At 36.3% G+C, this 144,179-nt stretch overlaps 1 protein-coding gene across 1 annotated transcript; it reads left to right on the top strand.

The window, feature by feature from the left end:
* The first annotated feature begins 42,973 nt into the window (after nt 1-42,973).
* Nucleotides 42,974-143,422, top strand: SEC14L1 (SEC14 like lipid binding 1). Its single transcript, XM_051995524.1, has 17 exons — nt 42,974-43,185; nt 46,196-46,286; nt 103,862-104,011; nt 107,923-108,054; nt 108,688-108,816; nt 110,145-110,373; nt 112,842-112,951; nt 114,257-114,446; nt 115,833-115,921; nt 117,778-117,848; nt 123,725-123,896; nt 125,053-125,187; nt 128,724-128,858; nt 138,682-138,933; nt 140,170-140,348; nt 140,876-140,977; nt 142,876-143,422. The coding sequence occupies exons 2-17, from the start codon at nt 46,224-46,226 to the stop codon at nt 142,889-142,891; spliced, it is 2,154 nt and encodes a 717-aa protein (XP_051851484.1). The 5' UTR covers nt 42,974-43,185; nt 46,196-46,223; the 3' UTR covers nt 142,892-143,422.
* Nucleotides 143,423-144,179: the final 757 nt, after the last annotated feature.

The raw sequence follows: 144,179 nt of genomic DNA, 5'->3' as shown, positions 1-144,179 counted from the left end.
AAAAAAATGAAGGACAGGATGTATCTGATTTTATATACATACCCTGTGATTAAAGAGCTTGACTCTTCAGGTCAAAAAAGGAGAAAATGCATTCCTTTTGATTTGGAAAAAATTAAGAATTTGAAAAAGGATTGAACTCTTTATGGGGCTACATCCTCTTATGTTAAGATGTTACTAGATAGTTTGGCTTATGAAATCTTGACCCCGAGTGATGGGAAATCCATAGCTAGGACATGTTTAGAACCTGGACAAAACTTGTTGGGGCTTTTGGAATATCATGAATTATGTAGGATTCAAGCCAGATGCAATGGGGAAAAAGGAGTTGATGTACAAATAGCTTTTGACCAACTAATTGGTGAAGGTCAGTATGGAGAGAATTCAGAACAGATTGATTATCCCATAACAGTGTATGAGCAAATTTCTAAGGTTTCAATAAAAGCTTGGGGTTCCCTCTCAGGACAAAAAGATCGAGGGGAAGCCTTCACAAAAATAGAGCAAGGTCCCAATGAAACTTTTGTGGATTTTGTGGGACATTTGCAAACAGCTGTAAAAGAACCATTGGAGAAAATGCAGCTACAGAAATAATGACCAGACATCTGGCTAAGGAAAATGCCAATGAGGTTTGCAAAAGAATTATATGGGGACAATAGATGCAGAAAAGGCATTTGATAAAATCCAACATCCATTCCTAATAAAAACACTTGAGAGTATAGGAATAAATGGACTTTTCCTTAAAATAGTCAGGAGCATATATTTAAAACCGTCAGTAAGCATTATATGCAATGGGGAAAAACTGGAACCTTTCCCAGTAAGATCTGGAATAAAGCAAGGTTGCCTACTATCACCATTATTATTCAATATTGTATTAGAAACACTAGCCTCTGCAATAAGAGTCGAGAAAGAGATTAAAGGAATTAGAATAGGCAAAGAGGAAACCAAACTATCACTCTTTGCAGATGATATGATGGTATATCTAGAGAATCCCAGAAATTCTACTAAAAAGCTATTAGAAATAATTCATAACTTTAGCAAAGTAGCAGGATACAAAATAAATCTCCATAAATCTTCAGCATTTTTATACATCACCAACAAAATCCAACAGCAAGAGATACAAAGAGAAATTCCATTCAAAATAACTGTCAATAACATAAAATATTTGGAAATCTATCTACCAAAGGAAAGTCAGGAATTATATGAGCAAAATTATAGAACACTTTCCACACAAATAAAGTCAGATTTAAATAGTTGGAAAAATATTAAATGCTCTTGGATCAGCCAAGCAAATATAATAAAGATAACAATACTCCTTAAACTAATCTATTTATCTAGTGCTATACCAATCAGATTCACAAGAAAATATTTTAATGACCTAGAAAAAAATCACAACAAAATTCATATGGAACAATAAAAAGTCGAGAATCTCAAGGGAATTAATGAAAAAAAAAATCAAATGAAGGTGGCCTAGCTGTACCTGATCTAAAACTATATTATAAAGCAGCAGTCATCAAAACCATTTGGTATTGGCTAAGAAATAGATTAGTTGATCAGTGGAATAGGTTAGGTTCACAAGACAGAATAGTCAACTATAGCAATCTAGTGTTTGACAAATCCAAAGAGCCTAACTTTTGGGATAAGAATTCATTATTTGATAAAAACTGCTGGGATAACTGGAAATTAGTATGGCAGAAATTAGGCATGGACCCACTCTTAACACCATATACCAAGATAAGATCAAAATGAGTCCATGATTTAGGCATAAAGAATGAGATCATAAATAAATTAAAGGAACATAGGATAGTTTACCTCTCAGACTTGTGGAGGAGGAAGGAATTTGTGACCAAAGAAGAACTAGAGATCATTATTGATCACAAAATAGAAAATTTTGATTATATCAAATTAAAAAGGCTTTGTACAAACAAAACTAATGCAAACAAGATTAGGAGGAAAGCAACAAACTGAGAAAACATCTTCACAGTTAAAGGTTCTGATAAAGGCCTCATTTCCAAAATATATAGAGAATTGACTCAAATTTATAAGAAATCAAGCCATTCTCCAATTGATAAATGGTCAAAGGATATGAACAGACAATTTTCAGAGGATGAAATTGAAACTATTACCACTCATATGAAAGAGTGTTCCAAATCATTATTGATCAGAGAAATGCAAATTAAGACAAATCTGAGATACCACTACACACCTGTCAGATTGGCTAAGATGACAGGAAAAAATAATGATGAATGTTGGAGAGGATGAGGGAAAACTGGGACACTGATGCATTGTTGGTGGAGTTGTGAACAAATACAACCATTTTGGAGAGCAATCTGGAATTATGCCCTAAAAGTTATCAAACTGTGCATACCTGATCCAGCAGTGTTACTTCTGGGCTTATATCCCAAAGAAATACTAAAGAAGGGAAAGGGACCTGTATGTGTCAAAATGTTTGTAGCAGCCCTGTTTGTAGTGGCTAGAAACTGGAAAATGAATGGATGCCCATCAATTGGAGAATGGCTGGGTAAATTGTGGTATATGAATGTTATGGAATATTACTGTTCTGTAAAAGAGGCTTGGAGAGACATGAACTGATGCTAAGTGAAATGAGCAGAACCAGGAGATCATTATACACTTTGACAATGATATTGTATGAGGATGTATTCTGCTAGAAGTGGATTTCTTTGAAAGAGACCTAACTCAGTTTCAATTAACCAATGATGGACAGAAGCAGCTACACCCAAAGAAAGAACACTGGGAAATGAATGTAAACTATTTGCATTTTTGTTTTTCTTCCCGGGTTATTTTTACCTTCTGAATCCAATTTTCCCTGTGCAACAAGAGAACTGTTCAGTTCTGCATACATATATTGTATCTAGGATATATTGCAACATATTTAACATATATAGGACTTGCCATCCAGGGGAGGGGGTGGAGGGAGGGAGGGGAAAAATCAGAACACAAGTGAGTGCAAGGGATAATGTAAAAAAAAATTACCCTGGCAGGGGTTCTGTCAATAAAAGGTTATTATAAAATAAATAAATTAATTTTTTAAAAAAGGAATTATATGGGGACTAGACAAAGATGCTCCTTTAGAGGAGATCATAAGGCGCTGTGCCACAGTGGGCACAAATGCTTATTATATTCAAACTATGATGAATATGGGAAGACAGGGTCCCTCTTTTTCCACTCGTTTAGATCCAATGCCTTTCCCAGAGAGAAACAAGGACATATATGCTTTACAATTTGTAAAAGTTCAGTGATCTGCTGTGAAATTATAATTAAATCTTGGCTTTGCATAACTTTGACAATGCTCTCTAAACATTTTCCTTGAACAGAAACAGAAGGCTGTTTTCTAAACATCTGTCCCATCTTAGATGAAATTCTGCTTTAACTCTTTTAACAAAATTTCTTTGTTGTACTCACCCTAATTTCTGGGTTGAGGAGTCTTTTCCACTGGATCAGGATCAGAGGCTTTTCCACTGGAATCAGGATTTTGTCAGTCCCTGTTAGGGCACCAAAATGTTGGAGTTCTTTTTCTTCTTTAATATAATATAAAATATAAGGGTTCTCTCTGCGAGAAGGCATAAATAACTCGGGAAGAAAAACAAAAATGCAAGCAGTTTATATTCATTTCCCAATGTTCTTTAAGAGCCTCTTAATATATGATTTTCCAAAGGTTGACTCCTCCTTCTGGAGGCACACCCAAGGGAGATGTGAATTCACAAAGTTACACAGTTAACTTTGTGAATCTCCCATACTTGTGAATTCCAATAAGTAAAGGTGGAAACACAAGCATTGTATCAATTAGTTCTACTTAGTACCTTGTTTCAGGTTCTGGCCCCAAACATCTTCTTGTAAGATCAGATCAATAATCTATCAACTCTAATGAGTTAGCAGTTTATAAAGATTCCAACATCTCCCCTTTTCTTTTGTTTTAGAACATAGGGTGGTCATGACCTCCCTGACTTCTCAAGGAGGTGAGAACCCCCCAAAAAAGGTGATCACGCCTTCCCTGACACCTCAGGAAGGGAGATGAAAACACCCAAGGAAATAGGAAGTCAAATCAGATTAGAGGGTTTCTGAAGGGGCTCACTTGAAACAGGTACACATAAATCCATCAATATGGGCCAGAACTTGAGACAGATATACATGGTATATATAAATCCATCAATATGGGAGGCATTACACATAATTTACATAAGCACATGACAATATAATACAGGCTAGTAGTAATGTAACAAATAACATGAATCAACCTGAAAATTTATACATGTCCATAAGTCCTAGAAATAGTCCAAAAGGAATCCATTGTCCATTAGTTCATGTGCCAGGAATCCAATAGTTCCTGTAAGCTCTGAAGTACGGCAATAGTCTCATCAACAATTTTTCATCTCAAGTATTCCAGTGATTCTTGCTGGTTTTTCAAGAACTAAAACAGTCTCATCTTGTGTTAGGAAATCCAATGATTCTTGAAGATTTTTAAGAGTTCTTTTAACAGTCTCATTGTCAGATGTTTCTTAAATCTTCTCCTTTGTTTTGAGGTTTTTCTCTTTTTCTGTTTCTCTCTGAAGGACAAGGCGAATATGGCTCGTTGGCACCCATTTGATTCGTTTTCCAGCTGTATCCTTCTCTGTCTGTAAAAATACAAACAAACTCTTTCTCCCAAGCAGTTAACCTAATTCCCTTCTATTTACCACTTTGGGGATTTCTCCTTATCATCTGGTAATTACATTGGAGCTGTTTGCACAGGACACTGCCAGTTGGGTTAAAAAACCTATATTCTCCCCAACTGTAATCCTGATGGCTTTTCTGTTGGTTGATGACATCAGAGTCCTGAATTTCTAAAGACTCTCTGGGTATAAACTCAGCTGCTATCATGCCCCACCTATCTTTTGATTGATACCTTGAAGCTGGGCCCTGCCTCTCATTCCTATGGGTCAATCTACATTCAGAGGCCCAGTGAAAGCCTCGGTTACATTTTGGACATGGGGTTTTGGGTTTTCTCTCACCCTGTCTTCTCATTCTATCTCCATTTCTATAATGAGCTCTTAGATGTCCAACTTTTCCACACTGAAAACATCGACGAATTTCTCTAAAATTCCTTTGCCAAGAAGGACTCTGTCTTTCCATTTTCATCATAGTTTGGGTATAATAAGCATTTGTGCCCACTGTGGCACAGCATCTTATGATCTCCTCCAAAGGAGCATCTTTGTCTAGTCCCCATATAATTCTTTTGCAAACTTCATTGGCATTTTCCTTAGCCAAATGTCTAGTCATTATTTCTGTGGCAGCATTATCTCCAATAGTTCTTGTTACAGCTGTTTGCAAATGTCCCACAAAATCTGCAAAAGGTTCATTGGGACCTTGCTCTATTTTGGTAAAAGCTTTATTTCCATCTTTCTGTCCAGGGAGAGAATTCCAAGCTTTTTTTGCAGCCTTAGAAATTTGCTCATACACTGTTATGGGATAATAAATCTGTTCTGAACTCTCTGCATGCTGACCTTCACCAGCTAGTTGGTCAAAAGCTATTTGTCCAATAGCTCCTGTTTGCCTATTGCATTGGGCTTGAATCCTACATAATTCATGAAACTCTGAAAGCCACAATAAATTTTATCCCGGTTCTAGACATGTCTTAGCTGTGGATTTCCAGTCATTCGGGGTTAAGATTTCATAAGACAAATTATCTAGTAACATCTTCACATTAGAGAATGTAGCCCCATAAAGAGTGCAACCCTTTTTCAAATCTTTAATTTTTTCCAAATTAAAAGGAGTGTATTTTCTCTCTTTTTGACCTGAAGAGTCAAGCTTTTCAATCACAGGATATACATTTATAAAACCAGATATATCTTCTCCTTCATTTTTTGCTTTAATCAATGCCTTTTTTAATCTTGTCATATTCTGCTTTACAAGAGAAGCTGATTATGTTTCTGCCTCTTCCCTCTCCCTTCTTCCACCCATGAAGGGTTAATTGAGGGGGGAGGGTCATGAGATGTGGAATGACCTAATTCCTTCTGCTGTGAAGTATCATACTCAGAATTGTACTTAACTCCATTCTCATCTGATTCGTCCTCCTTTTCACCTAGTAAAGTTCGCACTTCTTCCTCTTGCACTTTCTTTTTCTTCATTCTAACACTTAAATAACTTCTTATAGCCAATTGTATTAAATTATATGTATTAAGTATATCTTTGAAAATTGCATTTTTATTGCAGAATTGACAAAAATCCTCTCTTTCCACTCCATTGAATTTAGATTAGATCTGTAGTATTCACCCAGTTTTTCTCCTATTAATTTCCACTATCTAAATCCAATTCCTTTTCTGTAGAGAACCAAGGACATATTTACTTAACAGTTTCTAAAAGTTCAGTGATCTGCTGTAAAATTATAATTAAACCTTGGCTTTCCATAACTTTGACAATGCTCTCTACCATTTTCCTTGAACAGAAACAAAAGGCTGTTTTCTAAACATCTGTCCCATCTTAACTGAAATTCCACTTTAACTCTTTTAACAAAATTTCTTTGTTGTTGATGAGAGATGATGAGTATTGCAGTACTTAAATTTTCATGTTGATTCATGTTATTTGTTACATTATTACTAGCCTGTGTTATATTGCTATGTGCTTATGTAAATTATGTGTAATGCCTCCCATATTGATGGATTTATGTATACTATGTATATCTGTTTCAAGTTCCGGCCCATATTGATGGATTTATGTATATCTGTTTCAAGTGAGCCCCTTCAGAAACACTCTAATCTGATTTGACTTCCTATTTCCTTGGGTGTTTTCATCTCCCTTCTTGAGGTGTCAGGGAAGGCGTGATCACCTTTTTTGGGGGGTTCTCACCTCCTTGAGAAGTCAGGGAGGTCATGACCACCCTATGTTCTAAAACAAAAGAAAAGGGGAGATGTTGGAATCTTTATAAACTGCTAACTCATTAGAGTTGATAGATTATTGATCTGATCTTACAAGAAGATGTTTGGGGCCAGAACCTGAAACAAGATACTAAGTAGAACTAATTGATACAATGCTTGTGTTTACAGCTTTACTCATTGGAATTCACCAGTATCAGAGATTCACAAAGTAAACTTTGTAACTTTGTGAATTCACACCTCCCTTGAAGCTCTTAGGGCCAGAGAGCACTATGAGAGAAAGCCCATAATCCTTCTCTCTCTCCTTGGTTCTAAGACCTCTTAGTTTGTAAAGATTCCAACACCTCTTGGCAAGGGACTTCTAGAGAAAGTTGTCAGTGTTTTCATTGTGGAAAACTAGGACATCTTAGAGCTCAGTGTAGGTACAGAGATAGAGTGAGAGGACAGGCTGAGAGAAAACCCAAAATCCCATGTCCAAAATGCCACAAGGGCTTCCACTGGGCTTTAGCATGTAGATTGACCCAGGGAAATGAGAGGCAGGACCCAGCCCCAAGATATCAATCAAAAGACAGGTGGGGCATGATGGCAGCTGAGGTTTCACCCAGAGAGTCTTTAGAAGGTCAAGACTCTGATGTGATCAATCAGCTTAAAAGTAATCACATGGCAAAAAGAGATTACAGTTGGGGAGAATACAGGCTTTTTAAACCAACAGGGCAGTGTCCAGTGCAAACAGTTCCAATGTAATTGCCAGGCAATGAGGAAAAATCCCAAAACTGATAAATAGAAGGGAATTAGATAGGTTAACTGCCTGGGAGAGAGGGTTTGCTTGTGTTCCTACAGATAGAGAAGAAAACAGATAGGTGGCAATGAGCACCTGGAAAGAGACAGAAAAGGAAAAAAAAACCTCAAAACAAAGGAGAAGATTTAAGAAACATCTGACACTGAAAGAGCATGGCTGACAATAAGACTGTTAAAAGAACTTTAAAATCTTCAGGAATCATTGGATTCCCTAACACAAGATGAGACTGTTTCAAGGACTTGAAAACCAGCAGGATTGGATTCCTTGAGATGAAAAATTGTTGATGAGACTATTGCAGTACTTCAAAGCTTGCAGGAATTATTAGATTCCAGGCACATGAACTAATGGACAATAGATTCCTTTTGGACTATTTCTAGGACTTATGGACATGTATAAATTCTTCATGTTAATTCATGTTATTTATTACATTACTACTAGCCTGTGTTATATTGCTATGTGCTTATGTAATTTATGTAATTATGTGTAATACCTCCCATCTTGATGGATTTATGTATACCTGTTTCAAGTGAGCCCCTTCAGAAACCTGCTCATCTGATTTGATTTCCCATTTCCTTTGGTGTTCTCATTTCCCTTCCTGAGCAGTCAAGGAGGATGTGACCCACCTTTTTTTTTATAGTGTTTTCACTTCTTTTTTTGAGCTGTCGAGGAAGGCATTATCACCTTCTTTTTGGAGGTTCTCACTTCCTTGAGAAGTCAGGGAGGTCATGACCACCTTATGTTCTAAATCAAAAGAAAGTGGGAGATGTTAGAATCCTTACAAAGTGTTAAGTCACTAGAGTTGATAGAAACAGTGCTTATGTAATTGGTTCACACCTTTGAGATTTGACACATTAGCTCACACATTAGAATTCACAAATTCAGGAGATTCACAAGTTACACCTCCTGCAATCCCACTCTCTCAGAGGAGGAGTCAACCTTTGTGTTCACACCTTTAAGAGATCATATTTAAAAAAGCTCTTGGAGCCTCAGCGAGGAATCAGTGGAGGAGATTGACAGAGCCAGAATTCAGTCGGGAGAAGATTGAGAATCAAGTATTTGGAAGAGGAGAGGCTGAGGCTGGCAAAGGCAAAAGACTAGCAATGAGAGCTCTTGGAACCAAAGAAAGCTAACCAGTCTATTTTGGAAGAGACAATAAAGGACTGAACTTTTAACAGCTGGCTGCATTTGAGATGATTTTTGATTTGAACTGAAACGAAGGCTGCTCCCAGAAGTCCCCCAAGAAACCTCCTCCCAGAGAATGATCATATATTAGAAAAGAAGAGAACACTACACTTGGTGAGTATAGAAGCAGTGGAACAGGTATGCTGCTGGCTACAAGCTCTTGCAGGAGGATGGAGCTCTTGATTTGGGATTCCAGGTCAGGGGGCAGAGCTAAAAGTGAAGCTAGAGGCACCATCCTCTACCCCAGTATTAGAGGGATCTACATTAATAGTTCTCACTAACACAAAGACAAAAACAAAACAAACAAAAAAGAACAGTCAAAGTAGAAAGAATCTAATTATAGAAACTTACTATGGAAATAGGGAAGACCAAGATTCATCTTCAGAGAAGGACAGTGAAGTTAAAAAAGCCTTTTCTATCCCAAAGAGTAATAGCAAATTGCTGTCTGCTTAGAAAGAATCTATAGAACTCAAAAAAGGAGATACAGAACCTTAAAGAAGAAAATAATTCTTTGAAAATTAGAATTGAGCAAGGGGAAGCTAGTGAGACCAAGAAATAACAAAACAACTTATATGTTGAATATCAACTGAAACAGAATGTGAAATATCTTATAAGAAAAACAACAGATCTGGAGAATAGATCAAGAAGAGAAAATATAAGAATAATTGGACTATCTGAAAGCTGTGACCAAAAAGAAAAAAAGAACTTTGACACAATAAGGCAAGAAATAATCAAAGAAAAGGGTCCTGGAGGGATAAAATGTAAGGGGAAAATAGAAACAGGGGGAAAAATGGATAACTGTAATATTCTTCTCTAAAATGTAATATTCTCTTTTGGGGGTTTTCTTGGAGTTCTCTAGGAGCAGCCTTCATTTCAGTTTAGTAATCACCACAAGTTCAGCCAGGGATTAAAGTCCAAATCTTTTATTGTCTCCTTCAAAGTCTTGTCTCCTTCCCTTGAGGCTCGGCTAGTTTTTCTGGAGGCCTTTCAGATCTTGGTTTTGGTGGAGAAATGAAGGAGGACAGCTTGCCATCACTTCTTTGGTCTTCCCTCATTCTCCCCAACTGAATCCTGGTTGAGGATCCTAGCTTATAATATATATAACATATAATATGCTCTCTTAAAGGTATGAATCTTGTAGAACTATAGTATTGTACATGTACTGAATTAGAGAACTGTTAAGTACCATGCTAAATTAGATAACTATTGTCTCTATCAATTCCACCGACTTAGCACCTTCTTTCAAGTTCTGCCCCATTACACGTAATTACTTCAAAGAGATCTTTTGTAGAAAACACATAAAAATATTATTGCCAAATTTCAAAAACCCTAGATCAAAGAGAAAATTATTCAACAAACAAAAAAAATCAAATATTCTAGAGCTACAATTAGAATTATATAGGATGTATCAACAGCTATAATAAAAGATCACAGGTCCCTAAAATAATATATATCGGCAATCAAAAGAACTAGGTCCATGGCCAAAAATATCATATCCAACAAAATTATAATATTAAATGAAAAAAATGGATATTCACTGAAATTGGAGATTTTCAGGACTTTGTCTCACCCAAACCTGAACTTAATAGAAAATTCACCATCAGAGATTAATTTCAAAGGACTCAACATGGACAATTGTTTATGTTTTCTACATAGAAATGTATATCATATGCTTAAAATTGATATTAGTAATTTGATATCTCACAAGAAAGTTGGAGCTCTAAAAAGCAAAATTGACTAAGAAAAGGTAAAAATGAGGTGTAGAGAAAGAACAAACACAGAGTTATTTGAGGAGGGAGGAGGTCTGGTAGTTCTGAAAACCTAGTTACATCAGGAATCAATTAAATAAAGAACATTACATATATACATAATACATATTATACATATATTATACATATTATATATATCATATGTATATACATATGTATTATGTATACATAAATATATATATATATATATAAATATATATATACATATATATATATATGTATGTATATATATATATATATATATTATATATATATATATATATATATATATTATATATATAATTAAGGGTATCATACTCTCCAAAATCTATTAAAAATAAGGGGAAGGGAAAAGGATAAGATGAGGGATAGAAGGATGTGTAGATTAATGGGCAAGGGATAAAGAATAAGGTAGGCTATAAAAATGTATGTAAATATGGCAGTAGGAGAAAGTGTGTAGATTAATGAGAAAGGGATAAAGAGTTGGGGAAATGGGGCATAGGATAAGGTGGAAAACAGAAGGAATAGGATAAAGAAGGAAAGAAAGGGTTGGGGAGAAGATAAGGTAGAGATCCCATGGCTGGGGATAGATTAAGTAATAGCAAGGCAAGTTAAGAATTAAAGTAAATTCATAGGATTAGGAAATAAGAAATATACATAAATGCTAAAACCAGGATCAGGAATAGAATTTATTAGAAATAAAAAGTAGGGCTAGTAATCATTGATCTCAAAGTCAAACTTAAAGAGTAAATCAAGAGAGAAATCAACATTATGTGTCAGCCATATTAATATTATTTTAAAGGCATGTTTATGTATATTTAAATGAAACCGTATATACATGCATGTGTGTATATGTAGGTGTATGTATCTGTGTATATAAATATATGTAGGTGAGTATGAACATATTGTAGTCTATTCAGAGTATTGGGGAGGGGTAATGAAAAGGAAAAAAAAAAGAAGTAAAATGTGCATAGCAGAGAACAAAAGAATGACCTATAGGAAAGCAAAGGAAAGATAGACAGTCATGAATATAATCTCTTCTATTTATATATGCTTTCTTGAAAGGGAAATTTATTGATACATATTTTGAATCCTCCCTGATGTTCTGTTGGGCACCAAATGACAATGTTTTGTTTTGCTTTGTTAATTTCACTTTTCTCTCTTTTTCCATTTTGTTTTTTCTTAATTTGTATTTACTTTTGAATGAATTTTTTTAAAATATTGAAAAAAGAGATAGAAGTGAGGAAAGAGTAGATGTCAGCTATGAGGAACAGTTTAAAATGAAGTAAACAGATTGAAAAAAATAGCATCAAGAGAACAATATGCACAGTGATTACAACACACTATAAAAAATATTAAAAGGAAACAAAATTCAAGTCAAATACAATACTTACCATACAATTAATGTGAAAGAACAAATCTCTCAACAGTTAATAAATATAAACATAACAATAATGATCAGGAGTAGAATTTATTAGGAAAAAAAGGCAAGGGGTAATAATTACTGATCCCAGATAAAGTTAAAGCTAAAATAAATTTAATTGGGAAACTACACTGATATGTCAGCCATATTAATCAATATTGTTTTAGAGTATTTAAAATAACTAAATAGTATAAGGCTGGAATATTGCTGTGCTTTAGGAAATGATGAGTTGATGGATTTAGGAAAATATGGAAAGACTTGAACTCATGAAGGATGATGTTATCTACCTTCAGAGAAACAGAAGACAAACAAGTACAACGCACAAGCAAATACAGATTTATGAACATATATGTGTATACATATGTGTGTGTATATATTATAGTTATTTATTGTATATGTATAAAGTATGCATATGTATATAAAGTACACATGTGTGTAACACATATATGTGGATATATGTGTGCTTAATTGTAGCCTTTTTGAGGGAGATAAGGGAAAAAAACAGAATAAAGAAAAAAGTGCACATCAGAGAACAAAAAAAAAAGATGGGACAGCTCTGAACAAAATGTATAGCAATTATTATATAGGATTTCTTGAAATGGAAATTTGTTTTGTATTTTGAATCATCTCATGTTCTGTACTATGGTGATGTTTTTGGTTTTGTTTTTCTGAGTATTTTTTCTTTTTAAAAAATTTCTTTTGTATTTGTATATTCTTTTGTAATTAAAAATAATTTTAAAATAAACTATTTGGAGAGAATATGCTTCACAGGGGTATAGGTATTTGTTGAGAAAAGTCTGTTGTATCAAAATAAATCATATCAATGAATTAAATCAACGAATCAACAAGTATTTATTTGTCAAGCCCCTATTATATGCCTACTATTCTAATAGGACTGGGGATAAAAAAAAAAAAAAAAAAAAAAAAAAGAAACAATCCTTTCTCTCAAGTATATTCTACTAGCGATGAGGTAGGGGAATGAGGAAGACAACACATCTATACAAAAGTTTGAAGAGGTGTATGTGTGTGGCATCCTGTGTATTTTTCCCTCAGGCAGGTTGTATGAGTCCATATGAATATATCTAGATGTGGCTCACAGGGAGGCAATAACAGATATCTCTAGAGTGTCCTCCTCACACTTCAGGAGGTTGGAGCCAGAAGTTTTTCACTGTGTTCTTCCCAGAGAGAAGAAGAACTGGCTAGAATCAGTTCCCTTAAATATTGTTAACTTAGGAGAGACACTTTTTAGATTCATGTTATTTTCCTGATTGTTATCACTTGCATGGGGAAAGAGGACCCAAGCTCTATACCTAAGATTTTATTTTCTTCCCACCAAATACCTGTTCCCACAATAAGTACATAGCAAATAAATCCATTTATCTAAATAGATAGTAAACAGAAATCAAAGAAAGTTTCCATAGGAGACAATATACTAGACTGCAGAGAGTTCGTAAGTTTTCACTTTGGAAATGAGATAATTCATCTCATTCAACAGAGAGAGTCTCAGTACTTAAGTACTTAAGTACTCAGTACTTAAACTATGCATTGAAGGAAGAAATTCATTAAGGCAGAGGTAAGGATGGGTGCATTGGAACATACAGTTTGAAATATATGATAAGACATCAGTGATATAGGACTGAAGCTCTACAAATGGATTGGCTCTGGGCAATATAGATTTTTCAATCACTTCATAGATATGACAATTAGGCTTCATAAGAACTAATGAGATCACCAAGTGAAAGGTTTTAGAGAGGGCTAAGGGCAGAGAATTACCCCAGTTAGAAGGCATAATAGGAATAATGGTCCAGCAAAAGAGACTAAGAAGGAAAAGTTAAAGAAGTGAGTAGAGAATCAGGAGAGTATTGTTTGTGAACCTGAGAAGAGTACAGAGTGGTCAATAGTGTTAAATACTTCAGAGAGGTAAAGAAAGATGGGGACTAAAAAGAGAGCAGATTTGGCAAATAAAAGATTGTTGGTAACTTTAGAGAGTAGTTTCAGTCAAGGGATGATATAAAAAGCTGTACTGCAAAGTGTTTGGCAGTGAATGAAAGAAATGGAAGTGTAAGAATCCTTTATTTCAAGTTTAGTTCTGGCCCATAACATCTCCTGCTTTCTTTTGCTTTAGAACATAGGTGGTCATGACTTCCCTGGCTTCTCAAGGAGGTGAGAACCCCCCCAAAAGGAGGTGATCATGCCTTCCCTGACTGCTCAAAAAAGGGATGAAAACACCATAAAAGGAGATGATCACACCCTCCCTGATATCTCACCAAAGGAAATGGGAAATCAAATCAGATTAGGGGATTTCTGAAGGGTCTCACTCTTAAAACAGGTATCCATCAATATGGGAGGTATTACACATAATTACGTAAATTACATAAGCACATAGTAATATAACACAGGCTAGTAGTAATGTAACAAATAGCATGAATTAATATGAGGAATTATACATGTCCATAAGTTCTAGAAATAGTCCAAAAGGAATCTATTGTCCATTAGTTCATGTGCCAGGAATCCAATATTTCCTGCAATTTTTGAAGTCTTGCAATAGTCTTATTATGTGTTAGGGAATCCAATGATTCCTGATGGTTTTCAAGTCCTGCAACAGTCTTTATCAACAATTTTTCATCTTGAGGAATCTAATGATTCATGCTGGTTTTAAAGTTCTTTAACAATCTCATTATCAGCCATGCTCTTTCAGTGTCAGATGTTTTTGAGGTCTTCTCCTTTGTTTCAAGTTTTTCTCTTTTTCTGTCTCTCTCCAGGTGCTGTTGGCACCTACCTGATTCCTTCTCCATCTGTAGAGATACAAGCAAACCCTTTTCCCCAACCAGTTAACCTATCTAGTCCCTTCTATTTACCACTTTCTAAATTTCTCCTCATTACCTGCAATTACAGTGGAGCTGCTCGCACTGGACACTGCCTGTCTGTTGGGTTAAAAAAGCCTCTATTCTCTCCAATTGTAATCCCTTTCTCCCATCTGATTGCTTTTCTGCTGATTGATCATGTAATCCCTTTCATCCATCTGATGGCTTTTTTGCTGATTGATCACATCAGAGTCCTGAACTTCTAAAGATGTAACCTAAACTGCCATCATGCCCCACTTGTCTTTTGTATGATATCTTGGGGCTGTGCCCTGCCTCTCATTTCCCTGGGTCAATCTACATTCTGAGGCCCAGTGGAAGCCCTTGTGGCATTTTGGACATAGGGTTTTAGGTCTTCTCTCCCCATGTCTTCTCACTCTATCTTTTTGCCTACATTGAGTTCTCAGATGTCCAATTTTTCAACACTGAAAGCATCAATGAGTTTCTCTAGAAGTCCCATGCCAAGAAGGACCCTGTCTTCTCATGTTCATCATAGTCTGGGTATAATAAGCACTTGTGCCCACTGTGGTGCAACATCTTATGATCTCCTCTAAAGGAGCATTTTTGTGTAGTCCCCATGTAATTCTTCTGCAAACCTCATTAGCATTTTCCTTAGCCAGTTGTCTTATCATTATTCTTGTAGCTGCATTTTCCCCAATGGTTCTTGTGACAGCTGTTTGCAAACGTCCCACAAAATCAGCAAAGGGTTTATTGGGACCTTGCTCTATTTTTATGAAGGCTTCCCCTTGATCTTTTCCTGGGAGGGAACCCCAGTGTAGCAATTTGCTACACTGCTATGGGGTAATTAATCTGTGCTGAATTGTCTTCATTCTGACCTTCACCTACTAGTTGGTCAAAGGTGATTGGAGTATTAACTCCAGTTTGCTTATTGCATTGGGCTTGAATCCTACATGATTCATGATACTCTGAAAGCCACAACAAGAGTTGTCCAGGTTCTAAACATGTCCTTGCTATAGATTTCCAGTCACTAGGGGTTAAGATTTCATAAACCAAATTCTCTAGTAGCATCTTAACATAAGATGATGTAGCCCCATAAAGAGTGCAACCCTCTTTCAAATCCTTAATTTTTTTGCAAATCAAAAGGAGTGTATTTTTTCCATTGTTGACCTGAAGAGTCAAGCTCTTCAATGGCAGGGTATGCATTTATTTTTAAATCAGATATATCCTGTCCTTTCATAGCCTTAACCAGTGCCTTTTGTAATCTTGTCATAGGCTGCTTCATAGGTGGTGCTGATTGTTTTACTGCCTCTTTCCCTCCTCCTCCTTCCACCTATGAAGGGTTAATGGGGGGGAGGGGAAGAGGTCATGAAATGGGAAAAGCCTTAATGGCTTCTGCAGTGAAGAACTACACTCAGAATTGTACTTAAATCCATTCTTATCTGATTCTTCATCCTTTTCACCTAGTTTTTCTATATCCTCCCTCTTCTGCTCTTCTTTTTTCTTATTCTAATACTTATATAATTTCTTAAAGCCAATTGTATTAAATTGTATGTATAAAGTGTTTCTTTGGGAATTAAGTCAAGTCCATTATCACTTTAGAATTGACATAGTTGCTCTCCTACTAATTTCCACTCATCTGGATTCAATTCTTTTTCCTTAGAGAACCAAGGAGATGTGTATTGTACTGTTTCTAAAATTTCAATGATCTGCTCCCAAGTTACAGTCAAACTTGACTTTTTATAAGTCTGACAATGCTCTCTACACATTTTTCTTGAATTGGAAAAGAAATCTGTTTTCTAAACATCTGTCCCATTTTAGCTGAAGTACTATTTTAGCCCTTTAAGTTTCTTTGTCTATTTTTGTATTCACCCTAATTTCTGGGTCGAGGAGATTTTTCCACTGAAATCAGGATCAGAGACTTCCACTGAAATCTGGATCCTGTCAGCCCCATATTGGGCACCAAAATGTAATGTTCTCTCTAAAATGTAATGTTTTCTGTTGAGGTTTTCTTGTAATTACCACTAGTATAGCCAGGTGTTAAAGTCCAAATCTTTTATTATCTCTTTCAAAGTTCTACCTCCTTCACTTGGGGCTGGGCTAGTTTTCTGCAGGCCTTCCAGAGTCTTGGTTTCAGTGGGGAAGCAAAGGAGGAGAGCCTGCCACCAAGGTGGTGTGAGATGGGATGAATCTGTCTGAGTCCAAGGGCTTGTGCCCCAGCCTTCAGCCTCCAGCCTTCTGTCTGCTTGTCTCTGAATCTCTGAATCTCCCTGGTTGAGGCTTCTAGCTTAAATGCTACACAATGAATACAAAACAATCATTACATCACTAGGAAACCATTATTTGTTATAGGATTAAATCAATGCTAAACTAGATTTAACCATTGTCTCTTCAATTCCACTTAGTACCTTGTTTCAAGTTCTGGCCCATTACATCTCCTTGTAGGATTAAATCAATCATACTGAACCATGCTAAATTAGATAACTATTGTCTCTATCAAGTCCACTGACTTAGTGCCTTGTAGATCCTTTGTTTCAAGTTCAGAGTTCTGGCCCATGACATGGAAGTAATGAGTTTAAATAGATTTTTTTTCTTAGAATTTGGCTGAGAATATTCATTCTGACTTTTTTTGTTTTTCTCTGTGCATTTTTTTTTAAAAGGACTTCCATGACTCTCTGTTCTATCTTTTTCTTTTCTTCTTTTTTCCCTCAAACTATCATTTTTTTCTCCTTCCCCTTTCCCCATTGGGAAAGAGAAAAAAGAAAGAAAAAGAAAAAAAGCCCTTATGAATAAATATTTATAGTGAAGCAAATGTATCCTCACATTGATCTTCCAAAAAATATGTCTAATTTTGAAGTTTGAGTTTATTATCAGTTGATGGCATAATGGATATAATTCAGACAGTAATTATGTGAGCCTGGGATTAGCCTCTATTTGCCTTGATTTCTTTGATTATAATATGGAAATAATAATAGCAAGGATATTATGAGAAACAAATGAGATAATATTGCTAAAGAGGTCTTAGTACAATGTCTGGCACATAGTATGTACTATATAAATACTTGTTTCTTTTCCTTTCCTTATCTCTATGTAGATGATCCTCAAATGTATACAACTCTCTCCTGAACTCATTTTACATCACTGTTTCTATCTCTTGGACATTTTGAAGGGGATGTTCCATAGGCATTTCAAATACTCAAAATAGATTTCATGTTTGCTCTTCAACTCTGCTCTCTTCCATATTTTCCTGTTTCTTTGAGAACACCAGTATTCTCCTAATCATGGCTTGCAAACTTATAGTATTCCTCAACTGCTAAATGAGAGGGACAGAGAAGAGAGAGTTCTAGGATAACTGCTAAAGAAATGAGATCAAGAACACATGTAAAGGGATGGTCCTTGGGCAATAACAGAAAAATCATATCATTCTCAGAGATTTGCTGTTGTTATTCAGTCATGTCCAACTCTTCATGACCACTTTTGGGGGTTTTCTTGGCAAAGATATTGGAGGGTTTTACCATTTCTTTCTTCAACCCATTTTGCAGATGAGGAAACTGAAGCAAACAGGATTAAGTAACTTGCCCACAGTCACACAGCCTGTTTGAAGTCTGGTTTGTACTTAAGTCTTCTGATTCCAAACATTCTAGCCACTATACCACCTAGTTGCCCCCCTATTAGAGACTGAAGGAATGGAAAATAGAATGGGGAATGATCTCAAAGTCCTATAATATACAGAGAAAGGAAGAAGATAAAAGAGGGAACTTGTGGCAAATAGCTTCAATTTTGTCAAAAAAAAAAAAAAAGAGGTAAGGTTTTCAACCAAAATGGAGGAAGGGGGAAATGTAGATTTCAAGAGAGATTTGGAACAGTTTCTATGGGGAGCAGGAGAGGGAATCAATTAGGAATAAATAAAAGCATTGTTTGCTACAGTGAGGGCCTAGTTGAGAGGAGATAATATAAATTTGTAAATAACTTGGAGGTTTAAACTTACCCTCTGCAAATTGGCAAAGATGACAATAAATAGATTTTATTTGGAGGGGTTGCAGAAAGAATGACATTGCTGGTGGTATTATGAATCAGTATAACCATTTTAGAAAGCAATTCGGAATTAGGTAAGTAAAATTACTACCCTTTGATCCAGAGATTCCATTGATTGAAAAAGAGGCCCCATATCAAAATACCTATAGCAGGGGTGACTAGGTGGCATAGTGTATAGAGCACCAGCCCTGAAGTCAGCAGGACCTGAATTCAAATTTGACCTCAGACACTTCCTAGCTGTGTGACCCTAGGCAAGTCACTTAATACCAATTGCCTCAGCAAATATAAATATATGTATAGCATCATTTTTTAAAAATTTTGTCATAGAAAAGAATTTAACAACATAAATTCCCATCAGTTGGGGAATGGCTAAGTAAATTAGAAAACATTTTTAAAAGAATAAGAGATAGTGTGTAGTTGACTTGATTAACTCTAGGAAACAAGAAAAATCAAAGTTAGAGAAAGGGTAATAGCCTAAGAAAGTGCTGAGGAGTAGAGGAATTAGAGATTATAATGAGAAACAAGAATAGGTTTAGAGGGAATGAGACACACAAGGAGAGATAGAATGATATGATTAAAAGCTCATTATATGTCACAGACTATGCTAAACATTAGGGATAAAAAGGCAAAAATAAACAAAACTGTTCCTACTTTGAAGGAAGTTATATCTGAATTACATCATTGTTATCATTTGGTGGTCACTTAGCTTCCTCATTTTGTTACAATGTAATTTTGTTATATTGGTAGGTATGTGGTAATTGATAGTAGGACTTGAAACACTTGCTTTATTTCTTCAATACATTTACATTAATGAACACTAACTGTATAAAATTAGCAAAAACAAAAATAATTTTTGGTTTCTTTTTTTCCTTCCCCTATCTGGATCTTCCAACATATTTAGAATATGGCTTTTAGGAAAGCACAAACTGAGGATTTCATAGAACTCTGTATAACAAGGATGATCAGGGCAATCTCCTGAACTGTTGGACTGGTACATTTCCCAAATGTGCTTTGGCTTCATGGAGAGGGATATATGTTCTTGCTCCTCTGGCTAAATGCCTCATAACCAATGGCTCCTCATATCCTGTGTTCCCATGACTGGGTACTATGTTAAAAAATATTGGTACCTGTGCCAGGAAAAGCCCTCAATCAATGGGTCATAAGGAGAGCCTCTATTGGAACAACACTAACAGTTCTCCTTTCGACTTCTTTGAAAGGGGAGGGGATTTCTCACCCTTCCTTCTTCCTCTTTCCTTCTTCCTCCAGCTGTAAAAACAACTGCAGCAAGAATATGCCTTTGCCTAGACCATCCTACACATCGAATCCCTGGCAATTGCTATTTTATGTTTCTTTCCCTGAATCTAGATCACCAAATAGTGATCCACAGAAATATTCCCAGTCTTGTCAGTATCCTCGTTAGTTTGAGAGATCAGGTTCTGGTTACCCAGAAAAAGATGATTTTTACAATTTCCCAGGAGGATTTTGTTGTTGCCACCTATCTGCCCCATATAGAGGATACTGCAGATAAAAGAGTTAAACCCAAGACAGTCTCAGACTTGTCAGGATATCCTGATTTGTGAGTTGCTCAGATAGTATAAATCAAAGGTAAACATGAAAAATCTGTTGAGCAGTCCTATAAAATAGTCTTTACCTCCTGGGAGAAAATGAGAGGTAATGGGCTATTTCATGTCTATTATATTCATGTCATATATATATTAAATATATTCTTGTGAATCTTCTGTACTTCAAATGATTCTTTTGTGATGGAAGAAATATACCTAAAACTGATATCTACTTTATCCTATTATCTCTATTATCTCTTATCTATTTTATAAAAGTGTATTTAGTCCTTTTCTAAAAGAGATCCTGTAAATCTATTTGGGAAGACTCTAGACCATATCTAAGCTCTGTTAGAGAAATTTTCCCTGGAACTTTTGGGTAGGGGCATAATGAGTCAGACAGTATTAGGAAAAGCAAACTCTCCCAGTTATGAACTTTATTAGCTTGAACATTTTATTGAGGCCCTCCTGGACTGCAGGTTGCAACCACATTATAAGACTTAGGAAGAAAGATGCTAGTACAAGGTAATAAAAATAAATATATAAACATCAAAATAGAATAGGCCCCAGCAGGGAGTTTTGTTTTTTCCTTTGTGGGTTTCTAACCACAGAAGACAGAAAAGAGGAAAATGGTTGCCGACCTAGCCAGATGCTAGGAGAGTGGGTCATGCTACATATTTTAAAGATTTGGGACCCTTTGTTAGTTTCAAAGTTTTAATGAATTCCAAGCAATGGTTGAAGAGTAATCTCCCATGAGAATCTATAAATAGTCATCACAGGCAACTTCCTTTAACCAATCAATCCCCTGATGATGCTTGGCTATTTCTGCTTCTATGACAGTAAAACCCTTTCCTTTGAGAAATGAGACTGGGTCTCTTGGTAATTTTTACCAATTGAACCTGCTTTCCCACTGCAAGAAGTAACACACACACACACACACACACACACACACATACACACACAGACACACACACACACATTATCACTGTCCCTTTTAAAGTGGTTACTTTGAAATACACTCATTTCTTTTTTAAAATGTTTGATTTTATTTTTAAAATCAACAAGCATTCTTTTTATTCTCCCTCCAATCTGTTCTCAATCCCTGACGTATTGGCAAAAAAGAAAAAAAAATGATTTTAACAAATATGGATAGTCAAAACAAAATAAATTTTCACATTGGCCATATCCACAGTCCATTGTCCTGGCTCTAAAAGAGTTTAGAAAAGGGATAGCATGAATCATTATCAATCTTCTGAAATGATGGCTAGTTATTGCAATGAACTATTAGGTGTTTCAAAGTTGTTTGTCTTTACAATATTATTGCATAAACTATTCTGATTCTGCTTGTTTCACTCTGCAATCAGTTTATAAAAGTTTTTTTTCAATTTTCTCTGAAACTATTTCATCAATTATTACAGCAAATAGTATTCTATTAAATTTCCATGCTACAGTTTGTTCAGAAATTCTTCATTTGCTAAATGCCCTTTAGGTTTCATTTCTTTCCCTAAACAAAAAGAAACATCTAGCCTCTTATTTTAATATGTTTGCTGAAAACATTTTTGCTAAGTCCCTGCAAATTGTCTTCAGAATTGTTGACATAATCTTTTGAATAGCTTCAATCGTTGTCCTTTGTGAACAGATATAGTTTTTATCACCAAAAATCAACCAACAATAATTTTGATCAATATAGTGGGAGATGAAGCTATAATGAGTAAATATAAAGTCTTACATTGAAAGTTCCAGGCATTATACATTCAGAGAGATCTGAAGGTTTTAGTCAAATTTCTGTTGGTCAATGCTTAACAATCAGCATTTTGAGGGAAAAATGCCCAGGACATACTTTTAATCTGCAGTATTAACATTTTCTTCATTTTTAAAGTCTGGAAAATCAACAAAATAATAAATGTACCCCTGATTTATAGCCTTGGTTGCTTCCCAAATTCTAATTGCACTCACTGAAAATTTTTGGAGCTAGCTCCAGCATACTTTTTTTTGGAGGGGAGAATAAGCTCAATGTGCAATTATGGCTATGTTACTTGAACAATAGTGTATAAAATTAAATGATAGTCCTACTGTATTCTGCTCTAATCAGACTACAGTTAGAGTAGTATGTTTAGTTCTGGATATGATAAACTAGTAAATACCCAGAGACTATGATAAGATTTTGAGAGTTCGAAAGAATTGCATTCACACACCATTGGCCATCCAGTTCAGCCTCATACAAAGGGATTTCTACTATTACACACCCAAATGGTTGTTTACCCTAGAAGATTTCCAAGAAGTAGGAATTCACCACTTCTTGAAGTCATTCCACTTTGGGGTAGTTTTGTTTATGTTTTTTCTTGGAGCAGCTATATAACTTTATCTATCTACTGATAGAGGAGCTGTGGAGCTGTGGAGTTGTGAAGCCAGTTGTGAAGGACCTGAGATTAAATTTCAGCCACAGACCCTTACCAGTAGTATAAATCTAGACAAGTCAGTTGCCTCAAAACAACAAAAAATGTTTTTTTTCTGAGATCAAGCCAAAATTTGTCTCTTTGCTATTTCTATACACTGCTAGTTCTGCCTTTTAGGGCAAAACAGAGGAAGTCTAATCTAATCCCTCCTCCTTTCAAATACAGTACTTGAATATATTGAGGTATCTTGTCTTCTTTTCTCTAGGATGAACATGCATAGTACCCTCAAATAATCCTAATGTATTATGAATTTAACATCTTCTTAAATCATGGCACTTACAATTGAATGCGGTACTACATCAAGGGCAAAATACAATAGGATCACATCTATCTCTTGGCACCTATAGATTGTGCTTTTTCTAATGCAGCCCAAGATTGCAAAAGTTTTTTTGGCTGTCTACCACACTGCTGAATCCTATTGAGCATGCAGTCCATTAAAGCTCCCAGATTCTTTTCTAAAATAATTGCTATCATTTAGAACTATGCCCAAAGGGCTATCAAACTGTGCATATCCTTTGATTCTGCAGTGTCTCTGATGAGATCTAGATTTAGGGTGGTCAGGAACCAAATGATGAAATTAAGATTCCTGGTGGTCAGGGAGTTAAATGATGAGGTCTAATGGCAGGTTCGGGGTTCCGGGAACCAAATGGAGAGGTTTGGCTCTCCTATACCCCTTTGGGATTTGGCACATGGGTAGGGAGTTTTGGGAACCCCCCCTTCTGGCAGTGCAGAAATCCTTCATAAAAGAATTTACAAACCCCAAAACCTAGATTGGTAAAAGAGGTTTATTATAGGCATTGGGAAGTCAGCCTTTGCTATGCATGAATAAAAAGGCTGAATTCCTTAGTGGAGGAGTACTGGAAGAGAAGTAAAGTTTCTAGTAGAGAGAGCCTGATAGAGAGGCATAAAGTCTTGTTAAGAAAATAGGTGAGGAAGATAAAGAGAGGGTAGCGCTGGAAGAGAATATTCCAGCATTCAGAGTTTGCTATGCCAGGAAGAAAGAGTTGGCATGTTAGCTCCTCTGCAAGGATTGGGTTTAAAATTGCCATTTTTATAATAGAAGCCTTTGGCTTCAAGCCTAGGTTTGCTCCCCCTCCTGAAGAGGTGGTGTTTGAGCTGGAATTGAATAGAAAATTTTCAATTGAATAGGATGTTTCTCCAATTCAATAGGATTGGTATTTCCAGCTCTGGACTCTGGCTAGCCCACCTAGATTACAGAATGAAGCTGTTTGTCCTAGGGCAGGGTCTTTATACTGGCAGGATTCAAGGAAAATTTGTCCTTCAAGGACTTAGATCAAAGTATAGTATTTTCACCATCTTTACACACACACACACACACACACACACACACACACATAAGCTAATATATGTGTATATATATGTATGGCAGCAAAGTGACCAATAAAGCCTTAAATTTTTTTAAAAATTACATCCATAGTTCTCTCATCATATATATATATATATGTATATATATATATATATATATATATATATATATATATATATATATGTGTGTGTGTGTGTGTGTGTGTGTATATATACATATACACACACACACACACATATATATAGATATAGATATAGATATATCTATCTATCTATCTATATATATATCTATACATCTTTTTTTTTGCATCCAAGTTTGAGATTTTATGATCATCTCTCTTGCATTTCATCTTATAAGATTCAGCCCAGCACTTTATTTTGTCAAGATACTTTTGGATCCTTTTATCTATTGTATCCCTCTCAGCTTTGTGCCATTTGTAGGTGTGATAATTTTATCTATGTCTTTATTTAAGTTACAAATTTGATAGAATAAGGTCAATGAAAGCTCCCTAGGGATTTTCTACCAGAGATTAATTGCCTGTTGATAGGTAAGGTATTTAAGAACTACTTAAGAATTCTTAAGGAATTACTCTTTGGGTCTCTGAATCCAGATTTTATTATCTTTTTTTTTTAATTTCTTTTTTTTTTCTTTTTTTTCATTTTAATTTTATTTTATTTAATAATAACTTTGTGTTGACAGAATCCATGCCAGGATAATTTTTTACAACATTATCCCTTGCACTCACTTATGTTTCTATTTTTCCTCTCCCTCCCTCTACCCCCCCCCCCCAAATGGCAAGCAGTCCTATATATGTTAAATATGTTGAAGTATATCCTAGATACAATACATATTTGCAGAACCGAACAGTTCTCCTGTTGCAAAGGGAGAATTGGATTCAGAAGGTAAAAATAATTCGGGACGAAAATCAAAAATGCAAATAGGTCACATTCGTTTCCCAGTGTTCCTTCTTTGGGTGTAGCTTTTTCTGTCTATCATTTTTCCATTGAAAATCAGTTAGGTCTCATTGTCATAGAAATCAACTTCCATCAGAATACATCCTCATACAATATCGTTGTCGAAGTGTATAATGATCTCCTGGTTCTGCTCATCTCACTTAGCATCAGTCCATGTAGGTCTCTCCAAGCTTCTCTGTATTCATCCTGCTGGTCATTCCTTACGGAGCAATAATATTCCATAACATTCATATACCACAATTTACCCAGCCATTCTCCAATTGATGGGCATCCATTCATTTTCCAGTTTCTAGCCACTACAAACAGGGCTGCTACAAACATTTTGGCACATACAGTTCCTTTTCCCTTCTTTAGTATTTCTTTGGGGTATAAGCCCAATAGAAACACTGCTGGATCAAAGGGTATGCATATTTTGATAACTTTTGGGGCATAATTCCAGATTGCTCTCCAGAATGGTTGGGTTTGTTCACAACTCCACCAACAATGTATCAGTGTCCCAGTTTTCCCGCATCCCCTCCAACATTCATCATTATTTTTTCCTGTCATCTTAGCCAATGTGACAGGTGTGTAGTGATATCTCAGAGTTGTCTTAATTTGCATTTCTCTGATCAAAAGTGATTTGGAACACTCTTTCATATGAGTGGTAATAGTTTCAATTTCATCATCTAAAAATTGTCTGGTCATATCCTTTGACCATTTATCAATTGGAGAATGGCTTGATTTCTAATAAATTTGAGTCAGTTCTCTATATATTTTGGAAATGAGGCCTTTATCAGAACCTTTAACTGTAAAGATGTTTTCCCAGTTTGTTGCTTCCCTTCTAATCTTGTTTGCATTAGTTCTGTTTGTACAAAGGCTTTTTAATTTGATATAATCAAAATTTTCTATTTTGTGAGCAGTAATGGTCTCTAGTTCATCTTTGGTCACAAATTTCTTTCTCCTCCACAAGTCTGAGAGATAAACTATCCTATGTTCCTCTAATTTATTTATAATCTCGTTCTTTATGCCTAGGTCATGGACCCATTTTGATCTTATCTTGGTATATGGTGTTAAGGGTGGGTCCTTGCCTAATTTCTGCCATAATAATTTCCAGTTATCCCAGCAGTTTTTATCAAATAATGAGTTCTTATCCCAAAAGTTAGGATCTTTGGGTTTGTCAAACACTAGATTGCTATAGTTGACTATTCTGTCTTGTGAACCTAACCTTTTCCACTGATCAACTAATCTATTTCTTAGCCAATACCAAATGGTTTTGTTGACTGCTGCTTTATAATATACTTTTAGATCAGGTACAGCTAGACCACCTTCATTTGATTTTTTTTTTCATTAATTCCCTTGAGATTCTTGTCTTTTTATTGTTCCATATGAATTTTGTTGTTATTTTTTCTAGATCATTAAAATATTTTCTTGGAAGTCTGATTGGTATAGCACTAAATAAATAGATTAGTTTAGGGAGTAGTGTGATCTTTATTATATTCGCTCGGCCTATCCAAGAGCACTTAATATTTTTCCAATTATTTAAGTCTGACTTTATTTGTGTGGAAACTTTTTTGTAATTTTGCTCAAATAATTCCTGACTTTCCTTTGGTAGGTAGATTCCCAAATATTTTATGCTATCAACAGTTATTTTGAATGGAATTTCTCTTTGTATCTCTTGCTATTGGATTTTGTTGGTGGTGTATAAAAATGCTGAGGATTTGTGGGGATTTATTTTGTATCCTGCTACTTTGCTAAAATTATGAATTATTTCTAATAGCTTTTTAGTAGAATCTCTGGGGTTCTCTAGGTATACCATCATATCATCTGCAAAGAGTGATAGTTTGGTTTCCTCATTGCCTACTCTAATTCCTTTAATCTCTTTCTTGACTCTTATTGCAGAGGCTAGTGTTTCTAATACAATATTGAATAATAATGGTGATAGTGGGCAACCTTGCTTCACTCCAGATCTTACTGGGAAAGGTTCCAGTTTTTCCCCATTGCATATGATGCTTACTGAAGGTTTTAAATATATGCTCCTGACTATTTTAAGGAAAAGTCCTTTTATTCCTATGCTCTCAAGTGTTTTTATTAGGAATGGATGTTGGATTTTATCAAATGCTTTTTCTGCAACTATTGAGATGATCATATGGTTTTTGTTTGGTTGATTATTGATATAGTCAATTATGTTAATAGTTTTCCTAATATTGAACCAGCCCTGCATTCCTGGTATAAATCCTACTTGGTCATAGTGTATTATCCTGGGGATGATTTTCTGTAATCTTTTTGCTAATATTTTATTTAAGATTTTAGCATCAATATTCATTAGGGAGATTGGTCTATAATTTTCTTTCTCTGTTTTCAGCCTACCTGGTTTAGGTATCAGTACCATGTCTGTGTCATAAAAGGAGTTTGGTAGGACTCCTTCAATCCCTACTTTTTCAAATAGTTTATTTAGCATTGGAGTTAATTGATCTTTAAATGTTTGATAGAATTCAGATGTAAATCCATCTGGTCCTGGGGATTTTTTCTTAGGGAGTTGATTGATAGTTTGTTCTATTTCTTTTTCTGAGATGGGAGTGTTTAGGATATTTACTTCTTCCTCTGTTAGTTTAGGCAAGCTATATTTTTGGAGGTATTCTTCTATTTCATTTAAGTTGTCAAATTTATTGGCGTAAAGTTGGGCAAAGTTTAACTCCTAATTATTGCTCTAATTTCCTCTTCGTTAGTGGTGAGCTCTCCCTTTTCATTTTTAAGACTAACAATTTGATTTTCCTCTTTCCTTTTTTTAATCAGATTTACTAAGGGTTTGTCTATTTTGTTGCTCTTTTCATAGAACCAACTCTTAGTTTTCATAGAACCAACTAATTCAATAGTTTTTTTACTTTCAATTTTATTGATCTCTCCTTTTATTTTTAGAATTTCAAGTTTAGTGTTTGCCTGGGGGTTTTTAATTTGTTCCTTTTCTAGCATTTTTCGTTGCAAGCCCAAATCATGGACCTTCTCTTTCTCTATTTTATACAAATAGGCCTCTAGAGATATGAGATTTCCTCTTATCACCACTTTGGCTGCATCCCATACATTTTGGTATGATGTCTCATTATTATTGTTTTCTTGGATGGAGTTATTAATTATGTCTATAATTTGCTGTTTCACCCAATCATTCTTTAGTATGAGATTATTTAGTTTCCAATTATTTTTTGGTCTACTTTCCCGTGGCTTTTTATTGAATGTAATTTTCAATACATCGTGGTCTGAAAAGGATGCATTTACTATTTCTGCCTTACTGAATTTGAGTTTGAGGTTTTTATGTCCTAGTATATGGTCAATTTTTGTATAAGTTCCATGAACTGCTGAAAAGAAGGTGTACTCCTTTCTGTCCCCATTACATTTTCTCCAGAGATCTGTCATATCTAATTTTTCTAGTATTCTATTTATCTCTTTGACTTCTTTCTTATTTATTTTGTGGTTTGATTTATCTAATTCTGAGAGTGCAAGGTTAAGATCTCCCACTATTATAGTTTTGCTGTCTATTTCTTCTTGCAGCTCTCTTAATTTCTCTTTTAAGAATTTAGATGCTACACCACTTGGTGCATATATGTTTAATATAGATACTGCTTCATTATTCATTCTACCCTTTAGCAAGATATAGTGCCCTTCCTTATCTCTTTTGATTAGATCAATTTTTGCTTTAGCTTGATCTGAGATCAGGATGGCTACCCCTGCTTTTTTGACTTCACCTGAAGCATAGTAGATTTTGCTCCAACCTTTTACCTTTAACCTGCATGTATCACCCCGCTTCAGGTGTGTTTCCTGTAAACAACATATTGTAGGATTCTGGCTTTTAATCCATTCTGCTAACCGCTTCCTCTTTATGGAGGAGTTTACCCCATTCACATTTATGGTTAAAATGACCAATTCTGTATTACTTGCCATCTTGTTAACCCCGGTTTATGCTTTTCTCCCTTCTTACCCCCTCTACCCTCCTTCCCAGTATTAAGCTTGTGAGCACCACTTACTTCTCACAGCCCTCCCCTTTTTTAGTATCCCCCCCGCCTTAGAGTTCCTCTCCCTATCTTACCCCTTTCCCTCCCAGTTACCATATTCCCTTCCACTTAGCTTATTCCTTCCCTTTTCACTTTTCCCTTCTCACTTTTCAATGAGGTGGGAGAAGTTTCACCATAGATTGAATATGTCTAAAATTTTTCTCTTAAAGCCAATTCTGAAAGCAGTAAAATACTCACTATATTCATCTCTCTCCATTCTTTCTCTCAGATATAATAGGTTTTCTTTGCCTCTTCATGAGATGTAGAACCCCCACTTTCCCCTTTTTCTGGTACAATGTCCTTTCCACATCTAGTTTCTAGAACAAGGTATATATGTATTCTTTATACATCTTTATAGCCGAAATATAGTTCCCAAGATTAATCTTTATCTTTTTAGATTTCTCTTGAGTTCTGTACTTGTAGATCAAACTTTTTGTTAAGTTCTAGCTTTTTCATCAAAAATAGGTGAAATTCGCTTACTTCGTTGAATGTCCATCTTCTTCCCTGGAAAAAGATGCTCATTCTTGCTGGGTAAGTTATTTTTGGTTGCATACCAAGTTCCTTAGCCTTTCGGAATATCATATTCCAGGCCCTTCGATCTTTTAATGTGGATGCTGCCAGATCCTGGGTGATCCTTATTGTGGTTCCTCGATACTTGAATTGGGTTTTTCTAGCCGCTTGCAGTATTTTTTCCTTTGTCTGAGGGTTCTGGCATTTGGCCACTATATTTCTTGGTGTTTTGATTTTAGGATCCCTTTCAGTAGGGGGTCGATGAATTCTTTCAATGTCTATTTTACCCTCTGTTTCTATGACTTCTGGGCAGTTCTCTTTGATAATTTCCTGGAAAATAGTGTCCAGGCTCTTTTTTTCATCATACTTTTCTGGGAGTCCGATGATTCTCAGGTTGTCTCTCCTGGATCTGTTTTCCAGGTCTGTTGTCTTCCCCAGAAGGTATTTCACATTCTTTTCCATTGTTTGTTTTTTTTGGATTTGCTTAACTGATTCTTCTTGTCTCCTCGAGTCATTCAATTCCATTTGTTCGACCCTGATTTTCAGTGAAGTATTTTCTTCACTCACTTTTTAAAAATCTTTTTCTAATTGTCCAATTGAGTTCTTTTGTTCTATGGAATTTTTTTCCATTTCTCCAATTTTGTTTTTTAGAGAGCTGTTTTCTGTTTCCAGTTCACTGGATTTCATTTCAAGGATTTTATTTCTTTATTCACTCTCTCTTTAACTGAGTGGGATGACTTCTCCAGACTCTTTTGCCAAGCCTCCCTCTCCTTTTCCCATTTTTCTTCTAGCTCTCTTGTGAGAGTCTTTTTAATTTTTTCTATGAGATTCATCTATGCTGAGGAACAGATGATCTCCTCCTTTGGGGATTCACCTGAAGACTGTTTGTTTTTAGTCTCCTCAGGATTTGGAGTCTGCTCTCTATCTGTAGAAAAGCTGTCAAGGGTTAAAGTCTTTTTCAGTTTCTTGCTCATTCTGTCTAATAATCAAAGACAAACTATCAAAGAAACAGAAGAAAAAACCCTTGAATGGAGGCTACTTTCTTTGGGAGAGGGGCTGGGTGGTGTTACCGAGCTTCCTCTACAGACTGCGGGGGCAGCAGTGAGGCATTAGCCCGACTGTGCTGCGCCTGCGCTCTGAGATCCAAGAGCATGCTGAGACACTGTGGGGAAGGGGTGGCCAGGTCCCGAAAGACTTCAGCTGTTTGGGGTTGTATTCTTCACCCCCCGGTGTTTTTAGTTTCTCTGCTGGGCTGCTGGTTTGCTGCCAGAGCAAACTATCTAATCCTGTAGCAAAGCTCTCCCCGCAGAGATTGCTGCAATCACGCCCCACCCCATCTCCGCTCTGCTCGGCTCTGAGCCGCCTTCCGTGCTCTTGCTGCCGCTGCTGCCCGCAGCCTGCTTCCGATCTAATAACCACCCCCGCCCTCGTGCAAAAACAGACCTTTCCTGACAAGTCTCAAGGATGGTTTTTCTTGGTAACTAATTGTATGGTTTTTTTTCAGTCGAGCATTAATTCAGAGGCATGAAATGAAATGGATAGTGAGAGAAAAACGCGGAGATTACAGAGCTGTGTGCCTCCTCTCCACCATCTTAGCCGGAAGTCCCCCAGATTTTATTATCTAATCCATATCTTTTCATCTTGTCTATAACAACAGTATGTTACTTTATCAAAGTTTATCTAGATAAAAATCTAGATAATTTAAATCTATAGCATTTCTATAATTTACTACAAAAAAGTTTGGTGTTGAAATGGACAAATGGCCCTCCTTTCCGCCTCGAGCCAGCAGAAGAAAGTTTGCTCAGCTAGATTGGGGGACTTCTTTTGCATTTCAAAAGGCCAGCTCAACAATGCCCTTAAGGGTATCTGTTCCGGGAGGGTGGTACTCGAAACCGATATGTTCAAACATCTGCCCAGGTTGGATTCTCCTCTTATCCTGTAAAACCCCCATCCTCCTGTTGTAAAATGTGAATCACATATTAAAATGTAACAAGCCGAACAGAAATGCTTATAAGGCTGTCTTTAGTTCTGTAAGATATGGAATTCGATCAGAACTCCGTCCCGAGCTTGGTACCAAATAAATTCTAAACTTTCCTCATTGCGGCTGTCTTGAATTTTATTACCTGGGCTATTTCATTTGGAGGTTCCCCCCTCCCCCCCCCCGAGATAAGCCTTTGGCTCGATCTGACGGCCAGTCCCTCTCTCTGGAGGGCGAAGGGGTTTATGGATCCTAGGGGGTGGCCACTGAGAGATCTTCCTCGGCCTCTGGTGTCCAGTAATCTCTCTTCTGCGAACCAGGAGAGTGAGACCCAAATTTTGAATTCGGTCCAAAACTGGCATAAAGCATTCTAAAAGTCAGTTCTGGTTATTCTGAGGGGCCCCTGCAGCTGCAGCTGATCCTGCAGTCGCCTGTCCAGTCTGTTGAGTACTCCTGTTCTGTGCAAGTGGCCTAGCTGGACGCAGTGTTTGACAATAACACTTGCTGGCTCTTCATGGGACACCATCATAAGAGTCCTGACCTGATTCTGGAAGACTAGACTGTATGTTCTGTTTGTTCTGTGTGTGATTTGTCTGTCCGTTTTGTTGGTTGCTGTTGGTTGTGGTCTATGTTCTGTGTGTTCTGTATGATTTGTCTGTCTAAAAGCTTTGTTAACAACATTGCAATGGTGTTTAAGTCTGTCTGGGTACCTTTTGGGGTACCATCTGGTTCTGGTTCTGGTTCTGGTTCTGGTCTGGTCTGTTGCTAGCAATCTGTGGTCTCAGAATAAATAAAAAGTTCTGAGACGGGTATTTTCTGGGACGCTGGAAAATATCCTCTGGGTATATGTTAACTGTGTAGTCTGTGTGATGTGTGTTCTATGTTCTGTGTGATTTGTTTGTTATGTTGTTGATTGGAAAAATTTTTAAGAACAACATTGCAACTGTGCTTAGTAAAATGGAGCTCCACGTGTGTCTGTGCTAAAAGTTAGCAAGCTTGTAAGAGATAAGAATTCAACCTCTGTGTTGCAGACTTAGAAAATATCCAGAAGTTTGCAAAATCTTTCTCTCTCCCTCTCTGTCTCTGGCTGACTGCAGCAGCCTGTGAGAAAAAGGGAGAAAAGGGGGAGAAAGGAAGAAATAAAAAAGGAAATGAATTTAAAAAATAGATTGAAAGGGATTTGAAAGTTCGGAAAGTTAAAATATCTAGATAGAGAGAGAGAAGAGCAGTGTGCTAACATTTTAAAGGAAAGAAGTTTGAATGGAATATCTAGGCATTCTCTGTGAAGGCAGAGAAAAGCACTAAATGGGTTTGGAAGTTCACAGAAACCCCTTTGGATTCTGGAATGAGAAAAGGAAATTTAAGGTGAAACAAACTTCTCTCTGGGAGTGGAGGTCTTGGAAACAGCCCCTAGTCTGTTTGCTGATTTAAGAGCTTTGTTAAGTTTTAAGAACAATGATTAAGGAAAATTTGCTTGTGATTTTAATTTTTTTTTTTTTTTAAGGAAACCTTACTATAGTAAAAAGCAATAACATTCAAGCTTAGCCTGGCCTGGGCAATAAAAAGCTCTGGAGATAAGATGCTAATAGCTGTTAGAAGAAATGTGGTGGAAAAGAAAAAAAAAACTTTTAAAAACAGCTGTATTAGTTTGATTCAGTTTGTTACCTTCTGAAAAATATTGAGTTATTTGTTAACATAAGTTATACTTTAAATCCAGCTCTACTAGACATGTGTGGGTTTTGTGGAGGTTTGGGTTATTCACTATAGTGTGAATCTTACAGGTTTTTGAAGGAATGCAGGTGATTTGGGAAGGACTGATTTGTAGGGGCAATTAGAGGTTTGCATGGTTCTAGGAAGGTGAAAGACTTTTGGGAGTAGGTAAAGAGGTGGGGGAGGGAGCCACCCACCCTCACAGTCTTCTGCTACTATACCAAAGGAGCATCTGGGAAGGAAAGTTCTTTAAGGAGATTGTTCAAGTATATGGCTAGAGAGAAAGAAAAAGTTGGAAATGGGTGGATTTGGGAAGTAACCTGATGTTAGGAAACTGATGGGCTAAATCTTGAAAAGGATCCCCATGTGGAAATTTGAGTGGGGAACCTGAGGGAAGTTTTTTCCTAGGGGGCAGGAGTGGGGGAAGCGTGGCCACGTGGAATCCTCTCCTCCCCTCTCCTCTCTAAGTATGTTCCTGCGGTTTTTTTTCTTATCTGATTACAGCAGTGCAGCAAACTGTGAGTTTTGAGGACATGCTTACTTTTAGGTTAATTGATTGAATATTTGTTTTTTTATACATAAAAGTTTTCTTGGTTGAGGAATATGGTCATAAATGTGATCCATACTTTGGTCCGAGTATTTCTAAAAGTTTAATTGCTATCTTAGAAACCTTCTTGAATTCTTTTATGTGGAATTGGGTCTTTTGTATAAGTTTAAATTGATTGTATTGAGTCATCCTGAGGTTATTTAAAGGGTCTCTAAACATAATAGTTTTTTTCTTTATCCTTTTGAAAATGTTTCTGTTATGGACAATATGCAATTTGGGATGTTTTTCTATGTATTGGGTATTTTAAAAGCAAAATGATTTGTATGTATAATGTTCACTCATGTAACATCTACCTAGATATGATAATTGTTCTAAGTTGTGAACTTACTGAGACGAAATTTCTTTCTGTTATTACTGTAAAGTTATGATAAATCTTTAAGATTTATCAGAAATTTGATTAATGACATCTGTTATTGGAGGTAAAAGTTTTTGGGCTTAGAGTTAATTAGTTAATGCTATTTGGGCGTTTTAAAGCTCCACCCTCTGACAATTACTGGGACAATTGATAAGCAGTTAAAACTCAACTGTTTATGTTATGTTATAGTTATGTTCTTGCATTTTTCCTTCTGTAACAGATCTCTCTGATCAGAGCAATGGTCAATAGAATTGTTAATCCAATTCAGTTATGTCATGCCTTGCTATTTTCAGTCTGGTTATATGTAATCATTGTATCCTAAATGTTTGGGCAACTGAGTATTCTGCCTGGTCATCTGTCTGTTACTGGATATTTGTGTTTTGTTTCTTTAAGTTTTCTACATGATAAGAGGACAATTAACAGGGGTCTGTGAGACCTCATTGATGTTACAACTTGGGACTGCACCCGTTTGCTTGGCTTGTAAAGCAAACTCGTCTCTTCACATAGGAAACTGCTGGCCAATTTATTTTGGCCTCCTCATATTTTGCAACAGTTTGATGAACTGTGTCTTTCTATATGAGACTGATCTAATCTTTGTGTTAGATTTGTGTTTTTGTTCTAGATTTTGGTCAAATTACAGATATTGGTTTGCTTCTGGAACCTGGATCAGCTTTGATTGTCAGCATGACACACCCACTCTGCATGGAATGAGAACCTCCTATCACTTCACAGCCTGGAGCAGCAGTTTTAAAATGAGACCATGGACTGGGCCCTGCATCTAGTGTACTTTGGACTGATATGAGGGACTTTGGGAATGGTTGATGACTGACTGTTAAACCTTGCCTGGATCATCTATTACTGTGTGTTTAAGATTTGGGATGGGATTTGTTAAAAACTGTGATTATTGCTATTATGTTTGAGGGCTTTTTAGGAAATGCTACTGTATTATCTGTTATGTATAGAGATTTTGATTCACTCTTGGGATTTATATGGGAAAAGGTCATTTGATAATTCCTTTCCGTGAGAAAAAAAGGGAAGAGATAGAACATTGGGGAAACTGGTATATATATGTATGTATGTATGTATGTATGTATATATATATATATATATGTATTTTTTTTTTTTCAAAATACCTGTTAGTTTTTGTAGATACTTTCTCAGGGTGGACAGAAGCCTTCCCCACCCGAAATGAAACAGCTCTCACAGTGATTAAGAAGATACTAAATGAGTTAATGCCCCGCTTTTGTCTTCCAATAGCTATAGGGTCTGATAATGGGCCTGCTTTTGTTGCCAAAATATCACAAGGCATCAGCAAAGCCCTGGCCATTGATTGGAAACTCCACTGCCCATACAGACTGCAGAGCTCTGGGCAAGTGGAAAGGATGAATAGAACACTTAAGGAGTTCCTTTCAAAGCTTGTCTTGGAGACCCAGAACTCCTGGATCTTGCTCCTGCCATTAGCATTACTGAGGAGTAGATGCACTTCTAACAAATTAGGGTTAACTCCCTTTGCAATTCTGTTCGGGAGACCACCTCCAATTCTGCCCTTGATCAGGGAAGACTTGATGGCTGAAATTTCTTACTCTTCCCTTATCAAGTTTTTATAGGCCTTGCAGAAACCTCAGAAAGACATCTCACACCTCGTCCGTGAGGCCTTCCCCATCCCTCTCACTGACCCCATGCATCCATTCCAGCCTGGTGATGCAGTCCTGATAACCGTATACTGTGATCCTCACCACGCCCACTGCTGTAAGAGTTGAATCAATCCCTGCCTGGATTCACCACAGCAGAGTGAAACCAGCTGTCACCACTGAATGGAAAGCAGAGATTGGTGAAGATCCCCTGTAACTGAGACTGATTCGTTCCTCTGGTCCTTGATTTCCCCTAAAAGACACTGAGTGGGAAAATCCTGGGAAGTTCAATCCTTGTATTTACTTTGTTACTGTTTGTGATTACCCTAATCTGTTTGCATATTCTCCCCTAAAGGCCCCTTCTGCCTTTCGCCATTCCTCCTACTGTACTGTCATTATGGGATTTTCCTTAGTCCTTCTCCTCCCTATGTTTTCTAAGGCTTTGGGAAACCCACATGCCCCAAAGACCATATGGATAATGACCTTTAGGAATCTTGAGGGGGGTCCCACTCTTTCTGCTACTTATTACTCAGGTTTAGAACCCTCTATGACAATAGATTTCTCCCTGGCTCCCTGTTTCTACTTTAGAGCCCTGATAGACCCTCCAGCCTGATTGTGCCCTGATGCTTGGTGGTGCTCCCTCCCTGACGATTCCTTTAGGCTGACTATCCAAATCTTTGATCAGCAGACCCAGACCTCACTGTATTCCCCCCAAATTATCCTAACAATCCAGGAACCGTCCCACCAGAAGTGGAAGCAGTCCCGAGCTTTCACCCTTTGGTCTGGGATAGGTAGCGGTCTTCAATTCAGCCACTACCTCATAGTTATCCACCCCCCTCCAAGTCTGTGGGACCTCTGACTGCTTTACTAGTGCCACCTAGACCACCAGTCCTGGCTGATCCTATCCTGCCACTATCATCCCTGGCACCGCAGGACCTTGTCATGACCCAAAGTTCCCCTATTCTTCCTGACCTATTAGTGCCAATTGACAGCCCCTCTGAATATCCTGTTTCTCCCTCCATGCTTGAATTGTTGCCAGTAGTGCACTCCTATTTGAACTCCACAAATCCCCAGCTGGGCCAAGATTGCTGGCTCTACTTTAACTCTGAACCCCCTTATTTTGTTAAAATTGCCCTGGCAGACTCAGTTTTTGGGATTATTATTATTTTTTTTTTTTAGAAAAGTTTTAGAACTCAGACACTTGTCCTGGGACTAGCAGTCTCTCTCATCTGTTTTTCCATTCCTGTAATCCCAGTTCATTAAGTATTTCAGAAGTTCAAAGGACCTTGAAGTTTGGCATGAGGCACCTAAAAAGTTCAGGGTTTGCTGCCTTGATGGTCTAATTGTGTATAATCTGAAATCTGATCCTTTCTGCAGCCCTGTTTCTCTGGGCAGGGACTGATGGAGCTACTACAAGCCTCATCCTTCCCCCATGGAGAGGGCTGTCTCTCTGAATGGGCCTTGGACCCTGCTGCTTTGTAAGCAGAGACTGAGTTAAGTGCACAAATGATCACAGATCTGTCCATCTCAAACTGGATTCTCTGGCTGAGATGGTGCTCCAAAAACTGTAGAGGACCTGACATGCTTGCAACAAGGGAGCCTTTGTACAGCTGTTAACTCTGGGGTTATCAGGGAGAGACTTGGCTCTTGCCATATGAGTCCTTACATTTTTCTAGTTTTATTTTTGCTCATTTGCGTTACATAGGATGGGACAAAGACCTGTGGATACCTAGAGGAAGGTACTAAGATTCAAAGGTTTGAATATTTAGGAGAGAGTGTGGAATGTTATGACACAGTTCTCTTTAACTGTCCTGACTCAGTTTCCCGGTATGAGTTTCCTGTGTCTCAGTTTTCTTAATTGTTCTGTCTCAATCTCTTTAGTTGTAAATCCCCCTCTGACCCAGTAAGACTGAGGACTATTTGTTCAAAGGTTATAAATTAGCAGGATAAACAAGAGAATAGACCTCCTGACTCTTTTGTGTCCTCAAGAATTTACAATATCCCTCTAAAATGTTCCAAGATATCTCATTGATATCTTTGTCTCTTTGTATTCAGACATCCTGTCTCTGGGTTCTTAGAATTTGTGGCCTCCCCCATCTTGATAGAGGTTTTCCCTCACTTCTTACCCCTTCTTTTGTTTAGAGAAAAGGTATTTAAGAAGTTGGGGTTCCCAATCAACATGTAAAGGACTGCTTGCCATCTGGGGGAAGGGGTGGAGGGAGGGAGGGGAAAATTTGGAACAGGAGTGAATGCAAGGGATAATGTTGTAAAAAATTACCCTGGTATGCGTTCTATCAATAAAAAGTTATTAAAAAAAAAGAAGTTGGGGTTCCTCCATTCGCTGCTGGACTCCTCCAGCCCTAGGGCCAACATGGATTCCTTGGTCCCAGTATATCTTTATCTCTTAAAAAATTTGAAACGAGAGTCCTGTCCAGTCAATCAGATTCTCCTGTTGATAGAATGTTGGGAGTTCTCTGGTCTCTGTCTTGCCTCAGTCACTCTATGATAGTTAGATGACCGGGAGGCCAGTCGTGAGGCTTTCCAATCATGGTATGAGTCACTCTATGACTGGGCCCCCTGGCTGACCACCCTCCTCGGGAGGTACCGGCCCAATCCTCCTGTTTTTTTCTCCTCCTCCTCATAACTCCCTGCATAATTAAGTGCTTTAGCTCTTACATTCAGGATCGCATACAAGCAAGTTTTTTTTTGCTCTCCAGATGACTTATTCCCCGTTGGCCTCAGATGAGTCACAACTATGAATGTGAAAAGGGGAGGAGTGAAATGGACAAATGGCGCTCCTTTCCTCCTCGAGCCAGCAGAAGAAAGTTTGCTCAGCTAGATTGGGGGACTTCTTTTGCATTTCAAAAGGCCGGCTCGACAATGCCCTTAAGGGTATCTGTTCTGGGAGAGTGGTACTCGAGTGGTACTTGGGTGGTACTCGAAACCGATATGTTCAAACATCTGCCCAGGTTGGATTCTCCTCTTATCCTGTAAAACCCCCATCCTCCTGTTGTAAAATGCGAATCACATATTAAAATGTAACAAGCCGAACAGAAATGCTTATAAGGCTGTCTTTAGTTCTGTAAGATACGGAATTCGATCAAAACTCCGTCCCGAGCTTGGTACCAAATAAATTCTAAACTTTCCTCATTGCGGCTGTCTTGAATTTTATTGCCTGGGCTATTTCAGTGTGTAATGACTAATTCTTTACCCCACCACCCAATGATCAGAAGTATATTTTAAGTAAGTTTTTTCTCAATTACATGGAAACAGCAAAAAAAAAAAAAAAAATTAACATTCACTTTTTAAAAGTTTGACTACAATTTCTCTTCTTTTTCCCTTCCCTTCCTTGAGAAGAGCAATTTGATATAGACTGTACGTGTGTAGTCAAGCAAAATATGTCCCTCTTAGCATTGTTGCAAAAAAAAAAAAAAAAAAAGACCAAAATAACCATAATAAAGTTTTTTTTAAAATATGCTTTGCTCTTCTTGTGCTGTGACCCAAGATGATTTCAAGAGACTTGAGATGGAAAGTGTCATCCATATTCAGAGAGAGAATTATGAAGACTGAATGTGGATGGGAGAATAGTATTTTCATTTTTTTTTTTCCTTCCCTTTTGGTCTTTTTTTGCACAACATAACAAATATGGAAATATGTTTAAAAAGATAACATATGTTTAACCTATATCAGATTGCTTGTTGTCCTGGGGAAGAGGGGAAGGAAGGAAGGGAATGCTATCATTTAGAACTATGCCCAAAGGGCTATAGGAGAGCCAAACCTCTCCATTTGGTTCCCTGAACCCCAAACCTGCCATTAGACCTCATCATTTAACTCCCTGACCACCAGGAATCTTAATCTCATCATTTGGTTCCTCATAATATTACAAAAAGAATTTCTGAAACTATTTTTACATGTATTTCAAAAAATAAAGTACTACTGAGAAAAAAATAGTATGCCTCAATTTGCATTCACACCATCAGTTCTTTCTCTAGAGATGGATAACACTTTTCATCATAAGTTCTTCAGAATTGTTGTGTGTGGCTGTATTGTTGAAAATAGTTAAGTCAATTACAGTTGATCCCAGTCCCATTTATGTCCAAGGTTCACTTAGTTCTGCTCATTTCACTTTGTACCAGTTCATATAAGTCTTCACAGGTTCTTCTGAAAGCATCCTGCTCATCATTTCTTATAGCACAATAGTATTTCATCACAATCATACATCACAACTTTTTTTTAGCTATTCCCTAATTGATGGGCATCCCCTTAATTTCCTTATCATAAGAATTGCTATTAAGTATTTTTGTATATATAGGGGCATGAGTTATTCTTGCTGAAACTATGCTGATTCTTTGTAATAACTTTTCCTTTCTAGATATCAATCAACCATCTCTTTAACAAATCAAGAATTTTTTCAGGAATCTATATTAAATGCATTCATCTGTGATTTGTGGATTCTGTTCATATCAGATTATCCTTTGTGGATTAGTTAAGGTAATAAGATATGCAAATATTTTTAATATGATTGTACATGTATCACATATCATTTACTTTATTTTTTGGGAGAAGGGACTCAAGAGAGGGAGAAAAATTTTGGAATTCAAAAAATCTTATAAAAGTGAATATTGAAAACTATCTTTACATGTAATTAGAAAAAATAAAATAATATTAAGTGGAGGAGGGGTAGGGAAGAAATTCTAAACACTGAAGATTTTCATATATAAATTCCAAAATGAAAATAAAATCAAATATTTAGGATTAAGAACACACATTTACACACAAAGGAAATTAGGGATGTTTAACTTGGACACAGTATGGAGGGGAGAAGACACATGACATCTGTTTTCAAATATCTGAAGCGCTATTAAATGGAAGAAAATGGGCTATTTACAACCTCCAGCCACTGTTGGTTCTATCTTTTAAGGTCAAGCAGAATGGAAGATTTAGTCTTGAAGTGAAAGAAGAAAAAGCTTTCTAAGTTGTGCCAAAGTGGAATGGATTGCTTTAGTAAGTGGGTTCCAAAGAAGACTTAGTGAACACTTTTAGGGAATGTTATAGAAGGAATTCTTGGTCAGGTGTGAGTTAGATTAATGTGTTTCCTTCAGTCTCTGAAATTCTGAGACTTCTTTAATTAGAAATACTTTGTGGCTATAAAGAAATTGGCTTTCTTGTTTTTGACTCATAAATTGACCTTGAAAGGCAAATTCCAAAGAAGAAATTACAAAAATGTTTTGAATTGAGGCCCAGTCTCCCAGTGACATTCATTTGGATGGCTAAATGCTGGTGTGTTTAACAACAAAATTCTTATTTTATAGTCCTGCTTATTTCTGAATAAAATAGTGTTTGTATTTGGAGTGCCATCCATACCATAAGGCCTTCCAAATGTCATCTTATTTCACTACTGACTTTTAAAATTAAATCTAGAGCCCCTACAGCCTATCTAAAATGCAAAATTCAAGCTAGACTACCCCTTACTTCCTCCCTCTCCCATACATCACTGTCCATCCTCTAAAATTCACCCATCCTCTAAAATTCAGATCTCAAAGAGCTTTATCAAAGAGGTGGCAGGGCACCTAATCTCAATAATCCTATTCAGCTGGATGCTTAAGTAGTCTTTATGTTTCCCCCTCCCCCCCCCCCCAAAAAAAAAAAAAGTGCAACTGGGTCTTGCTATTATATGCCAGGTCTTGTTCTAAGGTTGGGGATACAAAGAAAGGCAAAAACATAGTACTTGCTCACAAGGAGCTAGAATATATATTCTCAGAGAGAAGGTACTAGCAATATGGTGGGGTTAGGGCGTGGGTTCCATCCAGGAAAAGACTCCAGCAGACTGAGCTGAGGCTTCCAAGAAGCCAGCAAAGTCAGGAGGCCGAGTGAGGAAGGGAACTGGACAGGCAGTGGAAAAGTACAGTCACGGAGCCTGGAGATGATGTTCTGTTTGAAAAATGACAAGAATCCCGGTTAAACTAGATGCGAAGTACTTGGAAGGGAATAAAATGTAAGAAGACTAGGAGGGGCCAGATTATGAAGGGCTTTAAGTACCCCAAAGAGAATTTTCGATTTGATTTTTCGAGGTAGTAGGGAGCTGGGGTTTACTGGGGGAGAGGGGGATATCGCATGGTGTCAGAACTGCGCTTTAAGGAAAATCACTTTGGCAGCTGAGTGGAGAGAGTAGAGGCAGGGACTTCTGGTTGAAGTCCATCTCAATCGTCCATCTCTGAAGTCATTTGCCGGTCCTAGCCATCCTAGGGCTCTTCCAAATTCCAGAGCATAAAATAGCCTGGGCACCCTAAGAGAAAGGTGTAGGACTTTCTCCACATGGAGGGGAAAAAAAATCTCACTATAATCCTCGATTTAGAAGTTAGGTCTTAGAGATCATAGACTCTTTAACTCCTTCACTATAGAAAAAAGGAGGCCCTAAATCATACAAGTAATAAAAGGCGGAAATACTGAAGAAGTAAAGGAAGCCTTATGAACATCAATCAAAAAAGTAAAGAAATAAGACGGAGAAATTCAGAAGCACAGCCAGTACGAGTGAACTTGACAAAGTCAATAAAAACAAATCTGTCATTCATTAATTTCCGCACTAAGATCTTCTAGTCCTCCAGAAGCCTTAAGGCCCCTTTTATCCCAACTGCATCCGGGTCCTCAAATTCCCAAACTTCAGGTCCTTTTTCTAACCCCACCCCCTGGAACGCCGACAAATAAAATGGGCGGAGCTGTGACGTTACTCGCAATGCCACGCGAGCGCGCTCTCCACCCCTCTTATACCCCATTTCACGCTTGCGCAACTGAGGTTCAGCCCAGGTCGTTCTCATTGACCCTCCCCCTCCCTAACTAGTTTCCCTCCCTCCACCTTCTATACCCTAGCAACCGTCGTCCCCGCAGCTTACGCCCACTTCTGCCTCAGCTGCGCATGTGCGCCTGTTTCGGCCGCCTGGGCCCCGCCCTCTCCGTCACCCGTAACAACCACCCGTCCCTTCTCTTCTCTTCTCCCTGTTCCTCCTCCCCTTCCCCAGCCCACTCCCCGGAACCAGCGGTCCGAAGAGCTGCTTCATCAGTAGCGGTAGCATTAGAAGCAGAAGCCAGACTAGTAGTGCAGCAGCAGCAGCAGCGACTCCAACACCGCCGGAGCCGCCGGGATGAGCGCCTCCCGCCGCCCTCTGCTCCGAACCCGGCCTTTCTGACAGGAGGTAGGCGCGCGTCCTGGAGGGCGGGCATTGTGCGCATTCTCGGCCTTCCAAAGCCGGCGGGATGGCGGGACTGCCGGCAAGCTGGCGGGAGGGTGACTTTGGGCTCTCCCGATCTCCCGCTCCCGAGGGCTCCTTCCGTGTCCCAGCCTTCTTTTGGGGACTGCTTCCTGTCCTCTGTCAGCTAGGTGCCAACCGTCTCCTCCTCAAGGAGCCAGGAATCCGCGTCCCTTAATTAAGCCCCTCCAGGCTTATAGGTCCTGCCTGACCTTCAAGATCTGATTCTGAATCCCTGGAACAGGGGTTCTCCTTTCAGGTCATCCGCACCCCTTCCCTCTTAAGCTGACGGGTCCTGGATCTCTTGCGGCTGCATTTCGCCTTTCCCCAGGCCCTAGTCTAGCTTCCTTCCCTTAGGCCATTTCTCCCAGGCCGAGGGTGGGGAAGATTTATAACCTCTCCATTTACGTCCTAACCCCCCCTCCTTCCCTCCCCCCAAAAAACATAATGTTACGATTCTGTCTTCACTTATGAAATCTTTTCCTTCCCAAAGACCCCTACCCTTTTCCTTCTCTCCTTTTGCTTTCCCTTCTTTGGGTCCTGCTTATCTTTCTTTCCAAATTGTCGTGTTCTCCCCCTTCTCATCACACCCCCTTTCTTCCTCCGCCTGGAGTCATGCTCTCTTTAACTTTTGAGCCTTGGTTTTCTCATCACCACCCTAATCTCAGTCACCCTTCAATTTCCTTAACCCCTCTCTCACCTAGCTTCCATCTCTCAGTATTCTATTCAGGGTTTAGCCCCTAGTTACTTCCTCATTTCTTCCGGGATGGCTGAGTCTTCGAGGACCCCTAGGTCTTCATCCACTTCTGGTTACTTTCACAATCTCTCCAGAGATAAATCATGTCTGCCTTTGACAGTACTTCCTACATTTTTTTCGTATTTTCCCAAATCCTTTTGGTACCACTCTCGCCCTCAAATGTCTTTAACCTTTCCTCACTTCTTTTTTAAGGGGTTTGATTTTGGGGGTTCTGGCACTTATTGCTCACTTTCTGGGTTTTTCTCATCTGTTATTCAGTAGATGAAGTTTTCTTTAGTAGGAGTAAACCTTGCCCTCCTTTTTGGGCTTCTCTTTTAAACTGAGTAACTTGGTCTCTTCATTTTTTTTTTTTTTTTTATCTCTTTAAAAGTTATCTGTGATTTATTTTTAAGAGAACGTATTACCGTAGAAGCAGCCCAACAAAGGATGTCACTTGCCTTCGTAATAAGGTTCTCTTTGGGAACAAGTTTTTGGCCCCAAACATCCCATTTCTACCATTTTCTCAGATAGAAAGTTGAGCAGATTTTCTAAGAAATCTGATGAGCAATAGTAGCTCAAAAAGCAAATAATTCACTAAAGCAAATGGCTGTTAAAAGTTTCTTTAAAAACTTAATCCACACTCCCAAAGATTTGTTCCCTTTTATATGTCAACTCCCTTAACAGTAGGTGGTAAACTAAAGATATTTATGATTTATTTTTTCCAGATTAAATGCTGGATTGTAATATACCCCATAGAAGTTTTAGAGTTAAAATCCTGGAGTTTGGGCCATGATAGTGACAAAAACCAATAAACTGTACTAAAATCAATCAATAAACATTAAGGTGTTGCAGACACCATGTCCTGAGAATGCAAAAAGAGGTAAAAGTCCTACTCTCTAATAGCTTAGATATAATGGGGGACACTACAAGCAATACATACAAAACAAGCTATATACAGAATAAATAACACTAGAGTTAAGAGGGCTTGGAAAAGGGTCTTATAGAACATCAATTTAGTTTCTGCTTAAAAAGAAACAAGGAAAAAAATGAAACTAAGTAAAAACATCCTTTTCACTGAAATGCTAACAGTATAAGACTAAATGATAAAATGCTTATTAAAACTATAGAAATTTTTCAGTTTTTTTTCACAATTGGATTCTAACACTAAAGTGTTACCTGTCATCTGCTGTTTTTCATCTGTATATTTCCTTTATTATTGAGCACATATTTGTCAGTTAGTTTTGATGTTATTACTTTAATTATTAACTTAAATAAAAAAGGAAATACCAGTTTGGAAGAAGAAATATCTGGTTTCACAAAGCAACAGTTAACTGAGAAAGCACTGAAATGTAATCAGAAGAACCTGATTCTGGTCCTTTTTCCTTTTATTCATAACTTTCTCCTTTCATCACCCCAACTTGCTGTTTAACCTCCTTAGGGAGGATACCTATATTCTGTCTCCCTAGATTTCAACTGCCTTATGTGAAATGAAGGTGTTTTACTAGATGTCATCAGAGATCTTTCTGTTCTCCAGCTCTGTAGTTCTGTGTTTGAGGAACACAAGTCTGTTTTCAGAAAAATTTATATTGGCATTCATCCAACAAGCTAGAGAATGGTTATCTACATTATAAAAGGATTCTTTTCAGTACAAACTTTTCTTTTATTTTTGTACATTACAGATCATTAATTACTTGGTTAGGAATAGGTCTGAGAAACTTTCCTTTAGCTTTGTGAAGATAAATCTTAAAATGATAGAACAAATTGGAAATTAAAATTTATTTGCCAAAATTCAGATGTAGTCAATATTTTACTTGAGTGCTTAATTTGAATTGTGTGATTTTTTTTCTTTAAATTTTTATCTCTTTGTGTTTTCCTCCCACTTAATATTTGGTGAATAAACTAATTTTTTCATGTATTAAAATAATATAAATTTTCTTTCCTAGATAAAGATATTAGCCTGACTTTGTAGTAGAATCTAGGATTGTAAACTCTAGCAAGGTTAGGTTGCCTTTTTCTCCACTCTTGTTTTCATGTTAAAAAAAATTATCCAATTACCTTTTCTTAAAATCTACTAAAAATTCAGCTGATTCTATATTTTCTTTCCTTTATTAGTTTGAAATCCTTGTTTTTCTATTATGGGGGGAGTAATGGGAATGTAATGTACAAAGATAAAAAACCTTTTTTCTCCCATCATGGTGTGTTTTTGTATGTGTTTTGCAGGTTTGAAGATTGCTAAAACATTACAATCATGGTGCAAAAATACCAATCCCCAGTGCGGGTGTATAAACACCCCTTTGAGTTAATAATGGCTGTAAGTACTTTAATTTGTTACTCAGTTTTTTTTGGATTTAAAAAAAGTGTTTTTGTTGTTTTTGCAAATTTGATAATTTATATATAATGCCTTTTAAAATAATTATCTTTGCCTCCTGTTCTTCATGATTTGTCATTTTATACTTTTATATTCTGCTAATCTACTTTATTATCTTGCTTTTTAAAATATCTCAGAATTTTTTTTTTTTTGGTGAAAATGGACACAATTTTGAGAAATTGTATTTTAAAAAAAGATACTGCTGTTTTGTTGCTTAACGATTGCTTGTTTTTTTTTTTTTTTTTTTTTTAAAGTGGAAGCTTGCTAAATAATTTTTCACCCAGGATTGCTACTATATATTTTCTTTAAAAGAAAAGGGGGGAAAAAAAGAGAATATGAAAAACATTTCCTTATTTTGTTTTCTTGTTTGTATTAAAATACATTTTAGAAGCATTCCTTTTAGAGGGATTTTGCATTTATCTTTTAGGGTTGAGTTTTTGCTTTAATTATCCCAATAACTTTTTGAAAAGTACTTTTTTTCTTAAATAATAATCATTTCCAAATATGAACTAGTGAAAATCAGAAAGTTTTTTATTGAGAATGAAGGTAGGAATTGTTTTGTTATTGCCCTTGCAAACTCAGCTACCATGTACGATGTCATTTGTGTAGGGAAACTCCTTAGCCAATTTGTTTACGACTTTGTATGTCTTTGAGAGTTATCAGAGACACATTAACTTCAAGGTCACATAATTATTAAATGTTAGGGTTGAAATTTGAATCCTGTTCTTCCTAATTCTAAGCCTAGCACATTATTGTGTCACCACAGTGCCATTAATCTTGTGCACAGCAATTTCTTAAGAAAAGAATTGAAGGCAGCTAGGTGGCACAGTGTATGATAGAGCACCAGCCCTGAAGTCAGGAGGATCTGAATTCAAATCTGATATCAGACACTTAATACTTCCTGGCTATGTGACCCTGGGCAAGTCACTTAACCCCAATTGCCTCAGCAAAAAAAGAAAAGAAAGGAACTGAAACAGGTTTGATTTTCAGCTTTTGAGGAGCTTCATCAAAGGGGAAACATGTCAGAAAATGAATTGTAGAGGAATTTAAGGAAAAATAAATGAAATAAACATTTTTTGGAAAAAGAACTCAGTTAAATCAATATAATTATTGGTATTCTGATAAATTCTTTGATGAAAGAGGGTGCAACTTAAGGCTAAAAGAATGTGGTTTTAAGGTTATTCAAAGATTTTAGTTAGCTACATACATCTTTTTTGTTCTATTACCATTTTTAGAATTGGAAATAAATATTGGGCAATCTTTTTTCAAAGTGGATTGAATCTAGTTTAGTCTCTTTATTCATCTGAATTTGTCCTATTACATTTATCATGAATAATAATTATAATGTGGAAGTTCAGTTTACTACTTTGTTGCCAATATGGTAGGATAAGGTAAGATTAATATGAAATTATAAATAGGTTTTTTTTTTTTTTTAATTCTGCAATTTTCTATAAGTTTTTCCCTGTGATAAGTTGCTGAGGATACAAAGAAAGGCAAAAACAGTTATGCCTCCACAGAGTTATTATTCAGATGGGGGAGTCACTATACAAACACAATACCTGTAAGATATATAACAGGGAAAATGAGGAATAATCTCAGAGGAAAGGCATTAGTATTAAAGGGGACTAGGAAAGGCTCCTTGCATTCAGTCAACCAATAAATACTTATTAAACACCTGTTTATCTGAGACTTGAAGGAAGTCAGAGTAAACTAGGAGACTGAAATGAGGAAAGAGAGTATTACAGGAACGGGGTATAGCCAATGAAAATGCACAGTTAGAAGCATTTTGTCTAAGAAACAGTAACAAGGCCAGAGTCATTGGATCAGTTGTAAATACTTGAAGGGGAGAAGAGAATAAGATGTAAAAAGACTAGAAAGGGATGTAGGAGTAAGCTTTGAGAGCTTTGAAAGGCAAGCAGAGGATCTTATATTTCGTCCTGTAATTAGTAGTGAATCATTAAAATTTATTGAATTGGGATGGTGGTGATGGTGACATGGTCAGTCTTGTGGAAGATCAGTCACTTTAGCAACTGAACGTAGGATGGATTGGAGAGAGGCTTTGAGGCAGGGAGACCCAAACAGAAATCTCTTGCTATAGTCCGCAATTGAAGTAATGAGATCCTGCAATAGGGTTATAGCATTGTCAGAAATGATGTATTGTAAAAGTAGAATCAATAAGAGTTGGCAACAGATAGGATAATGGAGGTGGTGGGTGAAAGAATGAGGATTTGAGGATAACAGCTAGGTTATGAATCTTGATGATTGGGTGGATAATGGTACCTTTAATAATAGGAATATTGGGAAGAAAGGAGTTTGGGGGAAAGATAATGAATTCAGTTTTTGACATGTTGAATTTTAAATGAATAAGAGAAATATGGATCAAATTGTCCAATAGATGGTTGAAGACTTAAGGCTGGACATCAAGACAGTAGTAAGATGGTAGAAATTTTTTTATACCCTGTACTATCATTCTAGCCTATATGTCATACTTGTCAATTAAATATCATCTATGCTATATGTAAATAAAACTGTTCAGATAACAATTTAGTTGTAGAATATTCTTCCTTTCCACACAATTCATAGTAAAAAGATTTTGACTGTCATAATAATGTATACAGAGGCAGTTTAGAAAGTGCAATGGATTATGCACTAGTCTTAGAGTAGAGTTCAAATGAAGTCTTATTCTTCCTACCAGTGTGATCTGGGCAAGTCACTTAAACTCTGCCTCGGTGCCATCAATTTTAAAACAGGAATAATAATAGCACCAGCTTCCCAGTGTTGTTGTAATAGTGCCTGGAACATAATAAGCTCTTAATAAATGTTCCTTTCCTACTCTATCCCCCATTGCAGTATATTTCTAGTTAGATAATTTTGTATGTTGGTGGTAACGGTTCAGAAAAAGATACGTGTATATGTTACGCCTTCAGTACTTTAGGTGAAATATATTCAGAGAGGTCCATTTTAAAATAAAATTAATTTTTAGTTGTAACATTACAAGGTTGTTTATGTAAAGGACTGCTTGCCATCTGGGGGAGGGGGTGAAGGGAGGGAGGGGAAAAATTGGAACAGAAATGAGTGCAAGGGATAATGCTGTAAAAAATTACCCTGGCATGGGTTCTGTCAATAAAAAGTTATTAAAAAAAAATTACAAGGTTGTTAAAGCTATATGGCAAAGAAGTAGTTGTATGTATTCTTTTTATTGTTGAAAACTTGTGTGAGATAGTTTGGATCAAAAATTTATTACTTGAATTTGTCTGTTCTCATCTTTTTACACCCAGTTATAATGTATAGCCATTATGATCATGTGGTTTGAGATCATCTCATACATAAAAAGTTAATTTCACATTTGATTTTTCTTCCTATTCATTTAATATCACTTGATAGGCCAACGCCTTATTTTCACCCTGATATATATTACATCCCTCCCCTTCCCTTATGTTCCTAACTTCCTAAATGCATATTGTTTATTTTCAGGATATTTGATGTTATTATTTTCATACCTTAATTCCCTGTCTGTGACATCTTGTCATGTATCATTATCTTCCTATATTCTACTTTTTGTAACAAAGTTTCTGACAAAATATAACATTGGAAAGCACCCTCTCCTAGAAGTATTATTATACAATGTTTGGAGGCATTTGGGGTACAAAACACATTTTGCAAGTAAAATAGAATTTATGGGCAGCAAATTAAAGTTGATAAATTATAATTTACTATAAAATTATATATAACCTTATGCATCATTTAATCTGCATTATATTTTCTTTTGTATTTTGTTTCATATATATATGTACATGCATACACACACACACACATACCTGTTGAAAATGTAAATAACAATCCCTGAAACACTCATTTTCTTGATAGTAATAAAATAGAAATTAATTTTCTTGATGAAATTAGGAAACAAACTTATAACTTAGAGATTGGTTATATCTCTGTGTGTTTTAGAAAAGGGAGAGAGAAAGACATTCATAAAATATTTCTTAGCATTAGTAATTTTTTTTTTTTCAAAAAGCAGAGCCAGAGTAGAATTATCTAGGAAATAACTGAGATGTTCTGGAAAGAGCTCATATTTGAGAATTAATAGCTAAATTGCAAAGTACCCTATTGACATTTTATAATCGGTTGTGTATTTAGAGAATAATTTCCTAACAAATAGTTTTGGGTGGTAAAAATTGGTTTAATTTTAATACTTTAGATGTTCAATATATTAGCAAACTATAGCATTTCTTAATTGCATCATAATTTTTTAAAAATTTTAAAGTTTTTTATTATAGCTTTTTATTTACAAGATATATGCATGGATAATTTTTCAGCATTGACCCTTGCAAAACCTTCTGTTCCAACTTTTCCCCTCCTTCCCACCCTCTCCCCCAGATGGCAGGTAGACCAATACATGTTAAATATGTTAAATACAATATATCATACATATCCATACAGTTATTTTGCTGCACAAGAAAAATTGGACTTAGAAATAAGGTACAATTATTTTATTTTTAATAATAAAGAAAAGAAAATCAAAAATGCAAGCGGACAAAAACAGAGGGATTGGAAATGCTATGTTGTGGTTCACACTCATTTCCCAGAATTCTTTCATTGGGTGTAGCTGGTTCACTTCATTATTGAACAAATGGAACTGATTTGGTTCATCTCATTGTTGAAGAGAGCCATGTCCATCATAAGTGATCATCATATAGTATTGTTATTGAAGTTTATAATGATCTCCTGCTCATTTCACTCAGCATCAGTTCATATAAGTTTCTCCAGGCCTTTCTGAAATCATCCTGCTGGTCATTTCTTACAGAACAATATTATTCCATAACATTCATATACCACAGTTTACTCAGCCATTCTCCAATTGATGGGCATCCATTTAATTTCCGGTTTCTAACCACTACAAAAAGGGCTGCCACAAACATTTTTGCATATACAGGTCCCTTTCTCTCCTTTAAGATCTCTTTGGGATATAAGCCCAGTAAGTAACACTACTGGGTCAAGGAGTATGCACAATTTGATAACTTTTTGAGCATCGTTCCAAATCGTTCTCCAGAAAGGCTGGATGTATTCACAATTCCACCAACAATGTGTCAGTGTCTTGAGTTTTCCCACATACCCTCCAACATTCAGCACATAATAAAACTTTTAAAGCATTCTAAGGAATGTTAGATTCTATTTGGCTATTTGACTCACAGTTCTTTAATTCATTTGTGTTTTCTTTTTGAAGTACTAATTTATGTAACATTTATCTTAAATGTTTCTTCAGCCTATTTCCTGGGATACAGTTTAAAGAAACCATAATTTAAACTTTTTAACACAAATTATTTGCTTTCAAACTAAAATGTATCAATACTATTTTAAAAATATCTTTGTAAACTCCATTTTAGCTTCTAATTTACAAAGTGGCATTTTTAAGTGATTCAAAATAATTTTAAATTTGGTACTTTGAAAAAATTGTGAATAATTCTGTCACTGTGGATTTCAACTTTTCTGTGTCTTTGTAAGGCTTTACAAATAACTGTGGCAAAAAATAATCAAATTATTGGTTGCTGATCTGCTGATAAGCTCTTACTCATTCATAATCATCATAAATATGAGGCACTTCCATACTTTGATGAAACATGGGAGTATAGTTCATTTATATTTGGTCAGCAGAAATTGTATGATCTACATAAACTTTTTTCTTATTTAGATATGTTTCTAATACCATAAAGAAAAATTTTCAAGGGATTCAACTATTGCTAAGAAATAATTCTAATTAAAATATAATCTTTAATTTACAAGTAAGTATATTCAGTTGTTAATGCCAGTCATAGAAGAAAAGCAGCATCTAAAAGCAGGATAGAATATAATCTTTGTTTAGAATGATGAGATAAGGGTATGGAGCTACTATTGTGCCACAATGTGACTTCTTACTCCACGAGAATAGAAGTGGTAATGAACGTCATAGAACTGTGTCCTTTACCAAATTGACTCATAGTTTTCTAACCAATTGAATTTGCCAATTTGTGCATGTGCATGCATGCCGTGTGTGTGTGTGTGTGTGTGTGTGTGTGTATGTGTGTGTGTGTAAATCTTTCCTGTGTGTGTACGTACGTACGTGTGTGTACAAATATGACTTAAATGGCAAATTCTATATGGTTTTGAGTTAATTATTGAGGTCAGAATTTTCTGCTATTGCTTTATTACAAATTTTCTATGTCACTAATGTAAAAAAGAATCATAGACTTAATAGTCATTTATGAAATGGTAATTAACATTTCTTCTCCCCTCATCTTTCCTCTTTTTTCCCCTCCCTTTCCCATCTCATCCGTCTGTAATACCAGATCAGTATTGCTTATACTCATGCTGCTACTTTGCTCAGAATCATCTACAATGACTCCTGATTGCCCTTTGAGTAAAATTTGAAATCTGAAATCTAGCATATAAGACTTTAATATTATACATTCTTAATCTCATTACTATTTCTCAGCCAACCTTGACTTCTTAAGGTTCCTTCTACCTATCCTATATTTCCTTACCACTATGCCTTTGTTGATCCTACTTTAATTTCTATTTTTCCTTTAAAGCCCAACTCACATGTGTAATCTCCCCAAAGATGATCATTCCCCTCCCTCTCATGTCTCCTCTGACTTGACACATTTTTTTAACATTTCTTTCATGGGTTTCTTATGTATTGTTTTGTATTATAGGTTATATAATTCCTCTACAATCCTGTAAAATCTATATTTTATCTAAACTGTAAATCTTATGCAATATCTTGCATGGCACTCACATAGTAGGTGCTTAATAGTTTTTTTAATATTGAATTTTTAAAATGATTTTTTTAGGTTACATATGTAGATTAATTTTTTTTTTTTTACATATTTCCATATGAGTCAGGTTGGGAGAAAGAAATCAAAACAAAAGGGAAAAACCACAAGAAAAAAAAAGGGCAAAAATAGTGTGCGTTGATCCACATTCAGTTTCCATAAGTCTCTCTGGATGTGGATAGTATTTTCCATCCAAAGTTTATTGGGATTGCCTTGGATCACTGAATTGCTGAGGAGAACCAAGTCTATCATAGTTGATCACACAGTCTTGGTGTTTTGTACAATGTTTTCTTGGTTCTGTTTGCTTCACTCAGCATCAGTTCATGTAAATCTTTCCAGGCTTTTCTAAAATCAACCCGTTCATCATTAAAATTGAATTCAATTGAATCTTTGGAATTAGGCATCCTTTTGGTGATAAATAGTTTAAAAGAGATTTCAAACAAATGAATCAGTTAAAAAGCACTTATTAATCACTTGCTTAATACATTATTTCAGTACATGGAAGTAGAGTAGTGAAACTTGTATCTCTATCACTAACATTCCAGCTCTTTATATTTGTAAAGAAATTAAGTAATTGTTGGTTTAAGCTTTTTATCTTTTACAAAGTCATAAAATGTCAGTGTCCATAATTTCTTGTTTCATTTTACATATGAGGAAACTACAATCCAGATGAGAAAGTGACTTGCCCATGTGACAGTATGTGTTAATGTCAGAGCTGAAACTATCCATCTCTTGATTTTGTTGGTGATGTTTCCATTATACCATAGTGTTAAAAAGCAAGCTTTCCCTTATAAAGATTAGGCTAAGTCCTCTAATTGTATATCGTTAAAATGAGTTGAAATTGATCAAGCCCTTAAATCAGCATCTCTTTAAAGTAAGTAATCAGAGATCTTAAAATATATGTAAATATATATGTTGGCATAATCTGACACTAACTGCTGCTGTGAGTAGTGGCTAGAATAACCATCCATGTCCAAAACCCAAACAAATTGTTGTGAACTGTATTTATTACTAGGCAGACCTTCTCTAATTAGGAGGATTAAACTTCCTTTTTTTCACACTAGTTTATTATACCAACACCTTGGTGACAAACAATGTTACTTATCTGGTGCAAGGGCCTCTTGAAAATAGAAATAGGAAAAACGGTATCAGTGTATCTTACAAACTAGGGTATAATACTGGTATAATTTAAATAATTATAATCATAAAAAGAATCACATTACACATCAGCAGAATTATTTGCACAGTATTCAGTAACATATCTACTAATACAATTGGTAGGAAGTGTTGTTGGGGGATAACACAGTTTGCAGGACTATTAGACATTTTTACATTTCACCTCTTCCTTGATCTTTCCAAACCCTCTGCTGTTGAAAGCTTTTCAGTGAAGTGGCCAGTTTTTTCTTTTTCAGAATCCATTCTCTCTGATTCAGACATTTCCCTTATAGTTAGCCAGTGGTGTATGTGTTGTCATGTTGGGAGAATCATGTCACCACTATAATAACAGACTTCTATACCTTTTGATACTCACAAGGCCACTTATTTAAGGATAGGAAATGCAAAAGAGAGGTGGCCCCATCATTGTCACAGGGTTGCCTTGGCAGGACATAATGCTCACAGCTACATGGAGCTACATCAGAGATAGGGTGGTCACATCCCCGCTTCCTCCATTCTTAGAATATAGCTCAGAACAGTCCTCACAAAATGAAGGTTACAGCCAAAAAATTCAGTAAAGTAAAAATCATATTTATGAGACTTGTTTATTGAAGTTGAGATTGCTAGCATTTTTTTTCTCTGTAATTTATGTAGGTCTATCATTATAATAGATGATAGGTAGCATTATTATTTGTAGATATCTTTGCTTATTGTGGAGCTGAGGTCAAGTGATTCTTAAAAGAAATATACAATGTTGAGATCCTCAAAGGGGGAAAAACACTATTTTGTTTTTACATGTAAGAGAATAAGTTCAGCAAAAATTGTCCATAGGACTATCCTATGGATAATGATAGATAAAAATAAATATATTAAGTATAAACATAGTAGTACTTTCAGGAAACTTACCATCTTGTTAGGAAGATTAATAAAACATTTTTTAAAATTCTAAACTTATTTACTGCCGTCTTCCCAAATGAGCATTTCACAAGCAAAATAGAATACCAAAAAAAGATTGCATGTGAGACCCTAAGTTTCTGTTTCTATCCCATGTAGCTTGCTTTAAAACAAATATGATAAAAATAAAATTACCCTGCTTATGTGCTTCCTTCTGTATCCCACTACAATTTTTGTCTAAGTAACCTTCCTTTTAAAAGGCTAGAGCAAAAAAGTTATCAAACTGTGCATATACTTTGATCCAGCAGTGTTTCTACTGGCTTATACCCCAAAGAGATACTAAAGAAGGGAAAGGGACCTGTATGTGCCAAAATATTTGTGGCAGCCTTGTTTGTAATGGCTAGAAGTTGGAAAATGAATGGATGCCCATCAATTGGAGAATGGTTGAGTAAATTGTGGTATATGAACGTTATGGAATATTATTGTTCTGTAAGGAATGACCAGAAGGATGAATACAGAGAGGACTGGCAAGACTTACATGAACTGATGCTAAGTGAAATGAGCAGAACCAGGAGATCATTATATACCTCAACAGTGATACTGTTTGAGGATGTATTCTGATGGAAGTGAATCTCTTCGATAAAGAGATCTAACACAGTTTCAATTGATCAAGGATGGACAGAAGCAGCTACACCCAAAGAAAGAACACTGGGAAATGAATATAAGCTGCTTGCATTTTTGTTTTTCTTCCCGGGTTATTTATACCTTCTGAATCCAATTCTCCCTGTGCAACAAGAAAACTGTTCGGTTCTGCACACATATATTGGGTCTAGGATATACTGTAACCTATTCAACATGTAAAGGATTGATTGCCATCTGGAGGAGGGGGTGGAGGGAGGGAGGGGAAAAATCAGAACAGAAGTGAATGCAAGGGATAATGCTGTAAAAAATTACCCTGGCATGGATTCTGTCAGTAAAAAGTTATTTTAAAAAAAAAAAAAAAGGCTGGAGCAGAAACTATTGTGCTTTCAGCTGAAATTAAAAGAAAAAAAAAAACAGGGATATTAATCCTGATCTCAGATGAAGAAAAGCAAAAATAGATCTAATTAAAAGAGATAAGGAGGTGCAGCTAGTTAGTGTAGTGGATAGAGCATCAGCCCTGAATTCAGGAGGACCTAAAGTTAAATTCAAATCTGGCCTCAGACACTTAACATTTTTTGGCTGTATGACCCTGGGCAAGTAACTTAATCTCAATTGCCTCAGCAAAAAGAGAGAAAGAGAGGGAGAGAGAGGGAGGAAGGGAGAGAGAGAGAGAGAGAGAGAGGAGAGAGAGAGAGAGAGAGAAGGATACTATTGATAATTGTACCCCATAGATTTTGCTAATGGGTACCATAGATAATGAAGTAGTGTCAATACTAAACATATATTCACCAAGTGGTATAGCATCCAAATTCCTAGAAGAGAAGTTAAGAGAGTTGCAAGAAGAAATAGACAGCAAAACTATATTAGTGGGGGATCTCAACCTTGCTCTATCAGAACTAGATAAATCATGCTATGAAATAAACAAAAAGTTAAGGAGGTAAATAGACTGCCTTTTTATATTTTGTACATGTGCTTTCCTCTTTATTAAAAATGGGGGGAGGGAAGGGAATCCTTTTAAAGTTCTAAGCAAAATAAGTCCACACAGTGGTCATGTCCAAAATTGTGTCCTTCTGCACATCAACTCTCCTGTCAGGAAAGGGGTAATATGCTTCATTAGCATCTACACCTGAAGAGGTTGTTGAAATCTTTCCTTTGTGCAGAATCCTTATGTCTTTCAAAATTTTCTTTTATTTTGTTACTGTTTAAATCATTGTTCTGGTTATGCTAACTTCACTCTACACTAGATCCTGATTCTTAGGAATCGGCTCTTTGATAATATTTAATGACAATAATATTTTATTACATTTATGTACCACAATTTATTCATGTATTAGACATTCCTTTAGTTCCAATTCTGTTTTTTTCCCAACTTTGTGATCAGAAAGTTGTTTACTTGTAACTATTCCCAATATTTTACTCCTTTTTAATAATTTACCTTCTAATCCCACCTATTTCTTATTGAGTATATTTCTTTATGAAACTTCATGTATATATGTATGTTTGTGTCTATTTTTTTTTTGCCTCAGATAAAAGTAAGGTTCATCTCATACCTTCTTGCTCTTCTCCATTCTCCATATTTATACTCTTCTGTATTCCAGTTATGAGAAATACTAAGTTCTATCCCTTTCTTCAACATCCTTTTATCTAGTGTATCCCTTCTCTAAATTCTCAAATCAGAACTAGTTCATCCACAGGTGTTGTACTTTAAAAAATCTTAATATTCTTAACAAATATTATTTTTCTCCCATTATTAGAAATATTAGTGCTGTGTCATCATGTAGCTCCTTCCAATTGCTCAAATAAGTTACCTTTTGCATTTGTTTCTGGACTTTTGTATTTGTAATTCAGAATGACTGCTACACTCTGATCTTTTGATCAGAACTGCTGTAATATCTTTTAAACTCAACTTTGCAGCGTATATTATTAGTCAGAATATTTTTTGCCTTTTTGGTATATTCTATTCTAAGATTTAATTTTATTAGAAAGTGCCGTTTTTTTTTTTTTTTTTTTTGATCTTGACTGTGCTTTCTTGATACTTCTGATACTTCCGATTTCTGGAAGTTTGCCATATTTTTTTCTATGATGTGGAAGCTCTGGATTTTGGTTATGATTGCCGAGGATTGAATGTTAAAGTAGTTAGGAATGTTTAAACTAGGAAACTTCCTATGCATTACTTCTGGGCTGCTGCTGCTAGCTACTACCCTTTCTCATGAAATTGCTTCATCATTATTTGGTTTTAGTGTAGGTTTTTTTGTTTTTTTTTTAGATTTTTGCTGGAGCAGTTATTGGGAAGCTGAGTTGCCTACCTCAGGCACCTATCTTAACTAAGAGGTCTAAGTGAAAATTACATACACATAATGAAATATGCATATGGTTAAACAATTACACCATATGATTAAATGGAAAAAAAGACAAAAAAATGTAGTAGGAAATCAGGACAGGAAGAAGCATTGTGGTCAGTAAATATGTAGGATTTCTTGTGCAAACATAGACTATTGTCTTGAAAGGCAATTACAATTCCAAATGTGTCAAATAATTTTGAGATCATGATTCCTGCTATAAAAACATATATTTAGTATCAGTCATGTGAAGTTAACAAGAGAATGCTTTTGTGTTTAGGGCTTTAGATAAATTTTCTAGCACTGTGCGAATAAGGTTTAGATTTATTCAGGCCACAATATGAGCTGAGTGATTGGTTTCCTGATGTGAGCTTTTTTCCCCCTTTCAGTGCTATGTAATTCAGTCTGTGGAAAATGTGAATACTGAGTAATACTGAGCCTGATTAATTTTCCAGAATATATTGTTAATTTTTTCTTAATGTTTGAAAGTAGTAAAAGTAATTTTGATTATTTAGGGCCCAATGTTGTATATATTGTTAGATATGATCACTATATAGGCTATTATTACTCTGTGTGTGTGTGTGTTTCAAGATTTAGGGTTCAGACCAGTAGAGGATTTATCTTAATACCACAGTCATTTCTGAAAAAATAAAAATGAAAGTTAGATGGAGTGTATAAATAAGGCAGTTTCAACTTGCCTATTTTAAGTGAGTTGAGGGTGAGAAATGAGAATTGATTAAAGAACTAACACTATCACAATAATTTCTAAAGGAATTTAACTAATGTAAATCAATTACTACAATAGAGATTAAATACTGGAAAACAGTTCTACAAGAAATTACTTGATATCCTTGGCAGGGTTAAAGAGAATAATTAATAACAATATCAAGTTAGAATATAATCTCCAGTGATAAATCTTGGGGGAAAGAATAATAGAAGATAATCTCTAAAGAAAGAGGCAATAGAAAGAAAAACCAAATTTACAGAAAATCTTATGCCCAAATATTCCCAAGGGCCTTTAAAGGGTGAAAATGAAAAAATAATAAATACTAAAAATATAAAAGATCCTTTCAAGGTTTCTTCAGTTCTTCAATAACAATGGAACCATCCCATCTAGATTCTTAGTATCAAAGTTATTATCAGAATTCTCCCAGAATAAAATACAGAAATATCATTAGATATTAGCTAAATAACTTATAAGTGTCAGCTAGGCATGGATAAATAAAATAACCCAGAGATTTGTTTTTGTTGTTGTTGTTTTTGTAATGTTGATAGGGCAGAGATTTTTTTTATCTAAGGTCTGTAAATGTCTATTTTGGGGGTGTTTTTTTTTGGTTGGTTTTGTGACTGTGTGTATAAGGCAGTCTTGTGACTTGTCCAGGATCACACAACTAGTGTCAAGTTTCTGAGGCTGGAGTTGAATCCAGAATTTACCTGGTTACAGATTTGGTGCTCTATCTACTCTGTCACCTAACTGCCTCTAAACTTCTTTTTAAAAATTATTTTATATTTATATTCAGCATAACTGTTTCCCTTTGTAATACTATATATTTTATTTTATGCATTCATATATTCCAAGAAAGGATCCATTGGGCTTCATTAGACTGATAAAGATTTTAACTCTTTGATTTAGAGAAAATATTACCATTGAATCATAGCCAGCCACCATTACTAAGATTATTTTTAAATATAATGGAACTTATTAGGTATCAGATTATCCCTTACTTAAGATTCCACATGCAGAGTTTTTTTTGTTTTTTGTTTTCATTTTTTTCTTTCTTTTTTTTTTTATTATAGCTTTTTATTTACAAGTTATATGCATGGGTAATTTTACAGCATTGACAATTGTCAAACCTTTTGTTCCAATTTTTCCCCTCCTTCCCCCCATTCCCTCCCCCAGATGGCAGGTTGACCGATACATATTAAATATGTTAAAGTATAAGTTAAATACAATATAAGTATACATATCCAAACAGTTATTTTGCTGTACAAAAACAATTGGACTTTGAAATAGTGTACTATTAGCCTGTGAAGGAAATCAAAAATGCAGGCAGACAAAAATAGAGGGATTGGGAATTCTATATAGTGGTTCATAGTCATCTCCCGGAGTTCTTTGGCTGGATGTAGCTAGTTCGATTCATTACTGCTCTATTGGAACTGATTTGGTTCATCTCAGTGCTGGAAATGGCCACATCCTGGTCCTGCTCATTTCACTCAGCATCAGTTCACGTAAGTCTCTCCAGGACTTTCTGAAATCATCCTGCTGGTCATTTCTTACAGAACAATAATATTCCATAATATTCATATACCACAGTTTATTCAGCCATTCTCCAGTTGATGGGCATCCACTCAGTTTCCAGTTTCTGGCCACTACAAAGAGGACTGCTACAAACATTCTTGCACATACAGGTCCCTTTTCCTTCTTTAAAATCTCTTTGGGATATAAGCCCAGTAGTAACACTGCTGAATCAAGGAGTATGCACAATTTGATAACTTTTTGAGCATAGTTCCAAATTGCTCTCCAGCATGGTTGGATTTGTTCACAGTTCTACCAATAATGCATCAGTGTCCCTTTCCCACATCCCCTCCAGCATTCCACATTATCTTTCCCTGTCATTCTAGCCAGTCTGACAGGTGTGTATCCACGTGCAGTTCTACCATTGACAATTTAACAGTGATAGAAAAAGAAAATGCCAGAGGGATAATAGATTGGTATTTATTTGTCAGATCAAAACATAATTATTATATAATTTGCTTGGCAAAAAATTTGCTTTGTGAATCATCCAAGACATCACTCTTAAGTGTTATTGTTCTCATATCACGTCCTGTGGTAGCTCCACAAAACTTGGTATTTTTATATTGGATATAAAATTATAAATATCAGTCTGTATAGTGTTTTATACCCAGCAGGTGGGTAGATGTAATAAATGTAATCATTAGTTGTCCAATTCAATAAAAAATTCCATACATTCTTGCTACAATTTAATGTATATTTGTCACAATTTCATTTTGTAATTCCATTTATTCAGCAAGCATTTATTGAGTACAAAACATTGATTCTTGGGAGACACAAAAAGGATAAATATGACAATATAACATCATATACAACTTTATTATAATTAATATTGTGCCTAAAATGAAAATGCAATAGGTATTGAGAAAAAGGATAGATGTTTAATATGTTTTAACAAAAAGATTTGAGAGACGATATTTCAGAGAAGAAGGGTTCTGCTGCAGAGGCAATAAATAGTATCAGAGTTGAGAGAGAAAGAAGAGACAGAAATAAATACAGAGAAAAGTTTTACTGAGGTGATGGAGAAGAGAGCAATGTAAACAAAAGTACAAAGGCAGCAGCAGTACTTAAACTCTATGGAAGACTTGAGAACTGTAAAAGTTGATACGTTTGACTTTGATTCCAGAAAGCCTTGGATGGTATTTAAAATGCTGTTTAGAAGACCTCCACTTTGGAGTACTGGTAAAATTAAGGCAGTGGATGGTATTGCCAAAGTAAATATTAATGCAGAGTTGTAAACAAAGATAGTGTTGTCTGGTTGTTTTTCTCCCAGCATTTGAATTAAAGCGTGGAAAGAGTAGAATATTTAGTTAAAATGAAAAGCTTACCAAATTGCGTATTTCTAAGGCCTGAGCCTCTTCCCTTCTGCCTTCCATTATATTAAAAAATATTAGCTATGTATATAGTGTTGTATGTTTTGTAATTATTTTGATTTGTACTTCTCTATCATATTAATCTGTCATTTTATATATATACTATGTATATATTTATGATTTATATCAAAATTGATATGATTTATATCAAAATTGATATGATTTATATCAAAATGTTAATAGTCTTGTGGGCTTATTTTACATATTCTTTTCCAAAACTATTTTTATAATTTGTTTTTTTGCTTATTCTTCTAGATTTTGTAAGTAAACTATCATGTAAACAGAGATAGCTTTGTATTCTCTGCCAATTTTCTTGCCTTTAGTTCTCTTATTTTAATTCTGGTTTTGCCTTTTTTAGAATTGTGTTAAATAACAACAGGGGAAGGTGGAATTAATGTTTACTTTGGGAAAGATTCTAGGATTTCTCCTTTTCACATAATGCTAGCTTTTGATTATAGCTACCTTTATCATATTTTATAGCTATAAAGTTCTGTACTTATGCTTTGTAGGATTTTAAAGTATGAATGAGTTGTCAAAGGCCTTTTATAGAAATCTGTTGATACAATTGTCTGTTTTTTGCCATTTTTGTTTTTTAATATAGTTATTGTTTGGTCATTTCAGTTGGGTATGACTCTTTGTGATCCTATTTTGGGATTTTCTTGGCATAGGTATTGGAATAATTTGCCATTTCCTTCTCCAGATTATTTGACAGAGGAGAAACTGAGGCAAACAGGGTTAAGTGACTTGCTTAAGATTACACAACTAGTAGTGTCTAAGACCAACTTTGAACTCAGGAAGATAAATCTTCCAGATTCCAACCCCAGAGTCCTATTTACTACACCAAATAATCACCCTTTTAACATATACAATTGTTAATTGTTTTGATAATGTTAACTACCCTTGCATTTCTGCCATAAATTCAACCTGATCATAGGAATTTTTTTGGTAAATACTGCAACCTTTTTCCTATGATGAAGAGATATAATAGACACTACAAATGATAAATATGAAATGGAAGAGCACATAGCAAGGAAAGGAATTTGACAAAGTAGGCAAATTCCACTTAACAATTGGCCAGAAGAATATACTCCCAAGAGGTTGGAGCATGTCCTTAGCTGGCAAGCTAAATCCTAAAAGGGATTTAGTACCCTAAGAGAGTTAGTTAGCTATAAGAAGGAGAAAAACACCATGAGGCTTGGAGGGGGTTGAGAGGAGAGAATAATGGGGGATGAGAGAAAAAATACCATATGACATGGAGGAGGGTAAGATGAAAAAACACTAAGAGGAAGAGTGCTATGGTAGATTGACCCAAAGGAGTGCAGCTAAAATGGCATGGGCCATAAGCAGATTTATATAAAAAATTTAACCTCAGGGACATCTGGATTCCTCCATAGTGGTTGGGACCATTAAGCTAAAGTGATATTTCAAAGCCTTTTCTTTGACTGCCCCAAGTAACAAACCTATCCTCTAGTATCTCTCTGCCAAGTGTACCCATTAGAGACTTCATCACATGTAAAAATTGTGTTTATACTATACTGAAGTTTATTAAGTATATAATAATATTAAGCTTTAAAATGTACATACTTTAAAAAATACTTTATTACTTGAAAAAATCTTAACCATCATCTTGATGAGGTTTGTATCCCCTCAATTCCCAGTGGTGATAAAATTAGTGGCAATGAGAGAGTTGTTAAAACCCTGCTTTTGGTCAACCGCAGGTTTAAAGTGAAAGAATTCACTTATCCCAAATTATTCATTGCAAAATGAAAGTTTATTGTTGGATAGTTTGCTAAGAGACTGACTTCTATTAGGGAAATGAAATCTGTGCTGAGAATGCCTTCTTAGTGGGCAGGGTCTTATAGCAAATTGCTTGGGCCTCTGCAAAGAGGCCCAGATACTGCCTTTTTAAAAGGAGTCTTGAAGCTTCAGGAGCCAAGGTTCCCAAGCTTCGAAGCTTATCAGTATCCAGCCCATATCCCCTAGTGGAATTAACAAAGAGGTGCTTTTTGACCAGGATTTCTAATTGAATCAAAGGCCAGAGCCTTTGATCATTTCAGAAAGATAACTTATCTGGGGGGGATATGTCTTCCCCAGGAGGGACTAAGACTCCAAAAGGGATCACAGATCAAAAGGAAAGACAGTTTCTTAAAGGGAACAGTTTCCCTCCTCCTTCATCCCCACCCACAAGCAGTTTTCACCAAATCCGTTTGAGGGAAAAAGGATGAAGATCTCAACTTCTTATAACTACTTTGAGCTGACAAGGGCCCTAGAGATACTAGGGAGTTCAAGCCAGGAGGAGAGGTGTGAAATCTGAAGGTGTAATGACTGCGTATTTAAAATGAGCCGAAGTCAGGAATTCAGGTTAAGGGGAAAATCTTCAATCTTTATTGAAGTGAAGAGATGAATAAGGATTGCGATAGCAATATGGGCAGTTGCGACAGGAAGCCAGCTAACAGAGGGAGATCTGAGCTGAAAGGTCGTTGCAATGGCAAAAGCAAGCAGTCCTTCCTTCCCCTTCCTTTTCTACTCCCCTGCCTCCACCCACCAAAATCGTCATTACAATCGTCATACAACACAACTTGCACAAAGAGTGGGCGAGGGCCATTCTTTCTCCAAGCTTATATATTAATAGAGTATGGTCCAGTTACTATTGTGCTTGGGACCTCAGTGCATCAACTCAAGCCTCAGCCCATTACATCTCCCGCTTTCTTTTGTTTTAGAACACAGGTGATCATGCCATCCCTGACTCCTTAGGGAGGTCAGAGCCCCCAAGGGGAGGAAAGGAGGTGAAAGCACCGAAAAGGAGATGATCACGCCCTCCCTGACTTCTCAGGAAGGGAGGTGAAAGCACTAAAAAGGAGATGATCACGCCCTCCCTGACTTCTCAGGAAGGGAGGTGAAAGCACTAAAAAGGAGATAATCACGCCCTCCCTGACATCTCAGGAAGGGAGATGAAAAGCACCAAAGGGAAGTGGGGGTTTCTAGCAGGTTTCTGGGCGGAAGGGTCTTATTATGCACAAACCCATCAGCATGGGAAGTATTACACAAGCACATAGCAACAACGCAGAGGCTATTAGTGATGATTCTCCCCACAGTCAGTGCAGGCTTGATGTGGTGTAACAAACATGAATTATACACCCAAGTAACGGTATAACAAATAATATAAATCAACATTGTGTTGTAAAAGATTGCCAGAAGTCCTAGAAGGAGAGTATGTGAACAGCAGTCACACGTACACCTTCTTCAGCAGCCAAGAGATAGTCCAAAACCAATCTATTGTCCATTGCTTCACGTATCAGGGAATCCAATCATTGCCCCAAGTTTTTGAAGTCCAGCAAAAGTCTTTTTTATGTCTTAGGGAATCCAATGATTCCAGCAGATTTTGAAGTCCTGTAACAGTCTTATCATTTCTCAGAAAATCCAATGATTCCTGAGGGCTTTCAAATCTTATGTCTCAGAGAATCCAATGATTTCTGAGGGTTTTGAAGTCCAATGATTTTCTATGTCCATGAGTCAAATGCCATAACTGCCACACTCTTTCAATGGTGAGCACAATCAGCAACAGAAACACCCGATGTTTCTTGGGTCTTCTCCTTGGTTTCAAGAGTCTGCTCCGTCTCTCTGCGATGGACAAGGCGAATACGGCTCATTGGCACCCATCTGATTCCTTCTCCACCTGTAGAGATACAAGCAAACCCTCTCCCCCAAGCAGTTAGCCTATCTAGTCCCTTCCATTCACCACTTTCTGGGTCTCTCCACATCACCTGGCAATTATCTAAAGAAAGTGGAGCTGCTCGCACTGGACACTGCCCTTCCGGTGGGTTATAAAACCTGTCTGTCGGAGCCAGTGCATCTTTGTCAAAAATCAAGAAGTTAATAGTATAAAGTGCTAGATTTAGTAGTTCTCTAAGGTTCCTGTGGCTCCCCCTTTCTTTTGTTTTTGGAGCAGCGTCTTAATGTCTCTGTTTCTCCTCTCTACTATTGCCTGTCCTTGAGGATTAAAGGGTATGCCAGTGGTGTGTAAAATCTTATACTGTGCACAAAAGTGTGCAAAATGTTTGGAGGTATATGCAGGACCATTGTCTGTTTTTATTGCTTGTAGCATACCCATAATGGCAAATGCTTGTGTGAGGAATTCAGTGACCACTCGGGCTGTCTCTTTTGATGCTGGCATGGCAAAAGTGAATCCTGAAAAGGTGTCTACCACAACATGGATAAAAGACAGACGACCGAAAGATTTATAATGGGTCACATCCATTTGCCAGATTTCATTGGGTCTTGAACCACGAGGGTTCTTCCCTGGAGGCAGTGTAGGAGCGTGGAAAGGAAGGCAAGCTGTAAAGCTTTTTACTATGCTCCTAGCTTCCTTTTTTGTAATCCCAAATTGTAAACGTAAAGCTCGAGCAGCCTGATGGTATTTAGAATGGGATTCCTGGGCCTCCTGAAATAAAGGTGTACTGGCTAACATAGTGAAAAGGCTATCTGCCTTTGAATTCCCATCAAAAATAGGGCCTGGGAATCCATTATGTGAGTGGACATGCAAGATATAAATCTTACCTGGATGTTTTCTCACTTGCTCCTGAAGTTCCTTAAAGAGCTGATATATATTAAAAGCTGCAAATTTTATTTGGGCTGTGGCAATTCTTTGTACCATACCTACTGAATAGGCTGAATCAGATATTATATTTATGTCTCCTGGATAATAAGTGAGAGCTAACATGATTGCATATAATTCGTTCTGCTGAGTGGACTGAAAAGGAGTTCTGCCTACTCTCTTTATAGTTAAGTCATGAGAGTATACAGCACAAATATTGTGTTTGGAGGCATCTGTAAAGAGTTGGTCCTTTTAGAGGAACTTTAGAAATTTTTTCTTCAAGAATCCATCGCCAATTATGTAAAAGTCTGGTTATCTTTAATGGAGACCCATGTGTAAAATTTGGAGCCATGGCTAATAAAATTTGCCACTCTGAGATGGTCTCACAACACACATTAATTTGTGTATTGGTGTAAAAGGTGTATATCTTATCAGGTCTTGCCCCAGATAATTGTACTGCTCGCTTAAATGGCCTTTAACAAAATTCTAGCCACAAGCACTGGGTAAGGAGTAAGGCTTTGTTCTGGTTGTGCCGGGAGGTTCACCCACTCTATCACACTGTCTCCTTGATGAAGGACTGCTGTGGGTGCCTCTTGTGTGGCAAAAACTGATATTTCCAAGGGTTTTTGAGTGACTCAACCACAGTGGATAAAGCCAGTTCAACTTTCTCAAAGCCTCTTGAGCTTCTTTTGTAAGCTGGCGTGGTGAATTTAAAGCACTGTCTCCCCTTAAAATATCATATAATGGTTCTAACTTTTAGGTAGTCAAGCCTAACACAGGAGATATCCAATGAATGAGACCAATCAATTTCTGAAAATCATTTAAGGTGTTTAGCTTCTCTGTTCTTAAGGACAGTTTTTGTACTGTAAGCACCTTAGGGTATACTTCATATCCTAAATATTGAAAAGGAGCATGTCTTTGAATTTTCTCTTCAGCTATGTATAATTTGTAGTATCTTAGTGTTTCTATGGTCTTTTGTAGACATGCTTCTAGCATTTGTTCCTCAGTTGCATATCCCAATATATCATCCATATAACTTTTGGAAATGCTTTTCTTATTGGAGCAAGAGCAGCAGCAACATACATTTGACACATAGTGGGGCTATTTTTCATTCCCTGTGGCAAAACTGTCCATTCATATCTTTTATAAGGCTCAGCCAAGTTAACGCTGGGCACTGAAAAGGCAAATCTTTTCATATCCTCCTTATCCAGAGGGATAGAATAGAAACAATCCTTAATATCGATGACCCAAAGAGGCCACTCTCTAGGCAATTAAGTAGGAGATGGAAGTCCAGGCTGAAGAATTCCCATAGTTTCCATCTGTTCATTCACTTGTCTTAAATCAGTGAGCATCCTCCATTTTCCCAATTTCTTTTTTACAACGAACACTGGGGAATTCCAAGGATTTAGAGAAGGTTGTAAATGCCTTTGTTCAAGCTGCTCCTGTACTATATCTAATAAGGCCTGAATTTTATCGCTACCTAAGGGCCACTGTTCTATCCACATTGGTGTATCAGTTTTCCATTGGATAGGAACAGGTGAAAGTGTTGACAGGCCTTCAACATCAGCCCTGCTTAAAAAACCGAAGTACTCATTTTTAACCCTAATTGTTGTAAAACGTCTCTTCCCCACAGATTGATGGGGATTTTTTCAACTATAAAAGGAGTAAAAACTCCTGTTTTTCCTTCAAAAGTCCATCTCATAGGGGCAACACTAACTTCAGCTGCTATTGATCCTCCTACTCCAGACTATAGGTGTCTGCTTTAATCTTTGGCCAGTGACTGGGCCAACTGGCACTTCTAATTTTTTTTTTTTTTAATTTTTTATTTAATAATTACATTATATTGACACTCGTTTCTGTTCCGATTTTTTTTCCCCCTCCCTCCCTCCACCCCCTCCCCTAGATGGCAAGCAGTCCTTTATATGTTGGATATGTTGCAGTATATCCTAGATACAATATATGTTTGCAGAACCGAACAGTTCTCTTGTTGAGTAGGGAGAATTGGATTCAGAAGGTATAAATAATCCGGGAAGAAAAACAAAAATGCAGATAGTTTACATTCGTTTCCCAGTGTTCTTTCTTTGGGTGTAGCTGCTTTTGTCCGTCATTTATCAATTGAAACTCAGGTCTCTTTGTCAAAGAAATCCACTTCCATCAAAATATGTCCTCATACAATATCGTTGTCGAAGTGTATAATGATCTCCTGGTTCTGCTCATTTCACTTAGCATCAGTTCATGTAAGTCTCGCCAGTCCTCTCTGTATTCATCCTGCTGGTCATTTCTTACAGAACAATAATATTCCATAACATTCATATACCACAATTTACCCAGCCATTCTCCAATTGATGGGCATCCATTCATTTTCCAGTTTCTAGCCACTACAAACAGGGCTGCTACAAACATTTTGGCACATACAGGTCCCTTTCCCTTCTTTAGTATTTCTTTGGGATATAAGCCCAATAGAAACACTGCTGGATCAAAGGGTATGCACAATTTGATAATTTTTTGGGCATAATTCCAGATTGCTCTCCAGAATGGTTGGATTCGTTCACAACTCCACCAACAATGCATTAGTGTCCCAGTTTTCCCGCATCCCCTCCAACATTCATCATTATTTTTTCCTGTCATCTTAGCCAATCTGACAGGTGTGTAGTGGTATCTCAGAGTTGTCTTAATTTGGATTTCTCTGATCAATAATGATTTGGAACACTCTTTCATATGAGTGGTAATAGTTTCAATCTCATCCTCTGAAAATTGTCTGTTCATATCCTTTGACCATTTATCAATTGGAGAATGGCTTGATTTCTTATAAATTTGAGTCAGTTCTCTATATATTTTGGAAATGAGGCCTTTATCAGAACCTTTAACTGTGAAAATGTTTTCCCAGTTTGTTGCTTCCCTTCTAATCTTGTTTGCATTAGTTTTATTTGTACAAAGGCTTTTTAATTTGATGTAATCGAAATTTTCTATTCTGTGATCAGTAATGGTCTCTAGTTCATCTTTGGTCACAAATTTCTTTCTCCTCCACAAGTCTGAGAGATAAACTATTCTATGTTCCTCTAATTTATTTATAATCTCGTTCTTTATGCCTAGGTCATAGACCCATTTTGATCTTATCTTGGTATATGGTGTTAAGTGTGGGTCCATGAACTGGCACTTCTAATAACTGTACGATGTGCACCTGTGTCTACCAATCCTTCCAATGGTCCATTTATATAGATCGTGAGCATAGGTCGGTCAGCTGTTACAGCTGCTGTCCAGTATATTTCTGGATTTTGTGGTCTGGAGACAGAATCTGGGTGACTATCACCAGGTTGCTTATTAGGATTCTGTATGAGTAAACCTGATGCTACTACTTCTCCTGGGTGATAAGTCACACATTGTCTATCTGTATTAGTGACTAGGATATTATTTACCCATTCCTCAGTTTCCTACATCAGTGTGTGGATGGACACTGTTTTGTACATACAAAAAGGAGGTGAAATGGTCAAGCCTACTGTGCCTGGAGGCAAGCGATCCATAGACTGATGAGGAACAGATTTCAACTCTCCAGTTGTCCCAGCTGCATACAACTCTATTCTCCCCAATTGTAATTCCTTTCTCCCATCAGGTTGCTTCCTGGCTGATTGATTATATGAGCCCCTTCTCCCATCATATGGCTTTCTGGCTGATTGGTCATGTCTGGGTACTGAACTTGTAGGCACTCTCTGGGTGCCCCATTGGCTACCATCATGCCCCAAGCGTTTTTTGCCTTGGGCCCTGGGGCTGGGCCCCTCATCTCGTTTCCCTGAATCTGTCTACATGCTGAGGCCCAATGGAAGCCTCTGTTGCATTTTGGACATGGGGTATTGGGTCTTGTTCTCCCACCATTCTATCATTGAACTTTCAGATGCCCTGCTTTTCCACGCTGAAAGCATCTACGAGTCTCTATGGAAGTCCTTTGCCAAGAGGGACTCTGTCTTCCCATGTTTGGATTTTGTGAAGTCTGCATCATAGCCTGGCTATAAAAGGCATCTGTGCCCACTGTGGCACAGCATCTTATGATCTCCTCTAAAGGAGCATCCTTGCGCAGTCCTAGTATAATTCTTCTGCAAACCTCATTAGCATTTTCCTTAGCAAGTTGCCTTATCAAAATGTCTGTTATTGGATTTTCTCCATTTGTCCTTCGATAACTGTCTGCAATTGTCCCACAAAGTCAGCAAAGGGGTCATTTGGCCCTTGTGTTATTTTTGTGAAGGCCCCACCCTTGTCTTTATTGTAGAGAGAAGCCCACGCTTTGATAGCCTTAGCATCAATTTGCTCATATGCTGCTATAGAATAATTAATCTGTACTGCGACATCTGCATAAGGTGACCTGTTAGTAGGTCACAGGTGATTGCAGCATGAACTCCACTTTGACTATTTTGTTGGGCTTGTATCCTACAGAGCTCACTATATTCTGAAAGCCACAAGTAGTTTTGTCCAGGTTCTAGGCATATCTTTGCTATAGATTTCCAGTCATTAGGGGTCAAGATTTCAAAAGCCAAATTCTGTAATAACATCTTAACATAAGCTGATGTAGCCCCATAAACAGTACAAGGTTTTTTCAGGTCTTTGAGGATATCTATATCAAAAGGAGAGTATCTTCTTCTTTCTTGACCTGAAGAATTAAACTATTGAATAACGGGAAAAATATGGTGTTGAAATTCCAATACATTTCTCCCTTCTTCTTTGGCCTTAATTAGTCCCTTTTGTAATCAATTCAAAGGAGCAACTGGATGCTGGGGAGAGGTGCTGGTGCTGTCACTGCCCCTCCCCCCCCCCCCACTACCCCTCCTCCCTCCATCCTGGAGGCTGGGGTTGATGGAGGAGAGTCAATTACCTGCTCCTTAGGTGGGGCTGAAGCTGCCTCAGATTCACCCCGCCCTTGAGCCTCACTTGAGTCTCCATGCCCTGTAGGGATGTGGTCATTAATCTGTTCTTTGTCTTCCTCCTTTATCTCAGGCTTCCCCATTTGGCTATTCCTAGAGTTTTTTCCTTTTCTCCTAGAACTTATACATTATCTTAAGGCCAACTGTATCATATTGTATAAATAGAATGCCTCGATGGAAATTGAATGAGGACCATTTTCATTGTAATATTCGGAGAGCTGCTGACCAACCAATGCCCAGTTATCTAGAGAGATTTGCTCTTCCTCTAAGAACCAAGAGGAGGTGCATTTTAATGTACCTAGAAGTCTAGCTGCCTGTTCCCAAGTTATAAGTAGCCCTTGATCTTCTATCAGCTTAAGCAGGCTTTCTATAGCACCACTCCTGGGTGGGGCTGGGGGTGGGGAGTTTGGGTGGGGGATGGAGAATCTTTACCTAGGATCTGTCCCATTTCAGCCAAAAAGTTACTAGTTTAGTCTTTAAGAAAATAATTTCCCTGTTTGTCTTATATTCACCTAAGTTCCTGGTCACTGAAGACTTCTTCAGTGAAAGTAGGGTCCTTGGTTCCCACGCTTGGGCGCCAAATGTAATGACCGCGTATTTAAAATCAGCTGGAGTCAGGAATTCAGGTTAAGGGAAAAATCTTCAATCTTTATTGAAGTGAAGAGATGAATAAGGATTGCGATAGCAATATGGGCAGCTGCGACAGGAAGCCAGCTAACAGAGGGAGATCTGAGCTGAAAGGTTGTCGCAATAGCAAAAGCAAGCAGTCTCTCCTTCCCCTTCTTTTTCTACTCCCCTGCCTCCACCCACCAAAATCATCATTTCCTATACAACACATCAGGACTTGCATAAAGAGTGGGCGGGGCCATTCTTTCTCCAACCTTATATATTAATAGAGTATGGTCCAATTACTATTGTGCTTGAGACCTCAGTGCATCAACTCAAGTCTCAGCCCATTACATGAAGGCAGCAGCAGGGCATGTTGTCCCAGTCTGTCCCATTCTGCAGGCTGGAGGGCAGTTGAAAATGAACAGCTTGAAGCCTAGAAGAAACAGATATCAGAAGCAGATTAAAAATGGGGTGTCATCCAGGGTTGAGATGATGATTGGGAATGGGGCCTTTTATAAAAAAAAAAAAAAATGCATCAGGTCCCGTCTGTGAGCTGCCTTTAAGAATGCTGATACAGCCCACCCAACAATATTGCCCATAGAATTTCCTAGCTGAAAATAGTTAAGGAGTTAATTATGCTAAGGAGTTAATTGCCGGCAGGGGTATAGAATGCCAATCAAGAAAAAGGAGAGAATATGCAAGAAGCAAAAAGTTCTCATCTTTGGAGTGAGAAAAAGTTCGCCAGGAGAGAGAAAGAAGGACACAGATCTATTCCACCCTCCTTCCTCCAGAGTACTCCTGAGAAGTATTTTGAAAAAAGCTAGACTGTTTTTCTCTCAGCCAGTTTAGGCAAGTGCCTCGAGGCTTCCAGATTGAAAGCAGTTTGGATCCCATTTCTTTCCAGACAGCTCCATGAGCATGCAGAAGCATAATTGGAGCCTCTCCACCCCCCAGCCCTAAAGCTCTTTCCCATATACTCTGTGGAGTCCCCCCACCCTCCAACCCTAAAGCTCTCCATATACTTTGTGGACTTCATATTGAATGAAGGGCTTTTGTTTGGAACCAAAGTACAGACAAATTTTCCTTAATGTGGTGTTTACAGAGGGCAGGAAAACACACTTATTTTGACCTAGCTCTAAACATATCATTAGATGAAAGATGAAGGAGTGTCCTCGGGGATCTTTTTATTACTAAGAATCCCCTTCCTATATAATACACTTAGGTTCCCTTTTGTTGACTCATTTCTGGCTGGCTTTGGGATAAGTGTAGTTCTACATCCCTTCACAGTTTCGGGAGCTGAAGGTCTAGGTCCAGATCAATAATAGGCCTAAGAAACCCAGTCCCAGGATGGTCACGTTAGAATGATACAGACAGCAAAGCTAAGGACCGGTGCGTGGAGGATGAGTGGTCATTCTGAGCTCTGTGGAAAAGTGACGTTTTGGGTCTTTTCTGCAGGGGGAGGATTTTGGAATGAAAAAATGTCCCGGCTAATGTTATAGAAGACAACTGAATAACTGAAAAAAATGGGAAAAGAAGGAAAATGCTCGGGTGTCTCATTTTTCCTTTCCTGGTGAGGGTGGGAAATACAATGGGCTATGAGTGATGGAGGACTGTGGAAGATCACTCCCCTGCCCAGTTGTGACTTGTGGTAGCTACACAGAGAGCTCCACTCTCCATGTTTCACATTCTGGTGAAAGTTTACAATCACTTAGTCATGACCAGCTAGCTATTCTCATTCCCTTCCCCAGTTCCAAAGCTCTGGTTAGGGCAGAGATCCCAGGAGGCAGTAGTTTAGCCTCTAGGTTGCCAGTGAGAGTCCCCACAGAATAACCTGACTTTGTATCCTCATTTTCAGGAAAGCTAATTTCTCCCCATTGGGTGGAATCAGGGAAACAGGATGGCAAGATTAAGGGAGTGATGCACTCAAGAGAGTCAGGTCAGAGAGGAGACTATTAGGTCTCCCACCAAACCACTGATGTCCTTTGGATTCTAAAATGCTCTGGACCCAGTGGGGAGTTAAAACCTCTAATGGCTGTCCCAAAGTTAGTTTCGAGGCTTCTTCAATTAAAAAGAGCTGTGACAGTCACTGCTCTAAGGCAGGATGACCAAATCAAGGAAACCAAGTCCAGTTTTAAAACGTATGGGATAAGCATGCTTATCTGAAAGGGCTGGCAGCTTTAGCTCCTTTGAGAGACAGGAGGTCTGGGCTGAGCGTGGCCCTGCTTGTCTGGACTGCCAGTAAACTTCTGAAAGTCTCTTAACCGTGTAATTAAAGTTGAATGAAAAGGTTTTCTGAAGGTCTGAAAAGATAAGATTGAGTTCCCAATTTCACCACTAAATAGTATCCCAATAAGGGAACAGGATAGGAGCATTTAAATGACAAGTTACCAAGCCAGAGGACAGGTCTCAGACAGGTCTTCTGTAAATCTGGAGAAGAGACCAGAGTTGCAGAGTGAGAGTGAAGGAGAAAGAAATGCAATGTTCTTACCCACTTCCAGGAAAAGCTAGAGTTCTGCTATTGATGCCAGGTTGGAACTGGAGCAAGGGGGAGCTCGACCAAATCCCAAACTCCTGTAGGAGAGCAGGGCATTGGAGAGATGGCTCAACCCTTGTGGGCAATCTATGTACTTCCCAGAAGTAGTAGCCAAGAATAGAGACATGTCTCCAAATCTCTCTTTAATTTCGTGACTTCTCAGCTAAAACCTGAGTCCTGTCATTAAAGCCTCCAATTGCTGTATGTAACAGCAGAGTAGAAGAAACTTGAGGGCTTAATATTAGCTTCTCTAGGTTCCTCCTTTTATCTCCCCAAGATAGATCAAGGAGGGTGCTGGCCTTGGACACCTCAAAAAGTTGGGCCGGGTTCACAGGGCCAGGTTTCTCCTTGGTCTTGGGGGAGGGTGAGAAGGGAGGGAGGGGTGTTGAGGTGGTTCAGCTTCATGAGTGTCTCCACCATTTCTGCTCGAGGGCAGAGCTTAAAATCAAAATCCTTGGAAAAACTAGAAGCTCTAGGATTTAGTTCCAGTGATAGTAAAAGGGATTTAGGAGTGCATTGAGATGCAAAGGAAGGTTCCTTTGTCTCTAGGAGGCCTGGATGGAGAAAGTCTGATTCCCTTCCAGCAAAGTTATTCAGCATCCAGCTTTCCAGTTTGGGAATTCTTCTCAAGCTGAATGTCTGCTCAAGAAAGGATTTTTAGAAGCAGAGGTGTTATGTCTCATTTTTGACAGGGAAAAGCCTTGGTTTTCTCCAAATTCTATACTACTTCGTCCTTCTTTACACAGTGTCTAGAAATGGAGAGCAACAAAATGCTACTTTTATCAGAACACAGGTATTTCAGTGCGGTGTTCCCCAAAAATTTTGCTCGAGCCTGCTCCAATGACCTAAACTTACCGGGCTGTTTGGGTGTCCACTATAGAATAGGGAAAAACAAAAAAAGGTTTTTTACCTTTTCCAGATTTCAGAGTTTCCTGATCGGTCAGGGAACCAGATGATCAAGTTTGTATCCTCTCAATTTCCAGTGGCAATGAGAGAGTTGTTAAAATCCCTCTTTTGGTCAGCCACAGGTTTAAAGTGACAGAATTCACTTATCCCGAAATATTAATTGCAAAATGAAAGTTTATTGTTGGATAAAAACCGGTTTGCTAAGAGACTGACTTCTATTAGGGAAATGGAATTTTATGCTGAAAAGCCTTCTCAGCAGCCAAAGAGTCCTAGAAAATTGCTTGGGCCTTTGCAAAGAATGAGCCCAGATACTGCCCTTTTTAAGGAGTCTTGAAGCTTCAGGAAGTCAAGGTTCCCCAGGCTTAGATGCTTGTCAGCTTCCATCCCAGATCTCTTCTTGAAATTAACACTTCAAAGGGGTGGGTGGGGTGCCTTTTGGCTAGGATTTTTAATTGAATCAAAGGCTCTGCCATCCCTGAAAGATAACTTATCTGGGGGAATATGCCTTCCCCAGGAGGGGCTGAGATTCCAAAAGGGATCACAGATCAAAAGGAAAGAGAATTTCTTAAAGGAAACACAACTTCAGTAAAGGGAACGTTTCCTTCCCACTTCAATCTGAGCTTCCAGCCAGTCATAATTTTTTAGCTTGTGAATAATGTGGCAATTTCTTAAAATAAGGTAATGAAGTTTGCTGCCTTGACTGATTTTTTTCTTACATTTAAACACTTAGAGGCAATTGTAGGCTTATTAATTGGCCTATTTTCAATATTGTTCTATCTCAGGGAATAGGGGTGCTTCAGGAGAGGGAGAGAAGACCAGGGATAGAGCAATCAGAATACATCTAACATTTAAGTTTCCCATATTATCAAAGCTCACTAACCACAGATTACCATAACAGATAAAAATAATAATGGAAAAGTTTAAATACTGCACGAATTAACAAAATGTGACAGACACACACAGGATGAGCATATGCTGCTGGAAAAATGGTGCTGATAAACTTATTTGGCAGAGTTGCCACAAATCTTCAATTGGTAAAAAACAAAACAAAACAAAATTTAAAAACCTTACAGTTTATCTTTGTGTGCTTTGAGATTTGAACTAAGTGAAATTATACAGCCCTGTGAGCTGGCTGCTAGGTTAACATTTACTGAAATGGCTGTGACAATTGGAAGCAGCAGTGTGGGGCCATACCTATTCTTCTCTGGCATTGGAGTTAGAAGAGAGAGGTGGTTTGGAACTAGATATTACTGTGGCTATGGGGACTGTAAGTTGGCTTTAACCTTCTGTTTTATGACAAGGAAAGCTGACTCTTTGGGAGGTTAGTGTCTCTGAAAACTATGTAGAAGTTTTTCAAAGGTTTATCTCTCCTTTCTACTAGCATGATGTTTCAGAGGTATCTTTTATGATTTGTTCTTTTGTTATCTTAAGTATTTTATTTTTCTGTTTCTCTTTACATTTCTCTTTTACATTTGGGATCAACTCTGTATGTGATTATTTCCTTATGTATATTTTGGTTATTGTTAAAGGTTCAAACTGAAACTCACGGTTATATCTATGCCAAAGGAAATTAGGAAGTATAGGAATGAAATCTTGATCTTTGGGTCAGTAGTGAGAGGAGAAAAATTTCTTCTTTAATCTTGTAGCAAACTGGATAATTTAGCTGTTAAGAGGTTCTCTAACCAATTCATCAAAATTCTAATAGATTTCAGATGTTCTATGTTATTCCCTATTCTTGCTACATATCCTACATCCACAACCATTAATAAAACAACTGGACAGATCTCTAGAAGCAAAGCAAAGTTTATTTATGCTCTCGAGAACGGGCATCCCACCCATTGAGCAGACAATCAAAGGGAGGAGGCACCGTAGGGGGCAGGGTCAGCTCTTTAATCCCTAACGCAAATTCCCCCTCCCACCACTGACCCTCATCCTTATTGGCTGAGGGTCTTACATTCTAAATGCAGGAACTATCCAAGAAATTGAACTTGGCCAACAAGTACATAGTTGCCCATATTTGGCTGAAATAGGGAGGATAACAGGAAGGGGGCTTAAGTGTGCCCTTAGGGGGATGACAGGGAGGGGATAGCAGGGAGGAGACTTTAAGTATATGTTTAAGATAGCAGGAAGGGCTTTTGTCTTTAAGAAGATAGCAGGAAGGGGCTTTTGTCCTTAAGAAGATAGCAGGGAGGAGACACTTTAAGTATGCCCTTGACTTAAAGCTTAAAGTGCTTCAGGCCTACTCAAACTTTGAAATAGATGAAGCCTTACTCGATTTTCACAACTGTCTTAAAAGATCTCACTTTATCCCCTCTTATTTATACACTGAGATCTCTTCAACAAAATATACAAATTTAGTTTCACACAAACTTCCCCTTCCTCAGCTAACAAATAATCTAGCACAAGGCTGTTGTAAAACAGCCTCTCTTGTTTGAGTAGCTTGGTCAGCCAAAAGATCTACAACTGCTTGAAGCTTAATTATCTTGTTCAACATATATATTGGGGTTCTATATCCCCAACTTCCATCTTGAGCCCAAGTGGCTGGCTCATACTCTATTCTTTCTGGAGGCCTAAATATTGGTTTGCCTATTCAGGAAGAAAGAAAAATTTTGGCCTTATTAGTCCAATATAGCAAATCCCTGTCCAATTAAGAGTCAGGTGAGTATAAGCAGTTAAACCACAGATCCAATAATGACCCATTAGAATAGGTTGTTCCCTCGAAAATATGTCTGAACTATTCCTTGTAAAAGGGCAATATTTCTGGTCTCTCGTCCCTAGGGGACCTTCCCCTACAAAGGTGACTTACTGACATTTCCATAAACCCTGATCCTTCCTCCTACATCTGGCAACTGGCCATTGACCTATTGGGTTAGAGGTATTCCAAAATGTGGGAAACAGAGTCCCATGTTTCCCAGGTGTCCCTGCAATGACATGGTACCAACCCATTGATGTCTAGACAGGTAAAAATTTAAGTTTTCCAAATCTTTGCAGCCTCCCTCGTGTCTCCTAGAGACAGAGCAGACAAAGGAAGTCCTTTGTCAATCCGCAGCAATTCCTGAGGAATCGTGCCAGAGCTCCCAAGAGCTCCAAATGACTGCAATGTCCATTTGACAACTGCTGTGTCCACTACAAGATAAGGAAAGAAAAAGTCCTTGTTCAGAGTTAAATCCACTAACATACACTATTTCCCAGCTCCCTGTTTAACAAATCCTATCTTCTGTCAAGGGCCTCTGATATTTCTCTTCTGAGTTCCAGAAATCAGCCCCATTATGAATTTGGGATCAGTTACTAAGGATTCAGGTGGGGCTTAAGGGTATAGGTTCCCATGGCCATTAGCTCAGTGGTTGGGATCCACCAATTGACCCAACAATTTGATAAGTTAAAAGTTCTCCCTATATTCTGCATGAGCAGGAGGAGCTGGTTCTCATCTTTGGAAGATAAAGGTCTGGTTTCTATGGCTATCATGAGGAAATAGGCAGACCCAAAGCTCAGGAAAAGCCCCATGAGAATTTCATGGTAATTAATGTAAGAAAAGTCATAGAATTACAGCGCACTGGATTCAGAATGTGTCCCATTCAGTGGAAGTCCCCTCCTCAAATGTAATTTGAGGTCTCCCCATCTTCAACTGTCCACTCAGATAAAGGTGGCGCCACAGGTCCTTTTGTTCTGGTGTGAAGATAGGGTTCCAGTTTCCCATAGGACAAGCCTAGAGAGGATGACCATACAATAATTCCTAAGATGAAAGCCCAATTTCTCTATGTGGCTTGGTTTTGATTCTGACCAGAGCAAGAAGAAGACATTTAGTCCAAGGTAGTTGGATCTCTAAACATAATTTAGTCAGTTTCTGTTTTATTTCCTGATTCATCCTTTCTACTTTCCCAGAAGAGGGAGGAAGCCAAGGGGTGTGGAGATCCCAAGTGACTGGGCAGAAAAATGTGTTCCTGATCCGAGTCTATCCTCTCCACTATTCCATATCTGGGAATAATTTGTTCTAATAAGACCTTACTGTCGAGGCAGTTGCTTGGGCTGAGAGGAATGCCTCCACCCATGAGGTCAGATGGTCCACTATGACCAGCAAGTATTTGAGGCAACCCACTGGTGGCAGCTCAGTGAAGTCCACCTGGATGCTTTGGAATGGTCTGATTCCCAGAGGTCATCCCCCTTTTGGGATCTGACGTTGAGCAGCCTCGTTAGTCCTTCGACAAACGAGACAGCCATCCACCAGTTGTCGGGCCATTGTATATAGGCCAGGGGAAACATACCTTGTCAGCACAGCATCACACAGATTTTGGACATCCCAGAGACTGCCCTGGTGCAGTTGCTGAAGGACCTGCCTCATACTTGCTTTGGTCAGTACCTCTCTGCCATCAGGTAAGAGCCATCGTCCTTCTGAATTCCCAACTGCTCCGAGAGTCGAGGCCTTCTCTTTTCCTTCTGGTAAAACTGGGGGGTAGACTAGGGGGAAGTACAGGTATCACAGTCATCATGAAAAATCTCCTGGTCTCCAGCTCCCTTGGCCTCCTCATCTGCTAATCTATTTCCCCTTGCCTCAAAAGAGCTTCCCATCTGATATCCCTTTATATGTATTACTGCTACATTCCTAGGGGCCAGAATGTTTTCCAGTACTTCTCTAACTAGTGTATAATGGACCAGTTCTTCTCCTTTACTATTTACAAATCCTCTTTCCTCCAAAATTCTTCCAAATACATGCACCACACCCCAAGCATATTTCGAATCAGTATATATATTCCCATCTTAGTCCCTCAATAACTTCAAGGCTTGATTTTTAAGGCATACAATTCACAGGTTTGGGCCGGCCAATGGGCAGGCAGATTGCCTCTAGTAACAGTGGAAGTCCTATCTCCATCCACAATAGCAAACCCATTTTCCTTTTCCCATCTACCCTCTAGAGGATCCATCTACAAACCAATTTACTCCCCCAGGCATTGGGGAATCTTGTGAATCCTCTTACTTTTATTGAACATCGATTTAACTCTAAACAACAATATTCCTCTGCGGGGGTGGTTCTGTTCCAGGGGACAGGAGGCAGGATTAAGATTATCAACATTCTGAAATCTATGAGCTATTTCCCAGCCCTCTGATTTAATATAGTTCTTACTTGGTGTGGGACATTTACTATAAGACTGCCTCCAAAGGTGAGCTTCCTACTCTCTTCTAACAAGAGAGTGGTAGCTGCTACTGCTGGTACACAGATCAGCCATCCTTTGGCTACCGGATCTAATACTTTAGAAAGGAAAGCCACTAGTTAGGAGCCTTTGCTCCAGCAATGCAACATGGGCAGCTGATCCTATAAGACTCCTTCCCTTCACCTAGAGTGAATTCCCTTCATTTCATTTTCTCCGCGTATATAATGGGCAATTGTTTGGGTGTCAAATGTTCTCTTCCCATATAGCCCCCCATGATCATGCAAAACATGAAAAACGCATCTGACAACAATATAGATCTTTGATAAGTAAGTCAGGGGCCTAGAATTGGGGTTCCAGAGATAGCCCTGCCCTCCATCAACACACAGTGTAAAAGGCTCTAGGCCTAAACCTTAGCCTAATCAGGGCTGTGAGATTCCCAGCTTTCTCAAAAGGCAAGGTGGGAGTGGCCCTAAGTACTTGGGCGAAGTAAACCTTTAGATAAAGAAACTCTAGCCCCAGGAAGTAAAAAGGTTAAAAGATTAATAGCAGCAACCAAAGTCTGGCCGAAAATTAAAATATCTATTTAAGGCAGTTTTACTTCAGGTAACTGTCCTTAAGTTTTAACCATTCCGTTGGAGGGGATGCGGGAAAACGGGGACACTGATGCATTGTTGGTGGAGTTGTGAACGAATCCAGCCATTCTGGAGAGTGATCTGGAATTATGCCCAAAAAGTTATCAAACTGTGCATACCCTTTGATCCAGCAGTGTTTCTATTGGGCTTATACCCCAAAGAGATACTAAAAAAGGGAAGGGGACCTGTATGTGCCAAAATGTTTGTAGCAGCCCTGTTTGTAGTGGCTAGAAACTGGAAAATGAATGGATGCCCATCAATTGGAGAATGGCTGGGTAAATTGTGGTATATGAATGTTATGGAATATTATTGCTCTGTAAGGAATGACCAGCAGGATGAATACAGAGAGGCTTGGAGAGACCTACATGGACTGATGCTGAGTGAGATGAGCAGAACCAGGAGATCATTATACACTTCGACAACGATATTGTGTGAGGATGTATTCTGATGGAAGTGGATTTCTCTGACAAAGAGACTTAACTGAGTTTCATTGGAGAAATGATGGACAGAAACAGCTACACCCAAAGAAGGAATACTCGGAAATGAATGTGAACTATTTGCATTTTTGATTTTCTTCCCGAGTTATTTTTACCTTCTGAATCCAATTCTCTCTGTGCAACAAGAGAACTGTTCGGTTCTGCAAATATGTATTGTATCTAGATATACTGCAACATATTTAACATATCTAGGACTGCTTGCCATCCTGGGGCGGGGGGGGAGGGAGGGAGGGGAAAAAACGAAACATAAGTGATTGCAAGGGATAATGTCGTGTAAAAATTATCCTGGCATGGATTCTGTCAATACAAAGTTATTATTACATAAAATAAAATTAAAAAAAAAAAAAAGTTTTAACCATTCCACCTTATGACCTATGCAGTCACACCTGAATTCAAAACTCCCAGCAAATATTAGTTGCAGTGCCAAAGGATTTTATCTTCTACAGCAATTATCATTAATCAAGGGCTTCAGATGAATCTAGTTCTCAAGAATCACAGTAAAGGGTTTACAGCTTATACAGCTATCTTTCTTATCTAAGTAGATAGGTCACAGATCATTTGCCTTTAAAATACTCAAATACAAAGAAAAGCAATTCTAAATTTCATGTTGTACATTCCATTTCCACATAAAAGAAACTTTTAAATCTTTCAGATTTAACATTAATACTCTCTTCATTCTAAAAAAAAAGAATTTTTGGAAATAACCCTATCAGATTATCAGATCAAATTAAAATCCTGCTCTAGATTATTTTTTATCATCTTCCTTAAACAAGGAGACTACCATGCACGTAAATAAACATTAAATAATTTGCTTTAGACAGATGGAATCTTAGTAGAAATAAATCACTTTCAGATAACTTACAGTTCCAACAAACTTCTTAGAGCAGACTTGAAAAAAAAAATAAAACATTTAGTTATTAACACTATATAAATGTAGGCTGTTCCTTTAAACAGTAGAAGTAATTGATAGCCGTACCAGTAAGGTGTTGTAGCCACCATACTTAATGGAGAAGGGGGATTAGATCACCTGACAGGGTCCCTCTCCATGTGGCCACCCTTCCCCCACTCCACCATGCTTTTCAACACTAACTTATCACAATTAACTTTTTTAGGGTGCCATTTCCTTAGGATCCAATCTGGCAGTTCAAGACAGGCCCCAACCTCATGGGATATATCTCCTTTTCCCATGGCAAATGGCAGATTCACTAGGGAATTTGCCTTTTTCTTCCCCATTTCTGGAGAGCTATTTTCCTCTCTTTTTCTCTCCCACCATCTCTTCCTGTCTCATCTCTCTCCTTCCAAAGCTTATTTGCTTAAACCTTCTCCGACATGTGTTAAATACTCCCAAACCAATACTAGATGCTCCATTTAAATTATTGATTGCTTTTGCAAATCAATCTTTCCTTGTCCCTTGTTAAGTCAAAGGAAAAAAAATTTTTTTTTAACTTCAAGATTCTCAAATAACTGAACCAAATTTCATAAAACTTATAATTGCCCAACAGAGATGACAAATTTTAAGGCATAACTCAGTTACAATTACCCAATACCTGTAGAACACACACCATCTAAGTAGGGAGATACAACCCCAACCTCCCCTAAGGTAAACTACCAACATTTTGTTTTAATAACCTATATTTTAACTTAAATCCCAAACATGGCTTTAAATGCCCAATACTATAAAACCACTTTCGCCATCATATTTAAAATATTGAATTTCATCAAATAGCAGTTTCTTTCCCTTGGTCCCATGTGGCCCTACTGCAGGTCAGGATACGTGGGAGGGAAAGGAAAAAAGCCACTGTCTTCACTCTCTTGATCCCACATACTTCCCTGATGTATAGGGTGATTATGATCCCAGTTGGGATCTGCTAACAGTATTTCTGGTCAGCTGAAACTACTCCTGCAGCTGGAGAATTTCTCCTATCCTACTTCTTCATAGCTGCACCCCTAATTAGTCCCCTCTCCTCTAGTGAGGAGAGAGAATTCAAAATAGACCTAAGTTCTCCCAGCCCGAAGGCCCTTGGAGGGGCTAAAGGAATTCAATCCTTTCCTTCTCTTTCAGGTACAAATTCAGTCTTTGGCACCCCAGTCTTCAATAGTGCCTTCCCCAATATCTTTGCCACCCCAGACAAAACAATAATACCTTATCTCTTTTTCTTGCTTTTTCCTTTATATTTTGGCAGTTGTTCCAATTAATTTATCTCCCAAGGGACTATCTACCGGTATTTTCTGATCATTTTTCTCTTTCTGTCCGCGAGGGCTGGCTGGGACTGGGCCACACCCATTGAATTTGGACGGAACCTAAATTCCAAAACACCCAAACACGCCAATTGTCGCCAATTGACTCCAGTCACCCTAGAAGGCCTAGCAAAGCCTATCCTGTCCAGAGGCCCAGAGTTTAAGACTCCAGGCTTCACAGGCTCCTGTCCAGAGACCCCTCCAGAGGTTAAGACTCCAGGCCTCACAGGGGGCTTACCTTTCTGGGTTGTTGTACAACAAATCGCTTGACTGATATCTGTCCTCCACCAACCAGTTGGGATTTCTACCTTTACCGTGGAGTTTCTCCCTTTGCTTTGCTCTGAGTTTCTCCACTTCGGGCCCACTTTCCTTGGGGAGTAAGGAGAAGCCCTGGATGCTGGCAGGCTGCCTAAATCAGGGCAGGGCGCCACCCCGCCAGCACCCCAAGGGTTCACCTACTCACCCCAAGTAGTGTAATCCCGGACGAGCCCCCACGTCTGTGTGGGTCAGAAACCATTAATAAAACAACTGGATAAAGCTCTAGAAGCAAAACAAAGTTTATTTATATTCTCGAGAACGGGCATCCCACCCATTGAGCAGACAATCAAAGGGAGGAGGCACCGTAGGGGGCAGGGTCAGCGCTTCAAATTCCCCCTCCCACCACTGACCCTCATCCTTATTGGCTGAGGATCTTACATTCTAAATGCAGGAACTATCCAAGAAATTGAACTTGACCAACAAGTACATAGTTGTCCATATTTGGCTGAAATAAGGAGGATAACAGGAAGGGGCTTAAGTATGCCCTTAGGGGGATGACAGGGAAGGGATAGCAGGGAGGAGACTTTAAGTATGTGTTTAAGATAGCAGGAAGGGGCTTTTGTCTTTAAGAAGATAGCAGGGAGGAGACACTTTAAGTATGCCCTTAACTTAATGCTTAAAGTCCTTCAGGCCTACTCAAACTTTGAAATAGATGAAGCCTTACTCGATTTTCACAACTGTCTTGAAAGATCTCACTTTATCTCATTCACACACCAACCCCTTTCCCTCAATTCTGTTGTTCATGATTTGCCAGGATTCCTAAGACTTAAAGAAATACAGCTATCAATCATTACCCCTAACCCAAGTAACTTCTGAGAAATTTAGAGTAACTCTGTAAAAGGGAATGAGACTCTTCATGATTTTTAAAGTTCCTTTAAGCATGAAAATCCTCTTACTGTTTATGGAAGTATATAGAGTGTACAAATGTCTTATTCTTAATATTCAAAATATTAAAGCTTAAAAGTGCACTAAGATTTGTAGAGGGCATTCCTTTGAATTACATTCCTAAATTCCTCGATCACATATAAATTTGTTACTATGTTATTTACCAACATATTTTCCCTTGTATATGCATGGGGAATTTTTAAAAAGAAATGCATTATACAGAGTCCAGGTTTTCAAATTACATTTTAATTTAGTTGAACAAATTAATAGAAGACAAACGTTCGGTCTTTAAGTGACATATACTATTTAAGGGGAAACAATAAAACATATTTAAGTGTATCAAACTAATTTCTAGATATAGAATTTGAAGGGGTGAGGTTCTCAGTGCTCAATAGAATATCAATGAAAGAGCTGATCTTGACAGATGCTTGTGATTGATTCTAAAAGATAAGTTAAGGATTTAATACCTTCCATATACAAATTAATAGATTAGATAATAGAGATATAAAGATACTTATGGTTCCTTTCATCAAGTAGCTTTCAGTGTTGTAGATAGCAGAAGATTAAATGAGTAAATTGCATCCTAAAATACTAAATACCAAATACAAAGCACCATGAGTACATGAAAGAGAAATCATTTTAGTTGTGAGCCATATGAAAGGTGATATTTGTACTTGGACTTGAAGGATTGGTAGGATTTTAACTGGTAGAGTAGGAAGAACATTCTTAATCATTGAGAACTACATAAAGATGAAAAGATGGAAGAAATTCAAGGAGTTCTGGATAAGTGTACAGTTTGACTGGAAAAGTATTGAGAGATCATTGGAAAATTAGTTTTGAGCCATATTAAGAAAAACCTTAAATACCAGGATAATGAGTTTAGTCTATTGGAAAGGCAGTCGATAACCAGTGAAAACAAATATAGAAAGATCAGTGTAAATATAATTTGGGTGGCTGAATTGAATGAGGAAAGCAAAGCTAGGGGAGGAGGAGAGGAAAAGAAAGATAGAAAAATCAGGTAGGAGATAATTGTGGTTCTAGTGCATTCAGTACTTGTTACCTGAGGACTTTAAAATAGTAGATTGTGTTTGGACAGGCATAGCAAAAGTAGTAGGTTGTGGGAGTTAATAGCGATGGCAATAGTAATAGGTGGCATGTGAATTATAATGTTTTCAAAGTTATTCATTCAAATAAACAGTTAAATCCTTGACACTGTGCTAAGCTCTGGGGATAAAAAAAGGAGCAAAAGATAGTTCTTATCTTTAAGAATCTCAGAATCTGTGGACACCACAAACAAATACATACAATTTATATGTAACTTAAATAAATAGAGAATAATTGAGAGGAAAGATAACAGAATTAAGAGAAGTTGGGAAAGACTTCCTGAAGAAGATAGAATTTAAAGCCAGGAAAGCCAGTAAGAAAGAACAGGAAGGAAAACATTCCTGGGAATGGAGACCACCAGAGGAAATGCCAGGAATTAGAGATGGAATCTTTTGTTAGTGGAACAGCAATTAGTCCATTGTCAGGTACTGGGAAGAGATTATAAGGCCCTAAGAACCCCCATCTGTTTTCCCATGCTTTGTTTGGTATTAAAAATGAGTATATTAGTATAAGTGAAGATTGTATTACTGTGTGTAATCTTGGAAGGAGCCATTTATTTTGATCCTTTGATAGTATTCAAGTATTTGAAATGCTGTCATTTGGTCTGTAGTGTTTTTTCTACTTTTACTTTCATGGCTTTAGGTTTCAAAATTATATTTAATAATAAAGAAGGAATTTGAGAGGATCTCTTTATATTTTAGCAAATAATTTATATCCTATATAAAATGTATATGTTATATAATTGTGAGTGTTTGATAGATTTCAATTGCAAATTCATCTGGTCTTCAGATTTTGTTCTTTGAATGTTCATTTATAGCTTATTTGCTCATTTAAAAAATGGGTTATTTAAATTTTTTTTCTTCTGTAAAACCCTTAACTTAGTACATTGCTGCATATTAAACACAGACTAATTTAGTGTTATTTGCAAGTGATCAGGTTTTTCTCCTAGAATTGTTTGCAGAACAGGTTCTTTCTGAATTGAATTATTAAATTTAACCACTATGTGTCTTGGGAGATTGTAGCCTTGAGGTTTGTTTGTTTTTGTTTTGTTAATGAAGATGTTAATGAAGATCTGTAACTTCTTTTGAAATTTAATTTTTTTTTTTTAATTTTTATTTAATGATTACTTTATTTTGACAACATTATCCCTTGCACTCGTTTCTTTTCCGATTTTTTTCCCCTCCCTCCCTCCACCCCCTCCCCTAGATGGCAAGCAGTCCTTTATATGTTGGATATGTTGCAGTATATCCTAGATACAATATATGTTTGCAGAACCGAACAGTTCTCTTGTTGCATATGGAGAATTGGATTCAGAAGGTATAAATAACCCTGGAAGAAAAACAAAAATGCAGATAGTTCACATTCGTTTCCCAGTGTTCTTTCTTTGGGTGTAGCTGCTTTTGTCCGTCATTTATCAATTGAAACTCAGTTAGGTCTCTTTGTCAAAGAAATCCACTTCCATCAAAATATGTCCTCATACAATATCGTTGTCGAAGTGTATAATAATCTCCTGGTTCTGCTCATTTCACTTAGCATCAGTTCATGTAAGTCTCGCCAGTCCTCTCTGTATTCATCCTGCTGGTCATTTCTTACAGAACAATAATATTCCATAACATTCATATACCACAATTTACCCAGCCATTCTCCAATTGATGGGCATCCATTCATTTTCCAGTTTCTAGCCACTACAAACAGGGCTGCTACAAACATTTTGGCACATACAGGTCCCTTTCCCTTCTTTAGTATTTCTTTGGGATATAAGCCCAATAGAAACACTGCTGGATCAAAGGGTATGCACAATTTGATAATTTTTTGGGCATAATTCCAGATTGCTCTCCAGAATGGTTGGATTCGTTCACAACTCCACCAACAATGCATTAGTGTCCCAGTTTTCCCGCATCCCCTCCAACATTCATCATTATTTTTTCCTGTCATCTTAGCCAATCTGACAGGTGTGTAGTGGTATCTCAGAGTTGTCTTAATTTGCATTTCTCTGATCAATAATGATTTGGAACACTCTTTCATATGAGTGGTAATAGTTTCAATTTCATCCTTTGAAAATTGTCTGTTCATATCCTTTGACCATTTATCAATTGGAGAATGGCTTGATTTCTTATAAATTTGAGTCAGTTCTCTATATATTTTAGAAATGAGTCCTTTATCAGAACCTTTAACTGTGAAGATGTTTTCCCAGTTTGTTGCTTCCCTTCTAATCTTGTTTGCATTAGTTTTGTTTGTACAAAGGCATTTTAATTTGATGTAATCAAAATTTTCTATTTTGTGATCAGTAATGGTCTCTAGTTCATCTTTGGTCACAAATTTCTTTCTCCTCCACAAGTCTGAGAGATAAACTATTCTATGTTCCTCTAATTTATTTATAATCTCGTTCTTTATGCCTAGGTCATGGACCCATTTTGATCTTATCTTGGTATATGGTGTTAAGTGTGGGTCCATGCCTAATTTCTGCCATACTAATTTCCAATTATCCCAGCAGTTTTTATCAAATAATGAATTCTTTTCCCAGAAGTTAGGGTCTTTGGGTTTGTCAAACACTAGATTGCTATAGTTGACTATTCTGTCTTGTGAACCTAACCTTTTCCACTGATCCACTAATCTATTTCTTAGCCAATACCAAATGGTTTTGGTGATTGCTGCTTTATAATATAATTTTAGATCAGGTACAGCTAGGCCACCTTCATTTGATTTTTTTTTTTTTCATTAATTCCCTTGAGATTCTCGACTTTTTATTGTTCCATATGAATTTTGTTGTTATTTTTTCTAGATCATTAAAATATTTTCTTGGAAGTCTGATTGGTATAGCACTAAATAAATAGATTAGTTTAGGGAGTATTGTCATCTTTATTATGTTCGCTCGGCCGATCCAAGAGCACTTAATATTTTTCCAATTATTTAAGTCTGACTTTATTTGTGTGGAGACTTTTTTATAATTTTGCTCATATAATTCCTGACTTTCCTTTGGTAGATAGATTCCCAAATATTTTATGGTATCAACAGTTATTCTGAATGGAATTTCTCTTTGTATCTCTTGCTGTTGGGTTTTGTTGGAGATGTATAAAAATGCTGAGGATTTATGGGGATTTATTTTGTAGCCAGCTACTTTGCTAAAATTATGAATTATTTCTAATAGCTTTTTAATAGAATCTCTGGGGTTCTCTAGTTATACCATCATAGAAATTTAATTTTCTTTGTTCAGAAGTTCTAGACATTTATATTATTTCTTCATTATGATGTTAAAGTTTCTTGTCCTGTTGTGTTTTATGATCTTTAGATTGTCCCTGTGTATCCTATCCTTAGGATCAGTGTTTTGCTTGCATGTCAACATATTTTCTTTTATTGTTATTGTTTTTTGCTTCTTTTCTTTTTGGTTGCTTTCCCCTCTTTGTGTTTACATTCAATATTTATTATTCTGTCTTTTATTTCTCTAATGAGGCTTGCCTTTGCAGATTCCATTGTTTTTATTCTGCCTCTTATTTTTGTTCTATAGATCTTAAATTCGGTGCTCATAATCCTCATTTCTCTTTAAAACTGCTCAAGAACAGGTTGTGGTTCTGAAGCAAGTTGTTCTCCCTTTAAGAAACTATTTCCTTTTGTTCTGTGATCCCTTTCAGATTCTCAGCTCCTTCTAGGGAAGGCATATTCCTCTACATATCCCCCATCTTTCCAGGAACTCAGAGCCTTTGATTCAATTAGAAATCCTGATCAAAAAGCACCTCTTTGAAGTGTTGTTAATTCCAACAGGAGATCTGGGCTGTCCTAGCCCCCAATAAAAATACCCAATATAATAGCTTCCCTGCACCAAAATCTTTGCAGATGGACCTAGGTAGCTCACTCAGCTGCCAGGACCTTCTGTCCACTGAGAAAGCATTCTCTCAGTGCAAAACTCCATTTTTCAATAGATCTGCCACTATAGAAGTCAGTCTCTTGATAAACTGATTTCTATCCAACAATAAACTTTCATTTTGCGACTAATAATTTGAGAATGAGTGAATTCTTTCACTCTAAACCTACGGCTGATTTAAAGGGGATTCTTAACAAAACTCTCTTATTTCCACTAAACTCTAGACCACTAGGAATTGAGACCAGTCAAACTCCATCATATTTATGGTTCCCTGACTGACTGGAAAATCCCAAGAGATCTGGACATTCAGAACCACGGTGGGTTTTGAGCTGTTGGAGCAATATTCTCCCAGGGAGAATACCTGCATTCTCAAACAAAAGGCCTTCTTTTGTCTAACTCTATCTGTGAAGATAGAGGACACCCAGACCAGGTGTGAGCTGTCACTCCAACAGTATTCTCTCTGGGAGAATATCTGCATTTTCTGACAAAAGGCCTCCTTTTGTCACACTCTATTTCTAGAGATAGTGGGACCAGAAAATCCCCCAAATCTGGACAAGGTAAAAAACTTTTTTTCTTCCCTTATTCTGTGGCGGACCCCTAAGCCACCTGGGTTGGGCTTGGGTAGTCTTGTTAGAGCTCCATGCTCAAGTACAATTCTCAGGGGACACTCTATGGGAATTGCTATGGTCTTAAGCTCTCTGTTTCTAGAGACATCTAAACACACAAGAGATGCTACAAGAATTTGGGGAAACACTAAAACCTGTCCACAATGAGATGAAACACCTCTGTCTCTAAAAATCCTTCCTTGAGCAGAGATAGTTGGCTTGAGAAAAATCCCCTAACTGGAAAGGTTAAGATCCTTAGATTTTTCTGGAATCAAACTCCTTCTGTCCAGCCTCTCCAGAGACAAAGGACCTTTCTTTGCATGTCAAGGCACTCCTAAATTCCTTTTTCTCTCACCAGAGAGACTCCTGGGCCTTTTAGCTTTCCCAGGACTCTGTTTTAAAGCTCTGCCCTCAGGCAGAAACTCTGAGACATGAGAGGAAGTGTCTCTTTAAGAAAGCTGAACACCACCCCAGACCAACGAGACACGTGGCCATTCTGAGGACCCCTCTTGGGGGTCCAAGGCCAGCATTCTCTTGGATCTGTCCTGGGGAGAAACCTAGAGAAGTCAAGATTGAGCTTTCAAGCTTCTCCCACTCTGCTGTTACATACAGCTCCTGGGGTCTTTGATGATCAGGCTTTAGCCAAGAGAAGAAAGTCATGGAATTAAAGCAAGCTTTGAAGACATGTCTCTACCCTTGGCTGCTACTCCCAGGACAGGTGTCCAGCAGTCTTCCCTAATGTCCTGCTCTCCAACAAGATTTTGGGGTTTGGTCAGCTTCCCCTCCCTCAAGTTCCATCGTGAAATCAACAGAGGAACCCTCGCTATTCAGGAAGCATTTCTTTCTCCTTCACTCTCCCTCTGCACCTCTGGTCTTTCCTCCCCTCTCCTCTCTAAAGTGGGGATCACAGAGGAATTCAAGACTGTTTCAGACCTCTCCTGTATGGCTTGGTAACCTGTCATTTAAATGCTCCTATCCTGTTCCCTTATTGGGGTACTATACAATGGGTAGATTGGGGACTCAATCTTATCTTCTCAAATCTCCAGAAAAATTTTTCACCAACTTTTAAATAACAAAATTTACAGGCAGCAGGACAAGTGGGTCATGTCCCTCCCAGAGATCTTTGCCTGGCTCTTAAAGGAGCCACAGCTTCCAGCTCTCTCAGGAACCATGCTTGTCCCATACATTTTAAAACCGGACTTGGTTTCCCTGATTTGGTCATCCTGCCTTAGAGTAGTGCCTTTTATCAAGCCTTTTAAATGAAGAAGCCTCAAAACTATGCTTTTGCATGTTCATGGGGCTGTCTAGAAGGACAGAGGATTCAAAACTGCTCCCAGTTTTTTCCCTAGCCTCAGGAAAAAAGCTCCTTGTGGAGAAATGAACAGCCTAGCTTTCAAAATGAGCACTCTGGAAAAGCAGGCTATGTCCTTTCTCTCGCTCTCCTAACTTTCTCACTCCAAAGAACTTTTTGCTCCTAGGATATTCTCTATTTTTCTGGATTAGAATACCCCTACCAGCAGTTAAAAGTTTCTTTCCTGTAAGCTCCAACTCTGGCCAAAGTTGCAGCTTTAGGAAAGTCCATTGGAATAATGGTTGGGGAATACCATTTCAAAGCAATTCAATTAAATTGTTAAGAGAGTGAAGATAGCTTCTTTCTTTTCTCGTTCCCTGACTGTAGCAGGGCAACATGGAGTTAGAGGGAGAGACTGACACTATATGAAAACTCCTTAACTACTTTTCAGCTAGGGAGCTCTGGGGATATTCAGTATTGTTACATGGATTATCAGCATTCTTAAGACAGCCCACAGATGAGACTTGATGCTTTTTTTTTTTTTTTTTTGCAAAAAGGTCCCATTCCTAAACATCATCATTTCAACCCTGGAGGACACCCCACTTTTAATCTGCTCCAGAGATCTGTTTTCTCTAGGCTTCAAGCTGTGAATTTTCAACTTCCCTCCAGCCTGCACATGGGGACTGATTGGGACACACAACACATAATCAGATGCTCTGCTGCTGTCTTCAGTTCTCACACCCCTTCCTGGCTTGGACCTCCCAAAATCTTTATGACCCTTGTTAGCTTGAAGCAGTTATATGAAGTTGAGATCTTTGTCCTTTTTCCCTTAAATGAATTTAAGTTTTAACTGCTTGGGGGGGTGGGGGGGGGGATGAAGCAGGTTGTACTCCCTTTAAGAAACTATTTCCTTTTGATCTCTGATCCCTTTCAGATTCTCAGCTCCTTCTGGGGAAGGCATATCCCCCTAGATAACTCCCGTCTTTCCAGGATGCCAGAACCTTTGATTCAATTAGAAATCCTGGTCAAAAAGCACCCTTTTGAAGTGTTGTTTATTCCAATAGAACATCTGGTCTGACCTGGTATGACCTGCTTGGGCTGTCCCAGCCCCAACTAAAGATACCCAATATAATAGCTTCCCTGCACCAAAGTCTTTGCAGATGGACCTAGATAGCTCACTTAGCTGCCACCAAGTCTGTCCACTGAGAAAGCATTCTCCCAGTGCAAAATTCCATTTTCCAAAAGATCTGCCACTATAGAAGTCAGTCTCTTGGTGAACTGATTTCTATCCAACAATAAACTTTCATTTTGCAACTAATAATTCAGGAATGAGTGAATTCTTTCACTCTAAACCTGCAGCTGATTTAAAGGGGATTCTTAGCAACTCTCTTATTGCCACTAACCTCTAGACTACAGAAATTGAGACCACTCAAACCGTATCAGTTCCATGTTCTCTAATTCTACAGAGAGGACTACATAGTCTTGTCTTCAGCTCATCATGTGATGGATTATTTTCCTTTGTTTTTCAGATTTTATTCATGGATGCCTAAACTTTTTTTCTAGATTTCCTACTATTGTTACTATTTTCCCTGTTGATTCATCTGTTTATATTCAAGGTCTTTGAATTTTGTTCTTAAAATCTTTGGCCTGGATGATTTTGCATCCGATTGTGTGTTGTGTGTTGTGACTTCTGGTTGGCTTTTGCTTGAGAGGTTGTGGCCGCCAGGCTATTTATTGTAGACTAGGCAATTGTTTACACTCTTGTACAGTCTAATTCTGTGGTTTCCATGGCATTGGAAAGGGGAGAGGTTACCTGGCTAGAGGAAAGGATTACCTGACTATCAGGTGAGGCTTTGTTGTAAGACTGCATCGTGAGCTTCAATTTGCTAGTATATCTTACAGCATGAGAGGTTAGGGGAGGGGTATTGAATGAGTGAGTACAGGATCATTGGGGGGTTTTTGTTTTAAGTTTCTGGATAGCCTAGACATGAAGACAGCCAAAATTGCTTTTATAATTTGTTTTGGAGAGGTTTGAGAGATCATGGGAATCAGAAATAATGTCTAGTACTCCGTCTTATTGATCATGTGACCCAGAAATCCCTATTGAGTTGGTACTTAAAAAGTGCTTAATAAATTCCTTGCTTTTGGTTGTATAACAAAATTTAATAATCTATTCTCTCTTCTGTTGGTGAAAATGTTTAGAGATGGAGAATTGGGAGAAACCCTAATGACTACTTTGGTTCTGTCCCGAAGTTTTGATACGTTTTCTCACATTCTTGATATTTTCTTTGATTATATTGCTTATGGTTTCTGTTATTTATTTTTGACCCATCATTTCTTCTTTGGACTAATTATTTAGTCTCCATTTAAATTTTAGTTCTTTTTCCTACAGCTCTTTATTGGATATAATTTTTAATTGTGTTTGGTTTTCTGCATTTGTTTATAAGATTTTTATGTTTTAATATATATAGTTTTTACAATGATATTCCATGCATCAACAAGAAATATGCATATATGGGGATATAGCACATCTAGCTTTTTGAAAATTCTGTTTAGAGTGTTAATTTCCATATTATTTATCTATCTTGTTAGATCTTATTAGATGCTTTTTTTTGTTGAGTCTATGTAATTTTATTATTTATTTCTTCTTGAAAATCAATTAACTTTTCTTTGGTTATTCAGGTCCTGTGCCATTCAGTACATACACTCATTCATTGTTTATATTTACTTTAAGCATAATATAGTTTCTCTCTTGATCATGATTGCTAATCCTGCTTTTCTTAATTCACCTGAAGTGTAATAGATTTACCAGGCCCTTGTCTTTATTCTGTCAATCTCTATGTTCAGGTGCTTTAAAAAAACAAAAAACAAAAAAAAACTTGAAAATGGATTCTATTCTTTCTTAGTCTCCGTTGATGTATCTTCTTTCAGATAATGCCTATTAATCTTAGATGTTCCAAAGATCTGTCCTGATCCCTCTTCACAGTATCTTGACTGGTAATTCATCTGCTTCTAGAGCTTCAAATTTCTCTATGTAGATGATTCCCAGGTTTTCATATTCAGCTCCAATAGTTCTCCTGTGCTCATTTCCCTATATATCAATTTACCAATTGCCTTTTAGACATCTTGAATTAGATGTCTCAGACATTACAAATTCAGTGTTGCACACAGATACCCTTCTTCTGAACTTCCTCTTTTATGTTGAGGGTGCTACCATCTTCTCAATTGTTTAAACTCACTTATTTCAGTATCATTTACTCTACACTCAAATTCGCCCACATACCAAGTCTTCTCATTTCTACTTTTAGAACATCTCTTGTATTTGCATACATCCCTATCCACCAATTTAGTAACTTCCATTGTCTCCCTTCTTAGCTGTTCGGTCAAATACAAATCCTTTGACTTTTAAAATCCTTCATCACCTGTCTCCTTCCTTGACCATCTTATGCTTTACCCCTCTCATATAGCAAATAAGGCAATATTTATAAAGTGTTACCATAGTATATAGTATAATAATAGAGATTTTAATAAATTTTTGTTTTCTTCCTTCTTTCTTCCTCTTGCTATTCCTTGCACATGATACTACACAACTTTTCAGTGTCCCCTTTGTCTGTAATGCTTGCACTCATTGTCACTTCTACTTCCTGGTTTTCTTTGAGATTCAGCTCAAAGACTATCTGTAGGAGCCCTTTCTTTTTCCCTGTCATCTAGGTTTGTGTCCTCAATGTTAACTTTTGATTCCTCTTTCCTCTATATTTAGTCATTTGCCTATTCTTGTCTGTCTTGCCTCTATAATCTCTTATCCTTTTCCTTCGCATCACACATATTTCTAAGAGTTGGCCATTATTTGCCATTCACCTGACCTTTTAAATAATTGTTTCCTTACTGGTCTTGCTGCTTCTTAGTCACTCCCTTTCTCTAGTCTACCCATTCTATTGCAATAGCATAGTTACTAGAATAATAATACAAAACTGATGTTTTTTCATCAATTTCCCCTCACATTTCTCTTCTTCATATTGCTTCCTTCCATCTTTACCCCCAAACACATTGAACAGTCAACAGTCTTTTACTGCTTGCCTGTCAATACATTCTGCTTTACAAGCTTTACCATTTTTGCCCTTGAAAACCTTTCATGATTTCTTGTTGCTTTTAGGATCAAATGTTACCATCACAACCTCCCAATCCCACATTTTTAGGTCTTTAGTGAACTTTAAATGACATAATTCTTCTTTTTGCACTCTATATTTCAGCTAAACTAGATTACTGGTTAGATATTCTGAATTCATTCTTCCCCTTTACAAACCTTGTTTTCCTTCGTGATTTAACTCAGATGACATCTAATCTTCAAGTTAGTCAGTTAAATATTTATTAAGGACTTACTATTATGAAGTGTCAGGGACTGTGCTAAGTCTAAAATGCAAAAAAGAAAAGAAAAAAATGGGCCTTACCCTTAAGAAGTTCACAGTATAACAGGGAAGAAAACAAGTAAACACTTATGTATAGAAAGGCTATATACAGAATAAATGGGAAATAATTACATGAAGGAATGCACTACAATTAAGAATTGGCAAAGGCTTCCAATAGAAGATAGGATATAATTGGGACCTAAACCAACAAAAGTAGTATTTGGAGAGAAGGAAAGCATTACAGACTTGGAATTGCCAGAGAAAATGTTCAGAGCCAAGATAAATCTTTGTTACACCTCCCAGTTGATAATGCTCTAATTCTTGAGGGCAAAAATTCTTTCATTTTTGTCTTTGTTTCTCCAGCACCTAGCACACACATAGTATCTTCTCTTGAGTAGGGTTTTAAATGAATTTTTGTTTGCATTTAATTGAATCCTATTCCATCTGCCTGGAATTCTCTACTATCATTCCAAATACACACCTCTAAATTTCAACTTCATATTGTGGTGGGACAGTAGTGACCACAAAAACAATCTGTGCCTCCTACAGTATGAAAAAGCAAAAAAGGTTTTATTATGATCTCCTGAGAAAGGGCAGACAAGATGTTCTCAGTAAAGGCATACAAACAGCAAAACACAAGATTATATTAACCAGAAGCCTCTCCCTCCTTGACCTTTTCTCCTATTGTCTGGGAGAGTCCAGGCTTACATTCTAAATGAAAAATCTATCCTAGAAACAAAAGAATAAATTGCTTTTAAAAGAAATACTTAAATACCAATTAAAAGGTGATGGGAAATAGGAGGGGAATGTTCATCCAATACTATGGAACACCTGTAGTTTTTCAGCTGTAGCTCAATTTGTTATTGCAAAATCTCAAGTTACAGTTAATCCATAGACCAAAGCCACATCCTTATGAGAGGACTTCACGTAAGTTTACCTCATTCAATCCCTCTTATTTTAATTAACTTTTGAAGATCTCTCACCATTCTTGATACATTTCCTCAACCATCTGGTTCTCAGTCTCCACTCACTCTGTGTCTGATTTGTCCTTTTTCTCTACTGAGGTCCATCTTCACCAGGAACCAAAGAACCTATTTTCAATTTGATTACTTGGTTCTACCTTCTAAAGGTCCAATTCTAACTGTACCTACCCCTCCAGGTTACTTAATTTTTCTTCTGTGGAAAAACCAGTTATATCCCCAAGGTTAAATCTCCCCTATAAAACCTACTTGTGGGCCATCTCATAGCTGCTATCCTCCTCTGGGTCAGCCCACCACAGCATTCTGCCTTATGGTGTCTTTTCTCTTCCCCCATGCCACATAGTATCTCTCCTAACTCTCCACTATGCTTTCTGACCCCACTTCTCCTTCTTACAGCTAACTAACTCTATTAGGATGCTAAGTCCCCTTCAAGATTTAGCCCATCAGTTTAAGGATATGCCCCAACTCATGGGGTACTTTCTACTGGGAAATTTCAAGTTCCACTGAGAAACTCATCTTTTCCATTGTTAACTGTGCTTGTTAACTATATGCTCTCTCAAATTTATTTAATAATTACACTCATTGTCTATTTTAATAATCTTTTCATTTCATCTGTACCTCTTCTCATAAATAAATCTACTTTTTGCCAGAGAGAAAGGCCATTGTGAATTCATGGTAATTGTTTTTATTATATCCCCATGTGCCATATGATATAAACCCCACACCATAGATCACATAAGTGAGGGCCAGGTCTGGAATAGGGCATGGCTAATTTTCTGATGTCCTTGGCAATTTCCATCACTATCTGTCCATTATCATCAGCAAAAATTTAATTTCCTACAAACTGTCTTCTTCAGCCAACAAATAGTCACATACTAATCTATGCTAGAGTACTACTTCTCTAGTGGGAATGTCCTGGTCTATTAACAAATTCAGGGCTTTTGTCATCTGGTTAATGATTATTTTGGCCATCGAATGGAGTCTAATGAGCCTAGTCAGTAAACAAATTGGGATTCCATACCCCCAACTCCTGTCTGGGGCCATCTATCATCCCAGCCATGTGTGTCCCTAGCAATTGGAGTAGATAACCTTTCATAAATTTAAAAAAAAAAATGACTGTGAGGAAGGTCTGCAACAACAAAAATGGTAAAAGAAGCAGACAAATACATATGCATCTAGCAACAGAATTTTTTTGCTTTCTCTGAGTATGTGTCTTCATAGATTTTTTGCTTTCTCTGAGTATCTGTCTTCAGGAGTTCCCAAGCTGAATTCAAGGACCACGGGAGAATTCTCCCAGAAATATCCCAGAATGAGCCCCCAAACTGTGTAGGAGAGTAGCACTCACAAAAACAGTCAGACACACCCCCTTTTTGGGTTATTATGATCTTCCAAGAAAGGGCAACTCCTAACAGAAAAGGTGTCTTCAGTAAAGGAGTGCAAACTGCAAACTGCAAACAACAAGATTATATTTACCAGAAGCCCTCTTCCCCCATCTTTTGATCTTTACTCCCATTGTATGAGGGATTTCAAATTTAAAATATATTGTATGAGGGAGTTTATACTTATATTTTACATTTGAAATCTCCCAGAAACAAAAGAATTGCTTTTAAAAGAAGTATTTACATGCTAATTAAGAGGTGGTAGGGAAACAGGGGGAGAATGTAGATCCAAGATAATGGAATATATGTAGCTTTTTAGCTGTAGCTCAATTTGTTTTTGCAAAGTCTCAAGTCACAATTAGGGCACAGGTTGAAGGCACATCCTTATGAGGATCTTCATTCAGTTTATCCCATACAATATGACACACACACACACACACACACACACACACACACACACACTTATATATAAAATGTTCCTCTATTTTCTAGATGAGAAAACTAAGTCAGTTTGTCACACAGGTAATATTTGGCAGAACAAGGTCCTCATACTCTCTCTTTTTGTACTGTATTATTTTCAAATTTGTATTCGCGCTTGTGAAAGAACTTACCTTCTGTCATCTTGAACTATTTAACTCTTTTATTACTAAAAAAACCTTCAAAAATTTTTGTTTTGTCTTCCCAAGTAGACTATAAATAAGCTTTATAACTCTCCTGTGTTACTTTGTATTCCCTCCATCCCTCCAATTCTTCCCCAGTTCCTGGCACAGTGCTTACCACTAGGTGCACATCATAACTTTTGATTTGATAACAAATCATTCAACAAGATGTTATAGAAATAGATAGTAGACTAAAAGCAGTTCTTCTGCATTGTTCTACAGATGTTTTGAACATTATTTTCATTTTAAAACTGATTTTTTTGTATTATGTAGCTTTTTATAAACATTAGAAACTCAATTATATTAAAGTCTGGGACAATGTTGTAGTTCACTGCTGTCTCTTAGCAAATGACAGATAAAATTGTCAATAAAGAGCCTGGTCAACTTAATTGACTAATTTTGTATCTGAGCACACAATGTTCAGTTTTAAGTTATACTCCTTTAAGTGTTGCTAATTTTAAAAAGATCTAAATAACAGAATGAAGCATTATAACCATTAAATTTTAAGCTAACAACTTTATTAAAATATGTTTTTCTTCACAGCAAAGTATTGGCTTTTAATATGTCAAGAATATATTAAAATCTGATTAAGAACTATTATCAAGTTCCCCAATTACAGGCTAAAAAAGTTCTTTAAAAAATCTCTTTTTAAAAGAAGAGTGGGTATAGGACGGTAGGTAGAAATACATGTAATTATATGCATAATTACCTAAAACAGGTTTACTTTTAGTGACAAATCTCAATTGTTTTAAGACCCAAAAATTTAAGTTCTGCTATTGCGACATCTGATATGTTAAATGGAGTGAAGATAATATAAAATAGAAGTGGAATATTACAACATTTCTAAAATTAATTTTATGTTTAAATGGGATCTTACATGATGCATATTCTATATTGGATACACTTTAAATTCTGGATGTGGAGATCTCCTGGAGTGGGTGGTGAGAGGTGACAAGATTGAAGTCGATAGGAATAAAGGATTTAGTAGCAACAGCAGGAATAGGAGATTCAATATTATTGAGAAAGGCAAGGGATTTTTAGGTGATTTAGTTTCATTCCTCAATGCCCAACTTCATTGTAATTGTTTTCATCAGGGAAGAAAGAGCATATTGGCCTAGGAGGTCTGGGAGCCAGGTCAGAAGGCAGGAAATAAGAGAAGGGGAAAATTCTTTTTTTAAAAAATAAAACTTTATTGATATCTTCTAGTTTTTTGCATCATATTTATCTCTAGTATCCTTCCCTATCCCTTCTTTAGAGAGTTATCCCCTATAACAATTAATATATTTTAAAGATAAAAAAGGAAGGGTGGGCAAAATCATAATTGAGCAATACATTGAAAAAGTCTGAAAATATAAACATGTAATGTGTAACACCTGTGTACCTGATTGGGTCTTAAATGGTGTGTTGGACAGGGAGAACCTAAAGGATAGGTGACAAAGTGGATGGCCCATAAGTAAATTTTATTGGGAAAATTTAACCTCAGGGACATGACTGGGATTTTTTGACAGAGCCCTAACAAGGTGAGACTTGTTGAGACCCCTACAGAGGTTGGTCTCAGGAGTTTGACATAACTTGTATCCCCAGCGGATGGGACCATAAAGCTAAATTGATGTTTATTAGTGCCTTCTCCCTGCTTGCCTCAGAGATCAATTCTTTAGTTTCTGTTTTGTGTTTTGTTTTTTGAGGCTCTTGGGCAAGTCATTTAACCCACTATGGATCTGCTGCCATGTGCCATATGGTATCTTTCCCCCTTTCTGATAATACATGGTATACTTCCCAACCTCATTCTCTTCTCAGTCCTTCTCAGGATTTAGCCTGACAACTAAGGGCAAGCCCCAACCTCATGGGGTGTTCCCTTTCTACTGGGTAATTGTGATTTTCATTGAGGAACTTGTCTTTCATATGCTCTCCCAACTCTGCTTCACATTTATCTTTCCTGGAGTCTATTGTATCCCTTCATTTTATCTGTAACCTATTCCCTAAATAAATCTACTTTTGCCAAAGAGAATGGCTATTGGGAATTCTTCACATGACAAACCCCTACTTTTGGTGCCTGTCATCATTTGATGTCCACATCACTCACATCAGACCTTCCACTTATTGGGGAGTGGAGGGTTTGGGTTATCGTCTCATATTTGATCTTTGTCACCTATAACTATTCCTCCAAATTCACAAACTATTAAATGATTGCACGAAAACATTTCAAGTTGTTGTTATTTGTCTTTCCTTCTCAAAGAGGACTCTGTCATTAGGGAGATGAGACTATGACATGCAAATGAATTTGATTTAAATGAGAGAGGGCTGTGCAAGGTCATCTTCCTCAGTTTTACCTCCAGAGCCATCTGGGTCCAGGGGCAAGATATAGATTAGGATGACTGTAGATGGCCCTGGATGCTATGAAAGATTTTGGCCTTTTTAAGCTAAGGTCTTCAACAGGTTTCAGTTTGACTGAGGCCGCACCCCTTCAGCGATTAAGGCTAGGCCACAACTGAGGCAAAGAATTAAAAAAAAAAAAAATCTAAATAAATAAATCTGGGAAGGGAAAACCTTCTAGTGTAACTGGCCAAAGCAGAAATGATAGCTGCTTACATTCAATCTGAGTCAATCAGTTACATTTTCCAATAGACCTTAACAGTTGATTGAAGAACTAGAGCTTGCAAGAACAGTGGAGTCAATCTATTCCCAAATCTTCATGTTACAGATGAGGTTGACTAGAGTTAAGTGATTTGTGATTTTTCCTTGAGTCACAGGCTTGGTGGTCAAAATTAGCACCCAGGTCTCCCAACTTCTAAACAGATGCTTAATCCATAAGTAAAGAGGATTTTTTTTTTTTTTTAAGTAGCAGTGATTTTATCTGTAGTATTCTTAATCAGATAGTGAACTAAATTTTTTCAATAACCAAGTCAATCCACTATGTGAATTAAGCAGGCACATTTTTGGCAGTAAATAGCAAATAGTTCAAAACCTACTTTCCTTTTTAAAGGAGAATCCTAAAATCACAATGGCAGAATGGAATACCATAGATAGAATGATCCTGAGAATTAAGTTGGAAGGGGACTTAAGAACATCAGCTCCAGAATAAAAATCTCAGTACTAACATGCCAACCTGCAGAATTTCAGTGTGAGAAACAACCTGTTGACTAGTTCAACAAGCTTTTAAGAAGTAATAGTAAGAGAAAGGTAAAATAAGTGGATAGTCAATGATAGAGGAACTATTAGAACACTGGCATAGCAATACATTGATGGTGGAATGGTGAAGTGGTCCAACCATTCTGGATGTTTGTAAGCCAAGTGGGTCAGTGAATAGAGTACTGGGCCTGAACCTGAGTTCAAATGTGACTATTACCCTGTTTGCCTTGGAGGCACCTTAGTGGAATTCCAGAGCTTAGCAGAATTCCAGAGTGAATTCCAGGAAGATCTGAGTGTAAGTCTAACTTTAGACACTTAATAAGTGTGGGACCCAGGGCAAATCACTTAATTTTGTTTGTGTGTCAGTTTTTTCATCTGGAAAAGGAGATTATAAACTCCTTCAGTATCTTTGTTGAAGAAAACTCCATTGACAATATTGGCATGCTGTGGACCATGGGGTCATAAATTGCTGAACATAACTGAATAACTGGACAATACTAATGCAGGAAAAGTAATTAAACTCCCTACTTTCCGACTCAGCAATCCTGTGAGTTGTGAGATTATATCCTCCCGGAAGTCAAAGTCAGAAAAAAATGGTACAGTATACACAAAAGTTAACACTTTTTATGTTAGGAAAGAAATAACTGAGGAATGACTTTAAAAATATGGCGTATGAATAATGCAGTAAAAAATGATGAATGTGCAGAATTAAAAGAAACATTAAGATCTATATAAACTAATACAAAATAAAGCAACAGAACCAAGAAAATAGCATACACTATCCCAGCAATATAAATAGAGCTGTAAAAAAAAGTTTTATTTTGTGTAATAGGAAAAGTAATGAAATTCCTGGAGAAGAGATAATGAAACCTGTTATAAGACACTACACTGTGCCTGATATTTCTGCTGAAGTGTTTTGTTTTGTTTTTTTTCTCAGAAGATATATTCATTTTAGAGAGGGATAGGTGTAAGGATAAAAGATATGTGTGACACATTTTAGAGAGTTAAAATTTTTAACTTGTGGTACATGGATTTGTTTTTAGAACTGTTGATCAGTATTTCAATGTAATTGATTTCTTTTGTGATCCTGTTTTATGCATTCAAAAGGATTATTCTGAGAAGGGGATTCACTAGAGTGCCAAAGAAATCCTTGAGTAAATAAATTTTTTTCTTTAATAAAATAAATAATTATAAAGGCTGAAATAAACATATATATGTGTGATACCATTGACAGATTTCTGGAGTTAATTCTAACACTTAATGAGTTTCTATTATATCCTTCCAAACAGCATTTTTTATTAGGTCATTTTATCCTTTCTTCCTTTGTAGGCCTATGAAAGGAGATTTCCTACGTGTCCTCTGATTCCAATGTTTGTACACAGCGACACTGTGAATGAATATAAGAGTGATGATGGGGCTATTCATGTTATTGAACGACGCTGTAAACTGGATATAGATGCACCCAGGCTATTGAAAAAGGTATTACTAAAGAATGTATTTATTAGCACCATGTGGAACTTTTACCAAAATTTACCATGTATTCAGCACTGAGAAATTGGAAATAAATGTAAAAAGGCAGAAATACTTATTCTTTACAGATCCAAACATAGACAAAAAGACTGATCTAAATTGAGACTTAAAATAAATTCTAAATGGAGCAAATCAAAGAAAGAATACTAGAAACAATAATTATGTAAAAAACAATGATAATTATAAGACAGTATGCCAGAGTTTCTGATATACAACTTAATCAGTCTCAAAAGAAAAAAAATCTCTAAAAACAGAGCATTAAAAAAACTAAATTAAATATGCATTTTAAAAATTGGAATCTCAGCAGGTAAACCTAAGATAAGTGAATCTAGAAATCTCGGAAATTAAGGGGAAATATAAATTGGAAACCATAAAGACTATTTAACTCAAGAACAAAATTTAAAACCAGTTCTTTAAAAAAACTGACAAAATTTAGCCAATGTTATTAAAAGAAGAGCTGAAATTCATATCAACAAAATAAAAAAAACACAAGATTATCACAGAAAAACCTAGAAGAAATAGAAACTAGAACTTATGAATGGTTGTATTTTTTTAAAAAAAAAGAATACAAAGGAAACAGGATTATATACTTAAACTAACAAAAGACTAAATCGAGATCTTAAATAATTCCATATCTAAAAAGTAAACACAACTGCTAGTTGGAGGAGGGGAAGAAATTCCTTATTCCTGATGGATTTACAGGACATTTAAACTATTAAAGAATAATTAATGCCTATATATTGTATGAAAATCATTCTCCAAAATTGAACAAGAAAGAACTCTACTGAACCCATTGTATAAGATACATGTAGGTATAATACCTAAATCAGGAACTGATAAAGCCAAAAAGGAACACATTAGACCATTACTATTAATGAATATTGATTTTAAAATTTTTTAGATAAAATCCTGCCAGACTAATAATTTTCCAAGAAATCATTCATTATGACTGGGTTCGATTTCTACTAGGATGCAAAAATGGTTCAGTAATCAACATAATTAATCATATTAAAAACAAAACATCCAAAACCATAATTATCGGAATTCAGATGTAGAAAAAGCCTTTGACAAAGAACGATATTCATTTATGCTAAAAAGTTTAGAAACTATGGCCATAGAGGACTCTTTAAAAAAAATAAATAGAAGCAGTATCTACCAAACAGTAAAGATTATATACAATGGAGATATACCAGGAACCTGCACTTATAGAGAGTAAAAGCAAGGCTATCTCCTACTCACTGTCTTTTTAAGTAGATCTAATGATGCCAGAAATAGTAATACAATGAGGAATTTAAGGTTTAAATAGGCAAAGAGGTGACAAAACTCTCCCTATTTGCTGATGTCATGATGATTTCCTTCAATTTCAGCAAAATTGTACTCTGTAAAATAAGTTCATACAAATCAGTTAACGTTTTTATATAATAAGAAATTTAAGAGACAATAAATTCCATAAGATATATGAGGATGAAAGACTCTTAATAATTGCATAGTTTCAGTTACAACTTTTTAAATAAAGAACAACTTAAATAGATATTCAGTGCTTATGACTGAGCTGTGCTTATATGATAAAAACTATAATATTGCCAAAGTCATTTTATGTTAAGGGACAGGTCAGTTCACCTCAGAGTCTCCACAGCTGTGGATCATAACATTGGAAAGGTTGCAAGGCAGCCTTTGCTGACACAGGTGTTGCAGACTAGGAACAAGAAAAATTGGAGGCAGAGGGAAGAGGAGGGAGGTTACAAATAATGATCTCTAGTTCTTCTTTAGTCACATATTCCTTCCTCCTCCCTAGGTCTGAGAGGTCAACTATCCTATGTTCTTCTAATTTATTTATAATAGGTTGATATAAATCTTAAATATAAAGTATACATTTTCTATGTAAACAAAACAAAACAAAACAAAAAAAATGGAATTGTTAAGGGATAAGTTAGTTCTCCTAGAGCCTTCACAGCTGTGGATCATAGTTTTAATACTATATAAATTACATCATCAAAGGGAGGGATACTTTACAGAGCTAGGTAAAATAGTAATGGAATTCAATTAGAAGAACAAAATTTCTTCAATATCAAGGAAATAATGAAAAAAAAATTCCACAATAAATTAAAACGTTGTATGATCTGAGAATTTATTGAGCATGCCATTAAACAGTTAGAAAAGAAGCAGATTGTATACCTTTCAGAGTTATGGAAGGGGATGCTTTAAAATTTTTTCATTTTTTATAAAAGCTATTTATAAAACATGCATGGGTAGTTTTTCAACATTGACCCTTGCAAAGCCTTCTGTTCCAAATTATCCTCTCCTTCCCCTCACCCTCTCCTCTAGATGGCAGGTAGTCCAATATATGTTAAATATGTTAAAATATATGTTAAATCCTGTGTATATATGTGTGTATGTATATGCATATTTATATATTTATCTTTCTGTACAAGAAAAATCAGAAGGAAAAAAACTGGGAAAGAAAACAAAATGTAAGCAAACAACAGCAAAAAAGAGTAAGAATGCTATGTTGTGGTCCACACTCAGCTCTCATGGTCCTTTCTTTGGATGTAAATGGTTCTCTTCATCACTGAACAGTTGGAATTGATTTGAATCATCTCATTGTTAAAGAAGAGGGGATGAGAGGACGAGAGAGGACTGACGGTTTCTTAGCCAAACAGTGGATAGAGGCAATTAATAAAATTACAGTTTTAATTACATGAAATTGAAGAGTTTCTGCACAAAATTAATGTATTTATAATCAGAAGGAAGGCAGTTGTCTGGGACGTTTAATCAAATTTCTGACGAGTTTGGTGTCTAAGATACATAAACAACTAACAGAAAAATATTAAGACCAAAAGCCATTCTCTAGTAAAGAATTAGACAAAGGATATAAACAAATAGCTCCCAAATGAAGAATTACAAACTATTAGCAACTACCTGAAAGAATGCTCCAAATTACAACCAATAAATCAAATTCAAATTAAAATAAACAAAAATAAAAAGTTTGCACTTTAAACCCAGCAAAATTGACAAATATGAAATAAAAGTAGAATAGCCAGTTTGGGGTTGTAGAAGATAGGTACACTACTGCATTATTTGTAAAGTTTTATAACCATTTTTAAAGCAATTTGGACATAAAGTAGCTAAGAAGTCTATCGCCTTTGATCCAGAGATTCCATTCCTACATATATATCCCAGAGAAGTCATTAAGAAAATGGAAAGTTTTATTTGCACTAAACTATCTATAGAAGCACTTTTATTTATTTATTTATTTTAGTTGCAATGAACTGGGAAGAAAATTGATATTTGTTGATGGGGAGATGGTTACATGAATTGTAGTATATGAATGAAATGGAATATTAGTCTGCTGAAAAAAAAAAGACAAAACATGATAAATATAGAGAAGCATAGAAAGACATGAACTGATGCAAAGTGAAACAACTAGAAAACATGATATGTATAGTGACTGGATAATATAGAATGAAACAACTGTAACCATTTTTAAAAAAATAGATTTTGCAAAACAATCAACAACAAGTCTGCCCTCAAAGAAAAGATATGAGATAGTTGACTCTCCTTTATAAAGAGTTATCTTTATGTGTACAGTATAAAATATATAATGCCTTTTTTTTGGATGTATTATTAGATTTTGCTAAGTTTTCTTTGCCCTTTTTTTTAAAAATCCTTATTTATATAATGTGTGTTTCTTTCAGATGAGGGAGTGAGAGGAATATAAAGTAAAATTTTGAGTGTTGAAAACAAATGTGATCACTAAAAATTTATTTTTAAAAAATACTTAAGGGGTTTTACTTTATCTCCACACAGATAGCTACTACATTTTAACTACTACTAATACAAATTCTTATGTTTTTTTTAAGATTGCAGGAGTTGATTATGTTTACTTTGTTCAGAAAAATTCATTAAACCGCCGGGAACGGACATTGCATATAGAGGCTCATAATGAAACATTTTCCAACCGGGTCATCATTAATGAGTACTGCTGTTACACAGTGAGTAATCTGGAATGGCCAAAAAAGGTCCTGTTAAGCATTTAGTATTTTGTGACCCCAGAAACACTATGTTGACAGATTGGCTTCTCCCAGTAAGTTCTACTCATTACCAGAAGCAAATGAGAATATTCTACTGAATCATTAAAAATGTGATAACTCATTTTTGTTTTTAAACAATCCTATTTCTCTCATTCTCTTGAGCATCTCTCATATAGAAAACTTAATTGTTGTCATTGATGAATTCCATTTAGTAGGGGGGTTGAACCTAGTCTACAGTAGTAATATAACTCTTTTGTTTGTTTTTGAGGTAATTGGGATTAAGTGACTTGCCCAGGATCACACAGCTAGGAAGTGTTAAGTCTCTGAGGTCAAATTTGAACTCAGGTCCTCCTGACTTCAGGGCTGGTACTCTATCCACTCCACCTAGCTGCCTGCAGTAATTTAGAAATTAAAAATCTGGACTTTTTATGATTTTCAATCAGATTTTATAATTTTCTGGTATAATTTTAATAGGAATAATAGGAATTGTATTAAAATCTGCTTCATGATTTCATTATGGGTTATAGTTTGAATAGCCAATACCCTGTCACTTGCCAAAACAGGTCATTTGAATGCTTTCTCCCTTGCTTGCAGGTTCACCCTGACAATGAAGACTGGACTTGCTTTGAACAGTCTGCAAGTCTGGATATTAAATCTTTCTTTGGTTTTGAAAGCACTGTGGAAAAGATTGCAATGAAACAGTATACCAGCAATATTAAAAAAGTAAGTCTTGGCATGGAATTTTCCCATTTCTCTGAGGTAGTTTCACTTGGCATTCTCTCCTGAGAATGGGTGAATAGAGTCGTGTAGGAACCTCAGAATTTCCCAAAGTGCTCTTTAATAAAATTCAGAAGACTTAGTATCATGAGGAGGTGAGTGGCAGGCTAAAAGTCTAAGTGGTTAATAAAATTAGGTAGCCCATTTTATTTTCGATCACATTAAAATCCTCTGGTAGAACAAGGAAGGGAACATGACATTCTTACCTGCTTGGAGACTAAGCAGATTGTTATGTAAGATATCAACTAGTGCATTGGGAAACTATCAGATAGTTTTACAAATCCTACCACATATCACTGAAGTGTAATGCCTTCTCTAGAAGGCTCTGTCTGTTAAAATTTCACATAACAAACAGCATAAAAGTTAAAGAATTTTGAAGTATATCTGTAATTGGAAAATTACTGAATGATTAATGAATTTGTTTATAACTTGTTTAGTTCAGAATGGGTGGATTTGATATAGCAAATAAAGGCAGGAAGCAATGTTTGTAGTTGACCATGTAGGAAAATTTTGCCCATTTGGATTAGACTTAGTCCATAAAGGTAATATAATATAGATAAAAGCTATACCAATAGAATTGGTTTACAATCTTCTAACTCCTCTGATTTTACAGATGAAGAAACTGAGGCCCAAAAAGGTTAAGTGATTTGTCCAAGATTACACATATATTAAAACAACTGAACACAGAATCAAACCTTGGTACTCTGGCTTTAAATTCAGGCTTCTTTCCATTCTACTATGAATCCCAATGTTAAACTTGGGTTCAGGCAAGTCTTAATATTTCCTTGCTGAACAACCATGGGCAAATGATTTAATCTTTTTGTGCCCCATTTTCCTAATACATAAAGTGTGAGCTTTGGACTAGATAATGTTCAAGATTCCTTCTACCTCTCAACCTACATTTCTGTCATGTTTTTACTATATATCTACATAGCAAATTTATATAGATATAGATAGATAATATATCTCTATAGCATTTTCCTGCCTAGTAGTAGCACACCTATTTCACAGGCCTGCCTAAATATTAAATGAAATTATAATATATGTAAAGCACACAATCAACTTAAAATGTTATTTAAACATGTTACTATTACCTATAATACACAGGCCTTTTCCAGAAGGAAGGAATTAAAAATAAAGATAAATAGGTGATTTAATATACTACTCCTCCATTTTGATTTGTGGCATTCATTTTTGGTAACATATTTTTAAAAATCTTGGGAGAAATGATAATTTATACATCATGCATTCTCTTGTCATGATATGTTTTAAAGGGAAAAGAAATCATTGAATATTACCTGCATCAGTTAGAGGAAGAGGGTATCACATTTGTGCCCCGCTGGAATCCTCCAGTCTCTTGCTCCTCAAAGAAAACTTCATCTTGTAATAAACAACCAGTGTCGGCTGCTATTAGCATACCAGATCCACCAGCAAAGGAAGGATTGAATAATGAAATTCTTAACTCTAACAGTTCATCTGAGCTTGTAGTTGGGACACCTGATGGTAAGATATTTTATTCTTAATAAAATTCTTATTTTATTTCAAGAGTTGAAGAGTTATATGCTAAGTGAAGTGAGTAAAAGCAGGAGATCTTTATACATGGGCAACAGCAATATTATATGATGATCAATTCTAATGGACATGGCTCTTTTCAACAATGAAATGATTTAGGCAGTTCCAATGATCTTGTGATGAAGAGAGCCATCTGCACTTAGAGATAGGACTGTGGGAACTGAGTGTAGATCACAACATAACATTTTCACCTTTTTAATTGTTTGCTTGCATTTTGTTTTCTTTCTCACTTTTTTTCCTTTTTGATCTGATTTTTCTTGTGTAGCATAATAAATGTGGAAATATGTATAGAAAAAAAAAAAGAGTTGAAGAGTTAGAAGTCACCCAAAGGGCAATGGAGAGGGGTATTATGGGAATGGATAGGAGTGTAACTCATTACCAACAAAGAATTATAAAGGAGCAGAATTGCAAGAATGTCACCAGAGAGATATGTGGCCTAAAAAGGAGATATCCATGAGTGATGATAAGCAGATGATGTACTGTATTGATATTCATGCACTATTAAGAGGAAAACTGATCCCCATAGAGGACCTAAGGGAAGATATAATTGTTGCATACGATGAGTTTCACAATTGGAAGAAATATGTACATCCAAGTGTGATTCTATGCTACATATTCATTGGATGGGAGGGAAACCTAGTAGAAAACTGGCATATTAATCCAGAATAATTTCACTAGGAATGATCAAGGGTTTGATTGCTTTATCTATTGCAATTGGGAAATTTGCTAGTTGATTGCATGATGGACATATTCCCTCTAGTAAAGCAAAATCCTAAGTGGCTGATTAGTTTTATTACTTTCTTCCTAGAGTAGAGCATACAGATAGTGCACAGTGGGGAAAATGCTTGATTTGGAATCAGAGGAGATATCTAAAATATTATGGTTCTACATCACTTTCTTATCCTAATATATCCTTCTACACAATAATCTATTCCTTTTTAACAAAGAGAAGGAAAAACTGTTGAGCAAATTTAAACACCATATCAGCTAAAATTGTATGCAATGCTTCATAGTCATCTTCTTTTCCCCCATCTGTGTGAAGAAGGAAGTGCCATTCCCATATTTCTTCTTTCAGGCCAAGCTTGGTCTTTAAGATTATACAGTATTTAAATTTACTTTTTTTTCCTTTGTTTTTATTTGCTGTAGCAATTATGGATGCTCTCATGATTTCTGTTAATTTCATATTGCATTAGTTTGTATAAGTATTACCACAGTTCTCTATATTCCTATTTATTGTTTCTAATGGCATAGTAATATATTACATTTATATACTGTAGTCTGTTTAGTCATTCCTCAGTTGACAAGCATTTGCTTTTTTTCAGGTTTTTTTGTTACTATGGGTATTGTGGTATAGATAGCACTTTTTAGTCTTTGATCTTCTTGTGTTATATGTCTAATAGTGGGTATCTCAGGGTCAAAGAGTATGGATATAGACACTTTTTTTTTTTTTTTTTAGCATAGTTCCATTTTGGTTTGGCACTTACTGTGCCACATATCCCCTTTTCTAACAAGAATACCATTTAACTGAAAATTTTCTTTCCCTCAAAATTTTCTAGAATATTTTTTGTCTCTTTGTCCTCCATCATATGCAACCTTGTGATATGCATATTTTATTTGTATATAAAATCTTCTTCCCTTGTCCTTCAGTTCCAAATAGTCCACTTTGACTGGACTATTTCACAGTGCCACTAATGGTCTTAGTGTTTTCCCCTCCACAACCCTTCTATCATTGACTTTTCCATTTTGTTAGATAAAATGATATAGCTCTTAAAAATTTGAAAGTCCTTTATATACATTATCTCATTTGAACCTTAAAACAATTTTGTGAAGCAGTTACTATAGATATTACTCCCCTTTTACAAATAGGGAAATTGGGGCTGAAAAGAAATCAACTATAGCTAGTACATATCAGAGGTAGAATTTGAATCCAGGTCTTTCTGAATTTAGATTGACTGCCCAACTTACTGTGCCACATATCCCCTTTTCTAACAAGAATACCATTTAACTGAAAATTTTCTTTCCCCCAAAATTTTCTAGAATATTTTTTGTCTCTTTGTCCTCCATCATATGCAACCTTGTGATATGCATGTTTTATTTATATATAAAATCTTCTTCCCTTGTCCTTCAGTTCCAAATAGAACATATGTTTCTGGAGGGCAAAGACTGTTAATTTTTTAATCTTAGTATTCCCTAGTGACTGCCACCTAATAGGTAACATTAATAAACAAAGCATTAACAGATGATTGTGAAGTTGTATTAGCAGTATTGGATTAAAAAAAAAAAGTAAAAGTTTTGAATCTGCTACTCAATAGAAATTTTATTTATTAAATTTATTCTTCTTCAAAAGTATTTGGGTCTTCCATCTAAATTAATAAAGTTGTCTAAATTATTTGTTTTAGACAAATTGGATGCAGACTACATCAAGAGGTATCTGGGTGATTTGACTCCATTACAGGAAAGCTGCCTGATCAGGCTTCGACAGTGGCTCCAGGAAACCCATAAGGGCAAAGTAAGGAATGAGTAATGGAGTTGAAATTCCTGCTTTCTTAAAGCAAACCTAAGAAGAAAAATATAATTTAATTCAGGGAACTAACAGTCCTACTCTTAGTTTTTTATCCATATGAAGAACATTATCTATTGGTATTTTTCCTCTTAAATCTAAAAGTGATAACATCAGTATTTATTTCATATAGTTCCGAAATGCTTTGGGACAAAGCATGCTATGACATTTTCCTATATATAGTTTGTCATGTTTATCACATAAAACATATTACAGAAAATTTCTGTAACCTAAAAAAAGATCCAATCACTAACTTAAAGTAATAGCCTATTCAGTGGTTTTAAAAATCAATAGTTTTTGAATCCTAGTTTAGGATTCTTTGAGAACTTTCATCAAGGGAATTTTTAGTAATAAAAATAACTTTAGTATTAAAAATTAATGTAAAACATTAGTTTTAGAAATCATACAGTTAAATTTAGTAGTACCATTGACTCTAATACTACTACTTCCATCACTACTAAATCTTCTACTTAGCCCTTGCATGGTCAATTTGAAAAGGCTATGAATTACTCTTCAAGTTTTCTACTCTTCCATTCCTCCTCTTTTAAAGATTTAGAAATCTAAAGTGACTCTCATATTTGTGGAGAATGAGAGGAGTTCAGTTTTGTTAATATGGCTACAACTACCAAAAGAAGATAGACATTCCATGAAATTCATCTACGATCGTCACTATCAGACAAATATTTGGACTCTGTTGTCATTTGCTATATAAATTTGATGCTACTTAACCTATCATTGACATATTAAATATTTTTGGAGGATTTTAATAGTGATATGGAATTAACATGTTCATCAAATGAGCAGTGATACACATTTCAGTAAGATGATTCACTAGGACTAGAAGGAAGTACAATTAAGAGGCCAGAAAAGGGAACCAAAATAGTTTATGTGAAAATCAGCCCACAAATGTTAATGCATTTTCCAGCTTTAAAAACTAGTAATATATCCTAATATGGTACAAAGAAATGACAGTGAAAGTTTCTGTGGGAGCAATATTATTTATCTGGCTATGAAATACTTGCTATTTTAGAAGCTGTTCATAGGTATGTCTTTTGCTGTGCTAAAATCAAATGAAGTAGTAAAAGAGTCCTTCAATGGTAATAATTCTTATTTTTTAAAATGATGTAAGAAAGCTTAATTTTTCTGATAATTATTCTATACTAATCTAATCTTTGGATTAGGAGTGATTCTAAAATCTGCTTTTCTTTGCATATATGTTTTTCACATTGATTAGAATCTAATTATTCTCTGTAGATCCCCAAAGATGAGCATATATTACGTTTCCTCCGTGCTCGTGACTTTAATATTGACAAAGCTAGAGAAATCATGTGTCAGTCATTAACCTGGCGAAAGCAGCACCAAGTGGACTACATTCTTGATACATGGAACCCTCCCCAAGTACTTCAAGATTACTATGCTGGAGGCTGGCATCACCATGACAAAGGTATGGGCTGTATGGTATTTTTACTGCAGTTTAAATGTATTTTGGTAGTTCTAACTTAGAATAGTCAACAGTTTGATTCAGTTGGCAAAATATGTCTCATTTATTTTCTCAAAACTAGTAAATACCAACCTGTTATTCTTTTCCCAATAATATAATTTAAAGTAATGAAATTAATATTTAGGACATAAAGTATATCTGCACTGATCTAATTCTACTGATTTAGTTTATTTTCAGCCAAAGGATTTTATTTCTATTATTTCCTTCTCAGTTAAATAGGTGTTATTGTGTAGAATTTAACAAAAAGCTACATCCTTACAGTCCTCAACTTATCTATTAGTTTTTCATCCAGTGTTATTCTTGTCCATTTCTTTCTATAACTTTTCTTTGGAAGATCCATCCAGTATTCTGGAGACTTTCAAGCTCTAATTATTTAAGTCTTTCTTTCTTAAATTCAGTGACATCTCCAGTGAAATCAATAGAACAACAATAAACAAAGTGGAGAAAAGATAGGAAAAGGCGCAGCTTTTTGCCCACGCTTCATTTTTCACAGTTCTTATTTCCACCCTAGTATAGAAGAACAATTAAAAGTCAAAGAGTTAATGCGAAAATATAATACTTCATGTAGGAAGGTTATGTACTTACTTATGTAAGAAGGTATGTAACTTACAAAGATAAATTCTCAAAGAGGGGAGGTTATGGGAAAGTTAACACTATTGCTTCTGTAGAGACTAAATGTAAGAGCTTTATTCCTGCCATTAAAAATAATAAAAATGAGATAGTTTAGTCTTTTTTCTCATTTTAACATGTTAGGAAATAGAAGCCTAGGGAGGTCCAGGATCATTGAGTGAAGTAAAGTTAAGAGCCTGAAATTAGAATACAAGTCATCTCTTTCCTAGGCCAGAGCTCTTACCACTGTAAATAGTGCTGAAATGCTTTTGGATGAAATGTAATATTTTCCTGTATATAATTTGCCATCTCATGTAAAACATAGAAAATTTCTAAAGCATAAAAAAGATCCAACCAGTAAATTACAGTTATAGCCCTTTTCAGCCATTTATAGCTTATTTAATAATTAATAGGTTTTTAATCCTAACTTGGGTCTCTTTGAGACATTTTATCAAAGGTCTTTTTTAGTATTAAAAATAAAGTAACTTTAATATTTTAGATATGATGCAGTTAAATTTTATTAGTATCTTTGACTTGACTACTAATCTTAAACTTAATACTTCATGGAATTATGTGGTCAATTTGAAAATATCTTGTTATATGTAGCAAATTGTCAGTAGAAAATGATTGCTACTTTTAGTAGAGGAAAATAACGTGCAACTTAACTAGGTTATGGGAGAGAAGGTTTATAATTCATTTTCCAGTCTCTCTTTTTCTTAGATGGGCGTCCACTCTACGTGCTTAGGCTGGGACAGATGGATACGAAAGGTTTAGTTAGAGCACTTGGAGAAGAGGCTTTGCTGAGATACGTAAGTGTATGTGTATATGTGTGTATGTTAATATTTATGTTTTAAAATTCTTGTTAGTATTTTATTACAATGTTTATTGTATGCTATGTGCTAGGTACTAGAAATGCAGACAAAAGTGAAATAATCCCTGCCTTCAGAGAGTTTACATTCTGTCAGGGATAAGAGAGAGAGAGAGAGAGAGAGAGAGAGAGAGAGAGAGAGAGAGAGAGAGAGAGAGAGAGAGAGTGTGTGTGTGTGTGTGTGTGTGTGTGTGAGTAAACAAAAGATATATACAAAATAGATACAAGGAAATTTTGGGGAGAATGGAGGAAGACTAGCAACTGGAAAAGTAAGAAAAACTTTTTAGAAAATAGTGCTTGAGTACTTTGAAAGTACTTTAAAAAAGTACTTTAACAGGTAGAAGTGAGGAGAGGGAGGACATTTCCTGGGATGGAAAACAGTCAGTGCAAAGATGAAGAAATGGGAGATGGATTGCCGTTTATGAAAAACAGTAAGACCACTAGTTTGATCATGGGGAACATGAAGGGAAGTAAGATATAATAAGGCTGCAAATTTAAATGTCAAACAGACTATATATTTAATCCAAGAGGTAATAACAGAATGGTATGTTCAGACTGACAAGCTATATGGAAAAAAAATTTGGAATAAGGAGGCGCTTTAGTTAGGGTGTTCATTAAATAGACTTCATTAATACAAGGAATGGGCACTGACAACCTAGATCAGTGTTAGCTGTGTAGGTAGAGAGATGGGAGAGATTTTTTAATGTAGAAATTATAAAATTTGGTAATTAGATATTAAGCATAAGTAGTTGAGAAATCTACCAAGGTTGCAAACATAGCTGACTGGAACCAAGAGTAAGTTTATAGGGAGAAATAATAAGTTCTGGTTTGGACATATTGAATTGAGATGCCTGCAGAACATACGTCTAATAGGCAGTTGGTGATGTGATGCTGGCACTAAAGACAAATATTAGGGATACATATATAGATCTTGTCATCTGAAGAGGAATCAATAGCTGATGAGATCTCCCTGACAGAAAGGAGGCAGGCAGATAAAACCTTGGTATACCCACAATTAGAAGTTGTGAAAGGGATGGGTTTTAATACAAGAGAAGGAAAGATAAACTCTTTCACCAAGAGAAGACTGTCACAATTCCACATTTAAGTTATGAGGGATGATAGAAATATCCAGATTGTATGCTTGAGAAACTTAATGTACTTATATTTTTCACATTTATTGTATGTCTAGGCTAAGACAACGTATGGTGCCAAAATGCCCTCACATTTAGGAGTATTCTTAACTCCCTTCTGAAGATATATGAGGAGTTTTAAACTTTTTTCTTTTAATATTTGTTGATTAATGTAAATATTATATCATTTTGGATAGCTAATAATTTGTAAAATATAGTATGTGTCTATATTTTCATGTAAACAAAATATCCTGGTTTTTGTATCCAGAGATAACTGCTTTTGACAGTCTTGTGTCCTGTGAATATGAATGACAAAAAGTACTATATTTAGAGGCAAAGAACCTCAGTTTTAATCATGCCTGTGCTACTTTTTTTCTGCCTTTGTGACCTTGGATGAATTTCTTAGGACTTAGTTTCTTTATCCCTGAGATGAGAAATTGTATTTGAAAATCAACAGAAAACCCTTTTAACTCTAAATGTATTCTCTAATGACCCATAAAATATCTAAATCTATGACTTTAAGTGCAGATGTCCTTGTAAATTATTATTTATATAGCAAATAGCATCATTCTTAGAGAACATTAATTTTTATTGTCCCTTCATCAAAATTCTGTAGTTACGCCTAACAAAGGTAAATATTTTTTGTGGGTGTTCTATAAATACACAGGTTCTCTCAATAAATGAAGAAGGATTAAGAAGATGTGAAGAAAATACAAAAGTATTTGGTCGACCTATCAGGTAAGCATAGGATTTTGTAATTGTATTTGGCCCAATAAGACTCTCTATTAAATAGTTTGAGAGTTGTTCAAGGCAGTGTCTAAAGTCTCTTTAGAAAAGAGTAGTTTTTGAGTTCTAAAAGTTACAAAGGAGATGAAAATAAAAAATTTTTCAATCTTGTGGGCATTATCATAGTGTGGGAGTAGAAGAATGTAAATTTATATTTTAAAGAAGTACAGCAGAGGTGGAAATTATTGCATATATTTTAGTATAATTCATGCATGATATATCTATTTTAGTTAAAATAAAGTTCACAAAGTGAAGCTAGGATGACAAATTCTTTCCAATTCAAAATTAGCTCAATACTGTGATATGTGTAAAGTCAAACATAAGTTAGTGTGTGTTCAATTTAACTCTAGCATAATCTATCACAATAGTGTTTTCAAGTAATACAGGTTCGTAACACAGATGAATTATATATATTTGTGTTACTAGATATATACTTTGAATGTGAAGTATGTGAACTCGCTCAAGAAATTTTTATGTGTAAGTAAAGAATATCATAATGTCTTTATATTTTTCATTGTCATTAATTTTGGTAAGTCCCATATAGCAAATTGGATAAATACATAATTAGATTAAATTAGTAGCAGAAATGTAGAACTATAAAGGAAGAAAGTCCAAATGATGATTTATTACTATAGTTATAATTAAGATTCACAAAGAGGAAAGTCCTCTGTTTGCTTTTTTTTTTTTTTTAGGATTTTATATATATATATATATATGTATGTCTGTATGTATGTTTTAAACATATTTCCATATAAATCTCATTGGGATAGAGAAATGAAAATGACAGGGAAAACCCATGATGAGAAAGAAAGAAAAAAAAAGGTGAAAGTAATATGCTTCACTCTGCATTCATTCTCCATAGTTCTCTAGCTGCAGATGGCATTTTCCATCCAACGTTTATTGGAATTATCTTGAATCACTGAATTGCTGAGAAGAGCTAAGTCTAACATTGCTGATCATCATCTATTTGCTTTCTACAAAAAACTTAGCTAAAGATAGCATGAAACCCAATAAATTTAAATAGCATCTTGAAAATGTACCTACAGGATTAATGAGCTTAAGCAGAAACAAATTTTTGGCATCAAAACTATGTGGTGCAAAAGGATTGTTTGTATTATATAAGGCTGTTTATGGAATTTCCTAGATATAAAAAGCTTTGATTGAAGAACAAGTACTGTGTGTACTGTTGATTTGTTTTAAATGGTGATTGTTGAATCATATACAAAATAGCTTCAAATGTTCTTGTAGATATGGTAGAAAGAAATGAATAAATGAAAAAGCATTTATTAAGGGTTTACTGTGTTAAACATAATGTTTAACACAGTAAATGCTGGGGATACACAGAAACAAGCCAGACATTCCTTCTCTCATAGATCTCACAGTGTGAAATGGGGAAACAATGTAACATGTAGGAGGTTTAAGGTACAAATCAAAGGGAAAGATCTAGTGGTTCTTAGGGTACAGAAGCAACATAGGTAGTGTAGTACCTCTTTTTAAATATCTTTTCCCTTGATTACATGTGTGATCCATTTTTGATGTTCAGGTTTTTGACAATGCCAAGGACTTTGGTATCCAGAAGTTCAACTGTCCTCATACAACTTGAACTCGAAGCCTTCCACCCTCTTAGTTGCTCTCTTTGTCTCCTCTTGATGCTCTGCAGTTTTCCAAACCAGGGTTTTCAGACCACAACACGTCATCATCACCATCATCATAACATTTATATAGTACTTTAAAGTTTGCTACATCCTTTTTTAAAAATGTTCTCAAAACTATGTGAAGCAGAAGCCTACCATTTTCCTAGAGGAAATTGGAGTTCAGCAATTAATTGATTTTGCTAGGGTTGCACAATTATTGCTGAAGCAACATTTGAAAGCTATTCTTTCTGAATCTAACACTGTCTATTGTGAGTACAGTATCACCTCTTTTCCTTCTAACTTTTCTTCCTAACTTTCCTATTGAGGATATTACCATTTCTTCCAATCACCCATGCTTGCAACCTAGGTTTCATCCACAAGTTCTTGTTCTCGTTTATTCCCTGTGTTCAGCCAGTTGCTAAGTCTTGACATTTCTACCTTCATAACAATTTTCACTGATGCTGTGTCCTCTGACACTACATCTACCCTGTTTCAGACCCTTCTTACCTCATGTCTGATCTATTATAATAACCTGCTAGTTGATCTCCTTGTCTGAAATATCAGTTCATTTTCCATTCAGCTGTCAAACTCATCTTTGTAAGACACAAATTTGGCTCTCTGTGACTTTCAGGATGAAATATAAAATTCTTTGATCTTTAAAGCCCTTTATTACCTGTCCTCTTTCTATTGTTACAATATTGTATACCTTACTGCTGTCCACAAATTTTGTGAAGCCTGACATTGGCCTCACCTATGACATTCCATGCCATAACTCCTAGCATTTTCACTGCTTTTCCTCCATTATTTTCTTCTCATCTCTGTCTCCTGGCTTCCCTGACTGTCTTCAAGTTTCAGCTAAAATCCTTCAAGCAGCTTTTTCTGATCCTTAATCTGAGTGTCTTCCCTTCAGAATTACCTACAATTCATCCTGTATATATTTTATTTGTACATAGTTATTTACATTTCGTCTACCCTATTAGGCTGAGTTTTTTGAGAATAGGGACTGTTTTTACTTTTTTTTTTAATGTTATCTGCAACACATAGCAGAGTACCTGAGATAAAGTAAGTAGGCTCTTAGTTTGTTAATTCCTCATTATTCTTTGACTAAATATAGATCCTTTGATCATTCCAATGGAAACTGCCTACCAAGTTGATATTGAATTATAAATAATTCACTTTAATTATTATTAATTAATTATTAGTCCAAACACTTAGCCATCTTATCCATAAAATAGGGTATAACAACTGTTTTACTAAAATTTAGGTAAACTTCATGTACAGGCTTCCTGATCTACCAGTTTACTAACCTTTTCTTTTTCTTTTTTTTTTTTTTAATAACTTTTTATTGACAGAACCCATACCAGGGTAATTTTTTACAACATTATCCCTTGCACTCACTTCTGTTCTGATTTTTCCCCTCCCCCAGATGGCAAGCAATCCTATACATGTTAAATATGTCACCGTATATCTTAGATACAGAAGATAGGAATAACCCAGGAAGAAAAACAAAAATGCAAACAGTTTACATTCATTTCCCAGTGTTCTTTCTTTGGGTGTAGCTGCTTCTATCCATCATTGATCAATTGAAATTAAGTTAGATCTCTTTGTCAAAGAAATTCACTTCCATCAGAATACATCCTCATACAGTATCGTTGTTGAAGTATATAATGATCTCCTGGTTCTGCTTATTTCACTTCAGTTCATGTCTCCAAGCCTCTCTATATTCATCCTGCTGGTCATTTCTTATAGAACAATAATATTCCATAACATTCATATACCACAATTTACCCAATCATTCTCCAATGGATGGGCCTCCATTTTCCAGTTTCTAGCCATTACAAACAGGGCTGCCACAAACATTTTGGCATATACAGGTCCCTTTCCCTTCTTTAGTATCTCTTTGGGGTATAAGCCCAGTAGTAGCACTTCTGGATTAAAGGGTATGCACAGTTTGATAACTTTTTGGGCATAATTCCAAATTGCTCTCCAGAATGGTTGGATTCGTTCACAACTCCACCAAGAATGCATCATTTACTAACCTTTTCAAGAAAGGAATTGAGGTTTACCCTGACATTAGCTGTCCTTCATGTGATGTCAAGTGGCCTCTTTGTAATCACTGCTTCCTTTGCTAGATGTTCCTAGCCATCTCTAATAATTCATTCTAGTATTTTTCCAGGAGTCAAAGTTCACTCATTTATGCTATTATTATTTTATCTGAATAAGAAAAGCAAATAAACTTGTGATATAGGATATTGAAATAAGCATTTGAGCCATAAAGTCATTGTGGCATAAGGTAAATAAATAGTACTCTGATTTATCAAATAAATAATATAAATTTTACTAGCATCATAATATTGTAATATCCAAATGGTTTTGTGTTCTCTTCATCTGGATTGGAAGGAATTTCAACAATGAAGGTTACAAACCCATTCATATCTATCAGTTCTTTTCTAAACACTTATTATGCTGCAGTGCCAAATAAGCTATTAGTTTTTTTCGTTTTCTTGTTATGGATAAAGGAAAACAGTGTACCAGTCTAGCTATTAGGAAGGAAAGAAGTCACATAGATGTAAACTTCACGGAAATCTCATGACTTTTTATATGATTAATATTTTCTTTGAAGCAATGAACAGTGAATCATATCACACACACAAAAAACCCATCAAATTGCTATCTTAACAGATAGGAAAAGACTTACTATTGATGCATGAATCATTCATCAACCAACTCTCTTGTGTGTATTCAGATCATCATTTTGTTAGACTAAAGTTCAGAATAAGTTAAAAAAAACCCAAAAAACAGAAAAAAAATATGATCAATCAGAAGAGCAATCCTGAACTCATTAAGCAAGTAATAAAGAAAATAGGTAAAGTACATTAACACCAATTATAATAATTTTATACATAATCTTAATTCAAATGAATCAGTTGTCATTACAAGGAGACCAAAAGAACTGCTGCTTGTTTTATCAGTTAAAAGATATCAGATTTGTAGGGAATTTCCCAATAAAGTTCATAGATTTAAAAAAATTATTTTTTAAAAAAGTTTTGTGTTTTTAAAATTGTAAAACACAAGAACTCAGAAAATTGGCAAGACAGTTATAAAACAAAAAGAAAAAGATTTCACATCAGCTTCCAAAAAATTGGAAATTGCTGTGTGATGGAGTTCTATAAATACATATATGTATATTCACGGGTATATTTGTCTATAAAGGATTACTGATCATGCCATTCTGGTTGAGTTCATTTAGCTAACTCATGATATGAAGGGGGCCATAATTGTAGATCTGAATGTTGATCAGTTAATTCTCTGACCATAAAAATTATGATCATATTTTATTATTATTAAGGCAGTTGCCTGCCTTCATTATTTAAAGGCATATCCTGCGTTATTCATAAGGAATCACGTAAAGATTATAGATAGTTCTGGACAACTAATTCTTAGTAATAATTCAATACATATCCTTTAGATAGGGGATTAATAGAGTCATAGAAATGAAGATACCTTCTTGGGTGTTTTGTTTTGATTTTTTTGGGGAGTTCTGAAATACCTTATTTAATAACGTCCTCCCCCCCTCAAAAATAATGAATTGGTTCTATTAAAATTAATTATTTTCTTGAACCTGCCTACTATTTTAGCAAAGAGGAGAGAAGGGGAAGAAAAAGTGTGTTTGCGTTTGTGTGTATGTGTGTTCAATACATACACATTTTAAAATTTTTCTTTTGGGAGCTTCCCAGTGAAGAAACTTCTTTTACTTAGACAAGCAGCTGCCAGACAATTTCCATATTTAGTGTTTAAGGTACTGTTTTTGAGAGACTTATACCTAGTTACATAGCTGCTATGTTAACAGAAGTAACTCTGATAAGATTGAATATATTGTCAAATAAAAGTTTGCTGGTAAAATTGTAGAACATGTACATAGATATTAAGAACTTTGCCAAAAAAGCGGGGGGGAAAGTGCCTTCTAAATTGTGAAATGGATATTAGTAATTGCAATTATTTGACTTGCCCGGGGTAGCATAGATAATAAGTATCTGAGATTGAATTTGAACTCAGGTCTCCTAATTCCAGTGCTAATTTATCCACTGTGGCACCTAGCTGCCCTGATAATAGATTTTTAATTGAAAGAGTCCTTAGACGTTATCTGCTACTACATTTGTAAATAAAAAAAAAAATTTTTTTTAATATTGATAGTTCATGGACCTGTCTGGTAGATTTGGAAGGATTGAATATGAGGCATTTATGGAGACCGGGGGTGAAAGCACTACTCAGGATCATTGAAGTTGTTGAAGCCAATTACCCTGAAACATTGGGCCGCCTTCTTATACTCCGAGCTCCAAGAGTATTTCCTGTCTTATGGACACTGGTGAGTTTGAATACTAAGCTAGTTGCTTTATCATATGAAAAATATACGTAGAATTATACTTATATGGTAGTAAAAAAAAGCAGCATGGAAAACTATTTTGAAGGTTTTAATTTATAGATAACTTTTATTAAGAAAAATAATAAAATGTTTGGTGAAGACAAGAGTTTTGGTGGTATATTTGGAGAGAATATGGGAGAGGGGAGGATGGGAGACTAGATTACTTAGGCGTGCTTTATTCTGTTTCCTGACATTGAGCAGGAGCAAATGATGTTTGTGCTACTCAGAGGTTATCCCTACTTCCGGAAGAGGACAAATGATTTGCAGAGATAGAAGCTCTGTACAACAACATCAATTAGTTATGTCATACCAGTAAATAGATTACATTCTGACAGTAAAACAAGAGGGTAAAGTACTTTGCCCTGTTGAATAGCTTTTCTTTTAGATATATATGTTTACATAGGATAATTGAAAGCTGCATAATCTGCTTATTAATTCTCAAATATAATTCTGTTCTCCTTAATATTGCCCCAATAGAGCTGGGATTTGATTCAGTAGTTTTATGCAGTCCTTGATAGCAATTGTTTTTTTTCCTTGTCCTTTTTTTAATGCTTGTTAGTAACAACATTGAAAATGGAGCAGATAAATATTTTTGATAAGCAAGTCTTTAAGATCAGGCCACATGAGCTTTCTGCTTCAAAGTGTTTTCATTTCTTCCTTTAATCTAATGGTTTCCTTTCTTTTCTTTTTCTCTTCTTCTGGTTTAGCTTTTTCTGATTTAAGGAGACATAGAATCTTGGGATCTCTCCCTCTTACTGATTTCTATGGTGAAAGAAGAGAGTCCTGTCAGACTAGGCCTTTCCTTTGAACAGAGCCAGCAGTCTCAAACATCTTTTCATCTTCCATAACTCTCACTCTTTACCTTCTGTGATTAAAAAAAAGCATTAGGATAAAATTAATTTTAAAAGAAAAACAAACAAAAAAATAAAATTAGTTGATTTTCTGCATAATGTGGTACCATGCTAAAGTACTTTATGGAAAAATTGTTTAAAACTATTAAAGATTAATAATAGTTTTACATTTACATATAAAGGTTAAAAAATATAATTTTAAAAGTCTAGAAACTTGCTAAAATGTTCTCTTTTTTTCTTGTCCACAGGTTAGCCCATTCATTGATGACAACACAAGAAAGAAGTTCCTTATTTATGCAGGCAATGACTACCAAGGTCCAGGAGGTTTACTGGATTATATTGATAAGGAAATTATCCCAGATTTCCTGAGTGGAGAGTGTATGGTAAATATTTAAGTCTGTAGCATGAATAGTAGACTCCTTTCCCCCACCTCTCCACCCCCACCCCCACCAAAAAAATTAGGGCAGTTATTTATTTTGCATAAGTGCTTATTTAAATTTAGTGGATTTTGTTGAAGTATCTCCTATTTAATTTTATTTTTGGTAAATATTGCAAGTTTGCCAAATGCTAATTTCAATATGGGCAAATATGAAAGTTCTTCTGTACTGATGATATAGTTTTAAGCATATAGAACTGCTACTTAAAACCAAATTGTAATTCAAATAATATTTTAAGTGTATCAAAAGAATTTCATATTTAAAAGTATCCTAATGAAAATCCCTTTGAGTATAAGAATCTTTGAAAATCAAATAATGAAACAGCAAATAAATCTTATATATAAATCTACTTTTTAAATTTAAGCTCCTTGAGAGTGAAGATCATTTCATTATCTTATCTTAGTATACCCAGCACCTAGTACTATAAATGGCACAAGGTAGATTAGGTGCTTAATAAATGCTTATTTATTGACCAATTGATTCACATGTTGGATTTTACTGTTCTATCGTTGAAAATTATTGTTGAGTTATTTTCAGTCATATCCAACTGTTTGTGATACTGTTGGAAGTTTGGGGGTTTTTTTGCAAAGATACTGGTGTGGTTTGCTGTTTTCTTCTCCAGCTCATTTTACAGATGAGGAAATGGAAGTAAACAGAATTAAGTAACTTGCCTAGTATAATGTTCTAATTAGCTTTCTGGAGGTCCTCCAATTGGACCTTGGTTTCAGTAGAATTATCACCACATGAATAGTCAGGAATAAAGTCCAAAGTCTTATTATCTCCTTCATAGTCTGTCTCCTTCTCCTGGAGCCAGGCTAGCTTTCTGGGGGACCTCCGAATGGATCTTGGTTTCAGTGGAGGAATGTAGGAGGCAGGAGAGCCATCAGGATGGTGGTCAAATCTTCTCTCTCAAAGTGCAGAAGGCAGGAGAAACTACCATGAGGGTGACTCTGGCTGACTTTGTCCTCAGTTTAAATACTCTATTACAATTACGTCAATTGTAGAACTATTATATCACCATACTAAGTATATATAAACTAGATAACCATTGTCTTATCAATTCCACTGAGTTGACACCTTGTTGTAGGATTAAATCAATCATGTTGTACTAGAGAACTCATATGCTAAACTAGATAACCATTGTCTTATCAATTCCACTGATTTAACACCTTGTTGTAAGAATCCCTGTTTCAAGTACATTTCTCCAGAGTTCTGCCCCATTACAGCCCAGGATCACACAGCTAGTAAGTGTCTGAGGTCAGAACTAGGAAAAATGATTCTTCCTGACTTAAGGTCCTGCACTCTATTCACTGTACCACTTAGCTGCCCCATTGAAAACTGAGCAAGCAAAAAAAAGGTGGTAGGTTATGAGTATGTAACTGTATTGGTTTGTATTTTGGATTTTGGGGGAGTTTATTTTTAAAAAGTTCATTGAAAGATATACTATTGAGAAAGGACTTGTTTTTAAGCAGTAGTAATAATCTTTCATATCTTACAAAATTAAGATGAATAATAATTCCATAACCTATAGATATTTCTATAAAATAAAAATATTTTATTTTTAGGTTTTTTTGTTTTGTTTTGTTTTGTGGTGAAAATTCTTGCTTCACAATTCATTTTCCCTTTTACCTGTCAGAATTTTCAATTTTCTGCTGTTTCTTCTCCTTAGTCATTTAATTTTATATTCTTTTGAGTCTTTTTTTTCTTAAACCTTAAGCCATGATGCAGTTCTTAATTTTTTTGTGTGTTTTGGAAATAGGCCATATTTTGGCTACTCTTGAATAATTCCAGCAGAACTGTTTTTTTGGCTATATAAATACATATCCTATAGGATGTTAGGAAATCTTTGTTATACAAATCCCATCATTTTATAATTATTAAAACCTGAGGCACACAAAAGGTAAGTGAGTGATTTTACCCCATCTCAAACAGCTGGAGGGTGATAGGGTCATACAGTAGCAATTAATGCTAACTTGAAATGAAAATTTTCTGTGGTGATATATACTTATCACTATAGGAAGAAGTTCTTGGCCCTGAATGTCAAGCATCTATTAACTAAACACTCACCTTTTTAAAATGTAAATACTTTGAATTTGCCTCATTTGTTTCAGTTGGGATCACAGAAAATGATTTGCCCAAATGGATAAGCCACTTAAAAAAAAAAAAAAAAAAAGACTCAAATCGACTTACTAATTTATCATTCCTGTTTAGAGGAAAATAGCTATCTAAAGGGCAGAGACAAGAAGCAATTAAATTAGAAGTCCGTAATTCATCAAATAATTACTATGTCATACCATAAGAGCACATCTGTAGAAACAGGTAACATCTTTTATATATGTAAGAAATGGCTCCTATCTTGTTGCTTATTTATTGAAAAACAGTACTAGCTGCAAACAGATTTTGGCCACATTTATTTCCTCTATAGCAATCCCTTTGGTACTCATAAATATCACTTTATAGCTAATAGGGATAGTCATATTTAAGGGTATAATACCTCTTTGTTCCTCAGCTATATTATTCACTTTAGTATTTCAGAATAGATAACTTATTTTAACTCACTAGTCAATGTACTATATAGATAGCTAGGTAATACAATGGATAGAGTACTAGATCTGCAGTCAGGAAGATCTGAATTCAAATCCAGTCTTGGACATTTACTAGCTGTGTGACCCTGAATAAGTCATTTAGTTACTTTCTGTTTCAGTTCATCTGTAAAAGGGAGATATAAATAGCATCTACCTGCTGTGTAGATGGGATGATAAATTGCAGTGGTATTTATAATGTGTTCTGCAAAGCTTAAAGAAGTATATAAATGTTAAGTTATTGTTATCAATTGTTATGCTTTAAACAGGTTAAATTGTCCTTCCACACTTGTGCTCTTATAACTCATATAAATTATGTAATTTTGTCAGTCATTTAAAGATGCACCATGGCTCCAGTGTGACTAACCACATATTTAAGCTGCAATATTTATTTCTATAATTGCTCAAAATATGGGTGGCCATAATTTACTCCTTGGAGTCTGAATTTTATGAACTTTGGAATCAAGTCAGTTATTTATGAAATGTGAAGTTTCTGATTTTAGCTTCCTTTATTTAAATTAAATCTGGGCAGAGAGGTGGCACAATGTATAGAGCACCAATCCTGAAATCAGGTGAACCTAAATTCAAATGTGGTCTCAGATACTTAACACTTCCTAGCTGTGTGACCCTAGGCAAATCACTTAATCCCAATTGCCTTAGCAAAAACAAACAAACAAACAAAAACCAAAATTAAAGGAATTTTGATAAATTTGACTTATATTTAGGCCTGCAGTTTTCATTTTAAATTGTTTGCAGAATATTTTGATTCAAAACTAATATTTTCCTTTTTCTAATATTTGAAATGAGCAAAATATATCAGGGTGTGATGTTTGCCAATATGTTCTGTTAACAGATTAGTTTGTATTTGTACAGCTTTATTTGGTTTGTTTATATTTCTAGTGTGAAGTGCCAGAGGGTGGGTTAGTCCCCAAATCTCTGTACAGGACTGCAGAGGAGCTAGAAAATGAAGACCTAAAACTCTGGACTGAAACCATCTACCAGTCTGCAAGTGTTTTCAAAGGAGCACCACATGAGGTACTAACGTCCCTCTTTCCCCCCCCCCCCCCCCCCCCCCCCCCCTTCACCCTATCTTTGCACATGTCACCTAAAAATAAGTCTTAACTAACTTATGTTTCAGGAAAAAAGAGAAAAAAATTTCATTAGTATATTGGCCTGATAAGAGCAATTAATTTGGAAGATTTGATTGAGTAGTTTCTTGAGCAATAGAAAAGTTAATGCTATTCATTCTCACTCATTCGCTTGCATTTTGTTTTCTCAGTTTTTCTTTTTCTTCCTTCTTGATCTGATTTTTCTGGTGCAACAAGATAATTGTATAAATATGTATACATATATTGGATATAACATGTACTTCAACATATTTAACATGTATTGGACTACCTACTAAGGGAGGGGATAGGGGAAAGGAGGGGAAAATTTGGAACAAAAAGTTATGCAAGGATCAATGTTGGAAAAATTACCCATGTATATGCTTTGTAAATAAAAAGCTTTAATTAAAAAAAGAAAAGGAAAGGAAAAAAAAAGTTAATGCTATTATGAAGGTGCAGTTATTTCTTGAAGTACAGGTTTTGTAGTATTTACTGTAAAGTCATTTTAGAAAATATTAGAGTCTTATTTCCTTACTGAAATATTGTTAATTCAGTAGATGAATATATTGGAAAAACACACTTCTCCTTGTTGTTAAAATAGTAAAATTGTGCTTCCCCTAATGTAGCTCATAAAATTCATGAAGCTACAAGTTAGAAATGCCTGTTGCCTGACATTTTCTCAAGCTTGGGGCCTAGCTACCTTCACTGAATTTGGCAATGATACTTTTCACATTGTATGTACAAATATATGTTATATAGTACGGCTTCTTAAACTTTTTTCCACTTCTGTTCTTTTTTTGCCCAAGAAAAGTTTTATGTGACGTGGATATACGAAATGGCATACAAATCAAATATTTACTGATAATAAATAACAGTTTCATGACCCTCACATTCAGTTATGAGACCCCATATGGAGTTATAACACACGGTTTAAGAAACGGGCTATAAAGGACAATCTCTTGTCCCATTTTGCTAGCATCTCTCCTAATACAGTCTACAAATTGTATTTTTCCAGCATGTTAGTAACATAATTATGTTACAGAATTGAACAGCAGATAGAAAATAGGTATGCTTGGTGGGAGCAAGTTAGTTTTTTTTTTTTTTTTTTAAGATATCGAAACCATCTGTAAGATTGAATTGACACATGGGAATAAAGTTCAAGTTGTTAGCATCACTTTCTTGTCTCCCGAGTATAAATCAGCTACAAGGAATTATCTGATACTTAACTGTTAGAACACCATGGACATGTTATAAACAAGTGAGCTTTGCTTACCTTATAGTTAAGTAAATCTCCTTTTTATAGTTAAGTAAATCTTTTTATTAACCATTGAACTATTAACTATTTGAAAGATGTTAAACAGAAAGAATGTATTTGATCTTAGTGTCTTATTTTGTTTCAAATCATACTTCAACTATCTGAGGACTGTCTTGAATTAGGCTCAGCCCAAAACAGCCTTCTTCAAGGTAACATCAAAATTCTGTCCAGTTAAGTTTTGAGGGTTGAATAATCTGTGTCTAGTCCATTCTCCGCTTTATTTCACAGAAATCAAATTTTGTGTATAACCTAACATACCTTTTAGTATACTTATATTCTTTTTGTATTTGAGGGGTAAGTTGGGAGGTAGGGGGTAGCATGTGTCTTTTATAAGATAATTGCCATGCTATGAGATCTAGGTGACTTCTGTGTTTTATGAGTCAAGAGTTTTTGGATGACTGAACAAATTACACAGGCTTATTATATCCTGTGATCTTTAAAAAGTTGATAATCGTTCTTAACTACATAATAACATTACATGCCCACTTAGATAAAAGGGAGAGGTTCTTGTCTGCATAGTAGATCTTAAGGATCCCAGTATAGAAAACAGTTTGCTAGGGGAAGCACATTTTCTTGAAGAAAGATTATTTTGTTATTCAGTTAACACATCACCAAAAGGATGTATCTCTTGTGATTCTTTGAACGGGCCACCTAAGGAAATTCCAAACAAAGATAAATGTCAGTGATAAAAGGCTATCTTTTTATCTGACCAAAATCTGATTATTTGGCTAATTTATACAGTTACTTATTTAGTAAAGCAAAAAATGCATTATATAGATTACCCTCAAAACTCCCAACACAATTTTGAGGTTGCTTTATAAAAGTTTTGAGTAAAGCATAACAAATCATAAACTTCTCTTCACCTCCCCACTCCTAAAACAAAAAAACAAAAAGCTTAGCATTTATATCTGAAGGTATTGAAGGACTTGAATATATGCAAAGGTTAAGTTGCTATTGATAAGGTTTAGATTTAGGGAACCAAAATGAAATTAGGGTTTCTGGTGTTCAGGGAGTTAAATGATAAGGTCTAGAGGTAGGTTTGGGGTTCAGGGAACCAAATAGAGAGATTTGGCTCCCTTGCAACTCCTTAGGATTCGGTGCAAGGGTAGGGGATTTTGGGGAATCCCTTCTGGTGACATAGAGGTTCTTTGTAAAGGAATTTACAGACCCGAAAACCTAGATTGATTAAAAAAGGTTTATTATGGGGATTGTAAGTAAGATTAGAAATCCTGACAGAGAGGCATAGGGAAATAGGTGAGGATAAGGAGAGGAAAACACTAGAAAAGAATATTATTCCAGTGGGCAGATCTATTGAAAATGGAGTTTTATACTGAGAATGCAGTTTTGAGGGAGCAGAAAGTCCTCTGAGTAAGCCATCGAAGTCCATCTACAAGGACCTGGTTGATGGAAGCTCATTATGTTGCTTGTCTTGGTGGGAGTTGGGAAAGTCAGAATGGGGGCTGGGACAACTGGAGCAGATCAGAACCAGTGGGGGTTGGGAGAGCCCAAGTTGGCTCAAATCCCATGGGGGCTGGGACAAGCCTGGATCTCCTATTGGAATTTAAATGGATGCTTTTGACCAGGATTTGTGAATCAAAGGCCCTGGCTTCCTGGACTGTTATACCTCAGCTAGGAAGGGCTGGGGATCTGAAAGGAATCACAAATCAATAGGAAATACAGTTTCTTAAAGGGACCACAACCCTCTTCCCTATGAAAGACCAATCTAAAAGAGTGCCTGGTTAGCATTCTTAAACCTTCACATATTCTTGAGAAGTAGAATTGCTGATGAGAAATGACATTGAAAGCAAATATTATTCTTTGTATGAGCTATTGTAAATGTAGCTTCATTTAGGGTTCAATTCTGAAGTGAAATGAAGCACTTGAGAGTCACTGAAAATTTAACAGTGGAGGTTTCGTTTACCATGTTCCAGTAAAAATATTCAGCAAGGATACAGTATCAATGAACTTCTCTGAAGAGCCCCCCTCATTTCCACCTGGAAATATGGAGGATCAGTACAAAGAACGATCAACTCTTAAGACGTCCAAACTACATGCAGAGAATTTTTAATGCCTTGTTCAGAAGCTGGAATAATAAGGGAAGCTGGAGCTGAAGAATGTTGCATCAGGAAAACTCTGGTCCTTTCACAAGAGCAAAAATATCATGCTTCAAATCACCTTGCTGCTGAAAAGTTGTCTTATAACCCTTACGTGGATGCTAGTTCTTGTGTTAGTGTGAATAGGGATTGGCAGAAGACCCCATAGGCCTCCAGAAGCACTTGAGAATTTTGGCAGCATTCTTGTTGAGGTGTGAGAAATGAAAGTTGGGAGATCCCGTGGCCAGTGTTACAGGGTTTTTGTGAAAGAATTTGCAATTCTGAAAGCAGGCAAGGTTTGGGGCAAAAATGGGTTTATTACACTGAGAAATAACTTCCCAGAGGCCTAGTTCCAAAAGGGATTAGCAAAGGTAGGTTAGCAAAGATGGATTTACATTGAGAAGCCATTCAGGGGGCTTTTCCAAAATGAATTAGCAGTTTGGGGTTCATTCTTTGATTATATTGGGTTTTTGTGGCCCGGAGTTAGGGAGCAATCTCCAGATGAATTTGAGGACTAATTTTCAACTCAATAAAGGCTGGTGATTATGATCCAGGCCAAGATCTCCAATTGAATTGTAAGTAGAGGTTGCTATGGGAGTTTCCCCTAGGAACAGGAGGGTGGGACCCCTCCCAGAGGCCAGGAGGGGTTGAAATTTTAGGGTTTTACTAACCCAGGTCCATTCCCCACTCCCTCAAAGATCAAGGGGGGCATAGTTTACATCATTCTCATTCCTGACATCCATCTAAGGCCTGTCAACTTACATCTTTTGCTGAAGACCATTGAGTCATGGTCTGTGAGAGGTTTTTCTCTTCTCTCTTTGTGATCTGTTTCTAACATTTATCATATAATGATTTAGAGAGCATTCACTGTTAAATATTGAGGAATAGGTAGGAAAGCCTATCACCTCTTCAGTTTATGGAATTCATCCCACAAGCTTAGGACAGTCAATTATCTGCTGAGACTGAAGACCATTTGATAACATTTTTCATTTTGTCATTTATCAAAGAATTAACTTAGTACTCTGCATTTTTATGGCTTAGTTGTGGCATTTTCTTTTATTACAAACCATGGACACAGAAATAGATCTCACGGCCATTTTTATCAAGCAAGTGGCATATGATGACCAATTTAATTTAGTCAGGTTGAGAAGAAAAAGAATAAATTGAGTGGAGAGGTAAATGCCTCATTAAAAGACAGTAAAACAGTGGCAGTTGGGGGAGTGCAGGGAGCAATACAATTTTGGGAGAGGGAAGAACATAGTTGATAAAGTTATGTTTAGTGAGACAGCAGTAACAAATTATGACAGTAACTTTCTAGAAACAAGTACTATTAGTTGATCGAGTGCTCAAAGTCTTGCCTAAGGGAAGCATTCTTTCTCATGATGACACATTTCTCCATATTTTCTTCATGTTAATATTTTATCTAACTACAGGCCTTTGTGATGGGCAAGCTTTCTATAAACACTATCAAATAAAGTGGACAAGGATCTTAATTCTACATTTTATATTTCTAGCACTTGGCAGAATACATTTTTTTTTCCATTTTTCCTTTTTTTTTTTTTTAATTTTTATTTAATAATTACTTTATATTGACACTCCTTTCTGTTCCAATTTTTTTTCCCTCCCTCTCTCCACCCCCTCCCCCAGATGGCAAGCAGTCCTCTATATGTTGGATATGTTGCAGTATATCCTAGATACAATATATGTTTGCAGAACCGAACAGTTCTCTTGTTGCATAGGGAGAATTGGATTCAGAGGGTATAAATAACCCGGGAAGAAAAACAAAAATGCAGATAGTTCACATTCGTTTCCCAGTGTTCTTTCTTTGGGTGTAGGGCAGAATACATTTAATAAATGCTTGTTGATTTGGTCTAATTGGGAAGCTTTCTTTCCTCATTGATATTCACACATTGTCTGTGGTGGGAAGCCTTCCTGCATAACGAATGAGAAGACTTGGATAAGATGTGGTCTTCTTTGTTGGAAGGAATACCCACTTTGTTGAGCCATCAGAGTTATTAAGCCATCTTAGAAATCAGCCCTACTGATCTAATTCACTGTTCTTAGAATACACTTTTATTTATGTTGTACCAAGGTTGAAATGTCTCATTTTTGCTTGTCTGTACTCATTATAAGACCATTCTTAGAGATATTGCTTCTTCCATGAGGTTTTCACTAATTATCTCATACTAAAAATCTTCCCTTCTTTCAAGTCTTATAACAAGTTATTATCTTTATACTCATATGGTACTTAACCCTTTAAATATATATTTTTTTGTATTAGTATATTTTTATCTGTACAGAAAATTTCTGTACATTTCTGTAAAATTTTCTACAGATTTCTGTATATTTCCTTGAGGAAATGCAGCTTTATTGTGTGGGACAGTAGCGACCACTAAAACAGTCAAAAGTATGAGTATAAATAGGAAAAAGTTTACTTCTTTCTCTTGAGAAAAGCTGTAAAGTCTGACACACAAAGCATGATTTAGGCCAAGGGCATTCCCTTTTTTATTCCCCTACAGTGAATTCTCCTCCCCAGTCCCCTGGCTCCTTTCCCATTGGTTGGAGTTTCTAAAGCACAGTTTCTTTGAAAAAAAAAAAAAATGAGGTAAGAAAGCCTGAGGCTATCAAATGGTTACCATATTAGGGTGTTTCCCATTCCATCCAGTCCCTGACCCCCAGAGCTTCCATTCTAGAAGGGGAAGATAACTATAGAAAGCTGGGGGCAAAGAACAAAAAAATTTTTCAAATCTCAGGCCACCAAACTAAAACCCAATCCTTGTCTCCAGCAAGCTTATATTCTTACATTTTGGGGGGCCAGATAATGTCCAGTCCTCCCCACTACCACCCTTCAGGTCCCTGTGGGTTTCAATTTTTTAATTTGTTTCCTGTCTCCAATTTAATTTTTATACTATGGAAACCAAATAAATCTATTTTTCACATTATGGCCCCAAGAGAAAAAGGGAAATTCTTTCCAAACACAGTTTATAAATTTAAAAAAGGAAGAGAGAGGGGTGTGTGTGTGTGTGTGTGTGTGTGTGTGTGTGTGTGTGTGTTTTTTAATCTTTTTCTCCTAGATTTCCTCCCTTGCTCCCATCTAGAGGAAAGTTGTAATTGAATGGGAAGCTACCATATAGATATAAAAAACTAAATTTGGGGAAATAGAAATATACAGTCTTCCAAACTAGTAATATTATCTTAGACTTAAACTGTCAGCAACCCTATGCAGAATCATAAAGTTTCTAAAGTTTGTTTTGGCCAGCCTGTTTTTTTTTTTTTTTTTTTTCCCTCAGACTTTTTGTCTTTCAGAAATCCAGTCTCTTAGTTTTCAAAACTCCCTTCTTCCCTGCTCCAATAAAAACTTTTGTTCTCTGAATGTAGAACTCTAGACTAAATCATCTGATTTAAATATTCATTTAGTGCCTAAGATCATTTTTCTTAATTGGTAAAAATGCCTAGAATGATAGATATGCTGTTACGAATTTATATTTTGTATTTAATTTTGAGTGGTTTTAGGAATCTTTAGTGAGAAAAAGTGTTGCAGAGAGACTCTGGAGGTCTGAGAAGGGAAAATTGGGTCCTCAATTTCACCATTAAATAACACCCCAATAAGGGAGCAGGATAGGAGGGAATAATAAGAAATGAGTGTTTAAGTATCAGTGTAATGCCGGAGAAACTGAGGCAGGAGAGAGATTATAGAGAGTTTTTAATATTTTATTAATTGGAGAGTAAGATTGACTGGACAGGACTCTAGTCTCAGATTATCCAGTGCTGTATGGGAGAATCTCAAATCTTTAAGTACTTTTTGGAGACAAAAAAGAAGGGCGGGAAAGTTTTTTATCAGGGAGGGGAAACCATAAAACCTAAAAATTCCAGAGACAAAGAAGTAAAGAAATCATGGGTTAATCTTGGAATATTCTAAAGGAATATTGTAAATCCATAAAAGAATCAGGAGATCTACTCTTTTATCTTGCTAATTTATAACCCGAGAGCGAAGAGACAGAACAGTAAAGGAAACTGGGACAGGGAAACTGAGTCAGGACAGTTAAAGAGAACTGTGGCATAACAACAGGTCACCAAACTGGCAAGGAAGAAGAAAAGTCTTCAAACAATTCTTAAGTTCGCCTGCCAGCCTCATTCTATGGGGAGCAGGGCACGGGAGACCAGAGTGCCAGATGGAGAATGAAGTCCCCATAGCAAAGAGAAATTCAGTTGTCTTACCAGCTACATCGGGGTGTTGGGCTTTTGTGGTAAAGCAAGGAGAAATTTGATCAAGCTCCAAATTCTTGCTTAAGGGCAGGGCATTGCAGGGGCAGCTTGTCCCCTGTAGGCAGTCTCTCCTCCAGTGCCCCTCCTGGTCCAATTCAGGGCAAGGACTGAAGTTTCCTCAGTTTCCATGACACCTAAAGCATAAACCTCTGTGGTTCCCAGAAATGTCAGCAGCACAGAATAGGGATTGTTTAACATAACTCTCTCTAACTCTGTAGTCTTTTTCCTCTGCTATAGTTTGATCCTTATTATTTAAAAACTCCAACAGCTATTTCCAGCAGCTGAGGGGGAGAAATTATTGAGGGCCCAAAACTGGCTTCTGCAGCTTCCTCTCTGTATCTGGGACAGATTGTTTAATATTAACATTTTCTCAGGAAAGATCAAGAAGGGCATTGGCCTTGGACCCCTCAAAAAGTCTGGGAGAGATTTGACATTGAAAGAGGCACCTCTGCTCTAGGTGTGTTTCCCTGAAAGTCTGCTAGTTCTCCCAGGGGGCAAAGGTTGGTATCAATATCCTGAGGAGGAGAAAAAGGGGTCCTACTCCTTGTATCAGAGGGATTGAGGAGTGGGGGCTGGGAAGTCTCAGGATCTGGTTCAGTGAGGGGGATAGAGTTAAAGAAATATTGTTGGACATAAGGTTAAGACCTGGAAGGGATTCAGGAGCCTCCTGTTAAGGACTGCATGGGAGTGCAAAGGAGGGATCCCCTGTGTCCCCAGAGGAGCAAGAGGGAGTTTGATTTCTCTCCAACAAATTTAAATAGCATCCTGCAGTGCTATTGTAATTTAAGCTTTTTAGTTTTGAGATCTTTTAAGTTGAATCTGTCTCTTTTAAAGAGACTGCCTAAGGAAGAATCCTTAGGAAGAGAGAAGAATTGTCCCATTATGCCACAAGCCTTAGATTTCCCAGATTCTATAGTGCCTTGTCCTTCTCTTAGTTGTCCCTAGAGAGGGAGAGATGACAAAACGCTCCCTGATTAAGGGGATTTTTTTGTCAGAAAACGCAGGAATTCCCATTTCAGGCATCCCTGAGAGAATTGTGCTCAAGCGTGGAGCTCCAACGACCCTTATTTTCCCGAGAATTTTTGAGTATCCTAGCTATGGAACAAACAAGAAGAAAAGGCTTTACCTGGCCAGACTCTTAGGGAGCCCCACACTGGGCCACTAAATGATGAGGTGCGAAAATTGAGGGTAAAAGATCCCCTCTGGATATGCAGATTCCTTATGAAAGAATTTGCAAACCCAAAATCTGTGGCAAAAGGGGGATTATTTGCACTAAGAGTACAGCTTGCTAGGAAGACGCTAGCTTTGTGGGCAAGGTCCTTTTAGGACTTCTGCAAAGGTGGGTAACAGTATGCTAAGAAGGCAGCTTTCTTAGTGGGCAAAGTCCTTTTAGGACTTCTGCAAAGATGGGTAACAGTATGCTAAAACAGCTTTCTTAGCGGCAAACTCTTGATTAGGGATTTGGCAAAGATTTGGGGTTCAGAGTCCCCTTGTATTAGTCTTCTGAGGTTTGAGGCTTTTTTGATCTTTGGATGAATTTGAGAGACTGATTTTCAATTCAATTCAATTCAAAATTGAATGAGATTACTTAACTGGAAGTTTGAGCCACTGGATAGAGGATGTTGTCTATGCCCCAGGCTGAGCTTTCAAATTCAATAAGATTACTTATCTTGGGTAGGGTGTTGTCTGGGAAAGGTATGCTCCTCCCAGGGGAGAGCTTGAGACCCCACCCTTTCCCCAAGAGATAAAAAAGGGACACAGTTCAAGTCATTTTTCCTCCAAAAAGATCTATTTACGTCACAACCCCCTTTTCCCCTGAAAAATTTTTATGTGACCCCAGCCATATTAGTATATAAAATAGATGTGTAAATCAAAGATTTACTGATAATAAATCTTAATTTCATGATCCCTATACTCAGTTATGAGTCCCCATATGGAGTCACGGCCACAGAAGCTGGGCCCTATATTGTAAGCATCTCCAGGGCAAGAACAGTTCTTTGTAACTCAGATTCTCAGCAATTATTCTTAGTGTACACTGAATGCTTAATATTTATTGATTCAATTTTTGTTCTTCACAGATTCTTATTCAAATTGTGGATGCTTCTTCTGTGATCACTTGGGATTTTGATGTGTGCAAAGGTGACATTGTTTTTAACATCTATCACTCCAAGAGATCACCACAACCTCCTAAAAAGGACTCTGTGGGAGCTCACAGCATTACTTCTCCAGTAGGAAATAATGTGCAATTAATAGACAAAATGTGGCAGCTGGGACGAGACTATAGTATGGTGGAATCCCCACTCACTTGCAAAGAAGGAGAAAGTGTTCAGGTAAAGCTGTGTCACTGTTTCTAGTACAGGCATGTGGTACTGAAAACAAATTTCTAATAGTTGGTGTAGTTTTGTGTATAGAACCTCAGAAGCTGCCTTTCCTTATGCTAGTAGAAGATAGGGGTTTCCTGTATTAATCTTTAAAGAAAGAAATTATTAAAGGAGAGTCAACTTTTAAAGAATTAAACCAGAATCCACAATCAAACTGACAGGGCCAGTGATTTTCATATTTAGTAGAAATGGACTTTTAAAAAAATCTGTCATGCATTCAGATTCCTGAGAATTTTTGTTTTTGTTATTGTGTGGATATAGCACCAGTCCTGGAGTCAGAAGGATCTGTGTTCAAGTTTGACTTCAGATATTTGACACTTAGTAGTTGTGTGATCCTGGGCAAGTCATTTAACCACATTTGCTACCTGCCACTGCTTTCCCCCAAAAAAACAAAAAAAAAACCACCATAGCAATGATATTTGCCCATTTCCAGGAAAATACTTTCATAATGTGCATCAGTCATCACGTTTAGTTTCATGTGGTTCTCTTTCACAAGAAAATAGCTGAGAGTCTTTATTAAAAAAACTACCATGTACACATTTATAACTGGAAATTGAAAGACTTCTAAAATATTTTTGGCCAAAGGTCTCCTTTAGGAAATAATTCCAAAGCAAAAGAAATAAGTATTATTAAGCATAGCAATAAATTTTAAAATGCATTATTAATTCCATTTTTTATTTGTCAGTTTTTATTGACTGGAATCATAGTTCTTCAGTACTTCCTTTCATAGTAAATCCATAATTTTGCTGCCTTCAGATTTTTTCCCCAATTATTGAATATTATCTTCTTTTTCCTAGACACAAAAGCTAAACTTTTTTTTTTAAGCTACACTTTGTTAGTAGGTAGTTAGTGGAATTCTTTCTGTGTTATGCCATTGTCCATTTACCTCCAATTTCAGTTTTACAAGAAAAGGATTTCACCAGTTCTATAAATTAGTGCAAGCAACAGTTAAGTTATCACATGTTCCTTAATCTTATAATGCTCTAGTGACATAATTGGACAAGAATATTAAGAGGGAAAACTGCCTTAAATGTCTAAATGAAACCAAAATGATATACTTTGAGCATAGGGTCAATAAAGTGAGACTCAAAGACGAAACAACTTTGTTTCTTTCAGATCCAGAAAGAAAAGACATAGAAGATAAGATTCTCTACAAAAATTGTTTTCATGTTTCTTGGTTTCTAGGGCTCACATGTGACCAGATGGCCAGGTTTCTATATTTTACAGTGGAAATTTCACAGCATGCCAGCTTGTGCCACAACCAGCTTACCACGAGTTGATGATGTGCTGGCATCACTACAGGTTTCTTCTCACAAATGTAAAGTGATGTACTACACAGAAGTGATTGGTTCTGAAGATTTCAGGTACAGATCCTTCTTGTGTCCACAATTACATTAGGAATTCTTCAAATCTTAGTTCAGTCTACGTGACCTTAAAATGTTTCTTAAGGACCCTATAAGTGATAGCCATGTATCTATGTGTGTAAGGATTTTTAGTATTTACACAGAATGGTACTCTGTATGTATATGTTTTTTTGTGTGTCTGTGCAAGCATGCATGAATATTTGTGTTGTCATGGGCAGTGACAAAAGGGCAGAGGCAAAAAGAAACTAGATGGTAGAATTTCAATAAAACTTAGAAACTGTGACCTCAAAGAGTATAAATTTAGTAGATGAGAAGATAATAAGCAATACAAAATTAACTTTAGAAAAAGTGTTTCAGCGTTATATAAGATTGTTCAAGGAAGGCTTTGCAGACATGTTTTAAAATTATATCTTTCCATGAGATGATAGTGGAAAAAGGGATATTTAGGTTTGTTATACAATTCTTTATTATTGAACCACAAAAAAAAAGCTCTTAAAATCTTTTCCTTTGCATATGTTCAATTTCAGAGGTTCTATGACCAGCTTGGAATCAAGTCACAGCGGTTTCTCCCAGCTAAGTGCTGCCACAACCTCTTCCAACCAGTCTCATTCCAGTTCCCTGATTTCCAGGTAGTGCAGCAGCACAAGTGAAAAATGCACAGATGAAATGAGATGGCAGGACTTCCTCGGTGACAGCCAGCTGCACTACAGCATACTCAGCAATGACATTTGTGCAAATCCCCCTCAGATCCTCTTAGATAGAAAAATAGTGGTTCAGATTTTAAATGTAGTGATTTTGAGCCTGAAGCTAATTTGAATAGTTAAGTTTTAATTCTAAACCTAACTTTAAACTCAGTAGCCATAAATTTTGTATACAATGTGCACAAAATCAAACTAAAGCACAAGGGCTCTTCTTGAAAAGAATAGTTTGTATACATTGATTAAGAAGTAGACCATTTAAAGTATTGATGCAAAAAAATTTTTTCCAACAAACTCTACCATGGTGCATTAGTGAATGAATTCCTAAGAGAGCCTTCATAAATTAGACAATTCCTTCTTCCTATATAGAACAGAAACCTTCCAGCTTGTCTCACATAAATCCCATCTTTGTCCTTTCGTGTTCTTCCTGCTATTCTTTTGAAATGTTCTATATGTAAAATAACAATTCACTGGTCACCTTTTCCTCCACAAAGCCCCTTATTAAATCTAGAATAATTCACAACTCCATTGGGAACTTCCAGCCCTGTTGTGGCTGATTTGAAGTATTGTTCAATGAAAAGGAATTTAAAAGGGTCTATTCCTAACTCAAAGGAAGCTCTTACATTTGTAAAACTTCACTTTCTTTGCCCTTCTCTACAATTTCCCAGCTCTCCAAATCGGTTATTAGGTTTTTCTGCTTGAAAATATACAGTTGTTTTCAGTTTGAGCTTCTCCCCCTCCATTTGGGAATTGTTCTTCATGTCTAAGATTCATCTAAATCTGGGCATTATGTGCCCAAACTGTCTCCTGAACTTATTATAACTTCTCTCCTGTATCCCTGATACCACAATGCATTCTTGAAGCTTAATGTACTAATGGTCATCAGAATCTAAATCTTTATTAACTAAGGAGATTTCATTTGGAAAATAGCATGTCATCAGTAGCCATTACTTTTTGTAGTATTTCATGACATTTCCCATTCATCAGCCTAAATTTTGTGTTATCACCATCAGCATTTGTTGTTAATTCAGCAGAGCAGCTTTTGTAGAAATCCTGTTTTACATATAAGAATTAAATCTTCCTTTTATTATAACAGAAGCTTAATTCAAATTACAACAAATCCTCCATAGAAGGAAATCAAAACATGCGATTAGTTTGCCTTTTACGTTTTTTCTCTTAAATTCTCAAGGACAAAAACAACAATCATGCCTTTCTTTAATATAATCCTATTGTGGAAAAAGCAGGTAACTTAAAAATGTGTCCTAAAGTGAAACTGGAGAAGCCTCATTAATGAAGATGTTGAAAGAATGCTTTTGTGATGTTTTTAGAAATTGTGCCAAAACCTAAAAAGTTCATTATATGTGTGTCAGTTCTGGACTGCATTAAAAAACAACAACAACAACAACAACAAATTTATTAAGGTATCAATTGGGCTGTCTTTTTGTCCAAAGGGCATTGGTGTGTGTGTAGGTATATGTGTGGGTGTTGTTTTGGGTCAACGGGTAAGGGAGGGAGGAAAAAATAGCACATGACTGAGAAGTCCAGCCTTCCCAACATCAGTTAATTAAGTTCTTCCAAAACTAGTGTATGCCCTGAAAGAATTCTTTGGCTTTTATGTTAATTGCCTGCTTTTCTAGACTTTAGTTGTGTTGCCTTTCATAGGATGAACTTAATATTGGCACCAGAATGATGTTTTCAGAAAGCATGATAAGGGTTATTTAATTCAGTGGCATTTGTGTTGCTTCCAGATAGTGCTTCCTGTTTTCCAAGTTATAAGGACCTGAAGATGGTCCTCTCTTCTCTTCTTTCTCTCCTTATGTTTGTCTCAGATGGCGATTTTGCTGACAGCTGCAAAGAAAGTGCTTCATTCAACAATCTACATCTGCCCAGAGATGTTTCTAGAGCTATTTGAATTGTGGCCATTTTAAGTTGGCTCAAAAGTGACATGTCTTTTTTCCATGAGAATTTAATATGTCTTTAAGAGCCCAAAGCCCATTGCTACACAAATGCTTACAAGGTTTATTCATGAGGAAAGTAAGATCTAATTCTCCCTTTAAGAGACCTGATGTGACAAACATAACCTGATTATGCAGTTTGCAATATGCCTATATAATTTTGCTTTTTTGCCTCTTCCCTTATCCCCAAAGTGTGATACTGCTTTCATTTTGCTTTTTTCTGGCACTGATGATTTTTTTGGCTTCTCCCCTGTATTTTTAGTCTTAGTCTACCCTTCTTCCTGAATTCATTATTTACATATCGAATTCTGTAAATGATTATAAACATATTACCTCACTCTTGGTAATAAGATACTGCTAGTCTTTAAAAGATTTTTTTATTGTTATCAATAATAAATGTGAACTGTTTAAAGAAAAAAAAGTATTTCTTTCTTGACTGGATTTAGCCTGCCTAAATTAAAGTTTGGAAATCCTAGTGGAAATGAGTGAAGAAACTGATTGTTTTAAAAATTGCTTCTCACTTCTAGATGCTACCTCCCAAAAATAATATCTTTGGGTTCCACTTCATTTTAATAGTTTCAGAGTTCTCTCTGTCTTAAGAGATTAATAATGGGTGTAGATTCATTGGTATTTAACAAAACTGGTCATGATTCTTTTTTTCCATTTATCAGAATGAAGTCCTGACCCACTGTGATCAGGATCCTGTTTCTTCAGTTGTTAAAGAACCACTGTCTTGAAAAATGACTCCTTTGCTACTAGTACTTAGGGCAAATAGCAGCTTCTAAGACTAAGATGTAAACGGGGCATCAAAAAGATTCATTTTTAATTTAGTTGAGGATCTGGTATAGCTGTGTGATGGAGTTTAGGGGGTAGGATGTTATGATTTGATGATCTGCTTCACGTTATGCATAATTTGTCTAACTGTACACACTCTCCCCTTAGAAAGTATCAGACTTGCCTTAACATCAGTATGAACTGAAAGAACTTGTAAAATATGCTTTCAGTTCCTTCCTTATATATTTCTTAAAATTAAATGTCTAAGCTACCCTAACATCTTTGTGAGAGAGAGGGTTAGTAGAGTGAAAAAAAAGGAAAGGTGGAGGGTGATTTTTTTTCTTACAACATGGCTATGTTTGCAGTTGGAAAGTTAGTAGCCAGTGAACAAATTAGAAGCTATT

Source organism: Antechinus flavipes, chromosome 4 (genome assembly GCF_016432865.1).
Source record: "Antechinus flavipes isolate AdamAnt ecotype Samford, QLD, Australia chromosome 4, AdamAnt_v2, whole genome shotgun sequence".
Lineage (NCBI taxonomy): Eukaryota > Metazoa > Chordata > Mammalia > Dasyuromorphia > Dasyuridae > Antechinus > Antechinus flavipes.
Note: the sequence above shows the minus strand (reverse complement) of the source record. Positions and strands in the feature narration are given on the sequence as shown.

Bases quoted from the DNA above. Each gene is read 5' to 3' on its own strand.
- SEC14L1 (XM_051995524.1), top strand. From the start codon at position 46,224: ATGGTGCAAAAATACCAATCCCCAGTGCGGGTGTATAAACACCCCTTT. The intron at 110,374-112,841 runs GTAAGATATTTT...TATTTGTTTTAG, and splicing joins TGTAGTTGGGACACCTGATG to ACAAATTGGATGCAGACTAC. The intron at 123,897-125,052 runs GTGAGTTTGAAT...TCTTGTCCACAG, and splicing joins TTCCTGTCTTATGGACACTG to GTTAGCCCATTCATTGATGA.